Source organism: Styela clava, chromosome 2 (assembly GCF_964204865.1).
Source record: "Styela clava chromosome 2, kaStyClav1.hap1.2, whole genome shotgun sequence".
Classification (NCBI taxonomy): domain Eukaryota; kingdom Metazoa; phylum Chordata; class Ascidiacea; order Stolidobranchia; family Styelidae; genus Styela; species Styela clava.
In genome coordinates, this window is record NC_135251.1 from 22,614,924 (window position 1) to 22,730,099 (window position 115,176).

Below are 115,176 nucleotides of genomic sequence, written 5' to 3' on the forward strand. Positions count from 1 at the left end.
GAGCCAGCCCGTTCATCGTGCCCACGGAGGGACAGCTCGTGACAACCAATGAACTTCAAAACATCTATCAATCGACCGAGAACATGGCGGTTTTTCTCGACGTTTTGGTTGTGCCGACGAATAGAAACCGCGCGTCCTTCATCCAACTGTGCTGCAATATTAACATTTCCGAATGTTCGGTATTTTACTGCATTGTCCAGATGCTCCATAGAAGATTGATGATCCCTGGCACGCTCGGAAAGATGCTTAATTTACACCAACGTGAGTCACGGGCGGTAGCAAAAAGTAGGCAATAAAAACAAAAAAGTGCATTTTTGTCCTCGCTGTAACACAACCATTCGTGTTTTTTATACCAAGTTTCCGCGCAGAATGTACGCCGACGCTTTCCTCCGTCATGGGATTGTTCCAGTGAACAATTTTTTGGTTGATAAGGCCCAAGACGTTGTACCTCTAATTTTTGTTCCAGCGGCAGCTGCGAAAACGGAGTGCGAAGTAGTGCATCAACCTTATTCATTATGAGGTCTAAGGCTAAGAAATGCGAAGCCGGAAAGAAGTGAGGAGCTCAAAAGGAATGTGGAAAATCGAAAGCAAATGGACGAAAGGTCTCTAACTGATTCAAATAGCGAAACAAGCGACAAAAACGAAGGCGAGGAAACTATCAACTCTTCAAGCAACCAACGAACGAGAAGGAATGCGTGAATATGTCAACACGTTGTTGTAAGAAACGTAGGCATTGTGTCGTCATAATTTCGGGGCTAGCCCCGATCGGCCCCGATGATTTAGTAAAAGAAACAGAAAACAAACGAGACAAACGCGGCGAGTGGAAGATAAAAGAGAGAATACGATATACAATGAGCAACCGGGGCAAAATCGGCGTCGCCCCGTCGACGTTCGGCGAAGGCTTTGCGAGCGAAAAATGAACCATGTCGGGAGAATATGGCTAGTGTAGACAGTCTGTGCAACCGATATTGAGGTATTTTTCGAATATTTTTTATTATACCAAAAAAACCCATGTTACCCATGTTACGTTCCGATGTCCGCCATCTTGGTTCGCATACTTCGGGAGCACCGATTATTAGATAATCAAGATTGTTTCTTATGGCGTTATAGTTCTTCTCATATATATTAAAATCTATAAATGTGATTTTAGAAAATGAAATTTCAAAAGTGGGGCTAATGATCCAGAATTAAGAATTAGGCGCGGTCCGAATCGAATACCCGAATGGTCCGGATTCGGACACAGTAGAATCAGCTCTCAAATTCATACTATATCTGGAATCAGGTCTGCGGTTCGTTGTTTGAATCCACCCTTCGGTGAGCAACAACCTCCCCACAAACGGACAAGGGCCGTGTAGAGCGACGCAAGTTATGGGATGAAATTGGTTTTGGGCGGTTGAGACTAAAATTTTGTTATCAGGTATAGCCAAACTAGGCTAATAGAATCCGCATTCAATTTTAAGTTCTCTACGATGCCAAAAATGTTACCATATAATCCCGACCAAAAAGATAGAAAGACAGATAACAATTGAAACTGCGAAGAACATGATTCAACTTTGCTGGTTGCCTCAGCTAGCCGTAACATTAGTCAATTCAATGAAATTAGTGATGTAACATTATGTCAAAAGATTTTTCAAGTTAATTTTATGACGATACAACACTAAAGTCGATTTTTGCTTACTTTCCCAATGCGAGCGGGCCACAGATAATGATGCCTCGAGCCACATGTGACCCGCGGGCCTGGATTTGAACCACCCTGGTCTAGAATGTTTCTTTGGGGTTCTGCTACATCAAAAAAGTTGTGAACGACTGCACTAATAAGGGTACGGATGACGCAGTCCGTACATCTAAACCTCTCATAACATCTTACAAACTCTACCAATCTGGTGGGTAGCTGAAGCACACCCCACTATTCAAATTCATGAATTTTTGGCTAACCCCTCTCGCTAGGAATACGATTAAGACACGCTACTCTGGCATACAGTCAGATCGAAATCTTTGTGCCTAGGGTCAATAGGCAATAGGATCTGTGAAAACAAGGACTTATTTAGTAAAAAAAGCTGCTCCTGAAGTATGATCACCAAGATGTCGCATAACCTGAACCCCAACCTGGCACACAACCTGAGTTCAGGTTGTGCGCCATCTTGGTGCGTATATTTTAGGAGGTCAAAAAAAAGAGTCAAAACTATAACTCAAAACAAAAACAGAACCCATAAACACTTTTACGAAAATGAAAAAAATATATTTAATTTTGCCTGCGCCTGAAATTGTGTTTGTGCAAGAGAATACACAAGATAGTCCGGCAGAATCGGGCCTTAGCATTGTTTTGGGACATAAAGTTTTTTTATTGTTCAGATATAATGTAGATGACATATATAATGATACCCAGGTGGGTGTGGAGTATATAATGTTGACCAATTTTTTTGTGGATTTAAAGTATTCGTACCAAGATGACGCACATCCTGAACCCCAATCAATGTTCAGGTTGTGCGTCATCTTGGTACGAATACTTCAGGAGCACCTTTTTGGTAAAAACAATTATTTCATACCTACACGGTTTAGTTTTGCATACATGGTAACATTGATTCTCCTTACAATGTCAGAAATCCAATTTTAGTAGAATAAATGGTAGTTTATTTCACTAATACAAGCCAAGATCCATCGACAGCATCTAGTCACTTTCTATTGCGCTCTTCAAACTACATTTGCGTTGCCGCGCGCTTTTCGTTTTCCTAGTAAGCTTAGGGACTTGGAAATATTTTATTAGTTGAATTGGATTGGAATATTTGACCTCGTCTTTCACTCCGAACAAGGCCATGTAAAACCAACCACTGGTATCTAACGATGTGTAACGTGTTTTCTTTTGGAAGAACCGGAACCTTTCAGTGCTGCATTAACTTTGGCAAAATTAATATATCCTTGTGGAGATAGAAGGTATGCGTATGCGAAACCGAGATGTGCACCTGTTATGCCAACATAGTTTAGTCAAACATTTTGAATGCTAGTACATCACACACGTTTTCCTGCGTGCTTCGGTTGTACGTAGTAACGCGCACATTTATGCGCACATGCATCAAATACCACTTGATTATTGAGCTATAGGTTTCTGACGAGCTTTTGTGTATGATTTCATTCCATAGAATTGTATGGTGGTCTAAAGAATACTAGTTTCAGCTTTTTCATTCATTTAAACCGCGTGTTGAAAGTAAGTTTTGTAATATTGCATTGCGTGTTGGTTTACAACATCCTTAAATCGGTGATGCCAGTAAATCTTTAATACGAAAAGATCAGTAACATCTGCAATAAAAACAGTAGTACCCACTCAAATGACAGCTGGGGGATGGATACTCTTAGTATCTGCTCCATCGCGTGCCTCTTACAGTCTTACCAGTTTACATGAGTGCCAATTGGTGTCTGAGCTCAGCCAGAGACATAAAGTTTCGGACTGCAGTTGGCGTGACGAAATGTTTTTAAATATATATTCTACAATAAGATTATTTGATTGCATACTACTGAAAGTTCCGCCTCATACCGGTATGTCTTTTCCCATTGCACTATTCCTTTACTGATATTCGATAATATGACGCTCATTTGACATAGTTCTTAAAGTGTGTAGATAAGTGTGTAAAAGATAGGTATAATCTTTTCCACGCTGTTCAGATAGGTGTGCGAATATATATATATAAGAATTGCTAATATTGGTTTGCAATGCAATGAAATCCCATCTTGGCATTCCTGCCTCTCGCAATTGCTGCGTATACTTATCGGAGAAGTTCTGTGGCGTGGTTATCAAATGAACATGTGAGTATTTTTTCTACTACTATCAAACCTTGACATTTTGTGAAAACTTTTTTTCCATGCAACCTTTTTTTAAAACATCCCCAACAACCACAATTAATTCTGTTATTAAACTTCCGAAACAAACACATAAAATCATCAACAGATGCATATCACCAAGTAGATATTGCCGAACTGATCTTTATTTTACCATTTTTCATGTAATTCTTTTTGGTAAACCTGTTATCTATCGTAAACACAGCACAATTGACAATGTTGTAGTGTGGCTTTTTTAGCCTCACATTTTTGATATTTGTAGTTAGAGCACTTGGGGCTCTGTTAAATAAAGTTACATACAAAATATTGGTTGTAAATTGAAAAACATGATCATGTTGTTGGAATAACTTGGCGTTTTACCACCCGTGTATCATTCATTGTTGAGAATATTCATGAAATCATAAAATTTAAAAATCTGTTTTCGTGAATTTTTTGTTGTAGCTGAATTCCAGGGACAGCATGACAACAGGAAAGAGAAGCACGGTCTCTTTTAGTTTATGACAGGGTTTCTTTGAAGGGGACCCCGTCCTCCTTGGAGGCCGCTGTTCGGTTATCTGGGAGCACGAACAAACAGATGGAAATGCGAATATATATTAACAATGTATTTTTATAGAAGAGAAGAAGCAAAAGTGTTGAGAGTCTTTGGTAGTTTGAAAAGCATTGGCATGGAACATAAGAATGAACTACATTCTTTCCCAGGGAAATACTATAAAATGTAGCAATTTTCCCATTCTTGTTCTCGTGATATCATTGTCTTTCACTGCGTCGTCGTGATTATCCCGCTGCATAACAATTCTCGCTAACAAATAATCGACTGTTCTCCACCGGGTGTATATCCACTCGAACCACTGGCGACTGCATTAGCAGGCTTGTATTATTAATTGCAACAATAGAGGGCATTTTGAAATAGTACTCTTTATTTTACGCGTACGTTTCAACAGTATTTCTCTCTATATGGAACGCGACCCAAAGCTGGGTTCAACAAATACATAAAAGTTATTGATTTTATTTCCTAGTAAATTTGGTGCTTCCGTAGTTTGTGCACCAAGATTGCGCACAACCTGAACAAAGTATTGTAACAGGTTATGGTTCAAGTTGTGCGTCATTATGATGCACAGGTTTGACGAAAAACACTAATACAAATATCTCAACAAATACCTAAAAGTTATTGATTTTATTTTCTAATACATTTGATGCTTGCGTAGTTTGTGCACCATGATTGCGCACAACCTGAACATAGTATTGTAACAGGTTATGGTTCAGGTTGTGCGTCATTATGATGCACAGGTTTGACGAAAAACACTAATACAAATATCAAGCCGTAAAAAAAATTGCTCAAGGCTGCAAACTCCACACCCATGTAGAAATGATTGGCAATGACCCCAAGATGAATAATCACAAATAAAAAAAACTTTATGTCTGAAATCAAACTTGGGCCAAAAAGGTCCCCTTATCTGCCGGACTAAGAGTTTTAGTACGATTTATTTCGAAAATGTGATAGCATGCTCATGCACGTCACAATATAGATCATTCATATCAAGCATTTATATGTGCAAAGAATAAAATAGAATTAAAAACATGAACAAATACATTGATTGCTGCCACTTTTGTAGCCTGTACTATTCGAAATTTGATTTTGCTATAGACAGACCAGCGCTTTTCACTATGCTAGCAAATAGGCCATCCTTTTTCTGCAAAAGAACATTTGGTTTGTCGAACTCCTTGACTTGTCCTTCCTCCAGCACCTATAGATCGACAATTAAATTGTATTCACAAATGAGTTTTTTTTTACTGTATGAAAACTGACACTCAAATTTCAAGTATTTTTGAATAACTTATAAACTAGTAAAATCGGCGCCCGATTTTCGTCAAATAAAAAAAAATTACCAAAATCTTGTCTGAATCTATTATTGTATTTAATCGGTGAGCAATAGTTATAACAGTGCATTGCTTTAACTTTTGTCGTATCGTCTTTTGAATCAGACGATCTGTCCTAAAAGTAAAACGAAGATTCAGAAAGAGAACAAGGGTAAATTAGTGAGTCATGTTTGCTGTTTTTCAACTAATGACTTTGTGACTGTTGCATGAAAAGACGAAGAAAAACACGGTAATGCGTATCGCTGAGAATAGTTAACCGGTAAATTGGTTAACCGAACTTATTTAGTTATTAATTTAAACTGATTACAATTTATTTTTACTGTCAACTGCCATCCCAGATAGTGCTCCCTTTTCCAGTGTGTTTTCAATTCACTATGTAACATTAAATGTGAGGGATTATTTTATGCAGAATTATAAGATAAACGCGGAAATATCTACTTATGAATGAATTTAAATTTTCAACGCTGATACACTGTAATCGTACAAGAAGTGTGGGTTAATTTAGCACGAATCGGTCAATACGAATAATGCCTTTTTAAAATTAGAATATTCTGAATCGAAGCTTTTGCAAGCTGCGGTTATCGTTCGATTTTATCCTATGAAGCCAATTATATCAACTATTTAGCTGAGTTCACAACTAAAATAGAAAAATTATTTCAACACGGACTCGCGTGAACGGAAATGTATATCTTGATGGGTCATTTCTTTTGGAGTGAATGTACTAACTTTGTAGGCGAATAATTCCGTAAAATCAAAGAGCTGATTTCGTTGTAAAATGTAATAATAAGCTGATTGAAACTATTACAAAGGCTATGCTGGACCACAGGTGAAAACTACTTATATTTTTTGAGATTTTACAATATTTCTGTTGTTTTTAGGATGCCAATTAAATTTTAAAATATCATTATATACTTTCGTATTTATATATTGGGTGTATCGGTGACAACTTCATCCAATCCAATCCAATACCCTAAAATCCAATACCCATCAATTTTCCATTTTTATACCTGATATCAACATTTGCAGTTGCTTCATCGATCACAAGAATTTCACTTTTCCTCAAAACTGCTCGAGCAAGGCAAACAAGTTGTCTTTGTCCAACACTGAGATTAGATCCCGATTCAGCGATTTCTGTGTTCAGTTTCATAGGAAAAGATTCCACCAACTCTTTCAACTGAACCTTACAAAACGAAGAAAAATATGATATCTTATGTTTCGATGATTAAGCGATCATATTCTATGTACTTCGCGGTTGTTAATTTTAGAATAGTGGCGTTTTTAGGCAAACTAGAATTATTCAAATGATGGCTATCTTTATTTGCGTATATACATTAACGTTCGCTGTCTAGTTTGGTAGTTCTTTGTACAATATGGTGAAAACGTCATCTTTATACTTTCCGAAACGTTTTTCATGCGCGGCAGTCTTTCTGCCACTGACCAATCACATCCAAGGAGGTATGTCGGTAGTTCTGCAATGATAGCTCGGGTAAAACCAACTGTGTTTATCTAACCGTGCACATAGCGTAATGCTACTTTGTTTTCGAAAATTTCGTCTTTAAAAGCACTTGTACGCATGCAGTAGCCTAATGTTAAAAGGTTCTGTATTAACGTGAATTTAAAAAGATGCCGTTGGCTATTGTGACTTATGGGACTAATGAAACCTGCTCCAATGCGTTCCATAAATCTTCATCCGAATAATTGTTGAAAGGATCAATGTTTCTTCTCATTGTTCCATTAAAAAGAATCGGATCCTATAAAATGAAAGAATTACTCAGTAAATGTCAGAGGACTTTAATTGCTTCAAATTTATCGTCAGTCAATATTTCTTGCCAAGGTGTCATGGTTATTTTCTTGTAGTTTCTATAGCATTTTGTATTTGTGCATGGTTTTGTGTCGTCTAAACTCTAAGGCAAGTTTCCGATTTCAGGAAATTGAGTCTGAGTGAACAACTCCATTTGGGTATGCCTTCTTATATAGCAACAGTTAACGTTCATTGAAAAAGCACGCGGTTTGTAAGACCAATTACGGAAAAGTGGTGGAACCGTGGCTGACTTTTGAATCAATTTGAATTGAAGGCCAACTTTCAAATGACGAAATTTGGCAGAATTCTTTATAATATTGTATACTATAAATAGTACCTCAGACCTGTGGAATTATAGATAATGCTTTGCGTAGATCATGAAGTCCTAAGGATGATATGGGAATTCCATCAATGAATATTTCACCACTTGTTAGTTCCGACAGTCTGAAAAGTGCTGATATAAGAGAACTTTTCCCGGCACCCGTTCGTCCGACAATTCCAATCTAAGGTAAAATGTTTTCATATTTATATTATTTAGGATTTTTTAAAATTCAATCTCCACAAATCATTTAAAGTGTCACGAAGAAAACCTAGGTAATTCTGTTTCATTAAAATTCATTTCTTCTTTAAGTTACGACAAACGTTTTTAAACTCAGTTCAACTAATTCAAGTTGGATTATCTGTCGAGAGTTTTGATTCTATCATTTCTTCGTTTTCTGTGCCAAAAAGTATTTTCTCAATATACATCAAAAGCATATCTTTCATTTGAACAATGATGTGATCTAACATTACCATCAATAGGCTGAAAAGAGTTTTTGAATTAATAAAAGTATCAAATATTTACATTGCAGGAATGGCTTGTTATAACGTTATACTTTGAGCAAAGTTTCATTAAAGACGAAGAAAAGTTGAATTAATAAATACTGTGTTACCATATTCCATGGTCGACAGTTTATTAGTCTTAGGATATGATAAAAAAAATATAACGGATAAAATTGGTGAATAAACATTGCGTCAGTCCTATCAATATTTTAAAATATTCGCTAACTTCGGTTAAAACTTCGTTTTAAAGGTAACTTACCTTTTTTGTGATTGTATTACAAAATCAATACTTCTTAGCACCTCTGGTCCACCGTCATAATAGGAAAAAGAAACGTTTTTAAACATGATAGCGCCACATCTTGGCCAGCTGTTTGGTGGTTGTTTATTAGGATTCTCCAACGTGGCTTCTGGTGGTATTCGATAATATTGTTGAACTCTTTCTACTGATATCATTTGCATGACATTCAAGTAGAATAAAGATTTATTTTGAGAACAAACTAGGGAATGCAAAATAGAATAAATGGGTTACCCTAACGACATATATCAATTTGTCATGTTGAGTATGGCCCGAGTTCTTTGAAATGATCAGCAGACACGAGTACCATACGACTCGTAAGAGATTCGAAAAAATAACACTAATTCATGCATACGATAAGTCAAATTTGTAGGCAATGAATAATTGTTTAAATTGAATTTTATTATATTGGTTTAATAGAAGATTATAATAAATTCACCCTAATGAGATAACTGTCAACGGGTTTTTAATCTATGTTTATCTCTTTTTCTAACAATATGCTTCCAAGTGTATTATACAGATATAGAATGCATTCAATAGATATAACTCGAAAGATGCTGCAAAGAAGCATTGAGCCTTTTATAAAGAACATCAGCGTGATGTAAAACAAAAGAAATTCGAATGATGCCCTTTCTACTGATCACAGCATTGACTGGGATAACAGCAGGATATTGGAACATGAAATTCACTACAGAAAAAGACTATTTCTCGAATCTTATCATATCAACAAAGAGAAACATTCAATGAACGATAAAGAAACTACATTGTTCCCGCATGTATATAAATCATTGTTTAGATAGTCGTGTAATTGTTTGAACTTGCGCTTATTCACTCGGATCTATTATCATATTGTCCCTTTTTTTCAGTTTTTCATGCCGTTTAATTCTACTCTATATATATACGATAGTGTACTCTTCATATCATGCCCTGATGAAGTTTTTCTGAATAGAAATTCGAAACGTCGGCAAATTATATCGTTTTGCTATACACCGGTTGTGCTTTATTTATCTTTGACCAAATTTTATGATTAATAATGTTTAAAAAAGCGTTTTGAAATCTGCTGAAAACAAACTTATAGTGTGATCTTTCATTTTAAGTTTTAGTTTTGATATTTTAGAATGCAGCTTTCCAATCAAGAAATTTGAGTTGCGGATTTACCTCTTTATTAGGTATTATTTTTAGCATTTAGTCGCCGATGATCATAATATGTTTTTCACATTTAACACATAATTCCCCACGAGAACAAAAAAGCAATTATCGTCGTCATTGTGGAACAATACATGTATATGCCAAGGGAAATTTGCGATTTAGGGAGAATAAACACCGGCGTAAAGATGTTGAAGGTTTAAAAACACGCCATGCTGACGAAAACAATCGGCAATTGTAACAAAATGCAATCGCGCACGTTATTAGCGACCTTTTAGGTCTTCCGAAAATGTCAAAAGGGACAAGATTCGGCCCTTAGTTCATTAATATGTTTGCCAAGTGTCAAATTTACAGCTTTAGTATATATAATTTATCTTTGAAATTTAGATTTATTTATGACTTGTATTAACCCTATTAAAAAGCGTTTAGCGTTTAAATTAGGTAAAGTACTTTTAACTTGCTCAGGAATATTAATCGGAAAGTAACAATTTTAACATTTATTTTGGGGCTCCGTGAATAATAGTCAACTTTTTCAAGGGCTCCGCAACACAAAAAGTTTGAGAACCCCTGCACTAGACCATGAGATTCTGCCAACGCGCCGTGCTCTGTGGGATATGTGCTGCAAATGCGGCGCTAATGTCGCTTTGGGTACGGTACCGGTACTGGAAGCGTTTAACATTGACAATCTATAACCCATACCATTTCTATCACGTTTGTTTACTGGTTTTACGCATTTATACCTGTACAGCTAGCAATCATTTACTGAAGGCATGCTGACGTGTTATTTAAACTACCGGTGCCGTACCAAGGCTGCAAGAGGTGAAAACTAAATTATTTAGTAAATACTGAAATAGGCCTACGAACAAAAATGTTGGCCAGCCTGCCAATAGGCAGGATAAGTTGTACGGTACCGGTATACAAAAAAGATGAATATCTCCAACCTATAATGGTACAATACCAGTCTCCTAACTAGGTTAAAAAACATGACTGAATACGAGAGAGATTTATTTCGTCAATCAGAATACAAGCATTGAATCAATAAAAATTATATACAAAACACACAGTTATTCGGTATAGACTGGGGAGCGATACGACCATCACAGTCAGCTCCCCCCTGCCCCCCTTGTTCGCTATCAAGATTAACAGTTAATTAAGATGTTTGAACAATTTAACAAAAACTCCTTGGAGGAAGGGTTGACTAAGTTACGGAATATTTTTGGATTCGGTTAAAAATGTAGTCCATTATTAAACCACTGCTTTTTTTTTGTAGATTTTCACCTAGTGGACACTTAGCAAGTACGACAGTTAATTTATAAAAAAAATTGTAAATTAATAACAAATATTTTTGGATTCGGTTAAAAATGTAGTCCATTATTAAACCACTGCTTTTTTTGTAGATTTTCATTTAGTGGACACGTACGACAGTTAATTTATAAAAAAAAATTGTAAATTAATAACAAATCAGTAGAAGTCAGCTCGGGTATTCAAACATGTGATGATTGAAGTGAGAAAAAAATTTGAAGTCACGTTTAGAATATTACATTGTACAACAATGTAAAAGGTACATTGGAATCAGTCAAGCTTCAAATGCTAATGGCATTATTGAAAAGAATATGCGAAATGAAGACTGAAGTTTCCATCTGAGACATTGGAAGACGCTAAAACCTTATAGACTTGATAGTTTGGAAAGCCTTCTCACAATGCAGTAATAATGGGACATATATTTATAATATCATTATACAGGCTTCAAGTTGAACTATATGTTCAATTAAAATATCTATCTTTGCTAATAAATGCTGAAAACCATTTATTTCAATCTGCTGAGTGATTAGGGTCAGAAATTTGCTATAGGGACCATCACCATGGCTAGATTTACCAATAGGCTAGGCAGGCTGAAACCTAGAGCCTCGAAATTCGGTTTCGATGTTTGTAATTCTTTTGAAAACTTGACAAGTTTAAACTCTACGGAAAATATATATATATATCAAGCTTTTCCAGGTTTCAGAGTAGAAAATTCTGTACACAACTGGTTTCAACCACATTGTAAACAGCCATTATTGCGTCGTTTGCATCATAATAAGGAAAATTATTATTATGCACATTCTGCTGGAAGTTTCTGTGTTAGAGTATGGCTGTAGCGGTTGTTTGATCAAAGAAATTGAAAGCAAAACTGCCTCAAGTAAATTTTTATTCTTTTACTTAAAAATTCACACCCATGAATGGGGAGAATGATAAGTTTAATGCACTCATATTTTTAAATTTTAAGCAATAACATGTGGTGTTGTTAAGAGAGAAATTCTAAGCTCAAAAATATGAAGGGGCCTCTCATGGTCTAAATCCATCTCTGAACATCACCGATTTTGGGATAGGTACATGGTGTCAACATATGAACTGAGTTGGGCCATTGGATTTTGAAAGGTGTACCAGAAATGTACCTAGTCACATGGAATTCATGAAATATATAACATCCAATAAAGAAAAAAATAGGTCTTTAGTTGAACGCCAGTTGTGGTCCCGGTACCGGTATTCCAGTATTCAATTATCACAAGCAGTTGGAGCGCATGTCCCACAGAGCACGGCGCGTTGCCAGAATCTCGTGGTCTAGTGAGAATGACGTCATCGGAAACAGCGCGCTCATCAAAATTTCAATGAACGATTATCAAAAATCTTGACCCTGTTTATCATGATAAAAATAGCAAAAACGATGTAAAAAATATTCTATCCTTAAAACTGCTCACGTATACAATGAAAGATATCTAGAAAATTACAAAAAATGCAAATTTCTGCTCTGGTGATCACATTCCCCATAAGAGCTAATGCTAAATTTTTTTTTTTCACATCAGTTTTCTTTTTGAGCGTAGAATGGGTTTTTAATGAATAAGGTCTATTAGGTATACATAAAATTTTCCAACCAAAAAAGTGCTTACGACATTATCGAAAGCTTGAAAGAATGTGAAATGTGTAAAGAAGGGTATACTCTTTATGAACATTTCTGAATAAGCTTTTCTACTTACTAAATTTTCAATTTCTGCACTTTGACGAACTCCCCATTGGAATATAGTAAGCAATGATGCCGTGTAAGTTAAAACTAATCCAATTTCACCCGGATTAAGATTCAGTAATGAAGCGCCAATCACGGTGAAAAACGTAACGACTGATATGAACGTAGCAGTTATCAAATCGAGTCGTAATCCAAACCATCTTGTTCCAACAAGAAACAGAAACCATGACGCTGGAAGAAGAAAAGATAAATTCAGCTGGTATTACAACGACAAGTCTCATTGACTAATATAAGCTCTAACAGTAAAATGAGATAATCAGCTCGAAGCTTTTGTTCGCGAAACTCTGGAAGATGATACCGAATTTATTGTGAAATTTTATCAAGAAAATATATTCAGCAAGATCCTTTTGTAACATTTTGTATTACATGAATAAAAACTGATTTTCAATACATGTTTTGATCCATTTATCATCATATATATATAAATTCAATCTCCTAAATGTATTGTTGAACACTTTAGTGGACATAACGATCGTTTCAATATTATGTTGTTGTTGTTAATATTATTCTTCTTCGTCATGATAAAATCGATTTTCTCTTCGAATACTGGACCAATTGCTTCGAAATTTTCAGTGGTTAAAGTTTGATTATTACTTTTATTTATTCCTAAATTTCCTATGAATCCTATGAGATCTGATATTTCCTTCAAAATTTCGCTGTTCTAAAATTTACTCATGGGAACACTGTTTTGAAACTTATTTCAAGCGGTTGCGTGATCGAGCCTGCAGGTACGGTACTGCTCAGTTACCGTACCGCTGTGAAATTGACTTATTCCTTTCGCGATTTTACTATTGCAGTAAAGTCAAATGTAGGTTTTCTAGCAAATCTAGCCTACCGTGTTTGTTAATTTTGATAAGAGCAAATTGAATTGAGTCTTTATATGCCAGAGAAGAACCGTTCCACGATCAAATAGCGGGCCTATAGTACAGCAACAGGTACTGGTAAGGTACCGCACTGGTACCTCTGTGAATTACGCTCTCATCTTTTCCTTACAGTTCTGATGTAAACAACATAAATTTTGTAGCCTATCTTTTTTTTCATTTGATAAGAAGAAATAAATTGAGTTCTTATATGACAGAGAAGAACCGTTCCTCGAATGAATATTAGATACTGGTAAGTTACCGTACCGCATATGATTATCGGGGAATCGATATTTTTTTCTTATTTTGGCCTGGTACCGTATTGGAGAAGTGACTCGGATCACTTGGTATCAATTCACGTTGAAATTGGATGGAGAAGAATAGATCATTACTACAGGACATGGAAGAGCTATGACAGTCCCTGTACCGTTATTTGTACCCATGTACTAGTAAGTCAGTTACCATAGCCATGTAGCTGTTTCACTGTTTAAATTCGTGCAGGATACCGTACCGAAGGCGTTGGGTACCGATATGGTTTTCGGTGAAGTGATGATAATATATTTCGTTTTATTCTAAGTGTCCATATATTTGAGCATAGCTCTCTTGTTCATGTTTTAGAGCTAATTGGAGTGGAGTAGTTTCGAATGAACTAGAGTTGATAAAAATTGATATTCTTATAATTTTTTTTCACTTATGCAATATTATACACTGTTAAAATTGAACCTGTACAGCTTCAATTTTAATTTACTGTAAAATAAGGCCTTTCAAATCTTCAAAAATAATTGAATAACATGTCGGTAATAATTGATACGATTATAATATAAAAAACACCACTATGTAAATCTTGATATTCGTGAAATTTATCTTCAAATTGTTGTTGAACACCGAAAGCACGAACAGTGAGTAAACCTTGTAAAGTTGATGATAGCAAGTTGAAGACTGGACTCCTGCCTGGGTAAAATTACATGTAATAAACAAATAAGAATGCTGCTAATCTGCTGATTGCTGATTGAACTATTTTAGACAAAATATTAAATGATTCTATTTGTAGATTTCCATGTCATCGTTTGAAAAATTGAACATGAGTGCCCAATCACTAGGAAAACTAGGTTATTTCAACAACTAGTTGCCCGCTTGCAGGTCTGTATAAGTTTTCAAAATTCCCTCCAAATCCTATCTGTTACAATGTGAATGTGTGATTTTTAAAATTTGGTAATTGTTTGAACTATTCAATGCTTCCTTACAAGATCCTTCTAGTCTTTTTATATCTCATGAAGTATGCAAGTAATAGCTTCTTAGCCAGAGAAAGTAAATGACAAATGCAATATTTAAAAGGATCACAAAATAGTTAACAACAGATGTGAGAATTACAACGCTGGCGATCGCGCCAAGAATCTGTAAATTGATAAAAGACAGGTAGGGGTAACAGGAATTTACAATTTTCAAAATAATGAGTATTCATATCATGACTCGACGATTTTTCCTTGTAGAAAGGTTTACCATTGGTGCTATCCTGTTATACAGAAGAAACAGTATCTTCTTAAATTACTGCTTATATTGTCAGTATGGCATTTCCGAAATTTCCAAAGAGAAATATTATTATTTATTTATCAATAATTTTTTCTGTACAGACATTTAATCAGTTTAGTCAAGTACAAATGAAAAATAGTTAATGCAAACGCTATTAAATAAGTTCCAATTGAAGTTGAGATGGCTCACAAACAGTCAATGCTATGGATGAAAATAAATCAGAAAATAATCATGAACGGAAATTCGATTTGAAATTCAATATTCTTCCTCTCACCCACAGAAAATCAACGAATGTGATAGGCAGAAGCTCGTCTATCTGCCCCATGTCTTTGGAAAATCTGTTTAGGATTCTTCCTAAATTATCAACAGAATAAAGATTTATAAATTGTAACTTTATGTGAAATACCGCGCAAATTACATTTGACTAACAATTTGCAGAATCAATTCTCTTCAATACATGAGAGTGATTTCCAAATTATGGACACGGAAGCCAGAACGAAGTAGTACGGGTATGCAATCTGTCACAGTAAGCTACCGGTACCGCCTGACCACCAGATAGCCCACGCGAACGCGGAACCGCCACAACGTGAGCAATTTTTAATTTCGATGACGTCAATGCACACAAAAAACGAATCCCTTAAAGCCCAAGAATTTTTTTTTAAATAAAAGAGATAATAGCTTTCTAGCGAAAAATATAATTTTGAATGACTGAAAAATTTCAAGTCGAGAGCAAGAACATGTAAAAGAATTCATAATAGAAAACATAACACAATATACCAAAACAATCCATATGCACATATCGTGTCCAATAAAAGCAATAAATAGGAAAATGCCTGCTTACCTAATGGATTGGTATCAAAAAATCTGATCGGGGGTCGTAGGATTGCTTTAAACATCTTCTTATGCATGTGAATACCGGAAGTGACGCAAATATAAAAATGTAAATTTGCACGAAGCAACACAATCAAAAACACCATCGCCGAAAGAACTAAAAAATAGTGTCTCCTGCATTAGTTTGGTTATTTATTTACAAATATTGGAATTTTTCTCCAACCAGTTTCCGCTTTATCTCCCTACTCAATCAAGATAAGCAAATGCCCACGACAATGATGTTCCAGATCAGGGGTGTCAAACTCGTGGGTTTTCGAGGGCCGAATTGCATGTTGGGAATTGTGAAAGGGCCGCAAACAGTTTTTGATATATTTTCATAATGTATATTTGTGACATATATTTTGATTTGTGATGCAATTGAACAGCTGAATGAAGTTTTGTTAAATTCTTAAAATCTTCTTAAATTTTCAATGAATTTACATTTTAATTTTTGCATTTCACTATAATTGCAATTTGCAGTATTTTTTACCAAAAATCATAAATTTTTATGTACAACTATCCAAAACATTTTTGCAAAAAGTTTTGTAAAGTAAAGAATAATACATACTGAAAATGACTAACCGTAATCTAAATATATAGACCTGAAATTTACAAAAATACTACAGAATAAACTCAATGTTTTTTTTTATCACATATATATATCCTGACGTTTGGCATCACTTTTGTGTCACCTGCTTTCTAAAATCAGGCTAAAATGATTTTACAGTACCAACTCCAATTAACGAAGTCACATAATCATCGGTTAATCTGGAGCGTTGAGAATGTTCTATTAATTTCAGTAATGCAAAAATATTAGGTTTATCATTACATGTATAGTGGCAAACAAATGACTGACTTTTCGGACCTGAAATTTCGCGACACTTCCTATCATTACGTGGCATAGGACCGCTTGAGTTATGATTGATATCGATTTTTAGTAACTATAGGCAGTTGTATAATTATAATAATATACGAACCGAACATAAAATTTTCTGTTCGAAGTTTATCTTTAAATTTATCATATTGACTGCTGAGCTTATTCTGATAATGTCTACTTATATTGTTCTCTTTCATTGTACTGATGGAAATGTGACAAATTAAACTAAACTAAATTAAATGTGCTTTAGAATTTTGAGGAATGCAAAAATATTGCAACTTCCATTTGTCTTCAAAAATGCCCTTTTCTTTATGTACTTTGCGTTTCATTTAATCCCTGAAGTGTTTTATTCAAGTATTCGTTTGTTAGCTTGAGGTGTATCCCTAATTGGGTTAAATTGATAACAAAATTTTATTCCAAAACTACTATCAGTAAATTTTCTGTGTGAATAATCAGTTTCACTTCAAAAGGTTTGAAAAATGTATGACATTTAGATAAAAAAGTAAATTTTCTGTGTGAATAATCAATTTCACTTCAAAAGGTTTGAAAAATGTATGACATTTAGATAAAAAAAAACTTACAAAATATTACAATTATTGTTAAGCGTTCAAGGGCCCTATTGGAAGTTCTCGGGACGCGAGTTTGACACCCCTGTTCTAGATTACCTGCATATATCTTTATGTAATAGCTAGTATCAAACGTGCTTGTTTTGTGAACACTTGTAAACGAGGTAGTCGAATTAAAATCCTTAGACAGTTCATTTTGTCCTGTTCCAGAACAAGATTCTGTAATCGTTGATGACAAATTTGAGAGATACTTTTGATATGACGTTGTCCTGTTGATATATTATCACCAGAAATAAAATGCACAAGTGGTAATGTTTTGCTGTTAAATAGATTCTAGGAGTTCTAGGAAATAAACAAATATGTAGCATGTGAAAATTACACATAGTCACGCCAAACTCATTAACCGATACATTAGGTAAATAATTGTCATTTACCTACAACTCCAACTGACCAAGCTGGAGCAAAATGTTGCCCTGAGGAATAAGTAGACTCACCATTTTAATAACCGACAGTCGTTCATTATGTATAGCACGTGACTCGCTATAACAATAATAAAAAATAAAACGAGTAAGAATGCGTTTGCCGCAACTCTGAAATATTCGAGATAAACTTTACTCCAATACTTCCTTGTTCTCTTATTTCCTCTGCATTGATCTTTCTCGATTCTTCCTAAATTGAGGTTTCACATTTTGATCTTTAACATTTTGCATAGAAGGTAATTTGATTAACAGAACATTACTCAACTCATATATAAAAGAGAATATATGAATTTCTTCATCAAAAAACCATGAATTACAAACAAATTTGAAAAAAAAATATATCTATATATTCTATTCAGCAGATTATAAAGGAGGGAACTGGTTACTATAGGCGGTGATGCTAAACGTAACAACCAGCAATTTAAAAATAAAATGGTATTAGATGATATGAACCTCTTTCTCCTTGTCTTCGATTGATAGATCTGGAACTATAGATGTTTGTGGTGAGTCATGTGAGTTTGCTACCAAGCTAATAGTGGATCCTGTAACTGTTTGTCGTTTTGCTTAAGTAAATCAAAATAAAAAATATTGTCATTGCTAGTGAAAATGTTTGTTATATTTTATTCTTATTGGATTAAAAACATTTTTTATCATACAAATGAATGAGAACTTATACCCCCCAAAATTGATTCGTTTTTGTCTTCTTTTTTCCTAAGCAAAACAGCAAAATCAACTGAACTATCCTGAAGTTCGGCATAAGTTCCGCGAACATATACTCTTCCCTGAATGATGAATACAATTTAGACAAGAATATGATAGGACATGGATACAGAAAAAAATGATTGAATTGCTTTATATGTCACACTGATTATAATATAATTGTCTCCACTGGAAGACGATGAGAACAGTTTTTTTTAACCGGAAGTGTATAATAGGATATTGTGTTAAAATGAACGCTATGAAAACATAAAACCTCTTGAAAATGAGAATCTCATCCACTCTTTTCAATAATTGCAGTTGATGAGTAACGAGTATTCGCGCCTACAGAAGAATAATATAAGTTTGAATGTTAGCAATGGTATGTAATGTAGCTAAAAGTATGAATACTTCATGGAAAATTAAATATTTACCAGAACCGTAATCAGCAAATCAAATTAATTACTTTAAATCTAACAACTGATGTGGTGATTGGTTGTAATAATAATATACTTAAAAATCAACTCCTACCTTCTTTTTCATCATTCCACAGATGCAGTGTTCGAATATATGACTTGCCACAGGGATATCTACTGCATTCAGTGGATCGTCCAATCAACATATATCTGCATTCCTTACGTAGGCAGCTCTAGCCAAGCTTACTCTTGCTTTTTGACCGCCGCTTAATGTTACACCCCTCTCGCCTATGAGTGTCATGTCTCCATCAATCAGCAGATTGAGATCCTGAGATCGGTGTTTGATTGAACATTTTTAAAAAGACCAGAATTATTGTCAGTCTAACATAAACGGATAGAAATTCATCTTTCAAAATAGAAAACAATAACTCAAGCTGATATATTATAATCAAAATAATAAAATCTGGAAAATCTTATTATTCGTCATTGTCGTTTCCTTCATTTAGTCATTAGTGTAACAATATCGAAGCATCATTGTTCATTACAAATTTTAACTTCGCGTGACCTGACAGAATTTTGTTTTCAACTGTCAAATGAGTTATGCGGTAAGACTATGCGATATTCGTTCGTACCTTATTTAGTCAGCATGCGTGGATTACTTCCTGGTAACGTACTTCGTCGAATTCCGCGCCAAGTAAAATATTTTCTCGTACAGTACCGGAGAAAATCCAAGGAACTTGATTGGAGTAGACAACATTTCCATAAACTGTAGTCTTCCCTTCAGCCGCAGGTAATTCACCGAGTATTGCACGCAAGAGCGAGGACTGAAACAAAACTCTTGTTTATGCACAGAATTCACTGTTATTGAAGGAAATTCAGTCGTGTGACTTCCCTGGCAGTTTTGATCAGTTGTTTGTGGTCAAATGTGGTCTCGAACTCGTATACAAACATCTTCGTTAGTGACTTGCGATTCCCGTTTATTTAAAATTAAGTTAAATTAAAATGATATACCCCCTTTGTGTTCCTACTTTGACTATTCGTTCTAGAAGGAAAGTACAATAATTTTTGTTTCGTTACCTTTCCTGAGCCGACCGGTCCAATAACTGCGACCAACTTTCCTGCGTCTACTCGAACATTTACACAATTCAACGCAATATCGAATCTCTCATTAGCATCATCATTCTGCACAAAAAAAATCAAAATTTGAAAACTTTGATTACAATATTTAAACATTTTGTGCTTATATGAATGGGTTTAGCAAAGTGAACATTGCCGAATATAATTTGCAATCCGGTTCATTTAAAAGTTATCTTCAATATTATTATGATTTATCACAATACCCGATTATAAGTACTCTCATATCTTATAACAAGTATAACTAAACTAGTCAAAACTTCTGATTCAACGCAAACACTTTTTCTTTCCTAATAAACTTTTGATATAAACAAATTTAAATTAAAAATAAAACACAATCTATTTTGTAGCGAAATTCATGCATTTTGTTTTACGAAAAAATGGTTACGTATCAGTGGAAAACTTTCCGCAGAGCCTCATAGGAGAGGATTCACAAAAACGCTATATAAAACAAATCATTCGCGCGATTACTATAAATCCCTTATTTGTCTTCTTACCAATTCCCATTTAGCAGTGAAGTTTTCAAGATCTACGTAAACTTCTTGGTCGGAGTTTGATCTTAAATTATTTCCAATATCAGAAAATTCCTCCATCAGCAAATATTTCTGACAAAAGTGTTCAATGTCATTTCTGAAACAAATGATCAGTGCAATAGGAATTAATACTTTACAATAACAAATTCAAAAACTAATATAACTTAAAATAATTGTAAAGGTCACTTTCGTTATAAAGTCATATGTCGTAGTTAAGCCAAGCCGATCTTTTAAATGCCATTAGCCCTACACCTCTGCGTAATGTGCTCTGTCTAAGAATGTATACGAGGCCCAAACAAGACGGTTACATGTAATGACATGTTTTATTTAGATAGTCATGCAATATTCTTTATTTATAGTTCATAATGGTTAGTACAGTACAGCGTGTAAAATGAAGACACCATTCAAAACTTCAATAATAAATTAATATCCGTGTAAATAGGTTATTTTTAGAAAACGAATGAATTGAGTACAAACAAACAAGCAACATACTCGTGACACAAATGATGAATATTTACCGCCGCGTCTGTGCAAATTTGCCATATTGAAGAACTAAACAAATGAATGTGATATCAATGACACAAAGATTTGAAATTTAAATGATAATGGCAATTTGGCAATAATTTTCTCTTTACATCATTTGAAAGGGGACACGACCGATTACCACTGGTAATATTTTTAACCATATAATATACGATAAAACAATAATGGGTATATTTTTGTCATGGATAAAAGGATAACGGTATAATGGTATTGATAATTATCATTATAACGAGTACATATATATGCGTACATAAAATATAAATAACAAGAAAATGATTAAAAAAAGAAACGATCATACCGGACCTTTCTTTACCAGGATATTGACGCATGACCTAATGTAAACATACCTGTATTATCTTCATTGATACGTTAGTTGTTGACATATATTCAATTGCTAGCGCGAAACAAGTAGTAGAAAGTTTCAAAGATGAGCTGAGTCCCATTACTATGAATATCTAAAATAGGTGTATGATTTGAATAATTTTAAAAGCACAGCTAGACGCAGTGGTTCCTAAACTTTTTTTTTTTCGCGACCCCAATTTTCATAAAATCAAAACCCACAGATACTCGCGACCCCACAACTAGAAACGTTGAGAAACTTTAAAAAATAGTACTGTATATCAGTTTAATTACCTCAATGGGAACAATGTACCTGTATATCGATTGCAAATGGAAGTTGACGGTGAACATTGGCCCAAAAATATACGAACGAGTCCGGCAATGCACCGAAAAACGGGAAAACTTCGAAGGATTTCATAACACAAGGCATCGTATGAAAACCACGATGTAAAAATATCTTAGATCAGAATTATAACGGTTCTTTGGCGAAACACAGACGGACTTGATAAAATGTGGTAGATTGTAATTTTCCTTATTTTAGTCCTATTATCAGTTCGACGACTAGCCAAGAACCTCCCGTAGTATTTATACCTAAAATTATGGCCTAACCCTAACCTAGTACACATATTACATTCCGATGTCCGCCATCTTGGTTCGCATACTTCGGGAGCCCCCATAAAAGTAGTATAGGAATAACGTGTTCGGAATCACATCCTTCAGGTGCTTTTTATTATGCTAGAACTTGTTGGGGTTGTTTGTTTGACAACTCGGAACGCTTCGAAAGTATGTATGAAACAACTAAATACGCAATATGAGGCGTTTTGGACAAAACACAAGACCGACTCGTAGATTTTGGACACGTGCGCAAATTAACAAAGCGCTTTCGCAACTGATCAAAACCTAAAGTGTACCTACTCACTTGTGTGCGCATGCAACCCTTGAAAATTTTCACGCGACCCCGTCCGGGGTCGCGACCCACAGTTTGGAAGCAATGAGTTCTCTTCTGCGAAAAGACGCGCATATAATATTGCTATAAATATGCGATCTTATGTCAAAAAATTGCTACTGCTGAAGTATGCGCACCAAGATGGCGGACACCGGAACGTAGTGTGTGTACCAGATTAGGACATAATTTTGGGTACAAATATTACGGGAGTCACGTGGCTAGTCCCCGAACTCGTAATAGAAATAAAATAAAGAAAATTGGAATAAAATTATGGCCTAACCCTAACCTGGTACACATACTACGTTCCGTTGTCCGCCATTTTGGTACGCATACTTCAGGAATAATAAAAAACTTGAATGTTATTGCGCCTGATAGAGAGTTAAGCACTAATTATGAATAATTCACTTTAATTTGATCGTTTTCTTGTGCAAAACAATACCACAACCATTATCATACCGAGCCGAGTAATGAGTTGTATGATGAGAGTAACCGAGTTTTTCAACCGAGTAACCGAGAATTTCACAATTGTATTCACAGATTTGCAAACTCAACACTTCACTCGATTTTATGACGTCATGCCCTAATTATTACTGCACAAAAGCTTCGAAAAGTAGAGAATGTAATAATTGTAGTAACACTATACTGTAATTGATACCGATATTGAACCTATTTAGTTATTAGTATAATTAGGCAATATTTTATGTTTAATAAAAATTTGATTAATATTAGTACAGGTTATGAAAGTGTTGTTCATATAACATACCTTCGACGCTGTTATTGTACCTCCCAAGGCAACATATGCCAATAACGTAACAAAAGTCAGTATTTTATCTTGGCAAACCTAGAAGCAGAAATGAAAAGCTTTCACTGAAGACGATAGAATAATTTTTTGAACTTCCTTCCTACAGAACAATTGCATCATGAATATTATGTTTGAAATTTGGTTCGGGAAAAAAAAAAAATTGGTACACATATGGGATAATATCCATTAAAACTGTAGCACAGTTCCTAGAAAAAAAATTAATTTACGTAACATATAGCAACTGCCGTATAGATTGAGTTGTGTACCCTTTTCTGCCACTTACAAAACAAAAAAACAACAACCCGCATACACCCACACCAAGTTGAGATGTAAATGGTGCAGGTAATCAAGAAGATACTATCGATACACATAACATTCGATATTTGCGGTACAAATGGTACGCACGTTACTTATGGAACATACGATACACACAAGGCAGAATTCGAGACACCCTGTTACGAATATTTGAATCTCATTGTGTTTGTTCCCTACATCGTTTGCTACACAGAAAGTTTCTCCGTTATATTGCGTATCAAATTATATAGCCTTATTGAACCAATGTAAATGAAATTACCTCCTAGTGTTCGAAACAAGTTTTGCAAATGGTTTTTCCCAAGCATACATTTTTATAATTCTCATTCCAGTTATTACTTCGTTCATTAGACGTATGCGTTCATCTGTAATAACCGCTGCCATACTTCTGTATTTCACAAAATAGTGTTAATATTGAAGAATTAGAATACAACGTACAACTAGAAAATTGTATGGGCAAAGTGGGACATTTATCTGAAAACAACACAAATATTGAACGCAGGGTATGAAGTTAGTATAAAATAAACACCGCAAACATGAGTTAACTGCCACGCCAATACAAGTGAATGAAAAAGCAGTAGGATAAAAAATCTGTTATATTTAATGAGGTACGTGTTCAAATGTTTTGGGTGATAGATGGTTACCTGAATTTGCCGAATGGCCGTCCGGAGAATGTTTGCAAAAACATTATTATAATCAAGACTCCCATTCCAGATAAAGCAACAATTCCAATTTCTTGCCAGAGTATAATTCCAACAATTAAACATTGCAGCGGTGCGACCCAGAGATAATGCAAAGACATAGGGAGCTAAATAAATAGGCATACACATGTAATATGTACAAAACCCTTTTTACAACTAGCAAAAAGAATGCTATCCATGAATTGATATATATGTGTCATTTTTAGATGAACGTCCATTTTGATTGTATAACACTTATACCCAAGTGTTTTTTTTGCAAAACAACTGCCAATATGGAGTTGGAAAATACAGTTTTAAAGTTAGCCAGTTTTCTGAATCTAAATCTCGAAATCGGAATTGGAGTTCATTTTGCTGCGTTTACCGGCTTTTTTAAGGTCACAGTTGGCCGAAACTTAACTGGCCATCTCTGTTACAAGGCTCATTTCATACGTTTATTTTATTATTTATTTCTATTGAACGTCATTGACGTGCTGAAAAACGAGAAGAAAAATTTTCATTGGGTCACAAGCTTGAAAAATATATGTATTCGAAAAAATCAGATATTTTATATGAGCGTTTGACATTTACTCACCTTATCAAATCGAAGAACATCAGTGGCTCCGAGATTAACTATTTTACCTGTCGTTGTATTATTCAATGATTTCTGACTCAAGCGAAGTGTCTGCAAAACGAACTTAATATAGAGCAGGGGTCACCAAACTATTTTGACCGCGGGCCGGGTATGACTCAAACTGTGTTGAAACGGGCCGGACAAATATTTTTGTCAGTACAATACAATAAATTCACAAATCTCAAACTAACATGCACAACTCCAGCGTTTATTTGCGACGATCTTTCGGCGGTGTCAAGACCGTTGCCAGAATAAAATCCTGAAATAATCTCAATATTCCATAGATGTGACGCAGATCGAAAGATTAGTGATTGATATGGGTTCTTTTTTATATTTATTGCAGTTTTTATCAAAAAAGTAGTACAATCCTTATGAAAAAAATTGGCCTGGGGTGGTACTAAAATACCGTTGTCTCTGTTATTTATTGACCGTTTTTTTTATAAACTTGGTATTGTTTTCTTATTTTCACTCAGATCTATCCAATGGCGCAGTTTTTATATAAATCGGATAAACTTTTTTTGTAACATACCCACATGGATATTTGCATTTATGCAGTATAGAATAGGGTTGCCATACCGTCCGGAAAATTCCGGACATGCCCGGAATTTAGGGTTAAATTTTGTGTCCGGGAAGAATTTGAAAATGTCCGGAATCCAGAATTTTACTGCACCTGCAATCTTACTATGCATACTGCTAATACAGAACATTGTTATTTCGTACCGCGCGCATATTTTTATTACGAAGTCATGAAAATAGTTATGCACCGTCCGGAATTTTGCTTTTTCAAATATGGTGACCCAAGTATAGAAGTTAGTCTGAGTTGTGAAATTGGAGCAGTACGCGAGGGATTACAGTACTGTTTGCGCAAAATGCACATTCGAAGTTCTTTTTAGCACAAGAAACGTAAGCAGTTTCGTCGAAAGCACGCGCCACGAGTGAACGAGTGCATCTTTCGCAGAAAGCGTTGCGTACCGGTATGGAATTTTGGCCTATCACAGCTATTTCTAGACTAATTTTTCATTACTACTACAACATTAAAACTACAGCTTCTCATGAGGCAAATGATGATTGACTTGTTTGATTCATACAAAAGTGTCTGAGCGGATGCGAAAAGACCTATTATTACGTCACTTTTTTGCATCTTGCTGATTGGCCAATGTTACGAAATAAACAAGAAAGACGAGGCTCGGGAAAATTTCCCTTGGAAAAAAATTTCGCCATTTTTGCGTGTTATTGCGGGCCGGATAAAATGACGCCGCGGGCCGGATCCGGCCCGCGGGCCGTAGTTTGGTGACCCCTGATATAGAGTATAGAAGACCAACGGTGCACACAACCTGCGACCGTCGAGACAAAATAATGCGGCCGTCCACATACAAAATCCTATGTCCTATGAACGAAAAAAATTTCAAAATATAATATTTGGCGGATATGCTGGTGCAAAAAGAATGATGAACAGCTTGTGCAGAAGTTTAAAGACGAGGAAAATCTGCTGGACACATGGAAAGGCGCAGTTGAATATCCAGTGTTACAAGAATTGGCAAGAAAAATTCTCGTTCTTTTTGAAAGCACTTACACGTGCGAAGAATGACGTACCTGAAGAATGAGTACCGAACCAGATTGTTAGACGTCAACCTGCAGTCTGAACTAAGGCTGATGGTATCCAGCCAGTTACCCGACTTTGCAAGTTTATCTGCCTACATGCACGACCAAGAGAGTCATTAAATTGCTGCAATGCTTTGCAAACTTTTATAGAATAAATTCAATAAAATATTTGACATTTTATTAGACTTTCGGGGACAAGAAAATGGGAGCAACCGCCTCCTCCCCCTCCCCGACTTTCGATTTTTTTCAAAAATGTGCAACCATTATGCAACTTGCTGCAATATATCTGCTCAAGAATAGGTCCACCGAAAAGAAAAATCCGTCTAAAATGCAAATATTGATCTTCCAAGTAGACTTACATATTTTATAATTGGGCAGACTGCACCTCGCATGCGTCAAACACGCGGTTATGGCGTCATAAAAGCAAAAAAAAATCACGCGCCTTCGCCGCGCTCATCAACCCCCTTACGTTCGTATTAAATACAAACAAATGCAATGTGGCCGCCAATGAACCTTTCCCCAAGCATCGACTTCCTTGTTTACTTCGTGACATTGGCCAATCAGCAAAATGCAAAATGTGACGTAACAATGCCCCTTTTCGCATCCGCTCAGACACTTTTTTCACTTAGACAGATTTTCAAGCGTGGTTGTAAACATCACCTCGTTTTCGGGTTTTTGAACTCTATTCGTTAGTTTTCAGTTGTGTTTTGGAAACTTAAATATAAATCAGATAATTCAATAATTACTCTGTCTTCCTAGGAGTTTTAATTTAATTGCAGTAAGAAAAATTAGTGTTGAAATAGCTGTGATAGACTAGCCTGAAATTCTTTACCGGTACCTTTAAAAAACAGATTGTAGTATGCAATAAATCACAATGATGGTTTGAAACATATACCCCATTTTACAGACGCCAACTTGCAAAAGCACTCTTAAAATAGCCCCGAAAATTTTGTAATGGTTAAGTATAGGAAGAATTTTCTGGGAGTTAGAAGTCGGGGAAAGGTCCATAGCAAAAGGTTGTGCACCCCTTAGACGGACTTAGACGGATATACAGGTATGGTGATGATCGTTAGCTCGTATTCGTGGTTTTACTAGATATTTGTCAGTTTTTACCTTTATTTCCAAAATTTTGATGGAAGTTGAATAACTCAATGCCCATTTTGTTTTCAGGAAAGTTTTATATTATTTGCAGCTTTGTTGTAATCAAAAATTAGTCTCAAAGCTGTGATAGACTAGGATAAAATTATCTATCGTTAAGTAGCCTACCTCAGAAGGGCGGGTGTTTGAATATTTTGAATCAAAATGATGTTTTGTAACATGAGAAGTTGGTTGTAAGCGCCAACTCGCGAAAAACATTCTGAAAATAAGCATCAGAAACTTTGCAATGCTATATTTCAAAGGTCGGGGAAACATCCATTTAAATTTTTCTATTAAATTAGATTGTGCAAACTTACATACTCGATATTGTGAAATTGTAAATCGACAATATACAGATTTCATGCCCGGTTATCGCGCTGCAATGTTCTGCAGTTCTGTGCAGTAAATCTTGCACCTAATATTTTATTTGTACCATATATACAAACTGTTGAAAATACTTGGTTTGCAAAAAAAGAGGAATTCTCGTGAAAACAAATCACAATTTCGAATATTTCTGGTATTCGTATAACACTGAAATAATTGTTGTAACTCTAGTTTGGTACTTTTTAATATATTTAACTTTACAATCTAAATCAAGAAGTCGATTTAGGAAAATATTAGTTTTTGAACCAATGGCTCAAATTGCCAAGCAGTTTCTATAGTCTGTATTTACCGAAAGGGCAAAAAGACAAAGTCCTAAAATTTAGATGAAATGATAGCTTGGCTTCAGAAAATCGGGGCTTCAGCAGTCCATTGCAGAGATTTTCAACCAGGGTTCCGCCAGTGCAATCCAAGGGTTCCGCAAGTTTTAATATCATTTTGTTTTACCAGTAATGTGGTTTCTTTTGGTTCCCGTACATTGGAACCCACGACAATTACACCTACATACTATTGCACCTATGGAAATTTTGTTTGTTTTGCGGATATTTGAACCCATACTAACCCTAACCCATGGGTTAAAATGTACGGTCACAGTTTCTTTTATATATATATATTTATAGTTTATATCGACAGTATTGCTAAATTCTTCCCCGAAATTTCCACACTATTGATTGTAGAAGTGTTGGACATAGAGTCTACTCTACTAGACACTCCGAATACAATGTTTTATAGTTATTATTTATTAGTAAGCTAAAAAAGTATGGCAAAATATATATTTTGGCATATTCATCTAGCTGCATTGAGTACTATCAAGTCATCATTTCCAAAAAATTAAACTGATGGTACCTGAAATGGTAATGTTAATGCATGTATGATAATTAATTATGTAATTTATATAGCATATGTGGGATGACATATATATGGACATAACTTGTGAGAAAACTAAATAATGAAAACGTAGAAAAGCCCCCCTACATTAACAAGAATATTAATACTGTATAAGTTTAACAAAAGATCGGAGAGGGTCGGGCGATACGGAATAAAAATGTTCTCTCTTAAAATAACACAGTCAATTTTTTGGCGAAATATTGGGTCCCGTGGGATTCACAGCAAATTCGACCTTCTTCCATATTTATCTACCGAAATTTAGAATACAATTGTTTGCAGAAAAAAGCGATTTTCACAACGACAATCACCTCAACAAGAACAATAATTTATCAAAAGGTGCCCTAGATCAACTTCGAGACAAAATACTGTATGTATATAGCATTTGTACGTACAAATATGAGACCATGCTCTTCAAATCACCATCTGAATAAAGTTTATAAATGTGTACGGCGTTTGAATTAAATATTAAAGTTGGCTAATGAAGCAAATAAAATATCATTGATTACGTCACTGCTGAAAGAGTTGTGAAAATCTAAATCGTAAAAATATAGGCTACAGATTTAAGTGATTCGAGAATTCATTCTTAGAACGATTCATGCTAAATATGAGAACTTATCACGATCTAAAGACAATTTTATCATGCCTTTAATAAAGCAAATTGACTGGGCCTTCTCTTCTTCTTTCCAAGTGTGCAGCGATGAATCATCATCCTCATATGGTAAAATGAAAATATGACTGAGTGCAGTACGATTGGTGCCACAAATACATTCGCAAGAAGAACTCCTGCTACAAATCCGGGGGAGTTGACAAAATCGAGAAATCCGTATATTTGGGAGTTTATTCCAGCGAAGTGTACGATAACTGCGGTGAATGCATAGAACAAGGCGAACACGCTAGTGTAAACAAACTGTATCCAGCGTGTCTGAATAGAGACTACAAAATATCTATTAGAAGCATTATTCCTTGCACGCTATGTTTATGTTGGCCGAGAGGTTGTTTCAGTGTTTCCGCAGAAAGCCCGGGTGCCGTAAGTCCCCAGTATAAAACAGTAACGAAAAGCACAAAATTCATTGCTTGTACATGAAAGAACCAAGTGAGTTTATGAAAAAACTGCAATCCACCTGGGAATAAAGAAAATAAACTTTTAAATACGACTACAATAGCTATAGTAATCACAAAATTTTATTTCTATCTATCACTAAAGCACTATATTATATAGATATATATAATGTTTCTAGCAGAAACGAATGAATATTTCAATTTATAGCGTAAAGGCCATGAATGAAAAGAGAAATTAACATGTGCCCTCATTTAATTTTAGAACGATTCGCCTTCAGTTTTATTTTGAATAAACCCAGAATGAGTTTTTTCTTCCGCGTATTCAATGGGTGCCATAATTAAGTGGGGATTGCAAAGTTCAAATATTCAAGCTTGAATATTAAATATATTACTACAAATACCACAAATACTTTTGTATCTTTACCTGGATTCTCTGACTTCCCGTTATTTGATTCTTCGTTGTTTTCAATTTTACGGTCATTCCGTGCAGTTAGTCCATACAATGCAGTGATAAACGCGCAAAGATAATAAATTCCGGTAAAGAAAAAACTCCAATTACTTGCAGTGTAAGCAGCATCTTCTTTCGCAAACGCCCAGCTTGCTATTAGCCAGCCCCAGTGATAAAACATGGTGAAAGCACGATATAAAACAAAGTATATTTTCTTCTTCGACCACTTTAAAATACAAAATAATAGATTCTTGATGTACGCAAGCTTTTTATCTGAGATTGTGAAATGCTATTTTCACATATATATTAAAAGTGTAGTATATATATCAATGCTAATCATCACATGCATTATATTTTATTTTAAAACGTCACTTCAAGAATGAGAATTATGTGAATGTCACCATTTTGAAGTTATAATAATGAAAATAAGCAATGGAGCAATGAATGTCATGACCACTGGGATAAATTTAAAAGTATACTGACTTACTTGGAATTCATAAAAATTGTTTTCGTTCGCGCTTTCGAGTCGTAGATGCTTTAGTTGAAATTCGTATCCACAGCTTGTTGCCATTTCAAAACGTAAAAAGTTTTTACTTAGGCCTACTTACTGAATAAATTTCATATGTTGTTTGCTGAATAAGTTTAAAGACTAGAATAAGAAGATGTTTTGATTTCATTTCATGGCTTAAAACACATTTTAGAACTAATTTTTCGATAATCAGGTAATAGCAAACCCACAAGAATTTCACAAACCGCGCTTTTGGTCTGTTTTATTCCTTCCACGATGGATTTGAGAAATGTACTTGACGTAATTCGAATTTTTGAGTTTTCACACCTAAGCATACCAGTTGGCATATATTATATATTTGTGGTATATATATTATATATTTATATATATATTAGCAAAAAATTAAATAATACTAAAATAATGATTGATGTTTCTAACCAACTCGAATTGAATTAAAGTTCGGAATTAGTTATTTCCTTGCTACATTTTCCTTCTTATGCTTGAATTAAAATATATATTTTTTAACTCGAACTTCGTAGCAAATGTCTCTTTCATATTTGCTACGCATAGCGATATTAGGGCGCGTTATGTAAAGCAGTTTGTAAAAATATATCGAGTTTTAAACATGCGTGATTATCTCCACCCATCTCTATGACAATATTGAATAACCGCAGCCCTATATTATTGCCAAAGGCGTGTATCGAATGTCAGTGTCTAATGAACCCAGATTGCCTTGAGTCTTCAAGAATCCTTTTATCCAAATGTTTTACAAGATACTGCATAGCTTTTGACCCTTAGGCATATATTTAGCTTCATTAGACCAATGAAATGCTATATGGCATCATATATATATGTTTACCTCATGTTAGGTGTATCCAGATAAGTGTGTCTTCAAAGTTAAAAACAGTCTGTTCCAAAATATGGCGATTAAAAAACTGACGAGGAACTGCTTAATTTGGGGTAGAAGGAATAAAAATACATCGCAAACCCAGCGCTCTATTTTTGCGCCTGTATAAACCCAAATCAAAAAATAGCCTCCATTCAACGTTACTTACAGTTTATTTCGCCACTTCCTTAGTAATGCTATAACAAACATTAAAACTGAGTAATACATTCCACGATGTCTCATAATGTTATATTCCATACCTTTTCAGTCTGTTCACTTGTAGCACAAAGTCTTAACTCACCAGTGAAACAATACAATTTTAGTAATAGAACCATAGGGGTTCGGTTTAACAAATAGTGCTTAAAACAACGAAAACGAGTCAAACTCATTCTTCTTCATGCTTGAAAATCTGTCTAAGTGAAAAGGTGTCTGAACGGCTTGAATTTCAATTGTACGCCATTGTTTATTTTTCACTGATTATGCGTTGCTACGCAGCTGAATACGATTAAATTAGCAACGTGACATACATACGCAGTCAAAATATACATTCAAAGCCAACTCTCATATATACAGTTAATGTCATATACGCATAAAGCCATTTTAAGTGATGCCACACATACAGTGAATCGATTTTAAAGACATATACTCTATGTAGAGCTGTACAATACAGGCTGAGTCTACATGTTGTGTGCATGAAGATACATACAGAATCATTCATTCACAGCGATTGAATACACAGAGGAAGTCGCAATTTTTTTGAGTCATAATGCCACTTGAAGTTCAGGGCAAACCATCATTACCCACGTTACATTTTGTTTAATTTATAAAGCTTAGTCATATCAATTTTGTATGGCAAAGCGAATCTCGATGACAAAATGGGGTAGTGCTATTTCTTTTAGAGAAACTCTAAAAGGGCTATTGAACTCTAAAAGGGCTATTGATCGAGAGAGAGCAACGCTCAAATATATGAACATGAAATGCAAAACGATTTTTTTCTAACCAAAATTATCCCAAATATCATATCCTGAACAAAGCTAGAACCGTGGAACATGTACGGTAGCTTACAGCAGGGCTATTCAATTGGAAGATCGCAGTCGCAATTGTATTATCGAACATTTTACAGTACCAGCACCGTAGACTGCCGTGGAAAAATTTCGACTTTCGCTAACCTGACCTGAGGTCGCGAAACCGCTACAAATAATTTTTAATTTTGTTGACATCATACCACGAAACGTCAAATAGACTGACGAATCACACAGAGCCTACACGAAGTTTGAAATTAATGAAAGTAATAGCCTTCTAGCAACAACAAGAATATTGAGCCATTGAAGATTTCAAAGCAATTGGTCCCGTAGTTTAGGGGTGCACAACACGAGCACGCGTGCAAAATTTAGCACGCCATACGATCGAACGTGACACGCGAACGATTTTGTAAAAAAAAAATTATCCATGATATACATTAAAATATCACGTTTATATCAAAATCAGAAGATTTCCTTGTTTACTACGTGACATTGGCCAATAAGCAAGATGCATAAAGTGACGTAACATAGCTTCCGCTCAGACACTTTTTTCGCTCAGACAGATTTTAAGACGTGGCTGTAAAAATTACCTCGTTTTCGCGTTTTTGAGTTCTATTCGTTAGTTTTCAGTTGTGTTTCGGATATGTAAATATATATCAAATAATTCAATGATCACTTTGTCTTTTAAGGAGTTTCAGTTTAATTGCCGTAATCAAAAATTAATGTAGATATAGCTGTGATGAACTAGGCTAAAATTCTTTACCGGTATTTTTAATAAAAACTAAAGTAGTAATCATAAACAGTAAAACATTAAGTTTCCCAAGAAGCCCGCTGTAAAGTCTCTGATCCTTGTTTTGTCTGTATATTATAAAGTTCTTTTAAAACGATGTAGCCTAAGATACAAAACGACAGGAGGAAACGGTAAACAACTTAACTTCAATTTAGATAAAAGCTTGAGGAATCAGGTAGAATCCTGCGTTTGCGTTTGAGATGTATGTCTTGCCGTAACAAAATGTAGAGTGTCCCCGATTTTTAGAGACTAACTTGGTCAGCGTAGCGACGCGAGACATCGGCCAATCACCGGGCGACACAAGTTAGGTCTCACTATCAATATATCTAAATTTCCAAGTCGTGCATATTTTTGTTAAAGTATCTAACATAAATGCTTCTCAATTACAACTGAACAGCCCTATAAAGTCTCCCATTGGCATTAGTACTCAAAATCAATTTCTAATATTCAAAACAATTCGCCAAGGAGGCCAAATGAACGCAAAGTTTCCGCTAAGTAACTAATTAACTAAGCTAATAACTTTTAAGTTACGAATTGCTTGTAGCAAACGACGTTTGGTGGCGTTGTGAGCCAAGAAAAAAGATGCAAGCATAAATCTTTAATATGTGTGTGTGGGCCTAGTAACGAAAGCTACACGTTTTGATTTTGCATTGGGAGCGTGTAAACTTAGTGTCATGTTGGCGTAGTGAAGGAAAATATTGATTAGCAAAAATTTATATAGCCTATATATGCTGGGAAATACAGTCAAAAGAGTACTCCCGTAGTATGTGAACCAAGATGGAGGACGCCTGAACGTAGTATGTGTACCAGGTTGGGGTTGAGCCATAATTTCAGGTATAAATCCTACGGGAGTCATTTGGCTAGTCCCCGAACTCGTAATAGAACTAAAATAAGAAAAGTTGAAAAAAAAACTATGATCTATCGCTAACTTGGTACACATACTGAGTTCCGGTGTTTGCAATCTTGGTTCACATAGTACGGGAGTACCAAAATACACCGCTGATCGATGTCATAGTAATTCCAATAGCTAGCGAAATGGTGTCATGCGCATAAAGTTATAAATCCTGTAATGTTGTAAAGCTCGCATCATTATTTCCAAACTTCTGAGCACATCAACAATAAATTTTAGTTGTGAGACGTCTGCTTTACATTTTTTAGGATTTGGTATAAGTGTCGCTTACAATCAATCTTCCGAATCGTGAGTGCATGTGAATTAAGTCGCGATAATTTGATCGGAGCAAAATCCTGCTCAGTAAAAACGAAATAAGAGAGAGGTAATTTCAAGCGAGTAATACTCAAAAATTGCGGTCACTTGAAAACAATTCCAAAAAACAATGGTTTATAATTGTATTCGTTCTGTTTAAAACACAACAGGCGCAGCATGAAACTGGTTCGAGGAAATTTTTTGGGGTATGTTATTAAGTTCACCAATACCAGACGTGGCAATCAACGTGTTGGCCAGCCCTGTTTTAGCTGATTGTGGTTGATGGATAGAAAGATTAAGTTATAGTACTGTACATGTGCAAAATACGATATACACATACAGTAATGAAGTCTGGGCTCGTCATTGTCAAGGTCTTAAATGAAAGTGTCAAGATCGTGTGCCTTTGACTGACAAACGATCCTCCAATAACTTCCGCAGTACGCGAAAGCCCAGCTTATTGGCAGCAGTGCATTTTTTGTATGCGTGTGAGTACTCACTCATCTGTATACTCATATGTATACGATCAGTCGAGCGCGAGCTATTTTGAAGATTTTAGTCGATCGCGGTCGAAAGCAGGTTGGCCACCCCACCCCTGCTAGAACATTAAATCATTTCAGTGTCAGATCTGTCGACGTAAGTCTATTAAAATGTATTTTGTTTATGCATTAATTGCATTGTAGATTTTAATTGTTGGTGATAATAAAACATCATAGAAGTATTCATATGGTCTTTACTGTTATATCAAAATAACAGCAATTCCAGTTTGAACACGTAGTCTATATTATTCTTTTATATTATTGGAGTTCATGTCGGGAATCTATACCGTATTCAGTTAGTTAATAGTAGATATAACACACGTAACAACAGCCGCTAGTCATCCATCATTTTTCGTAATCCAAAATCTATCGGTCATAAAAACATGTATAATACGTCCGTTGTTTTTTCAGGCATGGAATCTTAGACAAAGCTAAGTATACATTTCGCATGCAACGTTGGTTTTCTTTAGCGTAGGACAATATGCGGGGGATCGCATAGATTGAAGTTTATTTCATAAAATATTGGATGGATATGTGGTCCATAGATGTCATTGCAGTGCAGACGTCTTTTCTATTCAAAACGTGTGTATGTAGTTTTAGAGCAAATAATTCAAATCCGCTGCACTTAACTATTCAGTTAAGTCAGTATACATACATTACAAACAATGTGATTACTGAAGCAGCGAGCAAAAAGGAATCATTTTTAATCAGTCTAGATTCTAGGAAATGAAATAGGATTTGATCAACTGCTGGGAGTTTAAATAGCATAACATTTGGGAGTTTGAATAGCATAACAGACTTGAGGAATATAAATAAGAATATGGAGAAATAGGTTTAGCAATTGCCTTACAAAACATAAAGGAGGCTACGATTATTGTCGCCCTTTTATTATCAGCGGGGCTAGTGAATTAAAGCCGCTCCAGAAGTATATGTACCAATATGGAGGTAATTAATTTTGTTCGCCTACTTTACATCAAGTTGCGTAAATGGACGAAAGCCTATGGGCAGGGGGTATATTCGCTTGGCTAACACAGAAAGTCCCTGTACTAATAATAGAACTAAAATAAGGAAAATTGGAATAAAATTATTCCTTAACTCGAATCTGGTACACATACTACGGGTGTACCGAATTGAAAAAGATAAAGGAATAATGAGGTCTCAAATTATTGGTAAATAAATGTAGACATAACACCGAGTTACACTTTATTCAGTATATGATATAATATATGATTTTAATACAGACATGAAATAGGTAATCATGGCCATGGGCAATTTTATTGTATTAAATAAAAGACAAGAAAATATAATTACAACATAGTTTTGCCATATGAGTGGGCAGTTGTCACATACATTGGATAATTCGGGTGAATTCTAAGATATTCAAATTCCATATCTATAAGTATAAATCAAATAGATTTCGTCGCTGGAATTACCGTATACCACCTTTCTTGAGACAGTTTCACGGGACGTGCAAGGCGTGACCCGGTTTTCAATTGCCGAAATCTCTTCAAAAATGTCAGACATTCCAATTTGGCGGCATTTCCCATCCTTAGCTCTCAGTTTTCATTTTCGTATCGAAGTCATCGATGTTACAAAAGACGCTATCCTTACGGCCAATCAGCTTATGACATAAACAAGTCCCGTATGGCACTTGGCAATCCTGTGCCAAAGTTTTCGTTTGTCGGTATCTTGGGGTGACAAATATGTGATGTGATAAGTTGTCTTGTGTTGAATTTTGTTTCATTTGATGATCAATACCTTATATTAATTACCTCGATCGACGAGTTTTTGTTTATCCAGAATATATTCTTTCTACAGAAGTGTGTGAATCGACTGATAGATAAAGATAAATTAAAAATTTGAATTGAAAGCATATCGACTCAAATGTTCATTCTATGGAAAAAGTGATCATATTTTTAAATAAAGCCAAGCATGACAGACATAAAAATATGACCATTGTTTAAAATAACATCAGCCTGGCTGTTTTCAAAGATTCCTTTTAATTTTGCTCGCAATGTTATTTGTGTACACAGTTCAGATGGAATTTAACAGTTCGAAAACACGAAATTGCTCTACGAAAATTCAAGGAAGTATGAGAGACAATTGGTCACAACGATGAGAGAGAGACGATGAGCCACAAAAACAAGATAGTTCTTTTTGCGCTGGGTGGTCGGCGCGACGTTACCCCCTGTCTGAATGCATCGTTATATTCATCTCATGCTCCAATATTGTGTTAGGACAACGTTATTCCAATTGTTTTGCTGTGTTTGCTAAATTGATTTCACTTTGATTTTACGACAGTACTATTTTCTGTTTCATTCTCCTAGTCTGCATGGATTTGTGTATGCGTACCAAAAATCCAATATTAGCAATCCAGTCTAGAATTTATTACTTCATAGCATCAGTTCACCTCACTTCGCGATTTAATTTTGAAAGAATAAATTCTGTCTTCTGATATTTATATCCTCGTTAAACCTTTGTTAAGTGTGGCACACCAACCATTTGGTTGCTTTGACATATACGAACAGATTTATGACGCTATATCTGGGAAAGATTACATTTTGTTGATACTGTTGGCTGACACCTTCTATATACGTGTTTGGAATTTTAGAAAACGATTAACATACGATGGGGGGAAAAGTTACTCGTAAGGTGTATCATTTTATGTGGTATTATGGTTTATCAAGTCAATAAAGAATATTTAGAACTTGATTAGTCAAGTTGAAATTAGTAAAATATAACGTTTCATGTTTTGAGAAATTTGCTATAATCTACTATGTTTCAATAAAGATATCATCACGAGATTAGCAGCAGAATCTTAGTAGAAAGTATGGAATATACAGCTGAGTTCTGATTTGACCGAGCAGGAGATGTACCAATTTGACAGGAGTTGGAACTCTAGTGTAATAATCATTAACCATTTTCATATTGCAAATTTTGCAGGATTGTTCTCTCTCGGATATGGCTACACTAATTTTATTATTGACCGGTTAACTAGCGACTATTCTTTCTTTGACAGAATTCATGAGTAATTAAACGATATAAATTGTGTTAGTTTTGACATAAGATCCAGTAATATGGTCTCCACATTCACCTCCAATAGAAGAGCAATTTTCTTTGTTCTTTTTTTAATGATATCGGTTACAGTATATGTTACAAGATTCTCGGGATACAGGTGAATGAAAGGAATAAATTTTACTGATTTTACTGTCACTACCAACAACGACGAAATGTATTTTACCACTATAAACTGACTAAATTGCTTGAAATTTGATCCACCCATTGTTTTGAAATTTTTAACACACATGTATATTTTCAAAATATAAACAATCTAATTTTGTTGTAGCGTCCACCGCACGAACGAGTGTAATTCCGTCGGTGCTCCTTCGGTCGTACCAATTGCATTTACGTCTTTAAAACGTACCATATATTCAATATCACTCAAAAACACTAAATGCTGAATATAGCTTTGGACTCCGTACAGAATTCAAATGAAAAAATGGTAGACAAAGAAAGACTAGTAGCAACTGGGCCAATTGTAGAGGAAGCATTTTATCTCTAAAATTTCTTCAAAGAGTCTAATTTTATAAGTGTTTGAATTGTCAAAGTTAAAAAAAAAACGTTTAAAAAATTGTTTTGGTTATCAAATTTAGTGTTTATTATTTAATACATTTCAATTTTTCCATTAATAGTTTGAGAATTTAATATTATCAAACCGGTCAATGAATGAAATGATCAGAATGACTAGCTTTATTTGCCACCCTTCGTTAAAATTTAATATTCAACAAATATATTTTACAAACTAAGAATCAACTTTCAAAATATGGGGAAAGATGCTGTACAAACGATGCAAAAGCATTTTAAAGATTACTGGACATCAATTTCTTTTACCACATTAAAAAACGCGACAGAAGAAGGGGGAAAAGATGCATCGATACTTCAGGACGTTTACAAGTAAGATTTCTCATCAAACGACATTATTCAAGCCTCGCCGTTAGAATACATAATTTGTTTCAAAATTATTTCATCTTTTTCTATTCTATATTGGAGGCTTATGAAATAATATACACTTGATATGGGAATAGGAAATATGTGTTTTCATAAACAAAAGTGATGTGTGAATGGTTTCAATCTACATTCGGAAGCGAGACCAAGGGGGCTTTGGTCGATAGTCTCTTATATTGGGATCTATCACGACGTAAAAAAAAGTCGTGAACAAAATATCTCTACTCTGTTAATTATGTCATTACCGCTGAATTGTCTGAGCTAATTTTTAGTTAAATAACTAAAGTCGTCACTGCATATACCAGCACGATGACGAATCCAATCAATCAGCGTAATCTTACCAGGTTAAATTAACGATTACATCGACAATGATATATTTCTACGCAGTCTAAATAATAGTTTTGTTTATGATACCAAAAATCCTTTTCTCAATTACCAAATAAAATGCAACTGTTGCTTAGATTTTTCCTAACATTCATGCCAACACCCTTAATAAACATAAATTTCAGACATCGTAACTTCCGCGATATACACAAGATGTCGAAATCACAAAGATTTATAAACTTTGGCAATTAGGTCAACCACATCACATGTAATTAACTGAATTCTAGGCAATTTTTCACTTGTGGCATCGTCAGTATTCTTGCCTTATGCTTATTTTATGAGAAAACACACGTCAAGCCGGTCGTAGATTTCATCTTGTACGACCGTAAGTTGTGCACTTAGGGCCTAGAGCAGGGGTCTGCAACCTTTTGTCGCTCGCGGGCAAAAATTAAGGGCTGCAAGTCATTGGCGGGCCGCACATATTTTTAGAAAGTTGAAAACCGAACGGATGATTGATACTTTTTATAATAAAAATCAAGCAGTGATACATCTCTCGAATAGAATATAGATTTGTTCCCTCGTGGCAGCTCATAAAAGTCCATTTGAATATTTTCAGCGCCATTGAACCCTTTGCACTTACCATCATGTTTCTGCGTTTTGTTGCCATTTGTCTAATCATAATTATTGGACACGTAGTGGACATAACGATCGTTTCAATATTATGTTGTTGTCGTTTTTCGTCATCATTATCACAAATCGCTTTTCTCTTCGAATACAGGACCAAGTGCATTGAAATTTTCAGTGGTTAAAGATAGGGTTCTCGAGAGGGCTATCACTTTTATTTTCTTTCAAACTTTCTGTGAATCCCATGAGATTTAATATTTCATCAAATATTTCGCTGTGTTACTTTTTAATCACGGGAACACGATATTTAATCCGCCAAGCGTGACGGCCAATTCTGGAAAGTCTTTCTCAAAAACTCGGAAGATTTATGAGCTTACCGGTACGCGTAATGTTGTGAACTATTGCTCTGCTTGCTGTCCATATATTTTCAGACTGCGGTATCTACTGTTATGATACCGTAGTAACTCGAATCAGTTAGTATTTCAACTCAAGTTGAAACGGAATCGTTACAGAACCTGGAAAGTCCGTGTACCTGAAAGTCTTCATATTTAAGAGGGTCCCGCAACCTGCAAGATGTTTGATTCGTCTATTGTTTTCAAATTTCTAAAGATGTAAATAGCTCTGAAATATGAAACCTTTAATTTTAAGCGTCAACTACACGGCCAAGCTGCAGGACGTGAAATTTCCAACGCTGACGAATGAGAAGTCAAATAACGAAAGGTACGTTTTCCAGGTATACTAGTTCTGTATGACCTCATTTTCACCATGTTCATCACATCACATTAAGCTGGAGTTTTGAAATAAAATACCATCATTAATAATAATAATGCTCAAGATGTATCATGTATAATTGTTTTCACTTTTTTGTCTCCGAAACTTACAATAAAATGAACGGATTGGCACTGTAAAACGCTATATATTGGATACGGCAATTGTAAGGAATATAAGGATGGTTGGTAAGGTTTGGTGAAAGTACGGTCAATTGTAGTCGACCCATTTTTATCTGTAAAAATTTCATACAGATGTGTTCGAACTGGCTTAATGTTCGCACATATTTTTGGATAAAAAAAACTTTTAAGTTTAGAAATGCTGTTTATTGTTTAATAATATTATATTTTTAATTTTAATAGTTTGATAAATGCGTTATTTTTCAAGGCGATGCTCAGAATGACTGGTTTCATTTTGTCGCGTTTCATGTTTAGACAATTCATCAATTTTTTACACCTAAAAATATTAATTAAGAATCAAAATTCGAAATTTGAAAAAGAATGCTGTACGAAACATGCGAAAACAATTCAAAGAGTACTGGAAATCAATTTCTTCTATCATATTAAAAAACCCGACGGAAGAAGGGAAAAAAGATGCATTGGCACTTCAGGATGGTTTCAAGTAAGATTTCCAATCAAACAACATTAATCGTCTTTAAATATATAGGGTATATTATTACGATAATACAATCAACCACATTGATTTAGTTTGAATGCATTCGAACACTTGCTAAACAAAGTTATAAAAACACTTAAAATCAAAGTTGTTTATTCGGGTAAATGATTCTCGCGTGTTTTTACTTATACTTTACACGTTAATTCCACACATTCACACATCATATGTACGCAATAATTGTATATTTGTTTGAAATTATCCCAGCTCGACTTATCGGTAGGCTCACGTCACTAAGTTTATGCTAGTCAAGAATTTTGCTATAATACGAAATACTCATGAAAAACGCAATTTTAACTAAAAAATAAACTTCAAATTTATTTGATTTCAATAATCTACATTGTTAACAGAGTTTTGGACATTCGATATGAAGAAATAGGAAACTTTTTTGACGATAAAATTGAAGTAAATAACGACTACTTTAACGGAACTGTGAGTCTGATGATTTTACTTAAATATTCAGTAGACTACTATATTTGTGTATTGAGCAAAAATTTTTTTAATTCGTTTTATAAATAGTTAGACTGGGTTGTTGATCCTAATCAAATATTGTTTTTTTTATATCGATTTTGTGTTGGATTACTGAAACCTAATCGCCAAGCAACTCTCAAAAATGGAACGTTTGCTAATATGGTAAAAAAGTCGCGCGGCCAAAGTATTGCGCCTAAATAGCAATATAAAAAACGGTACAAAATTATCAATGCAACTACACACACACAATTATAAACATGCTAATTACTTATTGCAATTCTGTTCTAGCACTACTATTATTTATTTGCTATTTTACACGCAATCTCTTGGACGCCTTATGCAAACAGTATAATTTCGCGCTTCAATGTATTCGGCTGAGTCATAAATATTAGAAAGAATTCTAATGTAATTGAATATGATAGATGGCAACTCAATTGACAGTTTTTAGGGAAATATTCTTCAAATTAAGCCTTAACCATTCGACCACATTCGCGATCAAAATAACAGTCAGCGAGCTAGCTTAACTGAAAACAGTAGAATGAGTAATAGACAGGGAAATCCATTGGCGTCACAATATGCTGTATACATGACTATGCGCATGAATGTCTACCAATGCACAGTTGGGAAGGAAGAATAAAATTCAAAATGGGCTAAGGGAGGAATTAATCGGAAAAGTTTGAAAACCACTGTACTAGTTCAACAGTATTTGAGTATACCTTATATTATATTTCCCATAATTTGAAACCTGGATACTGAATTGGCTACCAAATATCACTAATTTCAGTATAAATTATCTGAAACCAGCTTACTAAAAATACAAATGGTTTGATATAAATTTCAACTTCGATTACAGCTTCCGAGCCTGGGTTAAATAACAATTCGACACCGACTCAGAATCGGGAAGAACAGAACAGACACAATTGCAAATTCTTTGCAGTTTTTACTCCCTATTTCACGGTTTGAGAACTCTGAGGTTCTAATTTAAATACATAGGATTTTAAATACGCATCCGGTTCCGAAGTAAACGAAAATGGAGACTCTGTCTACGAACAGAATATCCAGTAACCAATTTCTTGTGATTTATTTATGATTCAATCAGCGACGTTCCCTGTCTCGTACCCAGCCTTCCTTCTTGTGAATCGGAGAACATCGTTTCGCTGAACTCAATAAATCCTTATTTTATTTCCAGTCAACCGAATTCTACATGCTCTCAAATCTCCTTACTGATCTGAAATACTACTGGTTGCATATATCATCGGTAATTAAAAGATTAGGTCTTTCAAGCAACATGCAAGAATTTGTGAACAATGGATACATGTGAGTTTACAATATTTTGTACTTTGCACAGGTCTTACCACCTGAATGGGATTCAAAAAGTGAATAAAATCTCATTTTAATATTTAACATGAGACAAAAAGAATTTTTTTCGCTATTCCCGGTTTAGATTGAGTAATTTGTATTAATTTTCTGCTTGCTATGCAGATATCGAATGTATAGGTTATAAATGGAATTACATTCAGTGAATTGGTCTAGTATTTTCGAGTATTTTGATGTAGATTGAAATGAATACCAGTCAAATGATTTTTTTTAAATAATATTTTATCTAGAAAATCGAAGAAAGAACTTAAAAACCTGATTGAAGAATCTGAAACGATCGCCCGTAAAAATATGGATGACTTGCAGATGTACGTTCAAAAAAGAATAAACGAGCTGCAGGTAATTGAATAACTAATAATAATAAATCATTTTCGTAATAATTGGGTTTTTGTTAATAACTGGACCAATTTCTTTGAAATTTCCAGTGATTAAAGATTATATTTTTCGCTAGAAGGTGCGCGTTCGCGATTCGGTGGCCAGGCGAAGTCGTGAACACTATAAATAATTATGGTACAGGTAGACTACTGTTACAGATTGTTTTTCGTATCCAAATATTCGAGCATCGCATCGCTGTCTTTGTCGAATGTTAGTTCATTAACTTTGGGTACAAATTAGCCCAATAGTCTCCATAATAAAGAAATATTTGGAAAAACAATCTTTGGAAACAAGAATTCAACAAAACGATACATATTTTCAGTTCGTGTTCAAAAATCGTGATGTTGTTTCACCATTGTCTGCTTCTCACAGTTTAATATCTCTGAAGCAAGATCTTATTCTGGCAAGATTTTATCTATCAGAGGTCAAATAACGATCATTGCGAAGCACTATCACTGAGAACAAACAGGACTCCGATTAGGTTTTTGATAAACAAGAGCGTGAATATATCAGTCCCAACTAAATCGGCAATGTTTTTTTCAAGTCATGTCGATATCAAACATTCCTTCCTCTCTCACAAGCTATACACTTGTGTCATGTCCCTAGACAGCGAAACTGAATGCTTGAGTGCTACAAATATATGCTAAATGTTTATGTAGCTTACTCATACGGACTGGGAGTAAGTAATCATTAAGACGTAAATGTGTTTCAGTATTTTTGTTAGGGTCAGAATATTCCTATTGATGAATGTTTTCCACCAATGGGTTGAGTCTGAATCAGTTGTTTTGTAGTAATTATATCTGACAATTTATTGCGGGTATTAAATCTTTGCTATTCTGAAGAACCACTAACCGGGTTGCAGGACAATGTGCTTGTATCCATTGTGGTGACTGGTAACGGCCGATCGGAGTCCGTCGTAAGAGAAACTGGCGGTTAATGGTAATGGCAAACATGCATGATAGCAGAAGTTTTCCTGTCATTAGGATCTCTTTGACGCCTCGTATCTTTATCTGGTCAAAATGATTGATTATTTTCAGCTCTAAAATATTTAACCGCTTTAGGTATTTTTATTATACTGAATAGTCACAGACAAGTAAAACCCAACATATTGTTTGTCAACTGCTGTCAGTTGTAACATACACTTAGATGTGAAGACAGCTATGACTGTTATTCAACTGTTCAGACTTCAGAGTTGGACTAAACCTTGCTGAACATTAGAGGTGACTTACACGGCAGTTACACAACAATGGCTAGTTCGATTACGTTGTTGATATTTATCTCAAGATTGTTACGGCTCCAAGTTTTTACGCTCGTGTGTCAACCATCACGTTACGCGCTCCAGTATTGTACAAATTTGCAGGATTCTCTCCCATAAGGATCAATATTCATCCATAATTATCCGCAGTCTATTATGCTGTGCATACTGACATATTCTTTGATTAGTGCTTTGAAGGAATATTCACTAGCACTGTCGGTGTTGTAAAACCAAATTATAAAACGAAGAATTTCACGCTGACAGAAGCCTATACGTTCAATATTTGTTTACTACTTAAGATTGTTTCGATTAACACCGCATATGTGTGTATGTTTTCTCTGTTTAGAATCCAAACAATTGCAACAGTGCATCAGTTTATGTATGTAATATGGTAAATGGAGCTGGATTTGGCAGCGAGTTGCACAGCATACTCAAATGTTTTCTACCGGCGTTTAAACAACAAAGAACTTTGATTTATTATATGAATGGATGGAAATATGATCCTGAAGGATGGAGTCATCTCTTTGCCCCACTCAGTGATTGTGACGAAACACAATATACAAGTATTACAACCTTTGTAAATACTACCACGTTAAATCAAGTTTTATGATAATACATCTTAATATTTAAAATTAATTTGAGATTTTTTCGAAAAATGCAGTTTGAGAAATCACTGGTCTCTCTTTATTAGTGTTACAGTTAAATTAGCTATGTCTAAACAAGTCTGACAATATGATATATGTCATTGCTAGTGTGCAACAATACACTTGAATAATTTGTATCAGCATAGAATTAGGTTGAATTTTTTTATACAGAATATATCTTTTTGTGAACACTATACCTTGAAATTATTTTCAAATTTCCATTCGTTTTCAGGTCTGAGTAACTCACAAATTGTGAATGGCAATGCCGTTTATCCAACTGGATACGACTTTATATCAATTCCAGAGGAAATATCTCAATTTATTATTCGAAATCATGCGGATCCATTTGCCTGGTGGATTGCGCAATTCATTGGATATGCGATGAGAATAAGGCCTGACTTTGTGAATCAACTCAACATCACCGCTCAGAAAATAAACTTTACTAAACCCATAGCCGGGTAAGTGAATGATAAACTATGCTAAATTATTGTTGTTTTTGTTGTTGTAAAAATTTTTTCCTCAAAACCTAATATACCAAAATTGCCAGTACTTAGAGATAGATGGTAAATAAATGGGATGTCACCGTATATCTAATTCGTAGACCGTCTCTGTCTTGCAAGTCACCCGTTCACCATTCAGCGTCAACGCCCACGTGAATGAAGATACTTTAGAAAATCTCAATTTCATTTTATTCGTAGATTTTCACAACACACAGAATACAGAACTTAACATCCTCCAGCATAGACTAGTAATTTAGTTACATTGAAAGGAGCGGATGAAGATTTAGGATTCGTGGCCTCCACGAAAGAGAAATTTTCACCAACATGCAACAGAAGTGGGAGACATTTCTCAATTTGCTCCACCTGAAACATATGACCTCCTGATACCATTTCTTGAACACTTGGTTGGAAGTTTACTAAAGTTGAGATAGTCATTTGACCTCCGTGTCCATTTATTTGAGCATTACCTTATTCTGTTGTGGCCTCAATTTCGAGTAAAGTCAACTAACAGCATGAATAACCCTAATTTCCCATCCTCTAACACTGAAATGTAGTATACAATATTAAATTTCCTAATGAGAATAACTTTCACAGATATTGATCATAAAAGTTAAACTACTAACATGTTAATTTCTCATTTCAATCCATTTTTTTCAGAGTTCATATTCGTCGTGGAGACAAAATAAAATGGGAGGCAAAGAAACACGAAGTACAAGAATATATGTTTTTTATAAAAAATTGGTTCGACGAACAAAATATAGAACAAAGAACTGTATATGTGGCAACTGATGACGATGGAGTTCATCAGGAATTGAAAACGAAGTAAGAAATTTCATGATATGAACACTTTCTCGACCACAGCTCTGATTGAGACTGCAAAGAATAAAAGACGATATGGATTTTTAGCTCTAGATCTCTCAATAGTTTGTCCCATATAACGAAGTTATGATATACATATATAATCAAATTTCTCTTCTATATTAACAAGATATCCTTCATACAAATTCATCACAACCCCAACTGACACTATGCGAAAAGGACTTAGTGCTCTTCAGGGAATAGTCAAGGACATATATCTACTTTCACAATGCGATTTTGTGGCATGCACCGGTTCTTCCAATGTAAGTAACTGGAATAATAATCAAGTAATTTTTTCCTATTTTTTTCACAAGAATAAAAATATACAGTTTCATTATAATTGTAACGTTTTCATAAAATAAATTCAATCATGGAAATAATGAATTTGCATTCAAATTCAAAGTGCCATAAACTATTTGCTAATTTGAATATAAAAACATGTTGTCTTTTACTATATATAACATCATGAAAATAGCAATGACATAAAGCTTACTTCTGTTCATTATTTAGATATGCCACCTCGTTTACGAATTATTCAGCTTTCATCATCACGACGCATCTACCAGGTGGCAATCAATAGACCATATGTATTATTTGAATGATGCAATATTTCCATACGTTGCAATATCAGACCATACGGCGAGGAAAGATAAGAGTGAGATTAATTTTAGGAAGGGTGATATTATTAGAGTGACTCATGGTTGTCCCACAGATGGGTTCATAAATAGCGAGAATACCAACAATCGCGAAAAAGGAAGAGTTCCATTGTATAAACTAAGATCGAAGCCATCGATTGATAGTTTTCCGATTCTCCGTAGACCTTCATAGTACCCCGTCGAAATATTGCCAACGCAAAGTTAGTCCAGTTGAAGAAACAAAAATTCACAATATTGAAAAATATGTTTTGCAGTGGAAAGACGACCATTCTTTGTCTTGATTATTAAATTATTACGCATTCAACAAAATATCTATGCTTTATATATTTTGAACTTGAATCAAATATCTTTTTGTTTAAATTTCAGAAATAAAATACTAATTTGATATATATTGACCATAAAAATACTTTTATACATATAAATGTCTGTATAGTAACTTTCCTCAAAAGGTAATGTTTCCTACAATAGGATGTAACGACCCATTGACTCTCCTGATTTTTCGTGTCGGCGTGAATCATAATGGAGCAAGTGCGCAATTTGTCAAGCGCTGGCTTCGCTCATTCTATGGGTGAGAGATTTGATTAGACAATATAGATCTACCAGTATTGTGCATTTCACTTCGATAACGGTAATTCACTTTATGCATTTACGAAAGCTAACTGCAGACTCGAGAACACTTGAAAATGAATATTTTTCATTGGTTACGAAACACTAAATACGATAAAAACCTTCTTTGATGTGTATCCCTCTACTTCACTAAGCATTTTTAAGATAGGTGTCCTAAATATAACTTTAGCCGGCGTACGAGATCTTTCGTAGCCTTTTAATCGGAGCACGGGCTCTTAGCTTTTAACTTGCACGAATTGTTCTTCACCTCTATGTTCAGTTTGTAGGCGCTCGCCCCCAGCAGACAATGGATGATAGTAGACAAACGACAATTGCGACAATTCTTCTTTACTTTATTGAGCAGTATACACGTCAATGTTGTATTTACAAGACTGAATAATACTACAGAGAAAGCGATCCTTATATACAGAAAACGAACGATAATTATGTCTCACCCAGGATTTTAACATAAACAGAATTTTAAAGAATACTGTAAGGATTTAATCTATAAATCTATATTCCGGGAATTAAAATGGTGCTATCGATCCCATTAGCCTTATTGATCGAAGTTTTGAATACTAATTACCACCTGGACGTTATTGATCCAGTTATTTTTCGTTGCCATATGTTGTCTAATTTAAAATGGGTTTTTTATCGATCTAATTTACGAATTCGGAGAATTTCGTCAATACTAATTATTAGCCTTTTTCTATGTATTCAAAATTGTTTGTCCAAATCAATAATCTTTCCCTATAAAATACTCCCTTCTTTTGGAATGAAATTCCGGGTTTTGGGACATAACTATCGTGCCTATACGTTCTAAAAATAAAATCAAAAAAACATTCAAAATTGCGAAACACGAAAAATATGTAAGGTCAAGAAGAAAAGATGCAAAACGATAAAATTTAGTCGACTGAAAATAGTTTCTCTTCTCTGTTACGATATTGAAAGATGTTTGTTACATATTCTTTAAACGAATTATTAGATACATTTTTTTTTTTCACGTATATATATATATATATTACATTTAGTACGTATACATTTGAATAAACAAACACAATTCATGAAAACTAACACAAATCGCCAAGGGAGGCAAAAAATCAAGAAGAAAGAGTGGGGTATAGGTTAGGGTGGGAATTGGGAACGTGGGGAGCATGAATGGGCACAATAGTCTCGATGTCTTCTCAATTTGATCTATTATTATTCTGAGTTGTTTCTGCTATGGTTGGTTGAGTAGGATTCTCATAATCGACCCAGTGTTGACTTATTGTTTGAATATAAGGGGTTGATTTGTCTCTAAGCATTGGAATCATACGCTTTATATAGCATATGGTCCATACAACGCCCCAAAACATTCCTAAGTGAAAAGCTAACATGTATAGCGCTGATAAAATTGGATGATAAATGAACGACAATGCATTCACGAAGTTATCTTCCACTTCGTTTTTGGCCATAATATAATTGTTGTTTTTGTTTGCTTTGATGGACGGCTTGTGGTCCAATAATATCCTTTCTCTAACCAAATTTAAATGATTGATCGATTTTAAGATATTATTGAAATCCTCAAAGCCTGAATGTCCAACATGAGGCATATTTTGAAATATGGTTTCATATTCCAATGCTTTGAAAGCCTCTTTCATTGGTTTCAATGTTGGCCTCAATGCTTTGATGTTGGCATTTGTATGCCTTAATGTATAGTTAGTATAAGTATAATAACGGCCATCTATTAAAAAAGTAAAAGTACGACCAGAGACATAATTTTCATGAATACCAGCATAGACATTCGTGTCTGTGAACATCTGTGCTATTACGGTTTCATTATTTTTGTTTAACAATGACAGAAGCGGCCGTGTTGCGTATGTATCATTGAAAATTATTGTTTTTAGAACGGTAGCGTTTATTTTCTCACATTGTATTTTTGTAAGAATATCTCCTACCGTTATTACAGCGCGATTATCACCTAATATTTCCTCTAAAATTTGACCTGGGTATTGCTTACTTAAAATTTTATCCACTCTGGTAAGAATAGTTTCTAGTTGACATTCAAGATGATTGATATCTGATGTGAAATCAGCAATCACCTCGGATATTCTGTCCGTATTTTCCTGAATGAAACCGGTAATAGTCCTAGATGCAGAACTCCCCACCACGGAAAGATAATTAAGTTTTGGGTATTTGGATTTGAGGAACTTCGATGTATCCAATGAATCACATTGTTTCGTTTCGAATAGAAGGCCATCGTTAGTACAGAATGTTTTAGTACTAAAACACCGTTGTACATATGAACCACATGTGCCCCAATGATGGATACTGGTTCCCAATTCCGGCAAATCTAATCTATAAATATCACTTGAAGTATTATAGTGCAATGCCATTTTCGAATTATAATTCTCAAACTCTGGACAATCTATCAAGGGGTAACTCTTCCAAATTATTGTTTGGGTACCTATAGTACAAGAACCGGTATTTATATTACAAGATGACAAACCTGAATAGGGACCTAATAAAACACCTTTGATGTGATCATAATAAATTTTGGTTAGGGCCAAATGAGCATTATAAATTTTGCCTGTAGTTGTTGTTGGCCACTTATAGACATATTCTACATCATTATCTGTGGACCAAGTATTTGCTGATGTAGATTTTAATTTACCTATGTTTTCTGCTTTGAATGTATGTGCCCAATCTTGACAATATAATGCGGTTGGAGGGTCGGCCATGTAGGATTTGGATTTATCATAAATAGAGCCGAAAAAGAATTTAGTTGATTGCCATTCTGTGACAGATTTTTGACAAACATATGCCGTAATGTTAGTGTAGGCCGAGGATAATTTGTGAACCGTGGCATTGCAATAATCTACTCGAGTGATCGGTTGTTTTTTACATTTCGGTGGTTCCGGTATGGAGTACTCTGCGACAGGTCTATTAGGATTACAAAAATTCACCGATACTGTTGGGCTTGATGGGTTAAAAGCAAAAGAGGTAGAATATAGACAATACAAGAAATTAAAAATAGGTGAAATAATTTTGTCTATTCTGGTGGGATGTTTTGCCGGAACGCGTGGACGTTATTGATCCAGTTATTTTTCGTTGCCATATGTTGTCTAATTTAAAATGGGTTTTTTATCGATCTAATTTACGAATTCGGAGAATTTCGTCAATACTAATTATTAGCCTTTTTCTATGTATTTAAAAATGTTTGTCCAAATTAATAATCTTTCCCTATACATTCTCCTCGTAATAATTGCTTTTTTCAGGAAATGAATATTTTGGAGAAACTTTTCACGTCAAATACTTGTTGTAATTTAGTAATCCAAGCACTGATTGCGCCAAAAAATGAGCAATTGCTAACTGCAATAGACCATAATTCTCCAATAAAACAACTTCAAAATGACTTCAAATATTTAAAAATTCATGAGGTATTAAGATTTCTGCCGACGATATCCTAAAATCGGTAGTTTCCTGCTAATCTAACTCGACTGACCGCGAAGTGACGATATAATTCCTCATTAAGTAAATTTGCCAAATATGCACTAAGAACGTATAATAATGTATTAACTAAAGATTCATGACATATGGAATTAGGCATCAATCTGTAATCAATACGTATGTGGAATGACATATTATGAGCATAACTTTACAACGCCAAAGCATAATTACTTTGCAAAGCCATCTTCAAATTCAACAAAATATTATTGGTAGTTAAATAAATCCTAAAATGCAGTGCGTACAAATATGAGGTAGTTTCAATATGATAAAATCATCATTATCAGTATTAGCATCATCAAACAAAATTCAATAATTTGTACGGCTTTGAAATTCGAAATAAATTTATCTTAAATAAAAAAATATGATGTCGCAGATTACGTTACTGACGGAAAAGGTATGGTAATGCGTACAACTCAGAAATGAAATAATCTTTACTAATGATGAGAGACACGAACCGCAAAAGTTTTAACATAAATATTTACTTTATTCGTCGTTTTGACAAACGTAAAACGCTTGACTTTATTGTCACGTATTTCATGTCTGACAAATATGGCAATAGTTGAATGTGATCTGCGTAGTTTATCGTCCTGGAATCAGAACACGATTTAATTTAATTGATATTAAGCTTTATTTACTTCAGACATATGTTTTTGTTTGTGAAATTTTTTCATGTAGCGGGTGGCCGCCATTCTTGTATAGATTCGAACATGATATCCGGATGTTGTTCCTAATCGAACGATGAATCGAAAATTGGCCCTTTGAAAAATGTTGCAATATTCATCATGAATATGGGAACGCATCACGATGAAAAGGCAACATTGTCATGCCCCGTATTGAATGTAGCTGGTTGATCGGACATTCTCTGCTTCTTTCCAAGTGTGCAGCGATAAATCAACATCTTCAGATGATAAAATGCAAATGTGATTGTGTGCAATATGATAGGCACCACAAATACATTCATAAGAAGAACTCCTGCCACTATGCCGGGAGAGTTGACAAAATCGAGAAATCCGTATATTTGGGAGTTTATTCCGGCAAAGTGTACGATAACTGTGTTGATTGCGTAGAACAATGCGAACAAGGCACTGTAAACAAACTGTATCCAACGTGTGGGAATAGAGACTACAAAAATATCTATCAGAAGCATTATCCCTTGCACACTATGTTTATGTTGGCCGATAGGCATTCTCAGTGTTTCTGCTGGGACATCCGGTGCCAGAAGTGCCCAGTACAGAACTGTGACAAAAATAACAAAATCAATTGCTTGTACCTGAAAGAACCAAGTAACTTTGTGGAAGAATCTCAGTCCACCTAAAAAAAAACCAAAAGACGATCATAACGTTGCAAGCTGTGATTGACTAAATACTTTAATTTACAGGACTTTTTAATAACGAAAGATAGAAATAAAGAGAGAACTTTAGGACGTGCCATCGCCTGACTAATTATAAAACAATCAGACTTTAAATTTACTTCAAATTAGTACTGTTTTAAAAAATAGTACTTTCTGATGGAACACGCATATACTACAGAATAAATTCATTTAAGATTGAATAGTGATATATTACTAAGTCAGCTATACTACAAACATTTTGTATCAGTACCTGGATTTTCTGTTTTATGTGACCTGCCGGTATTTGGTGCTTCTTGATTTTCGACTTTATGGTCGTTTCGCGCAATTAGTCCATATAATGCAGTGATAAACGCGCATAAGTAATAAATGCCGGTAAAGAAAAAACTCCAATTACTTGCAGTGTAAGCAATGTCTTCTTTGGCAAACACCCAGCTTGCTATTAACCAGCCCCAGTGATAGAGCAGGGTGAAAGCACGATACAAAACAAAATATAATTTCTTCTTTGACCACTTAAAAGACGAAAATAATTCATGTTTAAAATATCCATGCATAAATTTACTTTAAAAACTTATAAATGTAATTCTTAAATAACAAAAAGTACTGTCTTCGATACCAAACGCCATTAGCAATAAATTATGCCATGGTCAGTAGTATAAGTTCAACCCAGACGCATAGGTCATAGCAACAATATATTTATATATATATATACTTGAAATAACTTACTTGAAATTCATAAAAATTGTTTTCGTTCGCGCTTTCGAATCGCAGATGCTTTGATTGAAATTCGTATCCACAGCTTGTAGCCATTTTAAAATGTAAAAAAATGCAAATTCCTTAGTTATGATTATATTTATTTTATTTGTTCTAAATATAAAATTTCTAGTTTTATTAGGTTTTAATATCGCATTGCCCTACTAGGAACTCTGTAGCATATTCTTTAATGCAAGGCAGATCCACAAGCTTGCTTATACCAAGCGTTTGATTTTCATTTTCTAACCTAACACTGTAAAATTGACATACATTCTATTATGGTGATCACCCATGTTTGTTTATGCCATATTGCATATTATGCAATACTCCTGTACACGTGATTTGTAGTTTTCTCTTCTTTATCATATAATCACCCTACTTAGTTATAACTTAGTTGCAACGCTTGGTTTTCTATTACATTTACTGAATTAAAATATTGTTGTTTTTGAATTCAAATTCATTTAAACGACTTGTCGACGAAACGCTTAATCTAAGGTTCTAAACCACATAATCTCGATGAAGCGCCCAACTTTTTCTGCCTGTTTTAAATTATCTATAATTTTATTTCGATTGTGTATTCAAAAACTCTTTTAGTCGCTCACTTCATTATGAAACTAGATTGTTTCGATGTTTTCCAAAGAAGTTAGTATTATTACCGTGACCAAATTGTGACTAGAAAGTGATTAGTCTCTACGTTCACTATGATCGGAAAATAGTATATCATGGACTCATAGCATGAAAATATAGTACATATACGCCAGAACACGTTTTACAATCTATTCCTCGAATATTACAGTAGGTATATGCAAACATGCAAGAATTTGAAGGAAAATATACGCTTGCGGTCTCCCTCAGTCTTTTTCCCTAGTATAGTCACGGTGACTTTGGTCAAACGTGAACGCAATTTCAGACATAAAAAGTATTTTACAAGCGAATCAGTTGGCTCTTATATCGGCAAAACGTCACTCGTATCCAAAACGTTTTGACAGTATACGACGTCGGACAACTTCCTGAATAAACATATTGAAATTAGTGAAATGACAGAGCATCTTGATTATGTTGATTAAATCGAGCGTAGTTAAAAAATCTAGGTATGACGCAACATTAATCAATTCTCTAATGATGTCTGCGTGCAATGCTTCAATGCCACGTCATGATCTGTATCATGATGATCATGTCGTGACTAAGACTTTTTATATCCCACTTTGTAGCTCGTTAATTATTATCGTGCAATGCATTCATGAGCTACTATTTTGAAACCTTCATGTCTAGATCGCTTTAAGATATTAAATATATATTTCAACTTTCAAGTTTATTAATACTGATCGCTGTTTTTATTCCAAATCATTTTTTAGAAAGCCGCTCATTAAGTTCGCCATATCCAGGAACTTTTTTCTTCTTGACTCAAACCAGACTAACTTTTCTAATTTGAACTACGTGACAGATATCGATCCTATATATATTTGCTACAGTTTTCGATACGTTGTTTTTTTTATTCGCAATGTGTAATAGTCAGTACCGGATTTATCATTAGGGAAGGTAGGCTGGAGCCTATGAGCCTCGTCGTGCAGTTTCGAACTATTATGTTTTTAAATCAATTTAGCATACTTGCACTCCAATCGCCTTGGATGGTTAGCTTTCGTATCACGTAATTCATTTATGACATCATAGTATATTTCTAACAAACCTTGAAAATATATTTTGACATCATAATGAATTATTATTATGTCATTGTTGCTGATGTCTCCTCCTAAGTTTTGATTTTTTCAATGTTAACTAATGAGTTCTGAGCTCTGTATCTCGAATGTCGAAGGCTTGTATAGAATACCACATTTAAATTACCCCTCATTACTCCAAATTAGGCCGCAAGGTCTTTCAAAAATTTTTATTCAACTATTTTTCAAGATAAGGCTAAGCTTGTTACCTCTGGGCATATTTTAGCTATTATTATAACAATGCAATGAAGTGTTATATATATGGCATAAAATATGTTTACTTTACGGCGCAATCGGAATATGAGAATAGCTATCCATAGATGGCGGTAAAGATAGATTACTGGAAACAAATCAATTTACTTCGGTCAGTGTTCATCTTCCAGCTCATGTATTATAAAACAGCACCGTGAGATAAGGCCCATGCTATGCCTACCAGTAAGTGCAGGAGATTTTGTCAAGAGAATTTTGTCACCATCTCATAGGAATTGAGTTGGGTTTTTAGTGGCTCGGAACGCGTCATGGAAAGTCGTATTTCTTAACTGTGCACGCCGATATTTGTTCGGTAAATGCATACTTCACTTGTTCTAATCACTAATACGTCCACGCCAAATTCAAAAAGAATATCAAATATGCTTCCAATTGGCGTCCAAATTGCGAAGTGCAAACTCTTTCCCATTAACAAAATGTTGCGTCGGTGTGTGCATTTTACAACTATTACAGTGTTTTCCGAACTTTCGAAACTTGTTCCCCCAAAATGTTTTATGACGTAATATTTGGTTGTGAACTCCCAATCATTTACAGTCAGTGTGCCGATTTTATGCCTAGAGTTTTTTTAAGAACCTTTTGTTACATATATATATATGTGAAATTCACAACCTAATAGCTGTTTTCGTGAACACAATAAATTCTTCACTATAATTCCTTATATCAGGGAATCTCAGGTCTCAGTATCTCTTAGCATTTTAGTGCTCATTCGTACATTCCCTCTGAAAACAATCACCCTAATTTCTATGTCAGTACGCCAGGGTTTGAGCAAATTTCCTTAAAAAATAGTACAATGCAACAAATAGAGTGATCGAGTACTGTTCCCGCACTTTGGTCTGTTCGCAAATTTAGCAAATTCATTGTTGGTATTCAAGAACTGAATAACCCCAGATATATGCACTAGATCGGACATATAAGATACTTATACAAAGATAAGAATCAATGTGATTCTATCTTCAATTTTTTTCCCCTTCTGTTAAAGAAATCCTATAAAAATTGATCAAACCACTTAATTTGCTACTTTTTATACTATTTACATCTATGTATTCACACACAATCTAATCTTGTATATTAGATTGAACGCATCCTGCAAATTTTAGTGGAACTTTGTCCCATCCTCCTCCTATTTCAACCAGTTTATTATGTACCAACAAAATATCTTCTGCCGTGGGCTGTGGAGTTTTTGTATAAATCCATATATATCGCTGACCTGAAACATTAAAGAATAATTGCATACACTAGGCAAATAGAAATTTCCATTTACGCCAACCTTTTTTCTTCCAAATTAGTAATTTGTCAAATAGTATTTTAGTAGAGTAGTGAATATTAAATTAATATCTGTTGTGGGTATAGGTACGAATTTGCATCTTGTAAAAAAGAATTTTCATTGAAATTACTTTTGAATAAATCGTATACTTTTAAGTTACAAAAGTTCCATTTTCACTATTGCTGCAAAAATATCAGTAAGGATTCTGAGTTTCAAGTAAAAAAATAATTCACAAATTAATCTTAATCGATTCACCCTCTTAGTTGTTACTTTAGACGAGTTAATATCAATTAAGACATCCAATCTATTTTTCACCAGCAAGGCATACTTGCATAAGACATTTAACATTTTACTATATTGTGCCTCGAATCATTTGGCTTTACTGAAAGGACTCAACTCAAGCCTAGTTATTGGACACGTAGTGGACATAACGATCGTTTCAATATTATGTTGTTGTTGTTGTTGTTGTTGTTCTTGTTCTTGTTCTTGTTCTTTGACACGTTTTTAAAAAGTCGCTTTTCTCTTCGAATACTGGACCAATTGCTTTGAAATTTTCAGTGGTTGAAGATAAAATTTTTCTCCAGAAGGCTATTACTTTTATTTATTTTAAAATTTCCTGTGGACTTCGAGAGATTCGTTTTTTGTGTTCAAAGAAGTGATCAGAATAAAAAATAGTGACACCTTGTGGCGATTGCGCGAAGGCATATCAACTGAGAAGCGATCGTAATTCTTGCTCCGCTAAGAGTTGTTTATGGGGAATCGAGATGTTTGGGGTTACCGGTACCGGTACCCGCAATGCAGCAATGCAACGGTTTGCGATAACTTCTTAGCTAGTTGACTATTACTACAGCTTCGCTTGCTGACCATATATTTGTTGACTGCGGTATTTACTGTTATCAGTTGGTATTTCAAATTATTTCTCAATAAACTCGAAAGGTTTTTGAGGTTAAGTTAAACTACCGGTAGCTATGACAGTCCCTGTGGCCTGTACGGCACGTACCGGTACCGTTTACAGGTTTACGTACCGTCTTACCGGTACCGTAGTCCGTTACGGTACCGGTACGTAGAGTGTGTGCCTGCATTGAAATTAAGTTTTTGTAATGAGCCAGCATGTCTGCACAGCTGCTATGCCTTCCTAATTTTTCGCTGTTTCGTTACATTTTTTTGGAAACAACAGTTGCATAAATAGGTATGGTACCGTATGCAGAGGAAGAAACTTCACAAAAATTTCAACATGTGCAGCAGGTTAGTCGTTAGTGTACATAAATCAGTAAATACAGAAATATGCAGAGGAAAAGTCTTTACAAAAAGGATGAGATTTACATAATTATCCCGATGGAGAGGAAAGCCTATAGAACGGCTTAACCATATTGCGAACCACAGCCTCTTGTCTGGTTACCGGTAAGGTACCATTCCAAGTCTGGTATGGCTGTATGGGATTAGTTAGTTATTTGTTTTCGGAAGCATGGATTTGATTAGTTTAAGTGGCCAGCATATCAAATGTCTAATAGTGAAATATTAGTCGTTAGTGTACATAAATCAGTAAATACAGAAATATGCAGAGGAAAAGTCTTTACAAAAAGGATGAGATTTACATAATTATCCCGATGGAGAGGAAAGCCTATAGAACGGCTTAACCATATTGCGAACCACAGCCTCTTGTCTGGTTACCGGTAAGGTACCATTCCAAGTCTGGTATGGCTGTATGGGATTAGTTAGTTATTTGTTTTCGGAAGCATGGATTTGATTAGTTTAAGTGGCCAGCATATCAAATGTCTAATAGTGAAATATATTTCATATTTTCGCTATTTTATCTTTTCCCTTCTTTCTTACAGTTTTGCTGGAAACAACAGATAGGCTAAGGAGAAAGCATTACAACTTCACCAATAATTTTCAACGAGATACACAGGTAAGTAAGTCTTAGTGACGCAGCATATCAGGTTCATTCCATTTACATGTTTACTACTACCATACCTGCATCTACACATAAACTTATTCTATTTCACTTATATGCCTGCAAATATGCCCTGTTCATGCTCATCTTTTTGCTTTTTTGTTACAGTTCTGCTGTAAACAACATAAATATGCCAAGAAAGAAGCATTATAACCTTTCCAATAGTGTTCAACATGTTCTGAAATATGGTGGCCGAGGTCTTACCAATACAAAGAATATTTGCTGGGTTAACAGTGTGTTACAAATATTGGTTCGGCTTCCACTTCATGTACAACATGATTTTCGCTTGTGCTCAATAACACAAGTATGTAATTTCTGCAAGCTGATATCTCTAAGACGCAGAATGCTATATTCACCAGCTAAAGCAACAAGACGTATTTCAGCATATGAATTTTCTCTGTTTGTTCACGATTTCCATGCTAGGCCATTTGAAATGTTTGATGCTGCTGAATTTCTAAGCATGATTTTATCTAAGATTACAGATGACCAAATTAGGTACCATAATGAAGTTGCTAATACCCTCCGTTCTATGTGCCTTTTCTCAGCATCCATTTTTGAACGGTGTTGCTGTGGTGAATATTCTCGTATCCTCAGTGCAATGACATTTAACATTTTCAATTTCAATCAGGGAGAAAATTTCAAAGACATTTTAAAGCATCAAGAAGAAATATGTCACAAATGCAATTCTCTTAAATGTGTTAATTATTCATATAGAACATTGCCTTCTGTTTTATTTATTGCAATTTGCAGAGTTGATCATGAGCATAAAAAAAATGTTAATACGCTGCGGTATTTTTCTAATCTCGAATTAGGAGGAAACAAATATAAACTTCTTGGTGTTGTATCTCACGAAGGATCGACTATTCAGTCTGGTCATTATGTTTCATACTGTTTATCTGGAAATGAGTTCTTCAAATACTGTGATTCGGTTGTAACCTGGTCTGGCACAGAAAATGTAGAATGTCGGCCAGATGCATGTACACTGTGTTTTGTGAAAACTGATGTGCTATTGGATCCATTGATTTATGATACACCTCCAACATCACAAATTCATGATTACTTGGTATCAAACACATACTCCCTTTCAGACTGTTCATTTGCTGCTTCGCAACAGTGCCTTTCTGGAGAGTATGCCGAAAATGTGGCAAGCAACTCAAATCAAGGGAAAGATTTCAAGATGTTTGATGCTCCTGAAAAGTCACTGACAGACGTTTCCTCAGACCATTCCTTTGACTCTTCTCTGCTACCTGCTGATGAGAATAGTGGATGTGCGACAAACAATTCAGACAACAATATAACGACTGTAGAAATTTTATTTCAAACATGTAACACTATGAAAAGACATCGACGTCAACACAATATTCAAAAAGCTGGAACAATTAAAACAAAAAAGGCATTGTATTATCAGAAAAATGCTGGAACTATTAGAAAAAAGCAAGCAATCTATGATGCTAATAATGCTGGGACCATTAGAAAAAAACGAGCGTTGTATAATGTGGTCAATGCTGGTGCCATTAGAAAAAAGCAAGCAATCTATGATGCTAATAATGCTGGGACCATTAAAAAAAAACAAGCATTGTATAATGTGGTCAATGCTGGTGCCATTAGAAAAAAGCAAGCAATCTATGATGCTAATAATGCTGGGACCATTAAAAAAAAACAAGCGTTGTATAATGTGGTCAATGCTGGTGCCATTAGAAAAAAGCAAGCAATCTATGATGCTAATAATGCTGGGACCATTAAAAAAAAACAAGCATTGTATAATGTGGTCAATGCTGGTGCCATTAGAAAAAAGCAAGCAATCTATGATGCTAATAATGCTGGGACCATTAAAAAAAAACAAGCGTTGTATAATATGATCAATGCTGGGACTATTAGAAAAAAACAAGCGCTGTATAATATGATTAATGCTGGGACTATTAGAAAAAAACAAGCGCTGTATAATATGATTAATGCTGGGACAATTAGAAAAAAACAAGCGCTGTATAATATGTTTAATGCTGGGACTATTAGAAAAAAACAAGCGCTGTATAATATGTTTAATGCTGGGACTATTAGAAAAAAACAAGCATTGTACAATGACATTAATGTTGCTACAATCAGACAAAAACAAACGAAATATAATCACAAGAATGCTCTCAAAATTAGGAAAAAAAGAATAGAATATTATCGTCAAAAGAAATGGCCACAGAAACAGATGTTTTACAATTTTGCCAAGCTTGATAACCTATGTTTCATCCAGGAGAAGTATCGCTATGTGAACGCAAGAAATCTCAACCTACATAGACAAACACTTTGTTCATTACCTTACACAAACTTGGAATTTAGGAGAAGGGTATTGTACACCCACAAACATTTAAAACTAATTCATCTCAAACAAAGAAAGTTTACTTCTGACTTCAATTCTAGACAAAAACAGTATCAACTTGCTAAAGTCGTTAATAAATCCTATTTGGCAGCTTTTCAGCATGCCCGTCAAGCATTGCTACAAGGACCAGTATACGTTTGTGTTTGTTGTGCACGGCTACTTTTCAAAAAGGCTGTAAAACAAGTTAATATGGTCCGCTTCAAGAACCTTGAAAAAGTGGACCAATGTCTTTCCAGCATGGAATCCTTTGATGGAGTTGAATGGATATGTTCATATTGTGTAACATATTTAAACAAGGGCAAAATGCCGCCAATGGCTATTGCTAATTCATTGTCTCTAGATGCCATACCCGACGAGTTATCTTGTTTGTCAACAATTGATGAGCATTTGCTGAAATTGCAAATTCCTTTTGCAAAAATAGGAAACCTTGTGAGGGGACAAAAAAGGATTAAAGGTCCTGTAATTAATGTGCCTTCAGAGGTTCAAAAAACAGTGTCGGTACTTCCCAGATGTGTCAATGACAATCATTTTCACCCGATTCAGTTGAAAAGAAGGTTAAAATACACTGGATATTATAAGTTCCGCATGTCCAATATATACAATGTTTTAAAGGGTCTTACATGGCTCAAAGTACACAATGATCTCTATAGAAAAATTGAGCTTAATGGTAACATTAACGTTCATGAAATAGACCCTTTTGCACACAATGATAATATTGATTCTCCTGGTTCTGAAATCGGAGAAATGAATGAAAATTATATTCGGGGTTCCAATCCTGTTCCAATTGGAAATAGATTGCTAAACAATTCTGCTGAAGACCCAGTGGATGTATGCAAATCAGAATCACCAGTTACATCAGGTGATGAAATGGAGGTGCAAGGTGGGTGTGTCTTAGACAGTTGCATGCAACCTGTGAATGGGCCTTTGGCTGCTGCGGACACAGTCATCCACAGAATGGCGGATTCTTTACACAGCACTATTATAATTGCACCTGCCGAGGCGAATGCGCCTACAAATTTTTTTGATCCCATAAGTAAGACACAAGAAGAAGAGAGCTTTCCGAAGTTTTTTCCTTTCGGGTGTGGAGGTTATCACTCAGCAAGAGAGATGCCATGCTCTTTCACGACCTATATAAATTGCAGATTAAGAAATGTGGATGGAAGGTTTCGGGATTTGACCTACCTTTTTTGGTGCCAATATGTGAAAGAAATTCTTCAGATTCGTGGGGTACAATCTGTTTATTTGCGGCAGATGCTCACCAGAGGTGTTAATACAAAACAGCATATTCATGAAAAAGGTGGTTTGGAAAACCTTATTAATTCCGATGCTGCATTCAATGCATACAAAACTATCAGAGGTACTCCTGCATATTGGCAGAACAAGAAAAAGGATGTTTTTGCAATGGTCAGACAATTAGGGAAACCTCATATATTTTTCACTCTTAGTGCAGCCGAAACAAGGTGGTCAGAGCTTTGGCAAATATTACATCGTGCAAAGTTCAAAAAAGATCTGTCTGAAGAATCTGCCCTCGGTTTATCATATACGGAAAAAATGAAACTCATACAAGATGATCCAGTTACCACAGCTTTGTATTTTCATCATCGTGTTACAGAGGTCCTCAAGTTTGTCAAATCGCCATGTAAACCATTGCTTTGCGCAGTTAAAGACCATTTTTATCGAGTTGAATTTCAGGCAAGAGGCTCGCCACATGTCCATGGCTTAATATGGTTAGACATCGGCAATAATGATAATGATACCATTGTCCAATACACAGAGAAGATTATCAGTTGCTCTATTCCTGATGCACAAAATGATCCTGAACTATACAAGCTCGTCACTGCACTACAAGTACATCATCACACATCTACCTGTTTGAAAGGCAATAATGCCGGTACTTGTAGATTTTTCTATCCAAGATTACCTTTGCCACAAACAATGCTTTTATCAGGCATACCCGATTCCACCTCCGATGCAGATATCAGAAAATTCAAAAGAATTAGGAATAAGCTCCAGGAAAAGCTGTGTGACCTACTACAAAATTCTAATGATACTGAAGTTTCATTTATAGATTTTTTAAAATTATGTGACGTTGACGAAGAAACGTATATAAATGCCATAAAAACATCTATTAAAGGCGAAGCAGCAATTTTTTTAGGTAGAAAGACATCAGAGGCTTTTGTTAATAATTATAATCCGAATATTCTCAGGCTACATCAAGCTAACATGGATATTCAATTTATTGTTGATGAGTATGCTTGTGCTAATTACGTATTATCTTATATAAATAAGAATGAAAGTGGTATGTCAAAACTACTGAACGAACTGAATGAAGAAGCCAAAACTTCCGGAAGCACAATGAAGGAGCGTTTGCGATCTTTAGGCAATTGTTGGACACATCACAGAGAGGTGTCAGCACAAGAAGCTGCGTATCGCGCTCTGAGCATCCCTTTGGCAGCTTCATCAAGGATAACTAAATTCATTCCCACGTCTCCGATGCAGAAAAGGTATGCTTGTTTAAAGCAAAACTGGTCTGAACTTCCTGAAACTGAAAATGTATTGAAAAATGGTGTCATTGAATACTACATATGTCGGCCAATTGAATTGGAAAATACCTCGCTTGCAGAATTTGTTGCCAATTATGATATTATGCCTGGTACAATATCTGGTGACATCACAGAAACAGAAGAAGGGGAAAATTTTAACCACAATTCAAACAATCGTGCTGAACAACGTTCAAATATTTTGCAGATGAAAGAAAACATGGGATGCCTCAGAAAACGTAGGAAGGAAGCAGTTTTGAAGTACTTTCGCCATTACAAGACTGCTGCTGAAGAATCCTTTGCACTATGTATCCTTTTTGTTCCTTGGCGAAATGAGTCTGTTGATTTGGGCAATACCAACATGCTTTGTGACAAGAGAAAAACGACCATTTTGCAGCAGTTGCGTCATTTCGAAAAAAATGCTTCGTTCGAACATCTCGTGAATAACATTTTGAATGAACTACCGGAGGATCAACTTGAGGAACATTTTGAATATGAAGAGACAACAGATGAGAAAGATATCAACAATCACATATCAACTCGACTGATGTCTGCACCTCGGATTCTTCATGCAAAGGAAGACATTTTGATTTCTTTGCGTAAATTAAATATTTTACAAAGAGAGTTTTTCGATGATGTTCTTGCACATTTAAAAACTCCGGAAAATGAGAGAAAATCGAAGTATGTTTTTCTTTCTGGTGGCGCAGGGACAGGAAAATCATTCGCTCTTCAAGTGCTTACACAGGCTATCGATTATACTCTTATGCAGAGGGCAGATGTGGATCCGGAAGAAATCAGGTGGCTTGTGGTTGCACCTACTGGTTGTGCAGCTTTTAATGTTAACGGCTCAACTATACATTCGGCCTTTGGCATCCCAATGTTAGGAAGTACCAGGTCATATTGCAAACTTTCAAATGATAAATTGAACAGCTATATGCGAAAATATTTCTATTTACAAGTCTTGTTCATCGACGAAATTAGCATGGTTGGTGCTACATTGTTCTCATGGATTGACCAGCGACTGCGAGAAATAAAAAAAAGTAATATTTCGTTTGGGAATGTTTCAGTTATAGTTATAGGTGACTTATTCCAACTTCCACCTGTAATGGATTCATGGATTTTCTGTACTCCAACTATTCATGGAGAAGCAGGTTGCTTGTCTACTAGTATATGGTCGAAATTTTCCCTGATCGAATTGACGGATATATTAAGGCAAAAAAATGATCTTGAATTTTGCCAGATTTGCAACAGAGTGAGAGAAGGAAAGCAAACTCAAAATGACATTGACTTCTTTAACAAGAAACTTCACACAGTATGTCAACAGGAAGATACTATTTGTACACTGCTTTTTAAAGAAAATGCATTTGTCGATCAGTATAATGCCCAAAAATTAGCATCACTTGATAGTGAAGTTGTAGAGTTTTTTTCAGTTGATGTTTCAGCAGATACTATGGAGAAGTGTGACATACCTGCTTCCTTGCCTCTTTCTAGAACAGCAGGTCTTTCCAGAAGTCTTCAACTAAAGGTTGGTTGTCCAGTTATGGTCACATGCAATGTTGATACCAAATGTGGTCTTACAAACGGAGTACGGGGAGTCGTGCAACATTTAGAAAATACTAACAGTATGGTCGTGTGGGTAAAATTTGATGATCCAGCTATCGGAAATACTATTCGAAATAAAACCCGTTTGCAGAGGCCAGACAACTTCTCTGTGCCTATTGTGCATTTGAAATGCAATTTTTTATACAAGAAAAAAACTGTAAGTCGTCGACAAATACCATTACGTTTGTGTTTTGCTTTGACAGTTCATAAAGCGCAGGGGCAGACACTTGATGGGGCAATCATATCGATGGATGGTAAGAGACGCACAGTTGAAAATGGTCTTTTTTATGTTGCGATAACCAGAATAAGATCAAGCAATCATTTGCACTTAAAGAATTTCAACGAAAGTTACATCAGAATCAGTGCACAAGTGTCACAAGAAATGAAAAGACTTCGGAGCAAACTATATGATTATTGTGAAACACCATTACGAATAAAGACACACAGAAAAGAAATTTCAATTTCATACTTGAATATCTCATCTCTTAGAAAACACATTAATGATTTGAAATCTGACTTCAATTTATTAGATTCAACAGTTCTATGCATTGCAGAAACCTGGCTTAGGCCATCGGATTCTGGTCCAAATTACTACTTGGAAAATTTCAACATTTTAGAAAGATTTGATGGACTTATTCAGACAAATGGAAAAGGATTGCTTCTTTATTCAAAAAGTAATATCAGATATTCAATATACAACTCTGGAAATGACGAAATTCAGTGGATCATGGCAATATAGATGATCTAATTTGCTGTTTCGTATATTTCCCACCAGGAACTGCTTTGTATATGATGTCTGATTTGTTCTTATCATGGTTCAGTTCTCAAACAGTACCGGATTTAATCATTGGTGATTTCAACAAGTCAACTGCAGAAATGGAAGTGTTATCATCAAAATACTCCTTGCTGTGTTTGACAGAAAGCAAGACTACTAGAGGTTCAAGGGATATCGATCACATTTTCTGGAGGAAATCTGATCACATGTCGGTATCTGCACAAGTTTACAATGTGTTCTACTCTGATCATGATGCAGTTTCAGTACGTGTGGAAAAAAGGGAAAACTCAATGCTTCTTTGCAATGTGGAACTACCAACAGGTAAGGATAATATGATTTCTGATACAGAAGTATTTCAAATGTGTTTTTTTCATATTGTTGAGGAAATTAAAATGACACTGTTGCAATGAGAAATATACTTTTGTCATCTCCCACATAAAACCCAACCTTTATATGTGACAATCTCATCTAATAAATGTAAAGTATTATTTGGCAGTGAGAAATTTTATTTTTATTTTTTTTCATCAAAATCCAACTATACCCCAGTTTGTCTTATGTACTGTGTACATTTTTTATGATGCTGTAATCTGTTTAGTTTTATCAAATATAATTTATTATTATTCACTTCATTTTAAAATCAATACATTGTTATTTGCAGATGTGATAATTTGATAGCTGCTGAGCGTGAAACCATTCCTACAATTGTGAGCTGATGTGAAGAACCCCACCACCAAACATTTAAGCTTGAAATTCTTACTAGAGTTAGCTCGTCAAGTGCAATATTTTTCATGTTATATGTGTAAGAGCTATTATTGACATATTCTAATAAGTGGGAGTGGAGAATGTACTAGCATTGTCAATGTCTGATATTTTTCATGGTTTGAATACAATGTCTTCAGTCTCATATTAAACTTTGAGTTATAACACCAATGGTCCTCACCAATGAACAACTTCGTAAAACATGCTGTTTTCGTGAGTCTGGTTTTGAATGATTGAGTTCATTTAAATTTATAGTGTAACATTAAAAACTGGCTGATGTAAGTATCGCTGGATTTATTTCAAAGACACTTATGACAGATGAATTTTTCTGTGGGTAATCTGATCATATGTCAGCATCTGCACAAGTTTATAATGTCCTCCACTATTTTAATGAGTCAATGACGTAGGTATGTGCCAAATCATATCAAGTTTATTTACATGTTTACTCTTACTGCATTTGCAGTCAATGTTTATGCTCATTTTTTAGCCTTTTTTCATTACAGTTCTGCGGTAAACAACATCAATATGCTAATAAAGAAGCATTACAATCTTTCCAATAGTGTTCAACATGTTATGAAATATGGTGGTCGCGGTTTCATCAATGCAAAAAATATTTGCCGGTTTAACAGCGTGATGCAATTATTGCAAATAGTTTTCGTGTCCATATATTTGAGCATTGCTCTCTTGTCTTGAATATCCTCAAATACTTGTAAACTTACCGTCTTTTCCACATTGGAGCCACATTACGTAATTCTCGTAATTTGACACGTGATCTACTTCAATACGATACCAGCGATCAATCTCTGAAAAATATATTTTTGGACACTGTAGTGGACCTATGGATCGTTTCAATATTATGTTGTTGTTCTTTGACACTTTTTGGACACCTAGTGAAAAATCTAAAAAGTCGCTTTTCTCTTTGATTACTGGACCAATTGCCTTAAATTTCTTAGTGGTTAAAGATGATTTTTTTCTCCAGAAGGCTATTACTTTTATTTATTTCAAATATTTCTGTTAGCTCTGTGAAATTTGTTTTTGTTTGCTATGACACCGAACGTTCTGCGGACGCCTATGCTGGCACTCCTCTTCATGTTCTTTTGATCACGTGCCATCGAACGTCGTTGGTTTGTAACTGAATCCTTGCTTCGCTAAGATTTGAGGAATGGTGAATAGAGAATAGGGCCGTACGTGGTGTTATATTGCAGTAGTGACTCGGATAGTTGGTATTACTACAGTTGTGAGTCGGACCATCTTGCAATTTCAATTCACGCTGTCACAAGACAGGAACTGCTGAAGATAGGGCAGTTCCGGTACCGTAACACAGCGCAGTGACACTGAACTAACTCGTATCTGTCTGGTAAAAGCGGGGCTTGTATTTTAAATTTTGTTCCAATAATGAAGAAGGGAATGAAACGGATTACTTAGTATTTCAATTCATGTTGCAATTGAATGGAGAAGAATAGATCATTGCCTGGTGAGTAGTCTGTGTAGTCGAATTATCCATCAGCCCTAAACGTTTATGACAGTCACTGTACCGAAATTTGTACCCCGATTCAGGTGGTTTTAAGTTGACGCATGTTATTTAGTAACGTTTTATGTGAAATGTTCGACTGTGGTTCGGTACCTGATCCGGTAATACGGTACATAATTGACTCATATTACGAGATATTTCAATTGATGTTTTAATATAATCGAGAATAATGGATCATTGTCACAGGATCTAAAATATCTACGACAGTCCCTGTACCGTCACAGTACCCCGATACAGGTACTGGTAAATCACCGCATATGATTTTTTGGGGAATTGTTCTGCGTGTCCATATATTTGAGCATTACTCTCTTGTTATTGATATTTTACTATAATTCAGTAATACCATGAATCGATTCAATTATGTGTCATATTTCTATGACTATATGGTTTGATAGAGTGCTCCAAACTACTATTCCTCTCTCTATGCTTAATTGTAAGTGCAGTGATTCTCTAACTTTTATGGTACACCCTTCCGAACACTCTTAACACTTGCGGTCACCTGCTCTTGATTTGCGTTTAATGGTCGGTCAGTTTGTTCGCCACGTTTAAGAATGGAAAACTCAACAAACAAAAAAAAAGGAGAAATGCATTAAATTCAAAGAATTAAAAAAAACCACAGTTGATTTACTTTAAATCATTGTAGTTATCGTGGATGGTACTTGCGACGATATTTACCTGTGATCCTCAGAGAATTGCTCTGTGGCCCCGAGGGCCCAGTTTGACAAATCCCGTGTTAGAGGGATTCGTATGCGATTAATGTAATGATAGTGTAGCTAGAATTAACATCACACTTTCACAAACATTTGTTATGTAACGATTTGTCTAACCAGAGTCAGACTTCCTCAGACAATCAGTTCACAATAATCATTTAGTTTAAATCTAAGACGAAATGTTACAAGACAAAATATTTGAAAGCGTGATGCAAGAAATTTGAACCATTCAGCATTTAAAAAAAATAATTACATTAGTTTTACAACTACTTTTTTACCTTTAAACGCGTCTTTTTTTTGTCCCATCTTTTTTGCAGCATCAAGCCATAAAAACTCTGAATACATACATATATAAGTTAATTTGACATGATTAATTTGACAAAATATGGTATATATATATAAAAAAAAAGTCAGAAATACCTTATTTCGGGTCCAGGTTGTCAATGGAGTTTCCTCTTGTATACCAATGTACTGGTACGAAATCATATTTTTTAAATCCTCTTTGAAACGAAATAATAGTAAAATATTAGCAGTATATAATTTTAATGAATTGCTGAGAGTGAATCTGAATGAAAAATCGAATTCGCAAAGTTTTATTGAAAACTTTCAACTAATTCACGAGTACAGATGCTTAAAAATTAAAATGCCTTGGCAGATTATGATTTATGATTGGAAAATTAATTAATCCAATACGTTTCTTTTTACATTTGAGAAGTAGACTTACTCTGGGGTAGTATAACTGTGCTTGAATTCGACGTCAACACCCTTGGAGGTTTCTTTGGCATTTATGAACGACCAGCAAGGAGCCTCTCTCACGAATACATCGCCAACATTCAACACCTGGTACCATTCATCAGGGAACTGTCAAAGAAACTTTACAATTTTATTCAACTTCAATTAGTTAATTACGAATTTACATTTTTGAATTTATTCTCTCCTAAAATACAATTGGTTGCTTCTAGGGCTGCAGTATGAACGATGCAGTGGTTTACAGGAAATTCGCTAGATGGCGCAGTTTCTACAGCAAAACCTTTCAGAACTCTATTACTGTACCTTTCTCGGATTGACTGTGACACACCTTACTATTAAAATTCATACGATATTTGGGTGCATTTCTCTCGATGGGAATAAGGCTAAGACACGCTGCTCTGGCACACAATCACATCGAAATTTTTGACTAAGGGATCAATAGGTAATAGGGGCAAAGGTATCTCAGACTGTTTTACTACATATAATTTCAAAACTACGGGTATTGGTTGTATCAGGTATAACCTTGTACAAAGTTCGTTTGAGTGAAAGCAAGACGACGAAATAATATAGATAAGAGGAAACACTGCAAACTGGACTTCTTCTGCTTGTACAGTGGCGTATATAAGTTGTAAATTCTTGCTTCACTAAATATCTCGTTATTAAACATATAGTTACGCTCTTACGAAATTACCATGTTCCAATCTGTATCTTCTAGTTTGGGTAGTGAGCATTCATTGTTTGTTTCATGATTTCCATTTACTATCAGGGTGACACAAAGAAGACACGCAAGATATGAGAGCTGCATTTTTTGACGTTAGTATTTTATATACTTTCTAACACTGTAAACAGGGTTAGTTATAGGGTCGTTAGTGAGAACTACAGGTACAACACATATAAATCTCAATTACTATGCTCAGGCGCGACTGCATCGCTATTTTTAAGTTGTTACAAAGCTTCTTATAATGGCGATCCATTCTCAAACTTTTCTAGGGCATTTCGCGCATATTAAAACTTGCAGAAAATCATATAAATGTTTATTTCTTGTTGAAAAGTGTTAGATTTTTTTTTACCGCAGTAGAACTAATTAGTTGCTCAGTCCTTTCCAAATCAAGACAAATACATTCCTTTAAAAAACTTAGATCCACGTATCCACGACTATGCACAAACCTATCTATACTCAGCTACAAATTAATTACAAAACTGCTTCCAATGCCTCATAATTTGCAAGACTTGAGTATTTGTTGACTTTCCATCGATATCATGACAGTATCAGGAAATAACAAAACGTTACGGAAATGTGCAAAGTTGCGTTATCTGTGATCAATCAATCAACTGAATGGCTTATGTATTCATAATGTGCCTCGTTTTGTGATGCAGATATAAATTATTGTTGAATGGTAACTTTAGGCTGGCTGAATAAATTAACGATGCAATGCACTGAAACATGTATATCGATGTATTCACGTACAATCCAATTTAGAAAAGATCACCATATATTATTGCATTTGGCAAACTGTAGCTGTATTATTATCCCATCCTGCACTAATTGTAATGTACTAAAAGAATATCTTCTGCAGTGGCCTGTGCCTTTGGTATACACCCGTATGTACCGCTGAGCTGAAACATTAGCGAATAATTCAATACATTGCGTAAATAGAAATTTTCATCTACTCCAACTTTTCATCTTGTAATGTAGTAAGATAGTCAAATAGTAGCTCAGTACAGTAAGTAGCAAATGCTAAAGTATAAATGTGCACTTTTGAATTACGATGTAGCATTTCACTGACATTTTGAAATTTCCAAATTATTGCATGCGTAGTCTAATCATACGACATTGCGCATATATCTATATATGTCATTGACTATGTATGTACATCACTCGAATATTTTTAGATAAATATTAAGTTGGCTGTACATAGCATTGAATTTCTTATGTTTATGAGTTGGTTGTATTAAATATGACGTTAACAATCTTATACATTCATACAATACATTCATACAAATCATATACATATAGAGCCAAGGTATATATATACATAAAGAGTCAACCAAATATGCATATACAGCAAATGTCATATGTACATACAGCCAGTGCCGTATGCGTACGCAGCCAATGTCATATTCATATACAGCCAAGTCCACATTCATGCCTTATATGCATATCTTATTATATCACTGTATATAGTATATACAAAATATATTGACTGTATATCGTCACGCTAATAACCGAATTGCGTAAGTCATTTTTGGCGATTTTGAGTTTTTTATAAAATAGGTATTTATGTAATGCTGCGCACCTGTCTGTTAACTTGGATTTTATTTTAGGAATTCCGAAACCCATAAAAATGGAGATTTAGTATGACATGCACATTTGTGCAATTGTTTCGTCATAAAGAATTATCCTTGTTACCGCAGTACTATTGTGACGTCACAAAGGCAAAATAACCTCGGCGAAGTATTTTCGAGTTTTTGCATCTCGGATTCTAGCTTAGCGCGTATTAATTTGAATTTTTACTACAGTATAGGAAGACGTACACTTGTGATATTCACTGTCCGAGTCTAATTTACCCTGGTTGGCATTTATATTGGGTGCATTGCTGTTTTATTCTTTATATTTAATCTTAGTCCTATTTCGGTGGGTGTGCAGAACGTGTTATATTGATGAAATATATATTTTTAAACATAAAAAAATGATTTAATTGAAACTGATTAGCTATTTTGGGGATTAGACATTGTAGATACTGAGAATTACATTCGTTTTTGGAATGTTTAGTTTTCAGGACTGGTGCACATAGTGAAGTTGCAAATTGCGTATGTCACCAAGTCATAGACACATTTCTGCCTAAGTCACAGTGCGCCATTATGACGTCACTTAACTGCGTCATACAAATTAACTTAAATCCGGCTACGACCAAAAAATTGAACCATGTCAAATTATTGACTCTCAATTGCATAACAAAATCATTAGGAAGTTTTTTACGTTTTTCTCAAAACTGCTAAAAATGACTTACGCAATTCGGTTATTAGCGTGACGATATGCATATGCCATGCATATGGCATTGGATGTATATGTACATTGAGTTTACTTTGTATACATATATACATTACTTGAACGCCTTCATATTATACTGAATTGTTTGAAAATGTATATGACATTGGCTGTGTATGTACATCATCAAAATGATAATATATGTATATATATATATACGAGTATATAGTCAGTTAACAGTATATGCATATTACATTGGCTGTATGTACATCACCTAAATGGCTGTATATGTGTATCGAACTGGTCGGATATGCATATGACGTTGTCTGTACAAACATATTTTTGACTTGTATATCGCGATTTCGTTGAATGTTTAAATTAAGCTATGTGCGGTCAGTCAGATTTTACAATTTCAAATTTATTTTAGCTTCTTCCATAAATGGCCTACAATTAGTCGCTTCCAGTGCCCGTCTGAATTTTGTTAACGTTGATGGACGTATTACACCAACGGGCCACACCGGGAACCCCATTATGAACATGAGGTGCGACTACCACAGATTGAGAACCACTCCGCTACATCAAAAAGGTTGAGAAAAAAAAACTGCACTAATAAGGGTACGGGATGACGAAGTCCGTACATTAAAGCCTCTCTTCAACCCCCCAAAACTCCACTAATCTGTTTGGTAGCTGAATCACACCCCACTATTCAGATTCTCATTCATAAATTTTTGGTCAATCTCCTCGATACGAATAGGGTTACGACACGCTACTTTGTCATACAAATACCATCGAAATCTTTGCCAAGGGTTAATGGCCAATGGGATCTGTAAAAACGCGGACTTATTTACAAAAAAAAATTGAAACCATAATCCAAAACAAAAACAGAACCCATAAATTTTTTTAACCCTTTTTGAGGAAAAAAAAAAGGTATTCAATTTTGTTTGCGCTGGAACTTGTTTGTGCAAGATTGTGCCCAAGAGTTTGAATACGGTTTATTGCAAAAATGTAATAGTATGCTGATACACGTCGGAATATATATTATTCATAGCAAGTATTTATATGTGCCGGGAATAAAAATGAATTGAAAGCATAAACAAATACATCGATTCCTGTGACTTTTGAAGCCTTTCTATTCGCAATGTGGTTCTGCTGTAGATAGACCAGCGCTTTTTACTATGCCAGCAAACAGGCCATCCCATTTCTGCAAAAGAACACTTGGTTTGTCGAACTCCTTGACTTGTCCTTCCTCTAGCACCTATAGATAGAAAATTGAATTGTATTCACAAATGAGTCCATTTTAACAACATTATTTTGGACCTCCTGAATTATGCGCACCAAGATGGCGCACAACCTGAACTCAGGTTGTGTACCAGGTTAGGGTTCAGGTTATGCAACATCTTGGTGCGCATACTTCAGGAGTACCATTATTTTAGCACAAATTTTTAGTACTCGTGAATGGATTGTAATCTAGTAAAATCGGCGTCCGATTTGTCGATGGATAATAAAAAAAATTACCAATATCTTGTCTGAATCTATTATTGTATTTATTCGGTGAGCAATAGTTATAACAGTGCATTGCTTGAATTTTCGTCTTATCGTCTCTTGAATCAGACGATCTGTCCTAAAAGTAAAACAAAAAATTCAGAATGAGAATTGGGATTAATTAATGAGTCACGTTTGCTGTTTTCAACTAATGGATTTGCGACTGTTGTGCGAAAAGACGAGGAAAAACATGGTAATGCGTTATGAGTGGTGCTGAGAATGTTTAATGGGTAAATTAATCAACCGAATTTATTTAGTCATTATTAATTCAAATTAATTACAAATAATTTTTACTGTTAACTTCCATCATACATAGTGCTCCCTTTACCAGTGTACATCCAATCAATTATGTAACATTGAATGTAAAGGATTATTAATTATAAACAGAATCATAAGGTTACCTCAGGAATACCTACTTTACTTATGAATAAATTTTAATTTTTAATGCTGATACACTGTGATCAGACAATAAGCATTGGTTAATTAAATACGAATCGATCAATACGTAGAATGAATGCCTCTTTAAAATTAGAATATTTTAAGTTGAAGCTATTCCCAACTACGCTTATCGTTCAATTTTTCCCGTGAAGCCAATTATATTCACTATCTAGGTGAGTTCACAACTTAAATAGAAAAAGTACTTTAACACGGACTTGCGTGAACGTAAATACAGGGTGTCTCAAAAGTAAGTATACATTTTTAATTTTGATTTGTTTTTCAGGTACCCATCATAGAGCTTTCATTTCTTCAGAAAACACAGTAAGAATAAGTAACAGAATTTGAGTATATTGTTTTAGGTATTTTTCAACAATCCACAGAATGACAGGTGTCACAGTCTGAATGATGTTCATATACTGGCGTGCTCGCCATTGTCACAGTTTCAGAAGATGTTGCTACTGTGGTTGTAGATGAATCAGAAGACTCAAGGGTTCCGGATTGGTTGTTTATTGTACGTCAACTTCACAATTACACTTAATACGACATGGACGGAGGACACAACAAAACGCAACCGACCTCCAGCCCGACGGCCGGAGAAAAAGAGAGCGAAAGACACAGTTTTTCTCTCATGTGTAGTGAGTGGTCGGAGTCCAAATCCGACAAAACAGGATTAAAAAAGTGTCAACATAACTGTTTAATAAAATAAAAAATCTATATATACACAAAATATAAAAACGGACACTTTAGTCCGCGACACAAGGAGGTTAATCCGAGAAATGAGGTGCAAAATTGCTGTTCAGCAAGAAGCATATAAATCAGTACGGCAAACTCAGCGTCTCTTTAAAAGAGAATTTGGAATTAATTCGACTGTGAATGTTTTCCTAAGACCGTTTCCTAACCGTTCCTAGTTTCCTGATCTTTGTGCGTCAACTACAGATCCAGTTTCCATAAATTTATGATAAATTGCATAAATTGTTCGTTGTGTAACAGCCAAATTAATTGCAAATACTTAGTTATAGAAGATCTGAATTCTTACCGATTCAGATGCTTCTTGCCAAACAGCAATTTTGCACCTCATTTCTTGGGTTAATCTTATTGTCATTCTGTGAGTTGTTGAAAAATGCAAACAATATGACTACCTATCCATACTATGTTTCCCGAATAAATGAATGGTCTATGATGAGTACCTGAAAACCGAAATTAAAAATGTATACTTACTTTGAGACACCCTGTATATGAGTGGATCATTTCTTTTGGAGTCAATGTACTAACTTTGTAGACGGATAATTGCGAAAAAACAAAGAGCTGGGTTCGTTGTGATATGTAATAATAGGCTGATTGGAACTATTACAAAGACGATGCTGGACCACATTCTTCAGCAAGTGAAAACTTAAATTTTTAAAGATTTCACAATATTTTTGTTGTCTTCAGGATGTCAATTGAATTTTCAAATATCCTTATATACTTTCATATTTTTATATATATTGGGTGTATCGATGACAACTTTCTATAAAGAATCAACATATTTTACCCAAAGTAAGCGCAATAAAAATATTTAACACATTTTTTGAAATAATTTCCTTACGATATCCTACGATAATCGCGGCACAGTGGTGTAAATATATACTATATGTAATTATAAATTGCTGGTATTTATCTTTTTGAGTTTCCCACCTATTTTAATGGCATCGCAAAAAATCAGATTCTCAATGCATAAATCAATTCCTATGAATTTTTCACTTTTTATACCTGATATCAACATTTGCAGTTGCTTCATCAATCACTAGAATTTTACTTTTTCTCAAAACTGCTCGAGCAAGACAAACAAGTTGTCTTTGTCCAACACTGAGATTAGATCCTGATTCAACGATTTCTGTGTTCAGTCTCATAGGAAAAGATTCAACAAACTCTTTCAACTGAACCTTACAAAACGATGAAAAATATGATATCTTAGGTTTCGATGATTAAGCAATCATATTCTATGTACTTCGTGGTTGTTTATTTTAGAATAGTGGCGTTTTTAGGCGAACTAGAATTATCCAAATGATGGCTATCTTTATTTGCGTACATATATTAACGTTCACTGTCTAGTATAGTAGTTCTTTGTACAATATAGTCAAAACGTCATCTTCATATTTTCCGAAACATTTTTCATGGACGGCAGTCTTTCTGCCACTGACCAATCACATCCAAAGACTCATGTCGGTAGTTCTACAATGATAGCTCGGGTATAACCAACTGTGTTTATCTAACCGGGCACATAGCGTAATGCTACTTTGTTTTCGAAAATTTCGTCTTAAAAAGCACTTGTACGCATGCAGTAGCCTAATGTTAAAAGGTTCTGTATTAACGTCAAGTTAAAAAAAAACAATGCCTTTGGCTATTGTGACTTATGTGACTAATGAAACCTGCTCCAATGCGTTCCATAAATCTTCATCCGAATAATTGTTGAAAGGATCAATGTTTCTTCTCATTGTTCCAGTAAAAAGAATCGGATCCTATAAAATGAAAGAATTACTCAGTAAATGTCAGAAGACTCTAATTGCTTAAAATTTATCATCAGTCAATATTTCTTGCCAAACTGTCATGATTATTTTCTTGTATTTTCTATAGCATTTTGCATTCGTGCATGGATTTGTGTATTTTAAGGCAAGTTTTCGATTCCAGGAAATTGAGTCTGAGTAAACAACTCCATTTGGGTATGCCTTCTTATATAGCAACAGTTAACGTTCATTGCAAAAGCACGCGGTTTGTAAGACCAATTACAGAAAAGTGGTGGAACCGTGGCTGACTTTCGAATCAATTTGAATTGAAAGCCAATAATATTGTATAATATAAATAATACTTCAGACCTGTGGAATTATAGATAATGCTTTGCGTAGATCATGAAGTCCTAAGGATGATATGGGAATTCCATCAATGAATATTTCACCACTTGTTAGTTCCGACAGTCTGAAAAGTGCTGATATAAGAGAACTTTTACCTGCACCAGTTCGTCCGACAATTCCAATCTAAGGTGAAATGTTTTCATCTTTATATTATTTACGATTTTTTTAAATTCAATCCCCACAAATCATTTAAAGTGTCACGAAGAGAAACTAGGTAATTCAGTTCCTTAAAATTCATTTCTTCTTTAAGTTACGACACACGTTTTTAAACTCAGTTCAACTAATTCAAGTTGGATTATCTGTCGAGAGTTTTATTTCTATCTTTTCTTCGTTTTCTGTGCCAAAAAGTATTTTCTAAATATACATCAAACGCATATCTTTCATAAAAATATATACAATGATGTGACCTAACATTACCATAATTAGGCTGAAATGAGTCTTTTGAATGAATAAAAGTATTAAATATTTACATCACAGGAATAGCTTGTTATAACGTTATATTTTGAGCAAAGTTTCATTAAAGACGGATAAAAGTTGAATTAATATATACTGTGTTACCATATTCTATGGACAGTTTATTAGCTTTAGAATATGATAAAAAAAAAATAAAAAAAAAACGGATAAAATTGGTGAATAAACATTGCGTGAATCCTATCAATATTTTGAAATATTCCGCAAACTTCGGTAAATAGGTAACTTCTTTTCAAAGGTAACTTACCTTTTCTTGTGGTTGTATTACGAAATCAATACTTCTTAGCACCTTTGGTCCACCGTCATAATAGGAAAAGGAGACGTTTTTGAACATGATAGCGCCACATCTAGGCCAGCTGTTTGGTGGTTGTTTATTAGGATTCTCCAACGCGGCTTCTGGTGGTATTCGATAATATTGTTGAACTCTTTCTACTGATATCATCTGCAAGACATTCAAGTAGAATAAACATTTATTTTGAGAGCAAACGAGGGAATGCAAAATAGAATAAATGGGTTACCCTAACGACATATATCAATTTGTCATGGTGAGTATGGCGTTGTATATATTGTAGCAAGAGAGCAATGCTCAAATATATGAACACGAAGAGGTTGCATCCGGTACTGGTAAAGCCTAACTGAGCCCCGAGTTCTTTGAAATGATTAGCGGACACGCGTACCATACGACTCGTAAGAAATTTGAAAAAATAACAGTAATTCAGGCAAACGATAAGTCAAATTTGTATGCAATGGATAATAGTTTAAATTGAATATTATTATATTGGTTGAATAGAAGTTTATAATAAATTCATCCTAATTAGACAATTGTCAACGTTTTTTTTTATCTATGTTTATCTCTTTTTCTAACAATATGCTTCCAAGTGTATTATACAGATATAGAATGCATTCAATAGATATAACTCGAAAGATGCTGCAAAGAAGCATTGAGCCCTTTATAATGTATTCACAGTAGTATATAAATATATTGTGGCAGCTAGCCAGCTAATTAGGTATACATGAAATTTTCAAACCAAAAAGTGCTTACGACATTATCGAAAGCTTGAAAGAATGTGAAAAGTGTAAAGGAAGGGTACTCTTCATTAACTTTCTGAATAAGTTTTTCTACTTACTAAATTTTCAACTTCTGCACTTTGACGAACTCCCCATTGGAACATACCTATGAGGGATGCTGTGTAAGTTAAAACTAATCCAATTTCACCCGGATTGAGATTCAGTAATGAAGCGCCAATTACGGAGAAAAATGCAACAGCTGATATGAACGTAGCAGTTATCAAATCGAGTCGTAATCCAAACCATCTTGTTCCAACAAGAAACAGAAACCATGACGCTGGAAGGAGAAAAGATAAATTTAGCTGATATTTCAACGACAACGACAAGCCTCTTTAACTAATATAAGCACTAACAGTAAAATGAGATAATCAGCTCGAAGCTTTTGTTCGCAAACTCTGGAAGATGATACCGAACGTATTGTAAAATTTTATCAAAAAATATATTCAGCAAGATCCTTTTGTAACATTTTGTATTACATGAATAAAAACTGATTTTCAATACATGTTTTGGTCCATTTATCAACATGTATTTATATCAATTCAATCACCTAAATGTATTGTCTATGTGTTAGAGCTAATTAGAGCATAATTAGTTATCGAATAAACTAAAGTCAATAAAAATTAATATTCTTATAATTTTTTCTCACTTATGCAATATTATACACTGTATAAACACTGTTAAAATTGAAAATGTACAGATTCAAAATTTTAATTTATGGTAACATAACTCTTTTCACATCTTTAAAAATAATCAAATAACATGTCGGTAATAATTAATACGATTATAATATAAAAAATACCACTGTGTAAATCTTGATATTCGTGAAATTTATCTTCAAATTGTTGTTGAACACCGAAAGCACGAACAGTGAGTAAACCTTGTAAAGTTGATGATAGCAAGCTGAAGACTGGACTCCTACCTGGATAAAATTTTATATAACAAACAAACAAGAATGCTACTGCTGATTGAACTATTTTAGACAAAATATTGAATGATTCTATTTGTAGATTTTGATGTCATCGTTTGAAAAAATTACATAAATGCATAATCATAAGGAAAACTAGGTTAATTCAACAACTAGTTGCCCGCTTGCAGGTCTGTATTATTTTTTTTAAATACCAGTCCAAATCCTATCTGTTACAATATGAATTTGTAATTTTTAAAATTTGTTAATTGTTTGAACTATTCAATGCTTCCTTACAAGATCCTTCTAGTCTTTTTATATCTCTTGAAGTACGCAAGTAATAGCTTCTGAGCCAGAGAAAATAAATGGTAAATGGAATAATCAAAAGGATCACAAAATAGTTGACGACAGATGTGAGGATTACAACGCTGACGATCGCGCCAAAAATCTGTAAATTGATAAAAGACAGGTCAGAGTAACAGAAATTTACAATTGTGAAAATCATGAGCTTACATATCATGAAACGACGATTTGTCCTTGTAGAAAGGTTTACCATTGATGATATCCTGTTATAACAGAAGAAACAGTATCTTCTTAAAAACTGCTTATAATGTCAGTATGGCATTCCCGACATTTTCAAAGAGAAATTTTAAAATTTATTTATCAATAATTTTTCTGTGCACACATTTAATCAGTTTAGTCAAGTACGAATGAGAAATAGTTAATGCAAACGCTATTAAATAAGTTCCAATTGAAGATGAGATGGCTCACAAACAGTCAATGCTATGGATGAAAATAAATCAGAAAATAATCAAGAACGGAAACCCGATTTGAAATTCAATAATGTTCCCCTCACCCACAGAAAATCAACGAATGTGATAGGCAGAAGCTCGTCTATCTGCCCCATGTCTTTGGAAAATCTGTTTAGGATTCTTCCTAAATTATCAACAGAATAAGTTTTAATAAATTGTAGATTTATGTGAAATACCGCGCATATTACATTTGACTAACAATTTGCAGAATCAATTCTCTTCAATACAAGAGAGTGATTTCCAAATATATGGACACGAAAGCCAGAACGAAGTAGTACGGGTATGCAATCTTCAACAGTAAGCTACAGGTACCGCCTGACCACCAGATAGCCCACGCGAACGCGGAACCGCCACAACGTGAGCAATTTTTAATTTCGATGACGTCAATGCACACAAAAAACGAATCCCTTAGCCCGATTTTTTTTTAAATAAAAGAGATAATAGCTTCCTAGCAAAAAATACAATTTTAAATGACTGAAAAACTTCAAGTCGAGAGCAAGAACATGTAAAAGAATTCATAATAGAAAACATAACACAATATACTAAAACAATCCATATGTACATTTCGTGTTCAATAAAAGCAATAAATAGGTAAATGCCGGCTCACCTGATGGATTGGTATCAAAAAATCTGATCGGGGCTCGTAGGATTGCTTTAAACATCTTCTTATGCATGTGAATACCGGAGGTAACGCATATATAATAATGTAAATTTGCACGAAGCAACACAGTCAAAAACACCATCACGGAAAGAACTAAAAAATAGAGTATGTTAACTATGTCTCCTGCATTAGTTTGATTATTTATTTACAAATATTGGAATTTTCCTTTAATTAACCAGTTTCCGGTCTATCTCCCTACTCAATCAAGATAAGCAAATGTCCACGACAAGGCTGTTCTAGATCAGGGGTGTCAAACTCGTGGGTTTTCGAGGGCCGCATTGCATTTTGGGAATTGTTTGTTTGCAAACAGATTTTGATATATTTTCATAATGTATACTTGTGACATATATTTTGATTTGTGATGCAATTGAACAGCCGAATGAAGTTTTGTTATCTTCTTAAATTTTCAATGAATTCACATTATAATTTTTGCATTTCACTATAATTGCAATTTGCAGTATTTTTTACAAAAAATCATAAATTTTCATGTACAACCATCATAAACATTTTTGCACAAAGTTTTTCAAAGGAAAAAATAGTACATACTAAAATGATTAACCGTAATCTAAATATATAGACCTAAAATTTACAAAAATACTACAGAATAAACTCAATGTTTTTTTTCATTACATATATATATATATATATATATGTCCTGACGTTCGGCATCTCTTTTGTGCCACCTGCTTTCTAATATCAGGCTGAAATGATTTTACAGTACCAACTCTAATTAACGAGGTCACATGATCATCTGGATCGTTGAGAATGTTCTGTTAATATCAGTAATGCAAAAATATTACGTTTATCATTTCATGTATAGATCAGTAGGCAAACAAATGACTGACTTTTCGGACCAGACATTTCGCGACAGTCGCTACCATTACGTGGCATAGGTGCGCTTGAGTTATGATTGATAATAATTGGACACGAAGTGGACATAACGATCGTTTCAATATTATGTTGTTGTTGTTGTTGTTCTTGTTCTTGTTCTTTGACACGTTTTTAAAAAGTCGCTTTTCTCTTCGAATACTGGACCAATTGCTTTGAAATTTTCAGTGGTTGAAGATAAAATTTTTCTCCAGAAGGCTATTATTTTTATTTATTTTAAAATTTCCTGTGGACTTCGAGAGATTCGTTTTTTGTGTTCAAAGAAGTGATCAGAATAAAAAATAGTGACACCTTGTGGCGATTGCGCGAAGGCATATCAACTGAGAAGCGATCGTAATTCTTGCTCCGCTAAGAGTTGTTTATGGGGAATCGAGATGTTTGGGGTTACCGGTACCCGCAATGCAGCAATGCAACGGTTTGCGATTTAAATAAACTCGAAAGGTTTTTGAGGTTAAGTTAAACTACCGGTACTGTTTCGCTCGGTGTTTAATCAATCAATGTTCACTTTCCATATATTTCAGTATTTGTAGACTGTGGTTCCCGTGTTAAGCGAAAGTGATACCGGTACCGGTACGATAGCTGGGAAAGCTATGACAGTCCCTGTGGCCTGTACGGCACGTACCGGTACCGTTTACAGGTTTACGTACCGTCTTACCGATACCGGTACCGTAGTCCGTTACGGTACGTACCGGTACAGCTGTACAGGTACGATATCGGTAGACTAGTACAGTATTACTGTACTAGTTGCATTAATTATATTTGCTTAGATTAGAGTGTGTGCCGGCATTGAAATTAAGTTTTTGTAATGAGCCAGCATGTCTGCACAGCTGCTATGCCTTTCTAATTTTTCGCTGTTTCGTTACATTTTTTTGGAAACAACATTTGCATAAATACGTATGGTACCGTATGCAGAGGGAGAAACTTCACAAAAATTTCAACATGTGCAGCAGGTTAGTGTACATAAATCAGTAAATACAGAAATATGCAGAGGAAGAGACAAAAAGGATAAGATTTACATAATTATCCCGATGGAGAGGAAAGCCTATAGAACGGCTTAACCATATTGCGAACCACTGCCTCTTGTCTGGTTACCGGTAAGGTACCATTACAAATCTGGTATGGCTGTATGGGAGAAGCATTACAATCTTTCCAATAGTGTTCAACATGTTATGAAATATGGTGGTCGCGGTTTCATCAATGCAAAAAATATTTGCCGGTTTAACAGCGTGATGCAATTATTGCAAATAGTTTTCTTGTCCATATATTTGAGCATTGCTCTCTTGTTTTTAGTAACTAGGTAGTTGTATATTTATTGAACACGTAGTGGACATAACGATCGTTTTGCATTTCATGCTGGCACTCTTATTATTGTTATTATTCTTCGTCACCATCATTATAAAATCACTTTTTTCTTCGAATTCTGGACCATTTGCTTTGAAATTTTCAGTGGTTAAAGTTTAATTTTTCTCCAGAAGGCTATTACTTTTATTTATTTCAAGTATTACTGTTAGCTCTGTGAGATTTGTTTTTGTTTGCTATAACGTTACCGAACGTTCTGCGGACGCCTGATCACGTGCCATCGAACGTCGGCGTGAAGGCGGATTCTGAAAATCGTTGCTCAAAAATTATAAGATTTTTTAGGTTACCGGTGATGCTAAAGGTACGGTAAACCGTACTGCACTGCTTCGCTTGGTGTGAATATATTTGTAGACTGTGGTATCTGCTGTTATGGAAACGTGATAAATCGAATTAGTTGGTTTTGCAAAGAAGAAGCGTCTGGCAGATACGGTACTGCGGTAAGTTAACGTATCACAGTAAAATTGACTTATTCCTTTCTCGATCTTACTATTGCAGTAATGTAGGTTTTCTTGCAAATTTAGCCTACCGTATTTGTTAATTTTGATAAGAGCAACCAGAGAAGAACCGTTCCACGATCGAATAGCAGGCCTTCATACAGCAACAGGTACTGCAGTACTGGTAAGGTACGGTACCGTACGGCGTACGGTACCGCAGTGAATTACGCTCTCATCTTTTCGTTACAAGTCTGATGTTAACAACATAAATTTTTAGCCAACCTTATTTTTTTTTTATTTGATAAGAGGAAATGAATTGAGTTCTTATATGAAAAGGAAGAACCGTTCTGCAAACGAATTTCAGAAACTGGTAAATTACTATACCGCAAATGATTATCGGGAAATCGATATATTTTTTTATTTTGCCCTGGTACCGTAATGGATAAGTGACTTGGATCACTTGGTATTTCAATTCACGTTGAAATTGGAAGTTGGAAAAAACAGGCTTTTAGTGGTCGGAGTAGGCTACCTGTCAATCAAGTCATCGATCTAGTGACTAGTCACACTAGAGAGATTTTGGCGTTTAGAGGCCGTTAATCTCAGGTTCTCGGAGCGAGAAAGCGTTCGCCGGGTTATGGGAATTTTTTCGAGTGGCATTGGGGGTGGGGGAAGTGCCTCCACCCCCCGCAGTGGTAAGAAAACGTGTGGAAAGCCACGCCCACTTGTTACCTAATCCTAAAAATTTGCTTTTTTCTCAATTGCTCTGAAATTTTCAGCGCTTGAAGATAAAATTTTTCTTAGAAGGCTATTACTTTCATTTACTTCAAACGTGTCCATATATTTGAGCATAGCTCTCTTGTAATGATATACGAACCAAACATAAAGTTCTCTGTTCGAAGTTGATATTTAAATTTATCATATTGACTGCTGAGCTTATTCTGATAATGTCTACTTATATTGTTTTTTTTTCATTGTACTGATGGAAATGTGACAAATTAAACTAAACTAAATCAAATGTGCTTCAAAATTTTGAGAAATGCAAAAATATTGCAACTTCAATTTCTCTTCAAAAATCCCCTTTTCTTTATGTACTTTGCGTTGCATTTAATCCCTGAAGTGTTTTATTCAAGTATTCGTTTGTTAGCTTGAGGTGTATCCATAATTGGGTTAAATTAAAAACGAAAAAATTTTAATTTTCCAAAACTATTATCAGTAAATTTTCTGTGTGAATAATCAATTTAACTTTGAAAGGTTTGAGAATTGTATTACATTTTGATAAAACGAAAACTTAAATAATATTACAATTATTCAATTATTGTTAAGCGTTCGAGGGCCCATTGGAAGTTCTCGGGCCACGAGTTTGACACCCCTGTTCTAGATTACCTGCATAAATCTTCATGTAATAGCTGTTATCAAAGGTACTTGTTTTGTTAACACTTGTAAACGATGTCGTCGAATTAAAAACCTCAGACGATTCATTTTGTCCTGTTTCAGAACAAGATTCTGTAATGTTTGATGACACATTTGAGAGATACTTTTGATATGACGTTGTCCTGTCGATATATTATCACAAGAAAAAAAATGAACAAGTGGTAAAATTTTGCAGTTAAATAGATTCTAGGAGTTTTAGAAAATAAACAAATATGTAGCATGTGAAAATTAAACATAGTCACGCCAAACTCATTAACCGATACATTAGGTAAATAATTGTCATTTACCTACAACTCTAACTGACCAGTCTGGAGCTAAATGTTTCCCTGAGGAATAAGTAGACTCACCATTTTAATAACCAACAGTCGTTCATAATGTATAGCACGTGACTTGCTATAACAATGATAAAAAATATCACAAATAAGATTGCGTTTGCCGCAACTCTGAAATATTCGAGATAAACTTTTCCTCCAATACTTCCTTGTTCTCCTATTTCCTCTGCATTGATCTTTCTCGATTCTTCCTAAATTGAGGTTTCATATTTTGATCTTTCACATTTTGCATAGAAGGTAGTTTAATTAACAGAACATTACTTAACTCATATAAAAAGAGAATTTATAAATTTCTTCATCGAAAAACCATGAATTACAAACAAATTTGAAAAAAGGGCGGTGCTAAAAGTTACAACCAGCAATTTAAATATAAAAAGGTATTTGATGATATGAACCTCTTTCTCCTTGTCTTCGATTGATAGATCTGGAACTATAGATGTTTGTGGTGAGTCATGTGAATTTGCTATCAAACTAATAGAGGATCCTGTAACTGTTGGTCGTTTCGCTTAAGTAAATCAAAATAATGAAATATTATCATTGCTAGTGAAAATGTTTGTTATATTTTAATATTATTGAATTGAAAACATTTTTATCATACAAATGAATAGGAATTTATACCCCCCCAAATTGATTCGTTTTTGTCTTCTTTTTTCCTAAGCAAAACAGCAAAATCAACTGAACTATCCTGAAGTTCGGCATAAGTTCCGCGACCATATATTCTTCCCTGAATGGTGAATGTAATTTAGACAAGAATATGATAGGACAAGGATACAGAAAAAGATGATTGAATTGCTTTATATGTCACATTGATAACAATATAATTCTCTTCACTGGAAGACGATGCGAACAGGTTTTTTAACCGGAAGTGTATAATAGGATATTGTGTTAAAATGAACGCTATGAAAACTAAAAACCTCTTTGAAAATGAGAATCTCATCCACTCTCTTCAATAGTTGCAGTTGATGAGTAACGAGTATTCGAGCCTACAGAACAAGAATATTAGTTTGAATGTTAGCAATGGTATGTAATGTATGTAAAAGTATAAATACTTCATGGAAAATCAATTATTCACCAGAACCGTAATCAGCCAATTAAATTGATTAATCTAACAACTGATGTGGTGATTGGTTGTAATAATAATATATTTAAAAATCAACTCCTACTTTCTTTTTCATCATTCCACAGATGCAGTGTTCGAATATATGACTTGCCACAGGGATATCTACTGCACTCAATGGATCGTCCAATAAACATATATCTGCATTCCTTTTGTACGCAGCTCGTGCCAAGCTTACTCTTGCTTTTTGACCGCCGCTTAAAGTAACACCCCTCTCGCCTATGAGTGTCATGTCTCCATCAATCAGCAGATTGAGATCCTGAGCTCAGTGTTCAATTGAACATTTTTTAGAAAAGACCAGAAATATTATCAGTCTAACATAAACGAATAGAATATCATCTTTTAAAATAGAAAACAATAACTCAAGATGATATATTATAATCAAAATAATAAAATCTGGAAAATCTTATTATTCGTCCTTGTCGTTTCCTTCATTTAGTTTAGTGTAAGAATATCGAAGCATCATTGTTAATTACAAATTTTAACTTCGCTTGACCTGACAGAATTTTGTTTTTAACTGTCAAATGAGTTATGCGGTAAGACTATGCGATATTCGACCGTACCTTATTTAGACAGCATGCGTGAATTACTTCGTGGTAACGTACTTCGTCGAATTCCGCGCCAAATAAAATATTTTCTCGTACAGTACCGGAGAAAATCCAAGGAACTTGATTGGAGTAGACAACATTTCCATGAACTGTAGTCTTCCCTTCAGCCGCGGGTAATTCACCGAGTATTGCACTCAAGAGCGAGGACTGAAACAAAACTCTTGTTAATGCACAGAATTCACTGTTATTGAAGGAAATTAAGTCGTGTGACTTCCCTGTCAGTTTTGATCAGTTGTTTCAAATGGGGTCTCGAACTCGTATGCAAACATCTTCGTTAGTGACTTGGGATTCCCGTTTATTTAAAATGAGTTAAATTAAAATGATATACCCTCTTTGTGTTCCTATTTTGACTATTCGTTCTAGAACAGTGGTTCTCAACCTTTTTTCGTTCGTGGCCCACTTTTTGTTGCATAAATATCGTGTAGCCCACTAAGTTTTTTATGCTAGAAAAGAAACTTCCGAATGGATTTTTATTCAACTGACTATTAGTGGGTTACTTGCTGCTGAACATTATCAACTAATACATTAATTTTTGGTGGGTTCCGAGCCTTTGTTTTGATTTGCACCGATGTGGAAAACCCTGCTTTCAGATAAAGTTTGAGTTTTGATGGTCTCAATGAATGTCCAAGAACTTTATAGCATTACACACACTGTCTTTTACTTCACAGTTTTCAGGAAAAGATGTGAATCCATACTGAATGTAATTTTCGATGAACTTTTGTTTTGCCATTTCATCTGATGTCTGATTTCCGTGTTTTAATATACGATATTATTGAAATTGCTATCCCCCTTCTAGAGTCATCCTGCCGTAGAATGTGTTGGATGAGTCACAATGCGTTTTAACGGCGAAGCATGTTTTGCAAATAGACATCTTGTTTTTACAAAATTCGTGAAGCTGATTTTGTAAACGAATCAATTTTTTCAATCAACAACCCTTGAGATTTCTAATTGGTCGGTGGCACACCTCAAAATGTCTCCATGGCCCACTGGTTGAGAACCAGTGTTCTAGAAGGAAAGTACAATAATTTTTGTTTTGTTACCTTTCCTGAGCCAACCGGTCCTATTACTGCGACCAACTTTCCTGCGTGCACTCGAACATTTACACAATTCAACGCAATATCGGCTCTCTCATTAGCATCATCATTCTGCAAAAAAAATCTAAATTAGAAGACTTTGATTACAATATTTACACATTTTGTGCTTATACGAATGGGTTTAGCAAAGTGAACATTGCCGAATATAACTTGCAATCCGGTTCATTTAAAAATTATCTTTAATATTATTATGATTTATCACAATACCCGATTAAAAGTACTCTCATATCTTATAACAAGTATAACTAAATTACTCAAAACTTTAGATTCAACAAAAACATTTTTTCTTTTCTAAAATACTTATGATATATAAACAGATTTAAATTAAAAATAAAACACCATCTATTTTGTTGCAAAATTCATGCATTTTGTTTTACGAAAAAATGGTTACGTATCAGTGAAAAACTTTCCGCAGAGCCTCGTAGGAGAGGATTCACAAAATCGCTATATAAAACAAATCATTCGCGCGATTACTATAAATCCCTTATTTGTCTTCTTACCAATTCCCATTTAGCAGTGAAGTTTTCAAGTTCTACGTAAACCTCTTGGTTGGAGTTTGATCTTAAATTATTTCCAATATCAGAAAATTCCTCCATCAGCAAATATTTCTGACAAAAGTGTTCAATGTTATTTCAGAAACAAATGATAGAATATTTCAGAGCAATAGGAACTAATACCTTACAATAACAAATTCAAAAAATTAATATAACTTAAAATAATTGCAATGGTCACTTTCGTTATAAAGTCATATGTCGTAGTTGAGTCAAGCCGATCTTTTAAATGCCATTAGCTGTGCTCTATCTAAGAATATATACGAGGCCCAAACAAGATGGTTACATGTAATGACATGTTTTATTTAGATAGTCATGCAATATTCTTCATTTATAGTTCATAATAGTTAGTACAGTACAGCATGTAAAATGAAGACACCATTCAAAAATTCAATAATAAATTATTAACCGTGTAAATGGGTTATTTTTAGAAAACGAATGAATTGAATACAAACAAGCAACATACTCGTGACACAAATGATAAATATTTAATTATTAAAGAAGTAAACAAATGAATGTAATATCAATGACACAAAGATTTGAAATTTAATTGATAATGGCTATTTGGCAATAATTTTCTCTTTACATGATTTGAAAGGGGACCCGACCGATTACCACAGGTAATATTTTTAACCATATAAAATAAGATAAAACAATAATGGGTATATTTTTGTCATGGATAAAAAGATAACGGTATTGATAATTATCATTATAACGAGTACATATGCGTACAAAAAATATAAATACCAAGAAAATGATTTAAAAAAGAAACGATCATACCTGACGTTTACCAGGATATTGACGCATGACCTAATGTAAACATACCTGTATTCTCTTCATTGATACGTTAGTTGTTGACATATATTCAATTGCTAGCGCGAAATGAGTAGTAGAAAGTTTCAAAGATGAGCTGAGTCCCATTACTATAAATATCTAAAATAGGTGTATAATTTGAATAATTTTAAAAGCATAATATGCTAGACGCAGTGGTTTCTAAACTTTTTTTTCGCGACCCCAATTTTCATAAAATCTAAAGTCCCATTACTATAAATATCTAAAATAGGTGTATGATTTGAATACCAAAAAATTTACTCGGGGTGCTAGAAATTGTAAATCAGGGGTCGGCAACCTTTTGTCGCTAGCGGGCAAGTTGAAAATCGAACGAATGACCGATGTATCACAATCTTGTTTTCCTATATGAAACTACACTCAACAACTCTGTAACAGTACAAATATTTAACGTTTTTTATCCTACTATGATGTCTTTTTGATAAATGAAATCCGAAAAAAAACTTTGGTCTTGAAAGTTCTTTTTCAGAGGGTAGACATAAATGTGAACGAATGAAAACTATCAGTCAACCGAATAAAAAAAATGTATTAGTAATATTGGCTAACACAGGGTCGTCCACCCGGTGGCCCGCGAGCCACATGTGGCCCGCCGACGGTTTCCGAGGGGCCCGCGCGGTATTATTTGAAGCCCGATATATTTGAATGTATTTCAATCTCTTTCCCAGCCTTTTTCTTTGCAGCTAGAAGAGACCGTTTTCAGGACGTGAATATTTGACAGCACTTACTTGTACGAGCAAGTTTTTTCAAGGATGAACCATGTCCAATCCCCCGTGAATTTACTAATTTCTGACAGTCCTGAAAAATTCGCTTTGCATTGCTACATCGTCCATCACACGGAATATTGGATAGAAGCAGTGCCATACTTCACACATTGAAATATTTATAAAAACTTTCTACCTCACATTATCTCTACCATTTCAAGTGGACCCCACAATCATTCGTGAATCTACATGTGGCCCTTTCGGCCATAAAGATTTGACAACCCTGAGCTAACACCTCAAATATTAATTTGTAGTATAACATGCTATATAACTATGCACGTGGTGTTATGCTTAGATAACAGGGATGGCAAGCCTTTTTCAATGAATGAGTCAACAATTTCAATTTTATTGCGTAATAGTAGACTGTGGGTCGCAGATTTTTATTCATTTTCTGCATCGATGAAAAACTTGCTGCTGTATCTTTTACTCGAATCTTATTAAACTTGGTCATTAAGTAGTTCTAAGCTGTAAATCATGCGACTGAGGCGATTTCCAGATTTCCATTATTTGAAATTGATGTGAGAAAACACGATATCGCATGCTTATGAATTGCCATAAAACGTTATGTTATGATGACGAGGTAAATTTTGTGATGGTTTCAGAAGGGTTTGGAAAGAAATTCCAGCTGGAGAGCATTATACTTTTCGATTTGCTTTTTGTGCGATGACGTCATCGAGTGTATCTATGTATTATCTTAACAGCGAAAAATAAATATTCTCAAACCATAAATGCTACATGACTGATCAAACTTCAGTATCTGATTAACAATTTCTTCCAAATCCGATTCTACGCTCGCTTGGAATTAAAAAAGTATAAACAGCAGTTGGTCATTCTGATGCTACTGCTGTCGTTTCAAATAAAATTTTTCACATTACTCTTGGAGTGAGATAATAACTTCGCATACTGCAGAAGTTAAAACCCTGTCTAGCCTAGTATCCTAGAGCAATTTTGTATGGTTTCTTTCAAATTGTTTCATTATCGTCAACCATAAGGCCCTAAAACGCCACCAATGGCTTTTTAAAAGCATAATGATAGACGCTGGAGTTCTCTTCTGCAAAAGGACGCGCATATAATATTGTAACCTCATGTCAAAAAATTGCTACTCCTGAAGTATGCGCAATAAGATGGCGGACACCGGAACGTAGTATGTGTACCAGGTTAGGGGTAGGACATAATTTTAAGTCCAAGTACTACGGGAGTCACGTGGCTAGTCCCCGAACTCGTAATAAAAATAAAATAAGGAGCATTGGAATAAAAGTATGGCCTATAACCCTAACCTGATACACATACTACGTTCCGTTGCCCGCCATTTGGTACGCATACTTCAGGAGTACCAAAAAAGATGTACAACACGACTTTGAACTTGAATGTTATTGCGCCTGATAGAGAGTTAATCACTAATTATAAATAATTCACTTTAATTTGATCGTTTTATTGTGTTATTTTCCAATACCACAACCATTAATAATTATCCTACCGAGCCGAGTAATGAGTTGTATGATGAGAGTAATTATTACTGCACAAAAGCTTCGAAAAGTAGAGAATGTAAGATTTGTAATAACACTATACTGTAATTGATACCTATTTAGTTATTAGTAAAATTATGCAATATGTTATGTTCAATAAAAATTTGATTTATATTAGTACAGGTTATGAAATTTTTGTTCTTATAACATACCTTCGACGCTGTAATTGTACCTCCCAAGGCAACATATGTCAATAATGTAACAAAAGACAGTATTTTATCTTGGCATGCATAGAAGCAGAAATTAAAAGCTTTCAATGAAGACGATAGAAGAATTTTTTGAACTTCCTTCCTACAGAACAATTGCATCATGAATATTATGTTTGAACTTTGGTTCGAGAAAAGAAAAACAAAATTCGTACACATATGGGATAATATCCATTAAAACTGTAGCACAGTTCCTACAATAAAAATTAATTTACGTAACATATAGCAACTGCCGTATAGAATGAGATGTGTACCCTTTTTACAACTTACAAAACTCAAAACCACTCGCAACAGTTGTACCGCATACACCCACACCAAGTTGAGATGTAAATGGTGCAGGTAATCAAGAAGATATTATCGATACACATAACGTTCGATATTTGTTACGAAAATTTTAATTACATAATGTTTGTTCCATACATCGTTTGCTACACAGAAAGTTTCTCCGTTATATTGCGTATTGAATTATATAGCCTTTTTGAACCAATATAAATGAAATTACCTCCTAGTGTTCGAAACAAGTTTTGCAAATGGTTTTTCCCAAGCATACATTTTTATAATTCTCATTCCAGTTATTACTTCGTTCATTAGTCGTATGCGTTCATCTGTAATAACCGCTGTCATACTTCTGTATTTCACAAAATAGTGTTAATGTTGAAGAATTAGAATACAACGTACAACTAGAAAATTGTATGGGCGAAGTGGGACATTTATCTGAAAACAACATAAAGATTGAACGCATGGTATGAAAATAGTATAAAATAATTTCCTCTCACTATTTTAACACCTGAAACATAAGTTAACTGCCACGCCAATACAAGTGAATGAAATAGTAGTAGGATAAAAAAATATGTTATATTTGATGAGGTATGTGTTCAAATGTTTTGAGTGATAGATTTTTGGTGATTGTTACCTGAATTTGCCGAATGCCCGTCCGGAGAATGTTTGCAAACACATTATTATAATCAAGACTCCCATTCCAGCTAATACAGCAATTCCAATTTCTTGCCAGAGTATAATTCCAACAAATAAACATTGCAGCGGTCCGACCCAGAGATAATGCAGAGACATAGGGAGCTAAATAAATAAGCATACACATGTGATATGTACAAAACCCTATTACAACTAGCAAAAAAATGCTATCCATGAATTGATATGTGTCATTTTTAGATGAACGTCCATTTTGATTGTATAAAAATTATACCCAAGAGTTTTTTTTGCAAAACAACTGCCAATATGGAGTTGGAAAACACAGTTAAAGATAGCCTGTTATCTGAATCCAAATCTTGGAATCGGATGTCTTTTTACTGCGTTTAATGGCCTTTCTAAGGTCACAGTTTGCCGGATCTTGATTGGCCATCTTTGTTACAAGGCTCATTTCATACTTTCATTTTATTTATTTTATTTTTTTATTTCTATTGAACGTCATTAACGTGCTTGAAATATATATGTATTCGAAAAAATCAAATATTTTAGATTAGCGTTTGACATTTACTCACTAGATCAAATCGAAGAACATCTGTGGCTCCGAGATTAACTATTTTACCTGTCGTTGTATTATTCAATGATTTCTGACTCAAGCGAAGTGTCTGCAAAACGAACTTATAGAGTATAGACCAGTGTTTCCCAATCGTTTCCTATCCACGTACCGTTTCGAGGTTTTATGCAGCGCTCGCGTACCACCTACATAAATTTTGCGCGCCGAAGACGGCAACTCGTTATGACGTCATAATCACAATATTTTGTCTATGACATGCCGTATTACCTAATTTTTTCGAACTAGGCAACATCAGTCACAAGAAGAACAACATAATGAATTAATTACAAACGTTAATTTATTTCTGCATCGACTGCGTTTTTTTTTTATTCCACTAGCCCAGTGGTCTCCAAACTTTTTAAAAAAAATTCCATGCCGGCCCTCTTGCAATTTATTTAATGATTCCCGGCCTTGTGCACTAAAACAAAATATTAAAAGATCACGACAAAAAATGAATGTGCCGGATATTGAAAAACATTGAGACGAACGAAAATATACGACGAAGTTTAATGAGATGTGTGCAGTTGTTTCGTTTTAAAATAGCATTTAGAAGCGAACTGGGATAATTAAATTACCTTTTCCTATACCAGCGTTTCCCAACCTTTTTTGGTCGCGGACTATTTTCTCACCGGCGAAAACCTTTGCGGACTCAAAGTGCGTTTATTGCAACTGTACTCTGTGAGAAGAAGCAATTAAAGCAATTGCGCGCTCGTTAAAAGAGTCGACTTTTCTAGTGTATAATGGCCGTTTCCGTCAATATTCAATCCATGATAACGACGAGAATTTAAAATATATTTCTATTTTATTTTGATTGTGTTCATGGTCGCGGTTGTGTTTAATTACGACAATATGAAAGCATTACTTCTTTAAAATGCCACGGCAATCTGCGAACATAATATTGTGAGAATAATATTGCGCGATTACATTTAGTTTTGATACATATTTTTTGCGATCTTGCGAATTGGTTATCGCCGTTAGAAAAAATCCTACTATCTGCTATAAAGTTCCAGAAAGTACAACTTGATTTAGTACTCATTAAAAATATATTTAAAGTATATTAGTAAATCAAAAATACATATTCATCGCCTTGCTTGCTTCACTAATAATTTAATCGTGATGATTTTAATCTGCAGTTGTGTTGACGAAATAAAAGCAACGCGAGGTAAAGTGCCCAAATATATTTTGTTTTGATTCGTAATTTTGTGAATTCGACAAATCTGAGCTGTTCGTACAACACTTATGTCGCTCCAGTACTGTACGTACCAATGTGGAGGCAGTAAAGCAGGGAATCCTAAGGCAAATGTCCTGGTACATTGACACCTACCAGAATTTTTTTTTATTCCTCGTTGTTCGAACTACCAAAGCGTGTGCAGACTCGTGTTTTCGTCGGAAATCCGCAAGTGAGTCGTGAAATCCAATCGTTTGATCAGGCGACGCGTCACCTGTTACCAAATTTTCGAATAGTAAATTGCTAATCTGATAGTTGAGTATTCGGATATATGCCCAGTCCTACGCCTTAACCAGTAATTATGGTCTCGAATATTGTTATGTGAATAAACTTGCCTATTATGTTTTATGTAAATTCTAGCTTAAATCGTAACTTGGCTGATAGTTAAGTTTCGCAAAAACGTTTGCAGTCCGCAGTGAATTTCTGGCTCGTTGCTGACTCATTCAAACGCCCCGCGGACTCATTTGAGACCGCGGACTCGGGTTGGGTATAGGACCTATACCAACAAACCTGCAAAAAGGCAGCGTCAGCTACACTCTTGCAGTTAGTTAACTTGTAATGGCGGCAATTAAACTGTCTCTGTGATATCACGGGACCAAAGCTGTGTGACATCACAATGGGCAACGTGATCGAAACCGAATGTGAAGAATCAGTGTCTCCAGCAATAAATTCGAGTTGGATGCGCGAGACTAACTTCCTATCTTTTCTCTATGCCTTTATGCTAGTGGATCCGTATGTGTATACTGCAAGGATACTGTAGCTGGAATAAACATTACTATTCCATCCAATTAAAGAGTCCAGCTGCACACTAACACAAAATTATTTCTGTAACGTTTCGTCCGACCAGAGTCAGACTTCCTCAGACAAGCAGTTTACAATCTTGAACCGCGATGATTGCGAAACAGCAAAAGACGGGAAAATGTTTATCTGCAAATTCAAGAACGTAATTTTTGGAATATCAAGCCATAAGCCAAATAACAGATTTCTTTCGCTGACCCTCCGAAAGTGCTTCACGGACCCCCAAAAGGTCTGCGGACTCTAGTTTGGGAACCACTGCCACTAGCCGGACTACGCGCGGCATACTTTTTGTTCACAGTGCACCGAAAGTCATGCATGAGCTCAACAAGTCGGGGTGAAAATTCTTGCTCACACTATTGCGTAGAATTGGGAATTAGCAGCTAGAGTGTAGAGTGAGAAATTAGAGTCGAGTTCTAGGAGACTATTCAAACCAGAAGAACAGTATTCGTCTTGCCGTTCACAAAACATGCTTAAAGAGCTAAATATTTTGAGCTGAATACTTAACTAATTTAACCATTTGAATAATCGGCTCAAGCGCATTAACCACCCCGATGGGAGCACTTTAGCCCTAAGGGTGAATTTGTGTTCGTCACAGGTGTGCGAAAATAGACGTTCATCACCGCGGACGTACTTTACCACGACGACGCCGCTTCAAAATTCTCAAAATCAACCAGGAAATCTCTTTGGTTGATTAAAAGACAGATTGTACTCGCGTACCACCTGGGAGACCTTTGTGGTACGCGTCACACAGTTTGGGAATCACTGGTATAGACTATTAAATATATCGACATTATTTGTAATTTTAAAATTGAAAAAACAAGACTTTGCTGCAGAAAAACGTATTACTGCAAAAAGAGGGTAAATTAAAGTGATTTATAAATGTTAAATGAACCATTAAAAAGCTTAAATAATCGTATTTTGAGGGTTCACCGATTTACAATAGGGATAGTCTGAATGCTGAAACTCTTTTGTAGTACAAGAACACTTTAGAAGTACAAGAACATGTAGGGGCCGTTATTGGTATACAATAACCTCGATTAAATTGTCATTCGATGAAAAGTTTCAAATTGTTTGATAATAGATACACGACTATACAATATATATACTTGTATACGAAAGTATCCTACCTTCTTATACATCAAAGCACAGGTTGAAGCTCGCATAAGCCATCCAATTCTAAGCGTTATATGAAAATATTGATGATAAATAAAAGCCAATAATATCGTAACGACACTCAGCCCAGTGGCGCAAGCATATGCATGCCAAACTGGAGTAACAGCTTGATTCTCAAAGTATTTAACGAGATATGCTATCAAGACTGGTACTGCTAATCGAAGATTTTCCTAGAACAAATAATAATATAAAACAAAATAAATGAATAATATAAAACAATATAATAATATAAAACAAATAATGAAATAATAATCTAATAATTTTTTTTAAATATGGTAATAATAACTCAAAAGGCGACAGAACTATTCAATTGAAAATTACAAAAATTGAAATATTCATTACTCACTTCTATAAGTGCTAAAACACCACATAACATAAATCGCCTTCCATATGTCATTGCTACCGCTCGAATTAAACTCGGTTCGGTTGCTTTTTTAGATCTTTGAATTTCTTTCTCCCAATTTCTGAATAAAAATTGACAGATAGAGTGTATTTTTTATTGTGCCTTCGTACTTTATAATTATGTTCAATATGCCGCCAACTCTGGACTTGCACCGCTACTTGCCCATCATTTTAGACATAGTTGTTGTGCAAGAAATAAACTACTTTATTTTGTCTAAACGTACTTTTCTAAATCCCTTGTAATTTCTGCCGACATATTAGAGGCATCAAGTTCAAACATATCAGACTCTTGTAACGTTCGCTTGGATCCTTCAGCAAAAAAATCGTTCAACCACCTGATTGAATTACAAATACAATAAATTGACATTTACAAATTACATATATTTAATTTCAATGGAAAAAGGCAATTGAAGTAATTACGCCCATTAGAAAACAAATAATATATATGATTACGCTTGAAAAATTATCACATAAGAATATTTATTAAGTGTTTGATTAAAAGCTAATCTAAAGATTTTCAAATTTTCATATCGTAAACCGTAAATGTTAAATTACTCACCAATATGATAGGTAGGAAAATAGATTTGCGCGAGACATTGGATTTGGTCGTAATTTCTTCATTTCTACAAAAATTGCTAAAGAATTCTACATTCATTAAACTGATAACGGCGAGATATTAATATATAAATTATTCTGTCGCCACAAAAACCCAATGTCCAATTAATGACGTTTGTTGCACCACAGCATTGTGTAGAACACTATAAGTCCAGATAAGATCATTCATTGATTCTACTTCTTGTTTATTCAAAACGAATTAGGTATGTTTCTCACATTTCAAAAGTACTAGAAAATCGAACTCTCCATTAAACGAGTACAAAACAGATTCCTCTTTTACTTTCAACTCAGACATTCCAAAGCGTGGTATAATTTTTCCCTGAAATATCAGTCATTAGATAGTATACACTCACATCATTGCAAATTACAGGGGGTGAACGTGCCTGTGTACCAGGCCAAGATCTGAGATACATAATCTAGCAATTGGACCGATTCGAAGATATTCGGCACCAACTTTTTCTCCTCACATCAACAACAATTTATAATCTACTTTGACTGATAATGTAATTGCGTTGTAGTTCACAAATTTTGTGGATTGGCCTGTCTTTTAAAATTCATACAGACTTTGGGCGCACCCCACCGATAGAAATACGGTTACGACCAGCTGCTCTGGAGTAAGAGGATCAAGATTAACTTGGACTGATGTCCTACACAGATCTACAAATCTACAGTTGCTGAGTCATCTAAAATAACCTTGTACAAAACTCGATTAAGAGCAAGCAAGATGAAACTTTTATATATTTATGATTTTAAGGTGGACCCACATTAGATGGATAAAAAGAACTATTGGACTAAAGAAATTGGACTTCTTTTGTTTGCACTATGGCTTATATAAGTCGTGATTCCTTGCTCTACTGAATACCCTTTATTAAATAATCGCTCTAACGAAATTATCATTTTCCAATTGACACCTCCTAGTTTGAGGAGTGTGCATTCATTCTCAGTTTCAAATTTTTCATTTGCCAACAGGACGACACAAAGAAAGCACATAAGATGTGAGAGCTGCATTTTTACGACTTTAGTATTTGATTGACTTTCTAAACCTGTAAATGATTTAGTTGTTGTTGTAAGTATAGTGGAAGAGAAATCAACTGAATAAAAAATTTTTATGACACATATTTATCTCATTTAATATGCTCGGACGCGATTGCATTGAATCTATCTAAAAAGGGCGTCTTATAATGTTAATAAATACCCTATTTTAGGTTTTAATGTGCATTTCGCGTATAGGAACTCACATAAATGTATATTTCTTAATGAAAAGTTCTATAATACTAATCAATTCAAGACAAATTATCCCTTTAGAAAACTCAGATACGTTTCCACTACTATAGCCTCATCTTGCCCGAAGAATATAATGAAACTATTTTAATGCCCTATATTTTGCAAGACATGAATATTTGTTTACTTTCCATCGATATCATGACAGCTTCAGGAAATATACACAATGATACAGACATGTTCTAAGTTGCCGTGGATGATGGAATCCAGTATTCATCGTAAGTAAGAATGCCGATTGCCAGAACGCTCATTGCATTCACACTCACACACGCGCGTGAATAACCCTTAGTCATTTAAAACCCATCCTACGCGCAAAAACAAAAGGGATTTAAAAATTTTTTTTTAACATTAGTTCTTATGGGAAATGTGATCACCAGAGCAGAAATTTGCATTTTTTGGGATTTTCTAGATATGTTTCATCGTATACGTGTGTAGTTTTGAGGACAGAATATTTTTTACATTATTTTTGATATTTTTATCATGATAAACATGGTCAAGATATTTGATGATCGTTCATTAAAATTTTAATGATCGCGGTGCTTCTGATGACATCATTCTCACTAGACCATGTGATTCTGCCAACGCGCCGTGCTCAGTGGAAATTGCTTGTGATAACAGAATACTGGAATACCGGTACCGGGACCACAACTGGCGTTCTACCAAAGACCTATTTTGGTTTTTATTGGATGTTATATATTTCATGAATTCCATGCAACTATGTACATTTCTGGTACACCTTTCAAAATCCAATGGCCTGACTCAGTTGAGTCTTGTTGACACCGTGTACCTATCCCAAAATTGGTGATGTTCAGGGCTGGATTTAGACTATGAGAGGCCCCTTCATATTTTTGAGCTCAGAATTTCTCTCTAAACAACACCACATGTCATTGCTTAAAATTTAAAATTATGAGTGCATTAAATTTTTCATTCTCCCCAGGCAGTTTTGCTTTCAATTTCTTTGATCAAACAACCGCTACAGCCATACTTAAACATAGAAACTTTCACCAGAATGCGCATAATAATAATTTCCCTTATTATGATGCTGTGGTTGAAACCAGTTGTGTACAGAATTTTCTGCTCTGAAAAGCTTGATATATATATATATATATATACGTTTCGTAGGGTTTAAACTTGTCTAGTTTTCAAAAGAATTACAAACTTCGAAACCGAATTTCGAGGCTCTAGGTTTCAGCCTGCCTAGCCTATTGGTAAATCCAGCCCTGGTGATGGTCCCTACAGCAAATTTCTGTCCCTAATCACTCAGCAGATTAAAATAAATGGTTTTCAGCATTTATTAGCAAAGATATATATTTTAATTGAACATATAGTTCAACTTAAAGCCTGTATAATGATATTATAAATATATGTCCCATTATTACTGCATTGTGAGAGGCTTTCCACACTATCAAGTCTATAAGATTTTAGCGTTTTCCAATGTCTCAGATGGAAACTTCAGTCTTCATTTCGCATATTCTTTTCATTAATGCCATTAGCATTTGAAGCTTGACTGATTCCAATGTACCTTTTCCATTGTTGTTTAATGTGATAGCCCAAACGTGACTTCAAATTTTTTTCTCACTTCAATCATCACATGTTTGAATAGCCGAGCTGACTTCTACTGATTTGTTATTAATTTATAATTTTCTTTTATAAATTAACTGTCGTACTTGCTAAGTGTCCACTAAGTGAAAATCTACAAAAAAAAGCAGTGGTTTAATAATGGACTACATGTTTAACCGAATCCAAAAAATATTCCGTAACTTAGTCAACCCTGCCTCCAAGAAGTTTTTGTTAAATTGTTCAAACATCCCATGTTCGCTATCAAGATTAACAGTTAATAATCTTGATAGCGAACAAGGGGGGGGGCTGGGGCGAGCTGACTGTGATGGTCGTATCGCTCCCCAGTCTATACCGAATAACTGTGTGTTTTGTATATAATTTTTATTGATTCAATGCTTGTATTCTGGTTGATGAAATAAATCTCTCTCTCGTATTCAGTCATGTTTTTAACCTAGTTAGGAGACCGGTATTGTACCATTATAGGTTGGAGATATTCATCTTTTTTGTATACCGGTACCGTACAACTTATCCTGCCTATTGGCAGGCTGGCCAACATTTTTGTTCGTAGGCCCATTTCAGTATTTACTAAATAATTTAGTTTTCACCTCTTGCAACCTTGGTACGGTACCGGTAGTTTAAGTAACACGTCAGCATGCCTTCAGTAAATGATTGCTAGCGGTACAGGTATAAATGCGTAAAACCAGTAAACAAACGTGATAGAAATGGTGTGGGTTATAGATTGTCAATGTTAAACGCTTCCAGTACCGGTACCGTACCCAAAGCGACATTAGCGCCGCATTTGCAGCGCATATCCAAAGGGTTGCCAGACCCCAGCGATCAAAAAAAGCCAAATCAAGACATGAAAAAAGCCAGAAAAAGCCAACAATTTACTAAGTACAAAAGCCCCATGATTTGTCAGATTTTAAGTCCTTGGCAACGTACTGATGATGATGTGGAGCCATCAGTTCATTCAGGGAGGCATACAAATAGAAAGTAAAGTTCCTATAGAACTGTAGAAAGTAAAATAAATATCAAGCGGACAGCAATATTTTACCATTCAATATATACAATACAGGGTTTCGCTTCAGTCTGTCAGTTTGTAATATACCTACATGTTTGTACCTGAACTTGTGATATACCTTAAAAAATTCTCCCTATATCGTACTTTACTATTGAACATTTTTTTACTTTCAAAACAGGTGGACCACTGATATCTAATTCAGTAATTTTAGCGTAGTTAATCACATCGTTACTGCAATTGCAGAATTAAACTAAAGCTCACATAAACCATATCAGGCTTAGGTAATGAAAATTAAGTTATACAACTATTTTTTGGAAACAGAACGTAAAACTGACAAATAACATGCAAAACTATAAAAACGAGGCAATGTTTACAACCCTGCTTGAACATCTGTCTGAGCATCTCGTCTGTAGATTTTATTTGTATTCATACAACATGAGAAAAATAAGCCACTTACACAAATAACAATGCTTTCTAGAGAATATTTTTGTATTTTTCTCAACATTTGAGCACTCAAAATATCATCATCACGCATTTTTTATAGACCTAAAACACCGCCGTAGAAAATGCGAAAAGACGGACAACTCACCAGGCCTCTCTGTAGTCAAGTTGGGGTCTTACTACTTACTGAATACAGCGCGAAACACCGCAAAGAGCGCGAAACAGCGCAAGAGAGCGCAAAATAGCGCGAAACAGCGCAACACAGCGCGAAACAGAAGGAAACCAGCGCAAAACAGAGGAAAACAGCGCAAAACAGGAGACGCAGTCATTACCACCTCCTGCCACGAAAGAACCACGGCGCCTCTCGCCATGGTTTTATGGCGCTATTTCCGGTATATTTACAAGGTTATGTACCGGATTATAGGTCATCATGCGAAATTTTATCTACCTTTTTGGTGCTCCAGAAATATGTGCAGCTATATGTCGCACAACCTGAATCCGCTACACACACACACACACACATGCTATTTTCAGGTTGTGCGCCATCTTGGTGCACATACTCCTGGAGGTCCCTTTTTACCTAACCCTAACCCTAAAGCCAACCATATCCACATGGAAAATGTTCTAAATTATGGTACCCAAAATGTGTCACCAGCAGGGGCAGACCTACCATTACAGCATTACTGGCTACATACGTTGGTTTGTGTTTTTAATTTGCTGCCGTGGTAATCCAACTCAAAACAAGGTGCCCCGAACTCAATGCAAAAATTTTTTCTGCTTCACACTGTTTCCCTCTGTTTTGCGCTCTTTCGCGCTGTTTCGCGCTCTTTGCGGTGTTTCGCGGTGTATTCAGTAAGTAGTAAGACCGGTCAAGTTGTCTCTGGTGAGTTGTCCGTGTATTCGAGTTGTCCGCATCCCGGTAATAAGTACAGGTATATTGTATTTCATATGATTTTGATGATAGACAATAGAATAGACTTGAGAAAAAGCCAAAAAAACGCCAAAAAGCCAAACGGAAATTCTGACGCCAAACGCGTTTGAAAAATGGCAAATTTGGCGTTAAAAAAGCCAATATGGCAACCCTGCATATCCCACAGAGCACGGCGAGTTGGCAGAATCTCATGGTCTAGTGAGAATGACGTCATCGCAAACACCGTGATCATTAAAATCTTAATGAACGATTATCAAATTTCTTGACCATGTTTATCATGATAAAAATAACAAAAATAATGTAAAAAATATTCTATCCTCAAAACTACACACGTATACGATGAAACATCTAGAAAATCCCAAAAAATGCAAATTTCTGCTCTGGTGATCACATTTCCCATAAGAGCTAATGTTAAAAGAATTTTTTTTATATCACCTTTATTTTTGCGCGTAGGATGGGTTTTAAATGACTAAGGTCTATTGCACCCGTGCTAATTTCTGAGTAGGAAATTACTCCGTGAATATATTGAATTTTGAAAGATTTTTCCTTTGCTTTAAGGCTTAGGCCAGGGATGGGCAACCCCTGGCACGCGTGCCAAGCTTGGCACGCGAGCCCATTTATTCGCACGCGAGCGAGGCCTCGAAAACGAGATCGTTCTCCTTCAGATAAAAAGTTTCAAGACTCTGAAATATCTGATGATACTCGGTGTTCGTTTATTTATTATACAGTATATCGTTGGTTAGCAATCCGTTATTTATTTGAACTCTTTTTGATCTTATATGACATATGGCTACAACAGATACACATTATGATGTAACAACTGAGTTAGTTGTCGAAATATTTGCCAGCATTCATTTGACTGCATTATCACGTAATATAGTACGTCCGTGACATCTTTTTTCATCATTTCTGCTTGTTTTATGAAGTTGTACAGCGCATGTTTGTTCAATACATTTTGATTACAGTAGTATTTTAGTACATACGTATTTTACAGTAAAGGCACTTCACATATACTTTTAAGAATGGCAGCAGCCTGATCTCAAAAATTTTGGTCGGCACGCGGAAGAATTTTTTCATTGAATTTAGCCAATTCTGGCACGCAAGCCGAAAAAGATTGCCCACCCCTGGCCTAGGCCTTGCCGTAGGCTGTTAGAAATTTTGTATTTTAAATGGTGCGCAATAACCAATTTTCTGCTTCAATACTCATTTTAAACACTTTAGCCCAGTGTGTAATGAATTGCGAAGACGAAATGATCCGGAAATACTTGGTGTTTTCTAAAAATAGTAGCTCTTTACTTATGGGTCTGGACTTAGAGCAGCGTTTCCCAAACTTTTTCGGCCACGGAACACTTACACTTTTTATCTCGCCTCGCGGAACACTAAAAAATGAAAGGGTAGAATTGATCAAGAAAAAGTGTGTACTGTAGCGATTCCCAATGGGTTCGCCGTGGCAAGTTGCCAAATGCGCCGCGAAAACTAACAGAATTGTGAAACATAACTAAAGTATGGATGAATATTTTACATATTGCATTTATTATAATGTTTATAGTTTCTTAATTTAAATGCTGTGTATATTAATCAAATCATTCATTCTACCATTTTATGTCGCTTACTTTTCATTACTTAGTGTTTGCCTCTAATGTTACTTCTAATGGATACTGAAGTACTTCGCGTTTCGCGTTTTGTAATGTTTTCAGCATTTCAAATAAGTAAAACCAGGCAGAGATGAAGGAAGAAGATTTGACCTTTTGCCTTTATTCTTTAAACCTACTTATTTGGCTATGACATAACCAAAAGATTGCTGTAAACTTGATAATGAACATAAGCAGTCAAAAAGCTAGACCGACGGTTGACGAAAATGCCACTACCCCACCCTAGTTAGGCCGACGGCGACGCGATATCGGACGGGCAACTACTTCACGTTCCATAGATCGCCATGGCTACCATTTTAGACGTATTTTCGATTCTCTTTCCACGGAACACTTCGAAAACGCTCAGGGAACACTAGTGTTCCGCGTAACAGAGTTTGGGAAACGCTGACCTAGAGAATATGACTTACAACTAAAATAAGAGACGATATTTTTGACCTTTAGATATTTGACCTATATTGAATGGCATCAAAAAACGGCTTCAAAGTTTCTATTGCTTTTTGTAAAAAAAAGTTTTTATTGGCCTTTTATGTGACATTATTTATTAATCATGTCACTGCGATAACATACGTGACATTTTTAATTACCACATAATACCTCCATGTTTAACATCTTTAAATGACAGTGTTTTGAACCCCCACCATTCTGACCAATGTGCTTTCATCGGCAGTGCCGTTAACAACAGTCTTCTTTTTAACTCCATTCAACATTGCATGACCTACTTAGGAACCATCATACCATAAGTGGCCTGTGTGATATTTGTATACACCAGTATGTACCGCTGAGCCGAAACAGTAGCGAACAATTCAATACATTGGAGTATTTGGTTGTATTGAAATAAGTGGTTGTGATTGTGAAAATCTAGAAGTTTTCAATCTTAATTTCATTAGTAGGTCCATGCCAAAGAATAGTCTTATCGCTTTTCATTTAAATATCAGATCCCTTCGAAAAATCATGATGAGCTTGTTAACCTATTGGCTGAACTTATTACACCTCCGCAGCTCATTGCAATATCTGAAACGAAGCTTGGGCCAACTCCCACTTCAAACATATCATTATGCAATTACGAATTCATCCATAAACCTTCCAAAACTTCTGCTGGGGGAGTGGGGCTATATGTTAGTCAAGACCTCAATTTCTCTGAGATTCATGAATATGACCTAGGGCATCCTGACTGTGAAGATCTGTGGATAAACTTAAAACTAAATTCAACCATTTCATTCATAATTGGAATAATCTATAAACACCCAAGGAAAGATATTATCAAATTTACTGCAACTATTTCCAATGTTTTAGAGAAGTTGAACAAAGACAAAATGTTGTTTATTTTATTAGGAGACTGGAACATTGACTTATTAAGTCAACCATCAGATTTGACCACTATGAAGTACATAGATATGCATCTTGCTAATTTATCGTTACCCCTAATTACAAAGCCAACAAGAGTAACTCGAACTTCAAGTACTCTGATCGATAATATTTTCACTAACGCTATAAATTATTATCTGTCTAGCTTTGTCATCTTAAGCGATATCAGTGATCACTATGCACAACTTTGCACAGTTTCTGCTCCTGTTGTTATAAAAAGTCAAAAACAAGTATTTAGGCGTGATATGAGACACTTCTCCATTGATAACTATAGATTTGATCTAGAAACCTCTTTCCTCCCTATGTCAGGCTGCCAAATTACGCATGATAATTTAAACATTTTATTTGATTCATCTGTAGAAATAATTAAATCAACAATTGATGCCAATGCACCTATGAAACCACTGAGTCGGCGTGAGACTAGACTTCTAGCCAAACCTTGGTTAACCAAGGGAATTCGCACTTCAATTAAAAAAAAACGTAAAATGCACAAAACTCACTTCAAAAATGGTAACAATATGCAACATAGATTGTATATAACTTATAGCCACTTACTTTTGGTTTTGATAGCCAAGGCAAAAAAATTGTATTACTTTGATAAATTCAAACTAGTCAGTGGTGACATTAAATCCACATGGAATCTAATTGGCCGACTAGTCAACATAAAAAAAAAACGAAAACCCCTATAAATTCAATCAAAGCCCTAAGAACGGATAGTGGGTTCAAAGTAAGCGATCCAGGTGCGATTGCTAACTATTTTAAAAATTATTTCATCTCTATAGGCCCTAAACTTTCTGAGAAAATTTCCTACATTGAGGGATTATTTCTGAGTAATCTTAGGAAGCCTATCAAAGAATCTTTTTTTCTTAGGCCCACAACTTTCAACGAAACGTATAGTACTATAGCAAGTTTACCAGAAGATAAAGCAGTCGGTTATGATAATATACCCACCAAATTTTTAAAATATGCTGCTGACTTAGTTTCCCCAATTCTCTGTAAATTTTTTAATGCTTCTATAGAGCATGGAATTTTCCCTAATAGTTTGAAAATCGCCAAAGTATCACCTGTTTATAAGAGTGGCGATAGGGAAAGTACATCTAATCATCGCCCAATATCAGTCTTTTCTACATTGACTATGGTCTTCGAAAAACTTTTACTTGCTAGACTAACACAATTCATAGAGCGACATAGTATTATAAACAAATCTCAGTTTGGATTCCAGAAGAAGCACTCTACTAATCATGCAATTTTAGATATGATGACTTACCTTTATGACCGGTTAGAGAGAAGGGAATACGTTAGTGCCATATTTCTCGACCTCAAAAAAGCGTTAGATACCGTTGATCATAGCATACTAATCAAAAAAATGAGTCACTATGGGTTTCGCGGTCATGCGTTAAAATTTCTCCAGAGCTATTCTCGCCAGCAGTCTGTAAAAATCGGATCAAGTTGCTCCGAACTTGCAACTGTACAATGTGGAATTCCGCAAGGCTCGATAATTGGCCCATTGATGTTCCTCCTTTTTGTTAATGATCTTCCTGACGCGACTAAATTGCTTGTCAAACTCTTGTTGCTGATGATACCGGATTGTTCGCAAGTTCAGCTTCATTAGTTGATTTGGAACTGCATATGAACTGTGAAATGCAAAAAATTGCACATTGGATGACCAGTAATAAGCTCACAATAAATATTGAAAAGTCAAAATGCTTATTGATTAGTCCCAAAAATAAAGAAAAAAATAAACCTCTGTTTCATGTTAGCATTGATAAAGCTCAGCTTGAAAATGTCAACTCTTATAAATACCTTGGCATCTATATTGATGACCAATTAAAATGGGCCACACATATTAACTACATAACTGGAAAGCTGGCCCGTGCTTGCGGAATATTATTTACACTCAGAAAATTTCTTACCATGCCAGCTCTTCGAATGGTCTATTTTTCACTTTTCCAGTCATATGTACAGTATGGTATCATGCCATGGGGTAGCGCTTCGACAACTCTCCTTAGAAGATTGGAGGTGTTGCAAAATAAAGCAGTCCGAGCTGTATGTAATGCACCATTTCGGTCTAGACTTGACCCTTTATACCACAGATGCAGCATAGTTAAACTTGGTCATATTCATGAAATCGAGATATTGAAACTTATGCATCAATATTTTGATGGTAAACTTCCCATAGCATTCACTGAGTTTTTTACGAAGCAGAGTACTATCCATTCCCATAGATCAGCTTCGTCAGGTTCATTCCTCGTACCAAGATACTCGTCAAGCAGAACACAGAAGTCAATCAAATATATGGGTGTAAAGCTCTGGAATGTTTTACCTAATGCCATTAGATCGCTATCGTATGGTATGTTTAAAAAAAATCTGAAAAATAAATACATTAGTAACTATCTCTCTTCCTGTAACCATTGAAGTACCGTACCGGTACTCGACAGTGTCGCCTATCAAATTGCTCGCTGTTAAGCAAGTCGGGCAAACAAAAAGAAGTGCAAGGAGTCTAATTCTGGAATACCCGCCGTATTAAATCTGGTAACTCCTAATGACTCAGTGAAAGTATGTTTACTGTTATTTACAAATTTTATGACCGTTTTTTTTTTCTTGTCATATTTTATCCCCCTTACTGCAAGTTTATACACGTATAATAGGATACCATACCGGTATTGTTTGCAATATAAAATTCGCTGTAACCTAATCAGAGTGGTAATTTTCCCTCTTTTCATTTGTATATAAGCTTTCAAAATTGTATTTGCTAGAAATATTTTGTGCGTATTGTTCGTTTTCCATGGTTCTTAGTTTTTTACATTTGCCAAATTTGCATTCTCTTTAAGTTTTTCTTTATTTTTTCTTGTTGTCCTCTCATTTTCTCTCTTCAGTGCATTCCCTCGTGATAGTTATATATCTATTTTGTTAAACAATCTGCACAGTAGTCTCAATTATGTATACTGCCGCAACTACTGGTATTCAGTAGTTGTGTCTCATTTAGTTACTTTTTTATACTAACCTGCATCAGCTAGGTGTCGCTGCTCGAAGACCTTTGTAGGTCCCTCGCGACTCCAGTCACACAATTAACATGATCAGTATATTTCGTTTGTTGTAACAGTTTTCTATATGCTTGTTTTTAGTGTTGACAAATAAAAGATTGATTGATTGATTGATTACACTACGTAAATAGAAAGTTTCATCTACTCCAACTTTTCATCTTGTAATGTAGTATAATAGTCAAATAATAGTTTAGTTACAAGTAATAAGTATAAAATTGCATCTTACAAGATTAAATTTCCATTTAAATGACTGTTGAATAATCATACACTTTTGAATCACGATGTAACATTTTACTGGCATTTTGAAATCATTGCATGTGTATGCCATATGACATTGCATGTATGTGCTTATCGCATTGACTGTGTATGTACGTACATCACTCAAATGATTATAGGTGTATATCTAGTTGGCTGTACTTGGCATTGGCTTTATATGTATATGAGTTGGCGTATATTCATATTTTGACCCTATTTGTATACCACGTTAACAATCTTATCTAGCACATACAGCCAAATCCTATACATATAGAGCCCACCAATTATGCATATATATAGTGTCATATACATACAGCCAAAGATGTATGACACGTGACCTATTTCTGGAAAAATATATTTTTGTTTTCGGCAAGAATTATTAACAAGGGTGTTTCGCTATAATTCAGTAATACAATTTGATTTAGTCAATTATGACGCAATTTCTAATAATTATTTTAATATTCTTATTTTTTACTAATTCATACGTGTCCGCACCTAACAGTGAGCTCTAAAATTACAGTTGTAGTTTATGATGAAAAATTGATCAATCTTCATATTTTGCTCTTGTCGATCGAATTTGTTTATATGGATGAGAAATAGACTCACTCTTGGGTAATGTAAATGTGCTTGAACTCGACGTAAACTTCATTGAACTTACGTTTATTCGGCTTACGTACTTGCATTTATTCGGCATTAGCGTTTTAAAAATGCAGCGCCAACTTGGTACCTGGTTCATCAGGAAACTGTCAGGAATTATTTTTATTTTAATTGGCTCTGAAGAAATTGAGTAGAAAACTTTAAAATAATAGGATTACGTAAATATAACGATGTACGCGCTAACTTTGTTAAATATTTAATTTAAACTATGTGCGATGAGTCAGATTGTACTCTTTCAAATTCATTTTAGCTTCTTTCATAAATACAATTAATCGCTTGCAGTTCCCATCTGAATTTTTTTTATCGTTGATGGGCGCATTGCACCAACGGGCCACTTTATTAACTGTACGAAATGTTTGCAAGCCCATTTTATGGAACCTTAAGTTTTTTACTTTAAAGCACTGTCAAATTAGTCTCGCTTTATGATTTTACTTCGTCCATATTTACTGTGACGTAACAAGTGACTTATTCCGCCGCGCTTTGTGGCCTTCTAGAATTTTCCTTGCCACGAGGTAGACGCTCGTTGCACTTTACGGATTAAGGAGCATTTTGTGCGACTTTATTATTGATAGGTTTTCCCATTTTTTTAGTTATATTACCAAATGGTTCTTAGCTGGGGATTTTAGATTAGGTTTATTCATATATTAGTTGAATAGGTTTGAGGATTGCTGTATTTTGTTGTACAGTAGGGGAAGGTGGATCACGGTGGGACATGGGGCACAGTAGAATCAGCTCTCAAACTCATACTATATCTGGAATCAGGTCTGCGGTTTGTTGTTTGAATCCGCCCTTCGGTGAGCTACAACCTTCCCACAAACGGACAAGGGCCGTGTAGAGCGACGCAAGTTATGGGATGAATTTTGTTATCAGTCATAGCCAAACTAGGCTAATAGAATCCGCATTCAATTTTAAGTTCTCTACGATGCCAAAAATGTTACCATATAATCCCGAACAAAAAGATAGAAAGACAGATAACAATCGAAACTGCGAAGAACATGATTCAACTTTGCTGGTTGCCTCAGCTAGCCGTAACATTAGTCAATTCAGTGAAATTAGTGATGTAACAATATGTCAAAAGATTTTTCTAGTTAATTTTATGACGAAACAACAGTAAAGGCGATTTTTGCTTACTTTCCCAATGCGAGCGGGCCAACGATAATGAAGCCTCGAGCCACATGTGACCCGCGGGCCTGGATTTGAACCACACTGGTCTAGAATGTTTTATTGGGGTTCTGCTACATCAAAAGAGTTGTGAATGACTGCACTAATAAGGGTACGGATGACGCAGTCCATACATCAAAACCTCTCATAACATCTTACAAACTCTACCAATCTGGTGGGTAGCTGAAGCACACCCCACTATTCAAATTTAATGAATTTTTGGCATACAGTCAGATCGAAATCTTTGCCTAGGGTCAATAGGCAATAGGATCTGTGAAAACAAGGACTTATTTACTAAAAAAGCTGCTCCTGAAGTATGATCACCAAGATGTCGCATAACCTGTACCTCAACCTGGCACACAACCTGAGTTCAGGTTGTGCGCCATCTTGGTGCGCATATTTTAGGAAGTCCAAAAAAAAGTCAAAACTATAACTCAAAACAAAAACAGAACCCATAAACACTTTTACGAAAATGAAAAAAATATATTTAATTTTGCCCGCGCCTGAACTTGTGTTTGTGGAAGAGAATACTCAAGATAGTCCGGCAGAATCGGGCCTTAACATTGTTTTGGGACATAAAGTTTTTTTTATTGTTCAGATATAATGTAGATGATATATATAATGATACCCAGGTGGGTGTGGAGTATATAATGTTGAGCAATTGGTAAACACACAATGTTCAGGTTGTGCGTCATCTTGGTACGAATACTTCAGGAGCGGTGACCGTACATTTGAACCCATGTGTATATCTACGGGTTCAATCTATATGCGGGTGCTAAAACCCATGGGTTAGGGTTAGTATGGCTTCAACTATCCGTAAAACAAAAAAAAAATCATTGGTACAATAGCATACAGGTGCAATTGTCATGGGTTCAAATGTACGTGGGTTCAAATGTAATGGAACCTTAAGGAGCACCTTTTTGGTAAAAACAATTATTTCATACCTACACGATTTAGTTTTGCATACATGGTAACATTGAATCTTCTTACAATGTCAGAAATTCAATTTTAGTAGAATAAATGGTAGTTTATTTCACTAATACAAGCCAAGATCCATCGACAGCATCTAGCCACTTTCTATTGCGCTCTTCAAACTACATTTGCGTTGCCGCGCGCTTTTCGTTTTCCTAGTAAGCTTAGGGACTTGGAAATATTTTATTAGTTGAATTGGATTGGAATATTTGACCTCGTCTTCCACTCCGAACAAGGCCATGTAAAACTATCTAACGATGTGTAACGTGTTTTCTTTTGGAAGAACCGGTACCTTTCAGTGCTGCATTGACTTTGACAAAATTAATATATCCTGGTGGAGATAGAAGGTATGCGTATGCGAGACCGAGATGTGCACCTGTTATGCCAACATAGTTTAGTCAAACATTTTGAATGCTAGTACATCACACACATTTTCCTGCGTGCTCCGGTTGTACGTAGTAACGCGCACATTTATGCGCGCACATGCATCAAATTCCACTTGATTATTGAGCTATAGGTTTCTGACGAGCTTTTGTGTATGATTTCATTCCATAGAATTGTATGCTGTTCTAAAGAATACTAGTTTCAGCTTTTTCAATCATTCAAACCGCGTGTTGAAAGTAAGTTTTGTAATATTGCATTGCGTGTTGGTTTACAACATCCTTAAATCGGTGATGCCAGTAAATCTTTAATACGAAAAGATCAGTAACATCTGCAATAAAAACAGTATTACCAACTCAAATGACAGCTGGGGGGTGGATACTCTTAGTATCTGCTTCATCGTGCATCTTACAGTCTTACCAGTTTACATGAGTGCCAATTGGTGTCTAAGCTCAGCCAGAGACATAAAGTTTTGGGCTGCAGTTGGCGTGACGAAATGTTTTTAAATATATATTCTACAATAAGATTATTTGATTGCATACTACTGAAAGTTCCGTCTCATATGTCTTTTCCCATTGCACTATTCCTTTACTGATATTCGATAATATGACGCTCATCTGACATAGTTCTTAGAGTGTGTAGATAAGTTTTGTAAAAGATAGGTATAATCTTTTCCACGCTGTTCAGATAGGAATGCACGAATATATATAAGAATTGCTAATATTGGTTTGCAATGCAATGAAATCCCATCTTGGCATTTCTGCCTCTCGCAATTGCTGCGTATACTTATCGGAGAAGTTCTGTGGCGTGGTTATCAAATGAAAAAAAAAACCATGGGAGTATTTTTTCTACTACTATCAAACCTTAACATTTTATGAAAACTTTTTTTCCATGCAAACTTTTTTTAAAACATCCCCAACAACCACAATTAATTCTGTTATTAAACTTCCGAAACAAACACATAAAATCATCAACAGATGCATATCACCAAGTAGATATTGCTGAATTGATCTTTATTTTACCATTTTTCATGTAATTACATTTCATGTAAATACAGCACATTTGACAATGTTGTAGTGTGACTTTTTTAGCCTCACATTTTTGATATTTGTAGTTAGAGGTCTTGGGGCTCTGTCAAACAAAGTTACATACAAAATATTGGTTATAAATTGAAAAACATGATCATGTTGTTGGAATAACTTGGCATTTTACCACCCGTGTATCATTCATTGTTGAGAATATTAATGAAATCATAAAATTTAAAAATCTGTTTTCGTGAATTTTTTGTTGTAGCTGAATTCCAG

General features: G+C 34.9%; 6 protein-coding genes and 1 pseudogene across 9 annotated transcripts; 2 read left to right on the top strand and 5 right to left on the bottom strand.

Annotated features, from left to right (window-relative positions):
* Positions 1 to 5,068: 5,068 nt before the first annotated feature.
* On the bottom strand, positions 5,069 to 25,583 carry LOC120335361 (ATP-binding cassette sub-family C member 4-like; annotated as a pseudogene).
* Positions 25,584 to 28,992: 3,409 nt separating this feature from the next.
* Positions 28,993 to 31,190, bottom strand: LOC120336485 (uncharacterized). The gene is made up of 3 exons (XM_039404175.2): positions 31,051 to 31,190; positions 30,540 to 30,789; positions 28,993 to 30,177 (listed from the first exon to the last, which is right to left on the bottom strand). The coding sequence occupies exons 1-3, from the start codon at positions 31,132 to 31,134 to the stop codon at positions 29,990 to 29,992; spliced, it is 522 nt and encodes a 173-aa protein (XP_039260109.2). The 5' UTR covers positions 31,135 to 31,190; the 3' UTR covers positions 28,993 to 29,989.
* A 7,342-nt stretch (positions 31,191 to 38,532) lies between these two features.
* Positions 38,533 to 49,790, top strand: LOC144419879 (alpha-(1,6)-fucosyltransferase-like). The gene is made up of 12 exons (XM_078110036.1): positions 38,533 to 38,684; positions 39,317 to 39,463; positions 41,111 to 41,182; positions 41,705 to 41,851; positions 42,253 to 42,334; positions 43,563 to 43,690; positions 43,981 to 44,089; positions 45,727 to 45,943; positions 46,257 to 46,482; positions 47,182 to 47,346; positions 47,513 to 47,645; positions 47,893 to 49,790. Exons 1-12 carry the CDS (start codon positions 38,587 to 38,589, stop codon positions 48,208 to 48,210), a joined length of 1,842 nt encoding a protein of 613 aa, XP_077966162.1. The 5' UTR covers positions 38,533 to 38,586; the 3' UTR covers positions 48,211 to 49,790.
* A 2,383-nt stretch (positions 49,791 to 52,173) lies between these two features.
* LOC144419880 (protein rolling stone-like) lies at positions 52,174 to 55,254 on the bottom strand. The gene is made up of 3 exons (XM_078110037.1): positions 54,208 to 55,254; positions 53,735 to 53,993; positions 52,174 to 53,444 (listed from the first exon to the last, which is right to left on the bottom strand). Exons 1-3 carry the CDS (start codon positions 54,289 to 54,291, stop codon positions 52,933 to 52,935), a joined length of 855 nt encoding a protein of 284 aa, XP_077966163.1. The 5' UTR covers positions 54,292 to 55,254; the 3' UTR covers positions 52,174 to 52,932.
* Positions 55,255 to 56,276: 1,022 nt separating this feature from the next.
* LOC144419170 (uncharacterized) lies at positions 56,277 to 71,609 on the bottom strand. Of its 4 annotated transcripts, none has more exons than XM_078109805.1 (6): positions 71,161 to 71,609; positions 70,444 to 70,580; positions 70,140 to 70,219; positions 69,998 to 70,054; positions 68,198 to 68,281; positions 56,277 to 57,423 (listed from the first exon to the last, which is right to left on the bottom strand). In XM_078109805.1, the coding sequence occupies exons 4-6, from the start codon at positions 70,023 to 70,025 to the stop codon at positions 57,272 to 57,274; spliced, it is 264 nt and encodes an 87-aa protein (XP_077965931.1). In that variant the 5' UTR covers positions 70,026 to 70,054; positions 70,140 to 70,219; positions 70,444 to 70,580; positions 71,161 to 71,609; the 3' UTR covers positions 56,277 to 57,271. The 4 variants fall into 3 exon arrangements, 2 of the variants coding, with proteins under 2 accessions (XP_077965931.1, XP_077965932.1); XR_013473910.1 differs by having other exon boundaries at positions 71,153 to 71,609; XM_078109806.1 differs by lacking the exon at positions 71,161 to 71,609 and having other exon boundaries at positions 70,444 to 71,100.
* Positions 58,568 to 68,163, top strand: LOC144419817 (uncharacterized). Its single transcript, XM_078109872.1, has 4 exons — positions 58,568 to 58,725; positions 66,720 to 67,040; positions 67,378 to 67,885; positions 67,982 to 68,163. The coding sequence occupies exons 2-3, from the start codon at positions 66,734 to 66,736 to the stop codon at positions 67,389 to 67,391; spliced, it is 321 nt and encodes a 106-aa protein (XP_077965998.1). The 5' UTR covers positions 58,568 to 58,725; positions 66,720 to 66,733; the 3' UTR covers positions 67,392 to 67,885; positions 67,982 to 68,163.
* A 2,210-nt stretch (positions 71,610 to 73,819) lies between the features above and the next one.
* On the bottom strand, positions 73,820 to 98,826 carry LOC144432089 (ATP-binding cassette sub-family C member 4-like). Its single transcript, XM_078120147.1, has 27 exons — positions 98,761 to 98,826; positions 98,481 to 98,598; positions 98,089 to 98,304; positions 94,898 to 94,987; positions 94,312 to 94,475; positions 93,901 to 94,026; positions 93,345 to 93,483; positions 90,882 to 90,989; positions 90,006 to 90,113; positions 89,452 to 89,556; positions 88,367 to 88,558; positions 87,850 to 88,062; positions 87,601 to 87,669; positions 87,285 to 87,410; positions 86,702 to 86,877; positions 86,307 to 86,476; positions 82,189 to 82,335; positions 81,626 to 81,705; positions 81,067 to 81,217; positions 80,665 to 80,784; positions 79,925 to 80,142; positions 79,045 to 79,239; positions 78,291 to 78,449; positions 77,847 to 77,936; positions 77,188 to 77,360; positions 74,974 to 75,079; positions 73,820 to 74,713 (listed from the first exon to the last, which is right to left on the bottom strand). The coding sequence occupies exons 1-27, from the start codon at positions 98,814 to 98,816 to the stop codon at positions 74,588 to 74,590; spliced, it is 3,741 nt and encodes a 1,246-aa protein (XP_077976273.1). The 5' UTR covers positions 98,817 to 98,826; the 3' UTR covers positions 73,820 to 74,587.
* Positions 98,827 to 115,176: the final 16,350 nt, after the last annotated feature.

Excerpts from the sequence above, each read along its gene's own strand:
- LOC144419879 (XM_078110036.1), top strand. The coding sequence starts at position 38,587 with ATGGTCTCCACATTCACCTCCAATAGAAGAGCAATTTTCTTTGTTCTT. Across the intron at positions 47,347-47,512 it reads CATCAGGAATTGAAAACGAA|ATATCCTTCATACAAATTCA; the intron begins GTAAGAAATTTC and ends TATATTAACAAG. Across the intron at positions 47,646-47,892 it reads CATGCACCGGTTCTTCCAAT|ATATGCCACCTCGTTTACGA; the intron begins GTAAGTAACTGG and ends TTCATTATTTAG.
- LOC144419170 (XM_078109805.1), bottom strand. The coding sequence starts at position 70,025 with ATGGGACAAAAAAAAGACGCGTTTAAAG. Across the intron at positions 68,282-69,997 it reads AAAAAAAGACGCGTTTAAAG|AGATTGATCGCTGGTATCGT; the intron begins GTAAAAAAGTAG and ends TATATTTTTCAG. Across the intron at positions 57,424-68,197 it reads GCTCCAATGTGGAAAAGACG|GTCAGCGATATATATGGATT; the intron begins GTAAGTTTACAA and ends TTAATGTTTCAG.
- LOC144419817 (XM_078109872.1), top strand. The coding sequence starts at position 66,734 with ATGATGTCTGATTTGTTCTTATCATGGTTCAGTTCTCAAACAGTACCG.
- LOC144432089 (XM_078120147.1), bottom strand. The coding sequence starts at position 98,816 with ATGTTTGAACTTGATGCCTCTAATATGTCGGCAGAAATTACAAGGGAT. Across the intron at positions 89,557-90,005 it reads TCACTGCTAAATGGGAATTG|AATGATGATGCTAATGAGAG; the intron begins GTAAGAAGACAA and ends TTTTTTTTGCAG. Across the intron at positions 77,361-77,846 it reads TATGGAACGCATTGGAGCAG|GTTCAGTTGAAAGAGTTTGT; the intron begins GTTTCATTAGTC and ends TCGTTTTGTAAG.
- LOC120336485 (XM_039404175.2), bottom strand. The coding sequence starts at position 31,134 with ATGGCAACAAGCTGTGGATACGAATTTCAACTAAAGCATCTACGACTC. Across the intron at positions 30,790-31,050 it reads ACAATTTTTATGAATTCCAA|TGGTCGAAGAAGAAAATATA; the intron begins GTAAGTCAGTAT and ends TGTATTTTAAAG. Across the intron at positions 30,178-30,539 it reads CGGGAAGTCAGAGAATCCAG|GTGGATTGCAGTTTTTTCAT; the intron begins GTAAAGATACAA and ends CTTTATTCCCAG.
- LOC144419880 (XM_078110037.1), bottom strand. The coding sequence starts at position 54,291 with ATGGCTACAAGCTGTGGATACGAATTTCAATCAAAGCATCTGCGATTC. Across the intron at positions 53,994-54,207 it reads ACAATTTTTATGAATTTCAA|TGGTCAAAGAAGAAATTATA; the intron begins GTAAGTTATTTC and ends TCGTCTTTTAAG. Across the intron at positions 53,445-53,734 it reads ACATAAAACAGAAAATCCAG|GTGGACTGAGATTCTTCCAC; the intron begins GTACTGATACAA and ends GTTTTTTTTTAG.